The 144,179-nt window shown below is 36.2% G+C and overlaps 4 protein-coding genes across 6 annotated transcripts in view; 3 read left to right on the top strand and 1 right to left on the bottom strand.

Moving 5' to 3' along the window:
* The window catches only part of LOC145666868 (potassium channel subfamily K member 18), a 240,731-nt gene extending 236,767 nt beyond the window's left edge, over nucleotides 1-3,964 (top strand). For both annotated transcript variants that reach the window (XM_081734449.1, XM_081734450.1), the window contains exon 5: nucleotides 1,889-3,964. In XM_081734449.1, the coding sequence (XP_081590575.1) occupies nucleotides 1,889-2,044 (156 nt within the window). In that variant the 3' untranslated portion in view covers nucleotides 2,045-3,964. The remainder of the gene's footprint in view (nucleotides 1-1,888) is intronic.
* A 9,540-nt stretch (nucleotides 3,965-13,504) lies between these two features.
* Nucleotides 13,505-18,434, top strand: LOC145665820 (uncharacterized). Of its 2 annotated transcripts, XM_081732936.1 has the most exons (3): nucleotides 13,505-14,118; nucleotides 15,264-15,374; nucleotides 17,825-18,434. In XM_081732936.1, the coding sequence occupies exons 1-3, from the start codon at nucleotides 13,679-13,681 to the stop codon at nucleotides 18,195-18,197; spliced, it is 924 nt and encodes a 307-aa protein (XP_081589062.1). In that variant the 5' UTR covers nucleotides 13,505-13,678; the 3' UTR covers nucleotides 18,198-18,434. The 2 variants fall into 2 exon arrangements, with proteins under 2 accessions (XP_081589062.1, XP_081589063.1); XM_081732937.1 differs by lacking the exon at nucleotides 15,264-15,374.
* A 29,264-nt stretch (nucleotides 18,435-47,698) lies between these two features.
* LOC145666867 (CDK2-associated and cullin domain-containing protein 1-like) lies at nucleotides 47,699-86,152 on the top strand. The gene is made up of 5 exons (XM_081734448.1): nucleotides 47,699-47,856; nucleotides 70,178-70,401; nucleotides 75,494-75,598; nucleotides 77,453-77,555; nucleotides 85,388-86,152. Exons 1-5 carry the CDS (start codon nucleotides 47,838-47,840, stop codon nucleotides 85,720-85,722), a joined length of 786 nt encoding a protein of 261 aa, XP_081590574.1. The 5' UTR covers nucleotides 47,699-47,837; the 3' UTR covers nucleotides 85,723-86,152.
* Nucleotides 86,153-103,679: 17,527 nt separating this feature from the next.
* LOC145666866 (transcription factor BTF3 homolog 4-like) lies at nucleotides 103,680-118,940 on the bottom strand. The gene is made up of 2 exons (XM_081734447.1): nucleotides 118,220-118,940; nucleotides 103,680-105,636 (listed from the first exon to the last, which is right to left on the bottom strand). The coding sequence occupies exons 1-2, from the start codon at nucleotides 118,795-118,797 to the stop codon at nucleotides 105,630-105,632; spliced, it is 585 nt and encodes a 194-aa protein (XP_081590573.1). The 5' UTR covers nucleotides 118,798-118,940; the 3' UTR covers nucleotides 103,680-105,629.
* Between the last annotated feature and the right edge of the window lie 25,239 nt (nucleotides 118,941-144,179).

Raw genomic sequence — 144,179 nt, 5'->3', positions numbered from 1 at the left:
GAGTTAATTAAAATAATCCTAGAAATTCCCTGCTCACATCTATCCTTTTAAAATATAAATATTGAAAACCTTCAATTTTTAATGATTTTTAAGAGCTGTCTTATTAAATTGACTTACTAGTATAAGAAGTTTCATAAAATATAAAGATTGGGCTGTCCTTAGTATTTATTTTTGCTATTAGTCTTTTTCTAATAAAGCATACATTTACTTACATGTTATTGAAATTATTCCTTCGTGTAGACATATGAAATTTGTTGCCACTCAATTCTAAAGATTGTACCCAGTATATCTGGCTTCCTAAAATAAAGCCATTTTAGGTGCATTTTCTTGATACTTTATATAATTTATCAAATGCTAGCATAATTGTTTCAGAGTGTAATTAAGAGTTTTTGAATAGCAGACAAGCATACAATAAAGGAGGAGAACAACGAAGAGCAAAATAAGAACTTCCGTGGATATAAAATGGTGAGAACGACGTATTCTGTGCGAGATGATCATGGTCCTTGCACTCACTAATTCACGTCTCGCAGTCGATGGGGTCCATGTAAACAGTAGGTTCGTTCCGTCCTTTGAAATCTCAGTGTTACACAAGAACATCAAACAAAGAATTTAATCAGCCGAAACATTTATACATTTATACGTGCATCGTGTATATAGTATGATTGAAGCAGTTCCAGTTGTCGAAGGTACTTGCTAGCATGAGCATAGATACTAACAGCCTGTACCTTGGAGAGTTGTGTAGTGTTGCGTTAAAACACACCAACCAGATGATTCTAGAAATTTCGCCAGAGCTTCGAAAACCTCACTAATCAACCTGTCACACAGGCCAAAAACCGTGGATTTCCGACGTGGTTCATCAATCCATAGTGTCAAATTCTACGACTGGCACTGGATGGTTATCAGGCAAGTTCAATATGACAATCCAGTATAATTCGTAATTTTCAAACTTGAAAAGAATAAAAATGTGCGACAAGAAAAGGATGGTTTACGGAAATTCTAATGTGCATAAGTAGTGGTTAAACAAGGGTCAGATGCCGAAACATATCAAACACAGACATTTCGAAGACATGATGATGGTCTAAGGCTGTTAAAATTATGATAGAATAATTCACTGCGAGTTCATCCAGGATCAGTACCAACCTGTATTCCAAAGAGTTAAAGCAGATTTATGCCTTTGTGTGCCGAAAATACTATATATTGGTGAACAGAAAGCGAGCCGTTCTGCATCATGACAACGCAATACATTAAACCTCATATTTCTCGAACGACCTAGAGACCGATGAACTTGAGTGAAATGAACTAGTGCAACACCTAGCATGTACTCTCGGATTATTGCTAGTTCCAACTTATGGCCTACTTCCTGAGTTCACAATGTTTCAACTTCCAAGAGTATAATGCAGAAGTTCTTCGTCTAAGGACAAGAACTTCCCGCCTGTGTGGGATCGAAGAGCTGGCTTTAGACGGTGTAAACACGGTGGCCTCTACTTTGAGTACTACACCTCTTTCGTTGTAACTTCATACGTACAAGTAAGTGATCGAAATATTGGAAAGCTTTTGACTCATCCTTCTAAATAATTCTTCTTGAATGCCAACGTCAGATATTGAAACTTTTGATGATTATTGAATCGTTGCAAGAGTACCCTGATATCCAATATTTTTTATAACAACTGTTAAAACTCTCTTTCCTTACCAAATTTCTCCATATTTCTCGTCTATTCTTTGCTTTAATGACAGTAACGATCTAAACCCTTATTGATAGCATTCAAAATCCCTGCTCTAGCAAAGTTTCATTTCTGTATCTCTGTGAGTAATAAATATTATTTAATCATTCAGTTTCTGTAAACATTATGTAATTAACGTTGATCAAGGAATGTGCTCTCATTTACAGGAGAAGCTCTCCGACACATTTCGACAAGCAAGCGCCAAAATTGGGGCAACAATTGGGCTAAGAATGGCACAAGATGATGATGGTTCTATGACCCCTGCACCTCCTCCTCAAGTGGAAGTAGCAGAGGTGCATACAGCTGGCAAGAAAACACCATGAACAAGATAAGAAGTACACATTTAACCAAAATAATACGAACGAACAAACTATTAGACAAATAAGCAGAAATAGAACATATTTTGTTTTGGATAGAAGTAAGAGTGACAAATATATAACATGTTATATATATTTAACTCAATTTTTAATCAAAAGCAATTTGTTAATACACGTATCTTTTAACCTATACGTCATCGAATTAGTTTTAGTGTAGGTATTATTCAAATTGAGATTCTCTTAGTTTCATTTTCAACAACGTGAATGTGGTCCGCACATTATTATTTGTTTTATTGGCCTAAGTGCAGCGAGAAGGCTTGATTATCTTCAACCAAAACTTTCTGTATAAAGGTATGTCATGTGTGCCTAAATAAATAAGCTAATGAAATATGCGTAAAATCTAATTAAATATGTACAAGAGTATTAGCTAGTCGCATTAGTTTCGGGGAACAATATAAAGTAATAAGACTTTAATTTACTGTTAAAGCCTTAAAATGTATGCTCAGTAGCAATATGAGTCAAATATATATTAAGTGATGTTAAATAACCATAAATACATTGTGGGGAAAAGATTGTGAAAACATTTTTATTGCAATATATTGTAGATTATCCAGACATATCATAAATAGCTGTTGAACATTGTGGTGTCTCGGCAGTTCTAAAATAGCATTATATATAAAACCAAAATTGGTTGGAAAACTTAATTTCTTTATGAAAGGCGTACATATTATTTTCCTATATATTTCTTAACTGAACTGGATGAAGTTTGCAATGATGGTTATTCGTCCTGTAAATAACATTGCAATATAGATTTGAATTTCGTCCATTTCATAACAAAAGAACTAAATAATGTATCTTCTGTCCATAATTATGTCTTTGACAACCATTTGTTTCTGTGGCAAAAAATTTTCAATATTCAAAAAAAAAAAAAAAAAAAAAAAATGTTTCAAATGTGTTAAATGAAATTAAATATCTTTCTGAGCAAATACTGTTATCATATTCAACAAATTCACTTGGACCAAAAATGTTGAACAATTAATTACTCATAATTGATTTCTCTTTCATACGTAGTGGCGTATTATATTGAACCAACTGAACAAGTGATTTCTTTCATACTTGCAATAAAAAAGTTTTCCAATTTCTTTTTTCTTCTAGCTGCGAAACTGACAAGAATATAGTATGACTCGAACATGTAAAAACAACTTCGTATTTTTGTTTTTTATAAAAGCTATACATGTTACATTTCTTGCTTAATAAACTCTTCAAGAATTTGCCAGAAATTTAGACATTTTTGCCCCTAGTATTTTTTCTTCGATTTGAATCTAATTTAAGATGGTTCATATTTAAAGATACTAATGCTAACTTTGTTTTTTTTAAAGAAATGTGTGTATACATGTGTGAAATATGATGAAGCTATTTTCTTTCATTTTATTTTCGATCTGAAACATTGTCTGACACATGCTTTTATCTGTTCGTATAATGCTTGTTTGTATTTTTTTAGATTAGAATTATTAAGTACGAATGTGTCGAGTATATATATATTTATGATACTGTGCATCATTGTGTGTTTGAGATTGATTGAGTAAATGTGGCATTAAATCCAATTGAATCAGTAGTTTTGAAAAGTCTTAAGTCAGAAAAGTAATCAAAAAATCGAAAAAAAGCTGTTTAATTTTTGAAAATCCTGATAGACATAAAATGATCGACTTCTGAAAAAGTAGGTTTTTTTTTTTTTTTCATTGTACGAAAGAAACAACTTGTGTGTTCCAAACTAAATATACGAAAAGTTGGATTGAAACAAACTCGCCATTTTATGACTCATGACCTTTTCCAAAACTACTGATTCAAATAATTGTCCGAATATGTTTCTCCTAGTATTTGAATAATTATTCAAATATGAAATGATTTGGATTTTAACATCATTAATGTACTTACAAAATATTAGATAAATATTTATACTGTAAAATATTAAAGATATAATTCAAAGATGATAATTAAAAATAATGTATAACATCTTCAATACTGTTTTTGTATGTAACTTAAAAAGAGCTATTTTTATTATATCTTGTTTCATTTATGATGGTGTTGCTTTATATATGTCCTATGGTGCTTTCTTAATCTTAATGAGGAATAATTAACGACAAATCATATTCTGTTAACAATATTTCTTGATGGCTACTTGTTAAATATTCTCATATCATCTACTAGCAAAGCACAAAATTCCAGATTGGTAAATTAATCATTGGTCTACAGCAGAAATTTGTCCCACTAAAGAAAAATATAGCAGAAACGTCATTTTATTGTATGATTCATAACGTAATTTTGAAGAATGCATAAAAATGTTTTTAAATTATAAATAGGATTCTCAATAAAACATATTGAATTACAAAATCATGTAGTAATATTCGTGTTCAGTATGAACCATAATGGTCGGAGCTATTACAATAATTCGATATTAAAAAATCGTATATATAAAATTTTAAAATGACTGATACAACGTAGCCTTCAAATAACTTCTTATTTAATCAAAGTTGGTAATATAGTAATTTGATATATGAAGTAAACAATATCAAGTTAGTATAAGAGAAATAATAATAGTCCGTGTGTGGTGCTTTACGCTTTAAAATTGTGATATGTGTTGTTTTATATGAAAGAGAAAGAATTTAACATGAATTTAATTTGTATTTACATTTCTAAAATAGTAGACTTACATGAAATAGTACGTAAATAAAGACAGAATTTTCACCTGCCCTTTGAGCTTAATATTATGACTACATGCTCAACGGTATGTTGGGCTATTTTACATATGAATATTTGTGCTCTATGAGAAGAAATTTAAACTACGTCTAATACATTTAATGTTATTCCGTCGTATTTTTATAAATTAAGTAAATATGTTAATTATTACTACGATAAACCTTGTGCTAACAAATAATGTAATGATATTTATTCAAAATTCGTGAGTTGTAAATTATTTCTAGCATAAGAATGATTTATTTCAGTGCTACCAATAATCACTACGATCATAGTAAGATGGTGGTAGCTTCTTTTTGATGTCAATAATTCTTATCGAGCAAAATATCATACCACCTTCTATTACTGTTTCCTACATAGTTCTGACTGACTAAATAAAGTATAAAATGTGAGCTCAAATTTATTTACCAATTTCTTTTTATCAAATTCATGAAATATATTGTTAAACTTCAATTTGTTAACTTCAAAGATTTTATTGTGTGTGTGTGTGTGTCATATTTTAATTCCCATTTAATATTATTAGCTCAAGCTTGAAAAGCTAAAATAAAACAAGTTTTTACAGTGCGCAAGTCACATTTTATTTATTATATAAATTTTGTGCTGTTTTACATTATATGTAATTGAATATCTGTAAGTGAATGAAAACGTGTAGCTTCATTACTGTATGATTGATTTGTATAACGTTATTTTTAAGAGAAGCACAGCGTCTTCCTTATGAGTGTGGAATAAAAATAAAATTGATTTAAAATTTGTTGCTTTTTTAAAAATAATATTCTCTTTTCCTAAACATCTGTCAAGTAATACTATGTACAGTTGAATAAAGAATTTTGATTATACTGTATACAAAGTCATCATCATCATCATCATAGGTATTCTGCCTTTATTGACAGGTCACCCACCATTTCTAACACACTCTCATTCGTTTTCCGCTCGACCCAACTAATTCTTTCCATTCTTCTCTACACCCACATTTCGAAGGTTTCCAGTCTATTTTCGTCACCTTTACGTAATGTCCACGTTCCCGCCCCATACAGTACAACACTCCACACGAAGCATTTTATGAGCCTTTTTCTCAACTCTTTATTCAAGGTCCCACAAAACAGACAGAATACACAGTGTATACAGAGTAAGAGTGTTAATTAGTACCAAGTTTTTAATTTGGTTTTGTTACATAAAGAACCTTGAAATGAAATATTGACTATTCAAATCGCATGTACTTTTTGATTATGGTACTTTGAATTTTCACAACAGACTGATAGCCGATTTCTTTTTCTTTTTCTTTTCTTTTTAATGGAAAGCAACAGCATTTTTTAAAATTCAGATTCCAGTTGTACACAAAAAGTAAGAAATTTTGTTTCAAACACTTGCCATAAAAATTAACTACATTGAAAGTCAACTTCATTCATATGATACTAGCCTTCCACCCCTTTTAAAAGTCAACCAAATTCTTGTCACTGTTGTAAATGCTGTGATAGTGAAATCTTGGATGAAAATTTGTAAAAATTTCAACTTTCGCAGCATACCAGAAGTTTAATTTTAAAGTGAAATTGGTTTTTAGTCCACTGGTATACACAAGAAAATTTAATTTGTATTAAACACTGTCACGTTCAGATGTATAAGTGATAGTCTGACAAAATGTTTTAATTTTTTTTTTAAAAATAACTTTCACTATGATGTTAAGACTACAGGAAGTACTAAGGTTTACTTCTTGTTTACGGTTCGAATCTGCAAGAAAAATTGCTGTTTTTCTTTTCATTAAGAAAAAACTGATAAAAAACTTTTTTCATCTGTTGTGGACGTCAAAATACAACTATTAAATTTGACATATTGCTACAAGAAAATCTGAATTGATGAGGTTAAAATGCAACATAATCTCGTAGTAATTTGAAAAATAAAAGTATGCTGACAACTTATAATAAAACTAAGCTGGAAGTTTATGTTGATAAGACAGCGCGAAACAGTACTTACGAAAGTATTGTAGTCAATAAAAATAATAATGGAGGAAAGATGAAAAAGATACAATTACTTAGATGCAGTTTTAACAAATAAGAGCGACATTAACGAGGAAATTAAAAGTAGATTAATATCAGGAGTGTTTATTGTTATTCCACACAAAACTTCTTTCGTAGTGACTACTGTGAAAGAAAGAGTGAAAATCATAATTTTGTCCATTGTATTGTGTTGATATGAAATTGAACGTTAACTTGCAGGGATTAGCACGGCTCAAAATTCTCAAAGACAGTTTTGATGAAGGTTTTTGGTGCGAAGAAAAAAAATACAAACGAATGAAGAAAGTTACATATCTAATTGCATCATTTGCTAATATGGTGCAGTAATTAGGTCAAAGTTTCTCGTAGGTACGTAATGTATTAGTTGGGAGTCAATTGGAAAAGATTTTTTGGATGGGTCGAGAATACGGAGATATAGTATATATAAGGTTGGATCTTGAGAATGTGAGTAATATCAGTCCTGGTTGATCTGAATTGATAAAAAATTAGAGACAATAATGGGCTTTTATTTCTGCGGTGATGAACGTTTGAGCATTTTAAACCACAGAGTAAGTTAGGTATCATATAAAGTTCGCTAATTTCTCTTAATATTGTTAAAGTTAGTCAACGTTACTGATGAAATTATTCTTTGTAGTCAAAGTCGGGCCATCCAGAATAACGGAACGACTTGATGTAAAGCATAAACGTCAAATGAGGTGCGCAAAAGATTTATGGTACGTAAACCACGTATCTTGCTCTACTTTTCAACAAATTTGCCGTAGACATTCAAGTCTTCATTCTAACGTAATTCCAGTTTTTCTATACCGTCATTGTTGTCTGTTGCCACCAATATATTCAATAGTGTAAAGCAGTGGTTTTGAGTTCATAAGCAATAGAAACGTACTTTTCAGAAATCAGGAAAATTCGTCTGTAGCACGCAGCATACTCCACGCATTATTCCTCAGTGTGAGCAATTCCAGCAAAACTGTGCAGACATAGCCGTGATAGCTATCGAGTTGTTGAGTCCTGAGCATATGCGACAAAATTGTGAATCCTGGTAACTGTGAGGTTGCGGAGTGTGATAGGATTTTTTTTTTTTTTTATGAGGGACTCAGTGCACAAAGAATTCAAGTCCGTTTTTGGTAATTTTGAACATACTTCGTACTTAACTCTCTATCTGAAGCTCTTTCTAGTGCTTAAAAGATTCATGTCCAGATATTTTAAAGAACTCTTATAATATTTAAAAAAATGTGTACTTTTCCGTGTATTTAAACGGAGCGTACAAACTTTATCTTTCTTTCTTACAAAGCTGGTAATTGGACTTAAGTCCGTTGTGCTGTGAACGCCCTATACCTACTTATTCCACAAGTTAAAACACACTGACTGGAAAGCACTTTTCCTTTGCTGCTCAATTGAAATAGACTTTGAATTCATTGACAGCAACCGGAAACAATGATGATGTAGAAAAAACTTATATCACGCTATAAAGTACTTGAATATAATGGCGAATATATTGAAAACTACAATATGTAGATTATGTACCATAAAACTTTTGTACACATCAGTTGTCATTTGTATTTAATAATAATAACAATAATAATAATAATAATAATAATAATAATACCAGAATGGCCATCGTATTTGTACTCATGGAAGAGTTCGCTAAAGTAAAGAACAAATTAAGGAGAACCACCAGTAATCAAACGTCTCGCTCAATTATTAGTTCTTATTCTATGAATCACAGCAGGACATAATGCTGATCCTGGAAGGTTTCTAGGTAAGTGCGAAATGCTGCATACACCAGGCACCAGTAATATATTCAATGATTAGGAAATTATTGTTGCATAATAGTCTTCAGAGGAGATAAATTGAGATTTTTTTTCTTTTTTTTTCATATTGTATAAATGTAAACAGAAATATAAGTAAGCGCAAAGTATAATGACTATTATCGGGTGGAAGAAACAACCGATTGTTTTGCAGATTTTGAATTGTTTTGGATTTGAGTTAAGCGTCCCGCTTAGCAGTGAGCGTATATGAGACGTATACCTACAGCTTAACGTGGGATCCGATCCATATGAGCTCCCCGCCGAAATTGAACCGGAGCCTCCCACGTCAAAGGCGCATATGCTAACCACATAACATAAGGGAGTTCCACAGCTTCTTATAAGCATGTTTAAAAACTTGAGAAATGAATTGGAAGTAGAATAACAAATCAAAGAATAAAATGATTGTTCTTAGTTGAAAAGTATCAGTCATATTTGACAGTGCATGAATGACATATAGTTCGGACTGCAAATGAGAAATTATGAACGACTGGTCTTTCTTAAAAGAGATTTAAACACTTTTAAGTACATATGATGCAAGCATATATTTCAAGAGACGTTTTTTTCATTTTCCTATGCTTTTTTAATCTTTAAGAAATGTTGTTATACAAGGTGACAAGGTGTAAATTATTTGCTATTAAAATTATAAATTAATATCAATTGTAAAATAACAAACATATTATTATAAGCGAGACAAGTTACTTATTCCATTACCAATTATGTTACTTTTGAATTTTAAAATTATATTTCTTTATATCTATTTGTTTTTCCATTTTCCTGTTTCTTTTACCGTTAGTTTCATTATAAATGTCATGATTTAATCGTTGGATTATTAGTTTTACTGTGTTACATAAGAAATTATTTATTTCCTTCGTAATATAAGACTACTGGTAACAAACCCTAAGGGCAAAAATGCCAGATTTTTTTTCCTGTTCATTATATAACAATTCATCTATTTCGCGAAAAAAATTAACCATAAATCATACCCTACTATTATGGTACTTGTGAGTATCTTTCGTCGCTGAAAGGAGCAAATTAATAATTTATTAATAACCCAGAAATTCACGGAATTACTTATATTGTAACATCAAAGTATGTACATTTAGAGGCATCATCTTTATCTCTACTGTATACTCAAAGTATAAATATTATTACTCTAATTGTAAAATAACTCTACAAAAGGTTGATCCATCTATATATGGCTGATTTTGACGTCTTACCTTCCTTAGAAAAGCCACGAGATCACCATCGGTTGCCCTCAATATGAGTACCATGTGTCTTGACAATAGCCCTGCACCACAACTTGCATTGTAGGCGGCTCCGTTGAAAGTTAGAAAGCGATACACAACAGTGAAAGTATCAAACAAAATATGAAAATAGGAAGACATACTGGCGCAAACCGAAACTGGTGTGTATATAAAATGTCCTCGACGTAAACAAAGGACCATTTTTTGGTTTTGTCTTGTTCAGACGATCAGCTGATCAAAGTCTTTCGTTATGTGGCAATAGGCTTGGAACGAGCGTAATGGCATTTAATTATCAGGGATCAGCATCTTTATATCTGTAAGTGTTACCTCTATTTATTATTGTTATATTAAAGAAAAAACAAGAAATTCCTAGAATGCGGAGGTCTTTCGCTGACAAAACTATTCTCTTCATTTAATCTCAAATTCCATGTCTCATATTTGCATTCATGTTTCTATTGTAAAATGACAGTTTAAATTATGTAAATTGTGATTATTTCCTTGTCTATTTGCTCTATAAAAGATGCATCTAAATTCATTTAATTCTCTATGCTACCGACGATAATAGTTTGTATTTAAATTCTTAGATAGCCTGATTAAATACGCACCAAAACATTCTTTCCTTATCTTCATTTATCTCAATATATTTACCAACTTTAAATCTATTTTAATTTATAAATTCCCCGAAACATGGCTTCCTGGCGAGGAATCGAACCCCGGTCTCGCGCGTGAGAGGTGGGGATACCAAGCACTATAGTACCGAAGATGTGATGTATATTAAAATTTATATATATTAAATTTAAAACGTATATTAAATTTAATATATATAAGTCTTAATGTACACTCATGTCCAAAATTATTGTCGCAAGTCTATAAATATGTTGTTGCAGGAATATAATTTGATAATGAATTCTCCCGGTATTTCTTATAAAATTAGTATGTGTATAATCGCCAAAGACACGTATGTGGATAATTTCATGTCAAAAGAGCAGTAAATAAGAACAATAAAACGAAAATAAAACTTTCTTGTCCATTTAGCAACATTTTGTTTTACTCATTCTAATTTTTGTATTTATAATTCTCTTCTTATGAAATTTACCACAAATATATATTTCCCGACTATACACATAGTATCAGTATTATAAGTACTCTGCAAAACAAGAAGACAGTTATGCGAAAATTATTTTGGATATGAGTGTACACAATAAACGGATCAATGTTCTGAACAATGGAGTGGAAATAGAGGTCACATGTAGGCACCTGCTGTGTATTTTTACCTTCAAATTTATATTAGCACCGTGTGCTCATCTTGCATTTAACATTCTGTGATCGTACCTAAGAGCAATTTGAAATTATATCTACATGTACCTGAGAAAATAATCGTTTTCAGATTCCTAATTATACTAAAAATTTTAAAACCACAAAACTCTTAATTTACTTTTGCTTTAATTCCATTATGTTTCTCTTGATTTCTACAATTTTTCGAAATCAATTTTTTATTCAAATCTGATAATTAAGTCCAAAACTCATGAAAATTCTTCTAGTACAGAAAATCTTATAGTTGCACCGCTTAGATTGGAATTAAATGAGAAAAAAATGTTGATGTAATACGAAAGTGGAGAGAAATGAGTTATTAACTAGAAAAAAATAAATGTATTAAATGATGTGTATGATAAAGCACAATAGCAAGTAAGACATAAACAAATGAACTTCCGTTCTAGCGAAAACTCTTCATGAACCTTGAACAATCGTAGGAGCTCATGAATCAATACAGACTTATTAAATCCACAATAATAGCACTTACCATTAATAAAGCAAATCCTTTTCTGAAAAAAAAAAAAAAAAAATCTTTCGCTAAGAAGAAGGGGAAATTGTTCTCAAATTTTAACTCACCTACTGGCAAAGGTAAAAGAGGCAAGGATGTTATAAAATAGAGGATCTGCCTACACAACAAAATCGTGAAATCATACGTCACAGTTTCGCCACCCACTCTGCCCGCTTCACCCAATAAGATAGCAATGTTTTGAGCCAACGTTCATAGCAGAAACGAGAGTAACCAATCAGACTCGTTGCTCTGACAGATGCTCGGTTGTTTTTTTGACTTCATTGAGTTAATAGGATGAAAATACATATGGGCAGATCCTCTATTTTATAACATCCTTGAAGGCAGGTAACCGAATATATTAAGAAATTGATTTTTAGAGGTAAGAGAAAGTTCTTGTTAACTATAGTATAATGTTAATGCTATAAATATTTGAGTTTTGTAGAAGAGACATGAAACATTGCGAAAATCTATTATAAATATTTGAGTGAACTAGAAGAGAGACAAAACATTGCGAAAATCTATTATAAATATTTGAGTGATGTAGAAAGACTTAAAACATTTCGAAAATCTATTATAAATATTTGAGTGATGTAGAAAGACTTAAAACATTTCGAAAATCTATTATAAATATTTGAGTGATGTAGAAAGACTTAAAACATTGCGAAAATCTATTATAAATATTTGATTGATTGATGTAGAAGAGACTTAAAATATTGCTAAAATCTGTAAATTTATAACTTAACGATATTGCGTTGCGTACCTACACCATCTTCTTCTTTTAACCCATTTCTTTATTTTCCTGTTTTCTTTGAGAAAATGAACTTGAATTTTAATGATGTGATTTTACTGATTTCTTCTCCAACTCTGTCTCTTGTCTCCTCAAAATATTTGTATTATACATTTGATGTTATTTAAATTATATTTGACGATTAAACATTAGTACTGTATACAACAAACTTTAGTTTTTATGAAGAAAGGTCATTTAAATATATTTCAATGTGAAACAACTAAAATCATTAAAAATTCAGTTCATTTTGAAGAGAAGAAAGATAGGCTAAAAAAACAGATGGCACTCGTATTCAACACCGTTAACATGAATCCTTGAAACTAGATAAGAATGCGTTCTCCTGCTATCTAAAAGTAGAAACGTGAATTCACGCAGCACTTTTTTTTTTAACATTAAGTCTTGGAAATCAGTAATTGCTATGATAGCATTTCCGCAAGGAGACAACAAATATATCGATAGTCTAAAGTTTGGACACAGAATTGATTTTACAAATACCACCATAGTATCCAAATGCAGCAATCTTTGGGACAAAACAATAAAGGAAGCCACAGCTACCTCACGGGAAAGGAGCAGTCTCAATAGAAACAATGGGTTTTCAACTCAGTCCTATCTGCCCGACCCTTTTCAGAAACAGAAATAGATTCAACAAAGTCATTTCTCGTAGCCACAACAACAGCCAATCAGGAATCAGAATCACTCAGCAAATCAGAATCCAGCATTTCTCTCAGCCAATCACAAGCCCTCATTCGTAGCTCTGCCCCTAAGTAGTCACCATATATACATGGTCACGTCTCCGGTCTCTTCATTGCAATCACTGAAGATGAATGCGATGTCTGCATTCGAAATGTCGGATGTCAATACCTTCACTGTCTGGTAGCTCGAGACGACTTAATAAAATCATGTCTCCAGGAAAAATCCAATTATTTCTTCATATCAATAGTTTTACATTTTTTCTGACCTATTCTGAACACATTTCTTAATATATACAATAGTTCGCTTGCAAGAACTTTAAAACTAAATAATTATATTACTGAAAAAAGTCAACGAAATTAAACAATTGCAGTAATATATATTTGCTAGGAGACAGTATAGAAAAAAGACATTAAATAAAGCTATTGTAGAATGAAATTTCTTCTTAGGGTTTTAAAGAATTAACTACAACAAGGTAACCCAGAGTTTGTTTGGTCCATCTCAACTACTGTTATCTCCATAAACAGAAATGTCAAACCAAGAGTTGAAGAAGTATCCACGAATGGATGAAGGAAAATGGGGACAACTAGTAAGAGCAATAAGTGACTCAAAGACGAAAGAACAACTGAGTAAAGAGGTAACAGAAACGACTGCGCGTTTAAACAGTCTTAGAAATATTGCCAGATCATTACGTGCAGATGCTTCCAATCTACAAGCTGAAGCAGATGACTTAAAACAGGACAATCAGTACTATGTGGAATATTTGGAAAAGGAATTGGAACAACATGCTAATAAATTAAAAAGTGTGCGAGAGAAAGCGTACAGAGATATCATGGCGGCGGAGAATGAAGGAAAACAAAAAGTGATGGCTCTGGAACAAGAGAAAAAGAAACTAGAGGAAGAAATTTTAAGAAAGGAGACTATGTTAGAAAAGAGCAAACTAGATTTAAAGGAATTGGAGCCGTACAGGTAACTTATATGAATGATTATTAGTATGGTATAGAGCTAATTTTAGAAGTGATAAAAATGATCAATGTATAGAAAGAGAAAGTATATCAGTGGATCGTATCTTGTGTTAATTCTACCCAGTCTTGATGGTTCTCATCTAAAGAAAAACACTACGTTTATACTTTAAATAGAGTATATTACAAGCAATATCTCTACCACTACTATTGTTAGGTGAACAGAGGCGGATCTAGAAGGTGAAAACTGGGGGGGGGGGCAGCCAGAATCCAAACTATGGTAGGTAAAAGAGATAACAACGAACTTCCAAAAATATATACTAGTACAGTTAATAAATTCGTGGACTGGTATGCAGAATATAGGCAACAAGTAGAACCCATGGTTGCTGTGCTTGATGTGAATGTCCACACACACACACAAACAGACAATTTCACAGATCCACATTGATCTTCAAAATAGTTCAAGCGTCATTTTCTCTTTTGACCTGTGTTATCTGGGGTTTTTGCGTTTTGGAGATGATGGCGATTTCCAGGTGGCTGCTTGTCTTGTTAGTTGTTGATCGTAAAGGAGATACCATGTTTTATCTCCTGTTAATTATCCGGTTCAGGAACTTTCCATCAGTGTCAGCGCTTCTGATCATTGGTCTTGTGTCAGAATGCATGAGACAAGGCAGCCATCCCGGAACAGGCCTTCGGGGAAGTCTTTGAGTAATGGAAAAGCCGCCTACAGAAGTGCATTGATGCAGGAGGTGCCTATTTTGAAGACTATTAGTCAGTTGTACCGATCAGTTCAATAAATCTATCTTTTTGAAGGAAGTCTCATTACTTTTGAATCCTACCCTGTAAATTCGGGACATTTGGGAACCGTATTCGTAATGATTCTGGAAAATGTCCATCCTGACACCAACGCTCACAATTTACCCAGGGCTGCTTTACATTTTCCTCAAGTACATAATGAAAATACTAGCACTTATGATTTCAATTAAGATCAGAGTGGATTTCTTTAGAAGTTATTCCCGAACAATTTACAAAACCGAAGAGTTATTTGACTTAATATAACTTATGTAATAAGAAACATTTTCTTGAGTATCATATTTTGAGATTTTTCCAGATTATTTTCTTCAAAATTAACATCTATTTTCTTCACGTTAGAAAGCAGGAGATTGAGCAGCAACAAAGAATAAGAAAGCTGGACGAAGAATTGATGACTATAAGGAAGGAGCACGAAGAGTCTGTACAGGCTCGGCAAGCAGAATTTGCAAAGTAAGATATCGCATATAGAAGTGAAGTTAGTTAGCTTTACTTTTTCCACAAATATATTCCACTGGTAATTTATGATTTTTAAAGAAACTTTAAATCAACTATAGTAGTTGGTGCATTCAGTTCACAAAGGAATTAACGTCCACTTTTGGTCATTTTGTACCTATTTCATTTTTAAGATTTCTATCTGAAACTCCTTTCAATGCATTTCAGTAGGTAGATGCATACAGCTTGCAGATGATATGGAGCTTGTTGCAGAATCTGAACAGCAAATCAATAAATATATTAGAAAACTTGATGAAAGGCTGTAAAGAATATGGAATAAAAATAAATGTTAGAAAGACAAAAGCCATGGTGATTGGAACGATAGGAATAGAAGGGGGAGAATAGAACACGTGACTAGTTTTCGATATTTGGGTAATATTATTAGTGGTGACATGAAGTGTGAACGTGAAATGAAAGCAAGGATAGGCATAGCGAAAGAAGCCTTTAAAAGGAAGAAAAGTCTATTTTGCGGAACCTTGAATAAAGAGACGAGAAAAAGCCTCATAAAATGTTTCTTGTTGAGAATTGTACTATATGGGGCAGAAACATGGTCATTTTCACAAAAAAATGATGGGAAACGACTGGAAGCTTTCGAAATGTGGGTGTGAAGAAGAATGGATGAATAAGCTGGGTCGAGCCGAAAGCGAATGAGAGGCTCTTAGAACTAGTGAGGGAGAAAAGAACAATTTTAGATAATATTAAGAAGAGTAGGACAAATTGGTTGGGACATTGACTAAGAAGGAACTGTACCATGAGGAATGTGTTAGAGTTTATGGTGGCAGGAAAGAGAGGGAAAGGGCGAAGTAGACTACAAATAATGGACGATATCAAAACAAAAATTATTGTACGTGAAGACGAAGAGGTTAGAGGAAAAGCATGAAGCATGGAAGCTTCTCAGTTGCGGCAAGTGACTGCAAATAATAGCATAATACCTATGATGATGAGTTTGGTAACTAAACTTGATTCCCTTGTGCTTTGCACGCCCTAATTGCCTATTACACAAAGTTAATCGAACAAGCCGGAGGTGAATTTTGAGGAGTGCGAACTGTACTATTGTCCGGGGACACGAACATTTATTAAATGTATATGAAGCAAATTGCGCATTTTAAGGCTTTTTCAGTGTAATGAAAGGGATTCTCACATTATGAAAAAAAAAAAAAAAAAAAAAATGTGCACTATGAAATAACTTCGTATTATGAGTTTATTGATATACTTTTGTACCTGAGTTTTAAAATTCATTTTATTTTGTCTGTTTTTCTTCCTAACAAAATTAATGGAAAATTCTCATAGACACATTCCAAAATACAGCAAAATACACGATATCAAAAATGTCACTATCGTGGAGACGGTACGGAGAAAAGAAAGAAAACAATAATCATTCGTGAATGAGTATTCTCATAACGTCTTTAAGAGTCAGTACAGCAACAGACTGGAACACAGTGATTTTTCTTTATGAATTAAAATTGGGAAATTCGATCTGCACAGTAAACCGAAAAAAATGCATTTTGGCCAGGAATTCCGAAAGTATTGATATTATGGTGGTTGTGATCCATCATATCTTTCTTCGTTGAGTCAAAATCATCACTGCGAATCGTTATAGGCCTTAACTCAATGAAATCCAGCCAAGCATTATCCACAAACATCTATCAATGGTTTACGTACGTGGTGTCATCATGTGGCACGACAATTCATGCTCACATGTTATTAAAGGACGATGTACACTCTGCATTAATTACATATGAAACTCTTCCTCACCTAACGAATTTTTCCGACGTTTCTCTCTCTGACTACTCTCCAGGACTACCAACTCTTCCGGCATGTCGTTTACTTCTTGGCTGAGAACGCCTTCCCTAATGATTGGGTGACATTCATAAGTCCTAAAAATATAAGCACTAGACCTAAAGTTTAGGTCTTGTGCCGTTTAGGACTTCTGCCGTTTAAGACTTGTGCATTTTAGGATTTCTGCCGTTTAGGACTTGTGCCGCGAAATGATTTTTAGGACTTGTATAGTTTAGGATTTGTGCAGTTTAGGACTTGTGCCGCGAAATGATATTTAGAACTTCTGCCGTTTAGGTCTTATGACGTTTAGGTCTTGTGCCGTTTAGGACTTGTGCCTTTTAGGACTCCTGCCGTGTCCCCATGACTTTTTCATATCGTAGCTTCCAGATTTCTTTGGCCACAGAACTCAGCCGTTTTTTGAAAGACGAAAAAATTGTGTGGTTGCAGACGACGACTATTTTGAATAACCGATATTGTAGTTTCCATGTTTTGGCCTTTAGAAATGATCTATCCGTGGCTTACTTTCATTCGCATCAACATAATAACTCTTATTTTAATAAATACTTAAATTTGATTAGGCCTTTAATGTATGATTTTTAAAAGATAATTTTTCTTTTATTATTTTTCAGAGAGCGGAATGATCTTAAAGAGTCCTACACAAAAGAAATTGAACAAATCTGCAATGTTGCTGAAACGATGATTGGTCCTTTCCTAGAAAAGAGGTTGAACAATCTCCGGGCACAAAACAAGATACTCCAAAAGAGGCTGACGAGCGTTTCCGATCAACAGATGAAGCTCACAAACGCTAGGGATAAGCTGCTAAAAGAGAGAAATTATCTGAAATTGAATCAAGACGTTTGGGATAGTGTCACACAAGTCAAATTAAATTACTCCCCTAGCAAAACGTCCAAGCAAGTTCCAAAAGAGTTTATACAAAAAATGAAATCGTTAGAGACAAAGAAAGACGTGTCATGGTTTGAGAATGCGCTTAGTTTTGCGTAAAATTGCGTTTCCAATAGCATTGCCCGGACAGATGCATTTTATTCCTCTCAAGCACATTATAAATAAATAAATAAAAAAGTTGATTCAATCGAGGTGCTCTATACGATGTTTTCAATACTAGTATTAAGTCATTTTGCGAAATATATTAACCAAGAACTTAAATCTTGTAATTGAGCATTATCTAAGTACCAACTTTCTTAAATCATATAATGGATTTTATCAGTGTAAAATTACATGTTTTCAAAGATGTATTTTGGTTGTTATCTTCTCTCTTAATAAAAATTAATACAATCTTGTTTGTGATCGCATCACGTCTGAACAGCTGAACCGATTAACATGAATTTTTAAACATAGTACGTCTCTCGAACTGTATATATATATATATATATATATATATATATATATATATATATATATATATATATATATATATATATATAATCATAACACTTCTATTAAAATTTGTATAAGGCCGTGTCATGCCGTGGAAAATTAGCGCCAGCCGAGAGTATACGATGGCGCCCCTGTACATATGAGTGAGATCGATAGACCAGCCGCGAAGTGAGCGAAGCGTAAGAAAATTTTCAAAAATAAACTCTGCTTTTCCTTGATTTTTGAACACTTTTTATTACTTTTTTCCTTCTATTTTATATATGTGCACATGTATTTTCCTCTCGAATTTTCGCCCCTTACTTCGGCGCCTGGGGTTCCCGGTCGCCCCGCCCCACTGGTATAAGGGGATGAGGGACTTCAAAATTTAAGGCAACAACATTATAATTCACACCGCAACAATGGATTCATTAATTATTACATTTGAATATTACTCCTTTCTACAGTTAAACAATATATAATATGTTACTGTTTCTAACTTAGACTTTCACCCAGGGCGATCGCCCGGGCGCCGCGATCAGAGGGCGCCGGGACGAGAAATCAACAAAATTCAAGGAATTCAGATTATGTTGGTAAATTATTTTTTTAAAAAAAATAATGTTAAATCAGATACATTATTAATGATCAGGCCACGGTTAAGTAAAATTTATTTATTTCGTAAGGACAACACTACAGGCTTAATTCTAGGAACACCAGGGAAGCCTTTGAGGCCCACACCCATTAGTTTTTAATGTAAGCCAAAATACCTTGGTATTCCTAGAGTTTTAATGCCCAGTTATAATGTCGTGTAAATAATTATCTATCATACACTATTATGCAAACTCAAATATATATGTCGTTTAATTATGCAGAAGTTATTTCTTGACAATTGTTTTGAACTTATTTTCGGACATACTACATACATCTACTACATGAACTCGAATCACTTCGTTATATGAAGTACACATTCGCCACAGAGGAGACTTATGTAATATGTTAGTTCTTGCTTTTCTACAATACAATGTCCCAGTGTTTGTCGTTCCAATCTTCTATTAGGACACGTAATAATACTTCTGAAACTAATTCTGGACAGTCAATTTTACCGTTTAATAATTTATGTAAGAACAACAGATCAAACACCCGTCTTCTTTTTTCTAATGTTTGAAAATTAAAATTTGTTACTATGTCTTCGTAGGGAACATACTTTGGGTAGAAACCTGTTTTCTTGTATGCAAACATTTTTAAGAATTTAAATTGTATATTTTCTATTGAATCAGAGTATTTAGTGACATTTGGTGTCCAAACAGTACAATAGTATTCTAATGTTGACCTCACATATGAAAAATATAACCTTATAGATGTTTATTCTTTGTAGAAATCATGTCCTATCCTATAAATTAAACCTAGGTTTCTATACATACTACTCGTAATTGCGTTAAGCAAAAGTTAATTTGCTATCAAATACAACTCCTAGTTCTTTGATAGTATATGGGGTAGACGAAGAAATGCCACTTATTGTGTAGTTAAAGTTGATTGGATTTTCTTTCCTCGTGAAAGATACAGATTTACATTTGGACACATTCAGGACTACTTTATTCTTATCACACGATATTTGAACTCTTTGTAGATTCTATTGAACTTTCCCGCAGTCAATCAGTATGGGTCCGACTATGGGTTGAACCCAGAGTAGTACAAGCCTACGTACAACACACTATACTCCTGTCTAAAATTTGGCTCGAGTCAACGCACCCCTACACTTATAAAGATTTGTCTAAAACGCTCATGTCAAAATTGTAAAGGTACCTCTGTTGCCCAAGTCATCTTTATGATTGTTTGGACGGGCTAATCCACGCCAAATCGTACAGCGAAAATGCAATTTTACACCCGACCATCTCCGATTGCAATGAAATTTGGTATACAGTATCTTTAGACAAATATAAGTACCCGTATTTTTTATTTTGCCCATATTAGCTCTGGTTTGGTTTTGACAGCCTTCGAAAGAAAACTCTGCCCGACGATTTTGTGTATGCTGCGATAAATGAATGGCACGTCACTCGGAACTTCAACTGAGCACCATAAGGCCATAATTGACCCAAATGTATTCAAATTCATCAGACTAAATGGAAATTGCATGAGGATTTTACAAATCAGTTCCAAAACGGCATAATGATATTTCCAAACCATGAAATTTAGTTTCAAAATGGCGGAATATAATTTTTCGAAGGTACTTATTAAATTACGCTTAACTTTTTTCTCTAAGAGGGGAATTCAATGAGTAAATGCCGATTAAGGGAGTACATAATGCTCTATTAGGAGAATAAAAAATATCCGTGGGTTTTGGCTTGTAACAGCCTACAGAGCGCCTAAGTCAATTTATGAACTTAGGTTTGAGAGTACGGGCAATACACCATAGATGTTACAAAATATTGCATTTCGTAAAATAAGCACGACACTTGGTAACTGGGTTAGCAGTTTCAAACAGAAACTATTTTAGTACGAGGCCCCATAAAAATATACCTTAAAAACCAAGATGGCGGCATTGCAAAATGGCAGCACATGGTAGCTAGTTTTGCGTCACACATATACAAATTGACGTAGGGCCATGTAACAATACGTATAGGCAACGTAAATATTCATATGAACGCTATGAATACAAAATCACCAGACCGCAAAGACATTGAGAATTCAAGATGGCGACCTTTCCTAAATTATTGTTTTGGAATCTATGTACTGCAAATTCCAAAAAAATGTTCACTGTATTTAGCAAAAAAGCATACCGCTTGAGAAAGTATATTTACCTAAGTTATTTTAGAACGAAATCCGACGAGAAAACTCCCGTAGGATCCAAGATGACGGCCCCTGCAAATGCCAGCATGTAAGTAATGGTTTCCTTATATCTACACTACAAATCCAAGAAGAGGCATATAACTTCTGCAGAGGAAAATATGTATTTGCATTAATATTTAAGTATAACACCTTCAGAAGATACACTTTAGGTTTCAAGATGGCGGCTGTTTCGATACTGTATGTTTAGTAATTTGTCACAACATCCTATGTGTATGTAAGTTCAAGTAAATAGAACGTCAAACAATCATACATGAAGTACCTAACTTGAAATACTTAACTTTGAGTTATGCTGAGAGTACATTTAATTTCGTTTAGTCCGTGTTGCCTGAATGTCCTTAACACTCTTTGCAGTGAGTTTGTATTGCAGCCTTCCGAACTGCGTGATAACGTCAGGAAATTCTATCGCAGATAGAATATTCGCAAGTGGAACCCAGCACTTGTCTTCTCTGCCGCGGTTTATATCTTCTGGCCAGTACAACCTCCTTAAAGGCCAATGAGGATGCTATGCATAAATTTGATCCATATATCGTTGCTGTCGTCGTCAATTTCTAATATCATCCCAATATAACACTGTTCTTCGTATACTCAACTAATGTAGGAACTAAGTTGAAGCTCTCTGAATCTGGTCACCTGGGAAAAGCTGTACCTCAGAGAAAAAATTTCATCGTTGCTCATCCCCTTTGCAGCAATTTCCGTTGTGGAGACTTGCTTGAAATAATGGTAGGAACGGGTTCCTGGTACAGTTTTATGTTTTGAACAACGCAAGTTTAGATTAGCTGCCACGGCAGTAACATCCTGTTCCTTGATAAACTGGATGGTCACTTTAGGTGCAAAGTGTTCACTGCAAAACTGTGACATTTGCTGCGCTGTACATATTTGTTCTTTGTAAGGTCTCTGCAAGTTTGCACGCGTTACACTTCTTTTGACAGTTCCGCCTATACCATCACAAGCAGACTTGCCGGGATAATTGAATGTTTGTTTGGATAATTGAATGTTTTGTACGTGGTTAGGCAGCAGTGGCGGCTCGTGACTGATCTAGTAGAGCTAACAATGACGATTTGTAATTTACCGTGGTCAATGGGTATTAATTACCGTGGTCAATAGGGTATTAATGGAGAACTTATGCTGAAATGAGTAGCAATGTAATGGCATTATTGTCAGCTGACACTCTAAAATCGAATACCAATGAGCGCTTGTATTGCAATATACAGTGCATAGATCCCAAACAAGGTCGCCATCTTGAATTCTCAATGTCTTTGCGGTCTGGTGATTTTGTATTCATAGCGTTCATATGAATATTTACATTGCCTATACGTATTGTTACATGGCCCCACGTCAATTTGTATTTGTGTGACGCAAAACTAGCTACCATGTGCTGCCATTTTGCAATGCCGCCATCTTGGTTTTTAAGGCATATTTTCATGGGACCTCGTACTAAAATAGTTTTTGTTGGAAACTACTACCCCAGTTACCAAGTGCCGTGCTTCTTTTACGAAATGCAATATTTTGTAACATCTATGGTGTATTGCCTGTACTCTCAAACCTAAGGTCATAAATTGACTTAGGCGCTCTGTAGGCTGTTACAAGCCAAAACCCATGGATATTTTTTATTCTCCTAATAGAGCATTATGTACTCCCTTAACCGGCATTTACTCATTGAATTCCCCTCTTAGAGAAAAAAGTTAAGCGTAATTTAATAAGTACCTTCGAAAAATTATATTCCGCCATTTTGAAACTAAATTTCATGGTTTGGAAATATCATTATGCCGTTTTGGAACTGATTTGTAAAATCCTCATGCAATTTCCATTTAGTCTGATGAATTTGAATACATTTGGGTCAAATATGACCTTATGGTGCTCAGTTGAAGTTCCGAGTGACGTGCCGTTCATTTATTGCAGCATACACAAAATCGTCGGGCAGAGTTCTTTTTCAAAGGCTGTCAAAACCAAACCAGAGCTAATATGGACAAAATAAAAAATACGGGTTCTTATATTTGTCTAAAGATACTGTATACCAAATTTCATTGCAATCGGAGATGGTCGGGTGACACCCCTGTACGATTCGGCGTGGAATGACCCGGACCAGTCTCTAAAATTGGATGGTACAAACTTTTTTCGGATCTTCTAGAAATTGGATATTAAGAACCCTTGAAACTAGTAGTTTTGTTCTGGGTCTCTCTGACATCAAGCAAGACCTTCTTTAGAAGTTCCCCCTTTCAATAAATATACTTATTACTGCATATTTGGTTGGTTTATGTACATTAATGGACGCTTGACTAGAGGTATCCTTTTAAATTTCGACACTCTTAGTTAAGAATGATATATGAAAAATGAAATGAAATTTTTGAGCTTTACGTCCCACGGTTATGCTGGTTAGGCTAAAGGAGACGGTGATGATGAGTAATGAATGAAAGGGTGGAATGAAGAAAGTGGGAGGAAACGGGAGAACCCCGAGAAAACCCACGCACACGGTGTTTGTCCACCACAAAGTTCACGTGGCGGGGGCTGGGATCGAACCCGGGACCACAAGCACCAGAGGTGAACGCTCTACCACTGAGCCACCGCGGCCCCAGAATGATATATGAGTTCAAATTCAATTGTTTGACACCAAGTGAACTTTGTGGTGGACAAACACCGTGTGCGTGGGTTTTCTCGGAGTTCTCCCGTTTCCTCCCACTTTCTTCATTCCACCATTTCATTCATTACTCATCATCACCGTCTCCTTTAGCCTAACCGGCATAAGCGTGGGACGTAAAACTCAAAGATTTCATTTAATTTTCAATTGTTTGACAGAAGTACTCTTGTGGGACTCATCCTAGCCAACATCTGTGCTGAAAATTTGACCCAGAATCGACACACCTTTAAATGTGATTGTTTTTGGAAGTGGTTCTGGCTAAGACACTCCTGATACTTTCTCGAAATTGAATAGCCAAGGTAGAACTTATCTGTTTCGATAAGACTGTACCTAGAACCAAACTTCTTAGTGATCCTCTTGTCAAGATACTCTCGTCCCTTTACTTACAGGTACACATTTAAATTTTCAGCGCTTTAATTGAGACTGGTACATACATTTTGTTGGTTTGATTCCAATTTTGGATGAATCCCCGTCCACATATCTAGTTAAACTTTAATCTCAAGGTTTAACTTGAATGGCATGGCTCTCTCTTAAAACTTTAACAGTTGGTCCTATCTGGTACTTCTTTAGAAGTGAGGAAAACACATCTTAAACTATTACTGTTTGTTCTTGTTTTGGTGAGATCCGAACCGAGAACTAGTTTGATGGAGAACCACAAACCTCTTCTCTTTTGACGAGGGATACATCTTAGGTTGTAAAAGACAAATAATTCCCTCTAGAGATATAATAATATTGGCACCCTGTATGGCATAATGGCTCCTGCCTCAAGACTCAGGATCCCTGACTTGGGGCAATAACTTAGGGATACATAGGTCCATCGCATCTTAATTTTCGCAAGGGTACCTTGGCCCACCCTCTAATTGTTGGAGAGGGTGCATAAGACTACCTCCTTAAATTTTAAAAATATAATATGGTAGTTTGGAACCGGGGTATGTACTTCTGTGGATTTGGTTGGTCCATCTCGTTCCCTTTCATCGATATAAAATGCCAAAATTTCAAATTTGGAAGGTTTCTGACTTAACTTCGATAATACTTTATTACATTTTATGGTTATATCAATGAGTATAGAAGTCCATTGTCTTTCATAGAACATGGGTATATTGACGATCACTTATCAAAATTTGTAGTGTGTTTCCCCACCTCTTAAATTTGGGAATTGTCAAAACACAAAATTTGGTGATGTTCTCTAGAAACAAAATATATACAGGGGGGGCTGGTTGCTTAATAACCCTTATCCCTCTTATTTTTGTTCGTGGAGATATCGGAACGTTTGTTGAGCGTTCCCCCATTCCTTAACTATAGTACCACGTAGCAGGAGTTGTCATCTGCTCCCATGATCAGCAGCTGTGGCCAAGATGGCGACTGATATAGACGTGTGATTAAAGCAGAGTTGTTATCGAATTCTTGACGACGGATGGAGTTTCCCTCACCCAAATTTTTCGCAGAATGGAAAGTGTGTATGATGAGTCAGTCCATGAAGTACCGTCACAAAGGTTTTTCCACTCCAAAAACATAGGGTCTGTGTTTCTGGGGAAAAATCGTGCTGACTCTGTTTCTCGATGTGAATGGCGTTCTTCACACCGAGTTTCTTCCCAAGGATACCACCGTGAGTTCAGAGTGATACATCGAAACTAAAGAAGATAAAGGCTGTATCTCCTCTTTTTCCTACACCACCAAGCTGACAACCGATGCAATATTGAAGTTTGGGTACGCTGTTTCTGCAAGTGACGCCATGGAAGGACTGGTATGCCCAGGGGTGTAGCCAAGGGGGGCCATCGGGGCCAGGTCCCCCCAAATGGTTTCCTGCACCCCAAATGATCAGCTTTTAAAACATCATAGTATAATTATCTCTCTTCATTCATTTAAAAGTAACAAAGTTTATTGACAATTAATAATTTATGGCAAAATAGTATGGAGAAATATTGTTTTTCCATACCGATCGAAAAATAGTATAGTATCTCTTCCTTATACTGATCCAGAAATAGGATATTTTTGTGACAGCAGATTACACAATTTGCTGCGATTTATATTTGACAGTTTGAAGACAAACGTTTTAACAAGGTACTAAAAATACAGCCATAAAACAAAGGTATTGTAAGTTTGTAAGTACAGTATATTTTTATATGCTTTAACAAGTGTTTTAAAAGACATAGAGGATGGAAGATTTGGTGAGAAACAATGCTTTTATTCAATTTGGATTTCATTCGCTCTCTCTTTTATTTCTACTCAGTGTAATAAAATAATTATCTTTTTTAGTCACGAATAATAAATAAATATTTTTGTCAAGAAGCCGTAAAGAAATTAAGTGAAATTTCAAAGAAAATCAATCTTGTGTAGATAGGTTTTGTATACAAGGTCTTAAATTTAAATATAAAGGTAACCAAGAAAAGTTTTGTTGCTTTTTCACCCACCACCTTCGAACATCGATATGTCACCTAACCTGAAAGATCAAAAATAGTCCCCATCAGCATCGACGACGTTCTGAAAACGTTCTGGTAGGCCATGGAATCCATCGCGGTAGAACTTGGCGGGCCGTGAAACGAAGAAAGTATCAGGTGCATTTTGGACTTTTACTAGGGATTTGAACTGGCGTCCTCTAAGGTGATTGTCCAAAGAATGGAACAGGTGATAATCGGACGGTGCAATACCGGGGGAATATAGTGGTTGCAATATTGCTTCCCATCTAAGGCGAAAAATGGTGTCCTGAGTCATCCTAGCCACGTGGGACTTAGCGTTGTCCCGTAAACGAGGATCCATTTGCAATTCAGAAGTGATGGCTGCAGAGTTTTGAGTTTTTGTTGAGCCCAGCTCAACTGCTGACACTATACAGTTGCATTGATACTATGACCAGCTGGTAGCAGTTCCCGATGCACGATGCACCAAACACACTGAAGGACCTTCTTCTGGTACAGTGCTGGTTTCGGCTGTTTTGAAATCGGTTCATGGGATGCTAACCAATGATGACGGCACCGTGGAGCTTCGTATAGGACACACTTTTTATCACATGTCAACACCCTGTCCAGAAATGACTCCGAAACAGTAAATAAACACAGGCGACTGTCGCGTTGCCTTCTGGCCCGGAGTCAAAACATGTGGGACCGACCGACCCAACTTGTAGTGCTTTCCAAGTTGATGAATGTTCTGCCGAATGGTTTCTCCACACACTGAATTGTAGTCCCAGTTCCTCTTTGTACATGTGTTGGTCTTCTGGCACGTGGTGTTTTCGGGTGTTTCGTCATCGTCCTTAAACTTGTTAAACCATCGCTGCAATGTCCGCGTCGTCACGACACCCTCACCAAAGGCTTGGCATATCTTCTGTCCCGCTACATCGGCGTTTGACCTTCATTTGAACTCGTTCAGCATACATGCTCTTATGACGCTCTGTGGATGTCCCATGTTCCCTCTATCTTTACGCAAGTTCATGGTGTGTATGAATTGCCACAACCAGGTAGTATGTTGATATACCCACACCAACAACTGACGTTCGCCTTATCTCCACTCGCATTCAACTCTCGGTGTGAGGTCCAATTGAACACAGACCTCCACGAAAAGGGACAGAACTTTCTTGGTTACCTTTATAGTTGTGCACAAAAGTATAGCGTTTGGTCCCGGGTAGTAGTTCTTGATTAAGCATAATAAAAACTATCTTGAATATAATTTATGGATAATAATAATAATAATAATAATAATAATAATAATAATAATAATAATAATAAGAAGAAGAAGAAGAAGAAGCTAAAATAGTGTTTTTAGTTTTCCAGAAGGAAACCAAAATTTTCCTTTCTTTCAGGCCTCAAAAACACTAGCAGCAACACTTTTTTTTTTTGCTTTGTACATTGTAGCTGCCCCCCCCTACACAGACCTGCTGTCTACACCCCTGGGTATGCCGTTGAAGGAAGTGCGTGGAAGAGGATGGTGACTATGTAGAAAAGTGATGTCCCAGAACTAACTCTAGATGTCAAGGTACACATTGTCCTTTTTTTTTTTTTTTTCATTTCATTAAATTATGTTCACTCTAACCCGAGATATTAATCAACAGGCAAACTGTTTCCATCCCACCCTTCATTATTATTATTATTATTATTATTATTATTATTATTATTATTATTATTATTATTATTATTATTATTATTATTATTATTATTATTATTATTATTATTTGTTAATTTAGTTGGTCCACCTTGTTCCCTTCTATGAGTAAAAAAATGTCAAATATTCTAAATTTAGAGGTTTTTGACCTATTATACTCTCTTTGATGAGACTTTACTGTATTATATGCTTATATAGATGAGTGCATGGATCAATTCTCTTCATGAGGCATGGGTACATTCATGATATTTTTAAATTTGGGAGGGGTACGTTGGCCCACCTTCTAATTTTGAGAATTGACAAAAATATATATTGGTAAGTGTTCTCTAGGACTTGAATATATACTTCTGTAAACTTGATTGATCCTGCTTGTACACTTCTATGAGTAATACTTTATATTTGGTAGGAATTTAAATTTTTATGGGAAAATTGAAATCGGGAAAATACTATTATCATCAGGTGGGAATTTTGAATATTGTGCTATTGAATATTCACTAAAATATATTGTAACCAGGGATGTAATGGAAGGTATACACGGTTATACGGCGTATACCCACCTCTAATTTTTGGAAACTATCGTATAACAACCAAACATCTAGGAAGTACGCGGAGTATACGCTACATTCGATCCATGGTATAGTCACTTCATTGGAACTAAGAACAACTGCTTTTCATGTACTGCATTTCAAAACAAAAAAATCTCACTAAACAGCTGGTCGTCAGATTGTTGCTGCGAATGGTCTAAATTATTTTAAAATATTTACGTTTTCGGGGTGTGGGTTTCCAAGAATACCTTCTATAATGGAAAACAGCACTCTGAATCTGCAGTGTTTTTTCCTCAAGATGTCACATGTGCTGTCTCTACCTTCTGAAAGCTGACCTCTGATATTATAATAAAATAAAGCCAAGCTGTTTGGAAATGTTTTTATTGGAAACTCCTTTGTTTATAAAGATCAGTGAGAGATATAGTTGAGTGGCGAGGAGGGAGGAAAGTGAGGAGTAGGGCCTATATTCATATCGTGACATTGAAGTTGTTTTGACATAGCAATGACACTTTTCCCTTCCTCTTTGATCCAAATTCAAAGTTTGTCAACTGGATATACTTTGAGTGAGGCAACACGAGATGGAGCCTGTACCTTCTAATCGCGAAGGAAGTTACCAAAAAATGTGCGCTTCACTTTAGTTCAAGGGTTAAGAGGAAATTAAATGAATATATTTGCGCTAAGAAATCATTGACCTCCACAAAAATAACAAAACACGTGATCTATCGTCGGTCTAGTTTGAAGCATTCACCATCATTCCCAATACCATCAACTGCAACAGCGAACCTCGGATTAGTACTGTTCATTTGTAGCCGCAATTGACATCAAAGAAAGCGGCGATTGATTTCGATGAATATTCAGCAGCTAGTATTAGTAGTTTTTCCGCAACCTACTGCGCAAAAAATAAACATTTTCTTTGTTGTTTCGTTTTTGTTCAGATAAAAAGAAATATTTGAAGAAAAATTTAATAGAAGAGGGTAGAAAAGAAAACCCAGGAAAGACTTGTAGCGTATGAGCATGTTACAGCAATCTTTGATCATTTCAGTACAACCGTCACTTCCAAAATATTTGCTTAAGGCTGTGTCCAACACTCGAAATGCGATGGGATTTCCCTATATAATAACATGGCATATTTCTTTCCAAAATATTATGAAAACTATTTATTTTATACATTTCAAAATTCGTCCAAATGTTTGTTAGTATTAATATTGCATGTTCACTTTTACTGCTTTTGGTAGGGTAATATTAAAGCGTGCTAATTAAAAATTAATTTTCTTCCATTTAAAAGCTGTTTAACTTACGGTCTTTATGTGGCAACAACGCAGAACAGCAGATAGGAGGCTAAGCAGGTAGTTTCTTTCATTCTCTGGCCCCCGCTAGGTCACGTGCGTGAACTCTGAGTTGTCCCCGTAGACGGAGATACCAATGGAATGCAGATTGACAGCAGATAAGAGCAAAGTCAGTTTTCTCTCTCTTCATAGATCATAAAGATTTCATTGATTCTGCGTAAACATCTCGGCGAATCGTTACCTGTAGAGACATATTGGAACTAACGACGTACGGAAGTTTCAGAAGTGCTCTCTGTGTTGCTTTCAAGTGAGGGAAGTGTTCATCTTGTAAAAATTGTTTTGAACTGTATAGTGAACTGAATAGCAAACTCGTTTATTTGTCGCATCAACTGACAAAAGTTTGCATAGAAATCAGAGGATTTACTCTATTGTGATGGATAGCGAACTGCAAAATAGTAATACATGTGTAAGAAGAAAACGGTCGAGAATTCATTATTCAAAACTGCCAGAGAAAAAATCACGCCAAGGATCGATCCCAGCTCGCGCTAAGTGGGGTTTGTGGTAGCCAAACACCATGTGTATGAATTTTCTCGGGGTTATCCTATTTGCTCAAACTTTCTTCATTCCACCATTTCATTCATTCTGATCATTACCGTGTCCTTTAGCCTAGCCGACATAACTGTGGAACGTAAAACTCAAAGATTTCATTTCATTTCTAAATAATAACCTAATGCTTTCTACAGTGCTCTATTTCCCAATAATAGCGTAAAGATTGATTATATGCTTGCAGATAGATATGCCATAACATTGATTATTCATACAAAGAAATGTACCAACATCTGCCAGGTACTCGCTACAAGAAAGAGTGATATATATTTCGTTCAAATAGTGTTCTCTATGAAACGAGACGAGAAATAAGGTTTTCTCGTCTCGTCTACTAAATTTAATAATTCTTGTCTTGTCTCGATACTCGAAGGCTTCTTTCGCTCTTGCCTCGAAATTTTATTCTTCCGTTTTGTTAATTTATGTAAAAAAAATAAAATCATGCCCTAATTGTTTTTCTTAATTTCAACTGGAAGTTATCACAACCGTTCTGCGTCACGATTGGTCCACGAATAGTGTGATATAACAACATTTAAACCATACTTATTATTGGAGTAAATTGTGAAATGACTTGTATATTTTAAACGTAGATAAATGCTCTTCATTGTTTTCGTACTTTTTTTTTTTTTTTTTTTTTTTTTTTTTTTTTTTTTTTACATATGAAGCATGTGACACTAAAATAGTGTTTGAGATCCAAGACTTGGGTGAATTATTGTTGCCCACAGGACTCGAGGAATTTCTCGTCTCGAAAACGATACGATAATTGTGTTTCTTGCCTCGTCTCGAATTTAAAAAGGTAAAAAGATACAATATCCAGTTTTTGTTTTCTTGCACCACAGTGAAATATTTTCCAGTATAAACTGCCAATGCACTTGTAGAGATGTTAGTTTCAAATGCAAATTAACAAGTATCTATGACATTTTCATTCAAGAGGTCAACTTCGTTCAACAATACGACTACAGTTATTAAGATCTTACGTGTTCTTATTTCTGTGATAATTCAGGTTTGAACTTCCTATATAGTATTACTGCTTATAATACCAATTCAAATATTATCAAAAACGGTGGCAAATTTAGGATCTTGTTTCGGGGGGGGGGGGGTTGGGGCTTGAGAATCAGTAAGATGCATTTAGGTTGTGCGTATAATGCAAAAAATAATAATGAAATTATTTCGGGGGGGGGGGGGGCTTCGAGTTCGATAGCCTCTCTAAATATGCCAGTTATCAGAATATATTTGTTATAATTCTTAGTGCATAAATGTAAATTAACCTTCATAATATTACTAAATACTTATGTTCATTGCATTGTTCACATAGAACAATATCATGGTGATGGGGCAAGCTGTTTAGCACTGTATCTCAGTTACATGAGTTACACGTTATTCGCCTACATAAATAAATTCTTCGTTTCTGAATTAACAGATTTTACACGTAAATTTTCCAATAAATAAATAAATAAAGTGGTACTCCATTCTTGTTCTGCACTTTTATCTAATTAAATTATATGATGAGCGAACTGTGAACATCTCTCTTCGACGCAAGTGTTATATTAATAAGCCGGGAACTAACTGCTTAAATATCTTTCCTTTCCTCTTTCAAAATTAATAAAATCACTTATTATGTTCTGCCTTGTCATTTATTTATTATAAATATTATTATTTTCCAAGTGTATAGTGAATATTTTATGGGTTAACTGGGAAAGGATATGACAAAGTTTGTCCTCTAAAAGTTGCCTGACATTTAATGTCCTTTCGAACGATTCCAACAGTTATACCACTTTCTATTTCAAATTTTGAAGTTGCCCCCCGTTGAAGCCCAGACAGCATGTTTGCTTACCGCAAGCTTGCCTGTCGCTTTTATTTGATTTTATTTCGCTTTGGCTTATACACAAAAGCTTATTTCTGCTTAGCGCAAGCTGTAGTGCGGGCAACCCACGCTTCACTTGCGAGACGCTTTTCTTTAGATTGAAGTAAAAAGCCAGCGCGCGTTCGATTTTCAGTTGTTCTCAAAAACCACGTGACGCTGACCTCTTAACTTTCGGCGACAAGGTAGTGTTCGCGTTGTTAGCGTCTTGTTAGCATTCAGCTTGAATAAAGGACAAACTTAATTATTTTTTTTAAATTGTGCCGTCTAGTACTCTAGTACTCTAGCCCCACGTACCTATAATGTCGCTCTTTATTTCCTCATATTTCGGTAACCATGAGGCATAACGAATTGTAGTAGTATATTTATGTATAAAGCATAAATGTGAACATAGATGGCAGCAGATTTGAGCCTACTTATTTCGCGAAAGAATACAGAACTGTTGCAGATATTTTAATATAAAAATTCAAGTTTAACTTACAGTATAAACTTTATCTGAACGCTGTGTTTAAAGTATAAACATTTTTCTGCGTTTTTATATAAAAAGGTAGCAATTTCAAGTACTCGCGGCTAATATAACAACTTATTAGATATTTGTAAGAAGCAACGGCGCGTTGCTTGTCGAACTGGCCACCTGGAATCTCTAACCAGGTAAAAAAATAGGGTATCCGTAGCTGGCGGAGAAAAATAAACTAGTCACTTAGGCGATCCATCCCCATTGGTTTATTTTAGTCGCGATCTTCGTATATACGGTTGGAGTACTTGCCTCTTTGAGGCTGAGGAAACAACCGTCGAATTATATTTAATACCTCCACGGAGGTTAACGCACCAAATTGATCTTTTCTGTTGACGACCTAGCTATTCCTCTCGGCTTAACGATTTATTTTGATACTCTCCTCTTCGGAGGAAGAGACAAGCGAAATTAGTTGACGACTTACGCATTTCTGCTGGTTACCGAGTACTTTTTTGCGCTTCCTCTTCGGAGGAAGCAGATTAACAACCTACAAACTTAGAGCATTGCTCTAAGAACAAATCATTTCAAAGGTACACTGTTACCGCCTTTTGTGGTAAGCTGGCGCCATCTCCTACTTTAAGTATAAAGATGGTCTCTCAGAAGACACCAGTGAAATCTGAGAAAAAGGCCCCAATCATCTAAGATTCCTAATACCAGGGGCAAAATAATAAGATCAACATATAAACCAGAAGACTTCCTTGTGCCTTTAGGTAAAAACAAGCAAACGACCGCTCCAGTGAAGTCTCAATTGAAAACTCCTACAGTTAAACAGACAAGTAATTCGCAGCCCTCAACGTCGAATAACACAGAAGACATGGATTTCACAGTAGTGGGAACACTTAAGCGGCGCAGGTCTTCCTTGGAAAATCTCAACAACGCTGAAAAACTATTTAATAGCACTCAAGAATATCCACCTCTTCCCACTAGTAATAAGTTCGCTGTTTTATCATCCGAACAAACAGACAATAAGAGTGCCAGTAGCAACACTGCGCCGAATAACAAGCCCTCCAGTTTCAAGCCCCCTCCAATTTTCATTTATGGAATTACAAACACATATACCTTTATCAAGACCTTGTCACGAGCATTGAAGGAGCCCCCTCTAGCTCAGCCCAACAAGGAGCGCATTCGGATTCAAGCGAAAAACAAAGATGACTACAATTCTATCAAGGCCTATTGCGAACAAACAAAAACTGAGTATGCTACAGGCGTGGCGAAAAATGAAAGGCCTATTAAGGTAGTTATCCGAAAACTACCTATAGACACCGACATAGACGATCTGAAGGAAGAACTATTGCGTCTCGGTTACAAACCAATAAACGTCCACCAAATGTCTCGTAAAAGCAAGACGGATGACAAGAAAATAATGATGCCACTGTTCTTGGTTGCTTTAGAACGTACTGCAGCAGTCAAAGAAATATACGCTATAAACCACTTGCTTCACTACCGGGTACAAATTGAACCTTACAAGCCTCCCTCAGTCTTGCAATGTTACAGATGTCAACGGTTGGGGCATTCGCAAGACACCTGCCAAGCCCACCCGAGGTGTCTCAAATGTGGGCAATCACATCTTACACAGTCATGCACTAAACCAGACACATCCACACCCGCCACCTGCGCAAACTGTCAGGGAGATCACCCAGCAAATTACCGAGGCTGTCCGGTATTTAAATCCTACTCAGAAGCTCTCAAATTGCCGGTGCAACAACCGAACAAACACCCAGGTATATCTAAGAAAAATTTCCACACATCATCCTCAGAGAAAATTTCCATTCCCACTACAGATAATATACAACCCGTGATTAAGGATAACAATGATGTTGAAGCTCCCACTTCTTCTCACACCCAACCAGTTACTGCCGTCCAACACGAGAACTCGAACGACGATGTTGACTTAAAATCAGTTCTTTCATTTCTCAAGGGCTTACATTTCCGTAAAATACTTACACACATTAAACGTGGTATCACACGTTTTCGACAAGCTGCTGACTCAGCTTCCAAGGCTGCAGCAGTAATCGAAACAATAGCGGAAATGGTTGACGATGGCTGTTTCTAAATCCGGCGTCCTACACCACACACTTATACTTGCCACGTGGAATGCAGATGGTCTTGAGGGGCAGAAACAAACGCTTCTTCGCTTTCTAATAAAGCATAGAGTTGATGTCATGTTCATCCAAGAAACACATTTTACTGCTCGCATCACTTCTTGGCGCCTATCTAATTACATTGTATACAGACAGGACAGAGTGGGTAGACAGAAAGGAGGATTGCTACTCATAATCAAAAAGTCATTCCCAGTAAGGTCGCTTACAATACCACCACTACTTACTTTAGAGGCACTTGCTGTTGAGCTAATAACTCCAGGGGTTCCATTAGTACTGGTCACTGGGTACAGGTCTCCGGCCACACACTTAGAACCGACTGACTTCGACATCATCGCAAATTTAGGGCCCAAAGTTATCTTAGCTGGTGACCTTAACGCAAAGCATGGAGAATGGAACTCCATTACTCCAAACACTGCTGGAGACGCTTTGCACGAATATCTCCTCACGTCCAACTTTATCATCAGTGCTCCACCAGATCCAACTCATTATCCAAAATTCGGCGGCCAACCTGACGTGCTTGACGTTGCTCTTTGCAAAAACGTATCCTTTAGTATTCATCCATATGTTCTCTCGGACCTAGACTCAGATCACGATCCAGTCATTTTTCATGTCTCCCACCGCAGTATCGCCCACACTGCTCCTATTCTTAAACACATAGAAACTGATTGGGATTTGTTTAAACAAGAATTAAACACACTGATCGACCTAAGAGATCGGCCCGCCACCATTCAGGACATCGATCAGGCAGTTTTCTCATATCACTGTAGCACTTCGTACAGCAGAGGCAGCAAGCTCCACTACTACCATCTCTCCAACGCAAACAGGTCAATACGACAGTCTACATCTGCAACTCTATATTCATTTAAAACGTTGGGCTAGACGTCGCTGGCAGCACACACTTCATCCAGCCTACAAGACACTGTGGAATAAACTGCGTGCAAAGATCAAGACGCTGACTCAGCGACAAAACCAACAGTGCTGGGAAGATACTTTTCGCAACCTCACAGTAAATGATCGTAAAATTTGGACATACTCTAAATCCTTCCAACGGGCTACTAATGCTTCCAGAGCTAGAGTCCTCCAAGGACCACAAGGACTGACTCAAGACCCGCAGTTGCAAGCAGCTACTTTCGCTGACTCTCTGCAAGCACAGTTCCAGCCCAATAGAGGCCAACTTGATCCTTATTTCCACCAGCACATTAGAACTACCTTATATAGTATACGAACTCAAAACCCTTCACATAACATCAACCCTGTTACACCTCGGGAAATAGAAAAACACATCAAATGTCTACCGACAAAGACAGCATCTGGGCCTGATGGGATTCGACCTGAGATACTGAAACATCCAACTCGAAAATTACTGGTCTTTTTGGCATATTTATTTAATGCCATCTTTCAAATATGCTACTTCCCAAAGACCTGGAAGGAAGCTCGTATCATCACAATCCCTAAACCCGGAAAGAATCCGCTACTTCCGGAAAACTATAGGCCGATAAGTCTTCTGTCCCACTTAAGTAAATTATTTGAACGTGTGTTCCTCTGGAGGTTAAAACAACATGTCGCCAACAGTGATCTTCTACCCTTCCATCAGTTTGGGTTTCGTGCTCAACATAGCACTACTACCCAACTCGTACGAGTAGTTGATCACTTAACCGTGGCTTTCAATAGAAAACACCACACCCTTGGAGTATACCTGGATGTGTCAAAAGCATTTGATAAAGTATGGTTAGCTGGATTATTATATAAGCTATACACTCAAGGTTTTCCGGATCGTTTTCTGCATTTACTTCGCTCTTATCTCATTGGCAGATCATTTCATGTGTCGGTTGATGGTGTCAAATCCTCGTCTAGGCCAATTAAAGCAGGTGTCCCACAAGGCGCTGTACTTTCACCGCTCTTATATAATCTCTATACAGCAGATCTTCCGACTTTACCAAACTGCTTTTTCGCAACGTATGCCGATGATACCGCCTTTTTCACAACAAGTAGTTCACTTGCACAGTGCTACATCTATATGCAACGTCAACTAGACAGTTTTCAGGAATGGGCAAGGCGCTGGAGAATTAAAGTAAATGCCGACAAAAGTTGCGCTGTCATCCACAGTAGAAGACGCATCCGCGCCCCTCGAAATCTAATATATGAGAACGCACACATTCCTCGCGCCACGCATGCGAAATATTTGGGTGTGACATTAGATCATGGGCTCACGTTCGCCCCACACATCAAAGATATAAAGCAACGGGCATTACGGAAAATCTCGGCATTGTACCCCATTTTTCGCTGCAGTTCAATCTCTCATGAGGTTCGCGTGCACATATTTAAGATGATAGTCCTGTCCACACTTTCTTATGCATGTCCTGCCTGGCAACATGCTTCTAATAGCCATCTACAAACACTCGAAAGTGTGCAAACGAGAGCCGGTCGCATCATCACTGGTCACGACAGATACACACGCAACAGACAAATTCTGGAAGATTTAGAGCTGCCTCCTGTTAGAGAAGTTCTACGGCATCTCCATCATAAGTTCTGGCATACTTTACCAAGACATGTTAATCCAGCTATAGCCACCATCGGCACCGAATGCGCTCTACGGAATGTTCATCGCACGCCACGCATTTAATATCTTTCCATAGCTCGTAATAACAACATCAGCTACTCTGCGACAGTTGCAGATGTAGACTTCCAGACATAACAAAACAATAGTAATACCCAACTAGCCACCAGCACATCTATATATATTCTTTATGCGATCTTACTCATGGAGTCAGGGGCTTCGGCCCGATACTCTTCACAAAACTTCAACATTACCGTGACCGTGACCGTGACCGTGTTGCTTGTCACAACTAAACAGTAACAATTATGCTTATTTTGATGTTTTGCAGAAGCGGATCGGAGACTTGGATGTTTTCACGGTTGTGCATTTGCTTCAATAATTGGGAAGGCGAGGGGAAAATATATTGTAGCATAGATTTAGTCATACGGTTAAATTATACTGATTTCATACTGTTTTACCTAAGTTCGCTTACTGCGAGCTTCCATATAACTTGTTTGGCGTGTTTTCGCTTGCAATAAGCTTAATAAAGCTTGCCATTGATGAGAATACGCTTATACTTGGCTTGCGTTGGAGATAATTTGGCTTGTGTTTAACTTGTGAAAACAAGCTTGCCGCAAGCCTTGCCCAGATGTAACTAACTAGCTTGCCCCAAGCTTGCAGCAAGCTAATTGGCTTGTATAGTATAGCTTGCGGCAAGCTAATTGACCTTGCAACAGCAAGTTTGTGTCAACTTGCAGCAAGCTTAAATTGCTGTCTGGGAGGTCTTCACGAGACGCCACTGGTCTCGCTACTATTTGTATTGCATTCTACACATACGATTTGGTAATGCAATTTTTTTGTTTGAAGGCTTTACGTGCAGTATTAGCTGCGATATAGGCCTGGTACGTTCTTATTGAATCACCCTATATATATATATATATATATATATATATATATATACGAGGGTTGGGGCAAAAGTCATGGCAACTATTTTTTTTCTTGAAGATACCAGTCCGGTTGGAAAATCTGACATATACATACGAAAGAACAAGGTGTTAACTACGTGTATGGACAATGAATACCACTGAAATATCGTAACACACTAATTTATTACGATAGTATACAGGGTTATATGGCCTTCGCGGTGCAAAAGAATGACAACACAGTACGCATACAATTGACATGACAAACCTGAGCCTAGAGACCCTCAAGGTAGTCCCCTGCTACTTGCACCACGCGCTGCCAACGATGTGGGAGGCGTTGAATACCATCCGCCTCAGCATTTGCCACACCATGTGTGAATCGGGTCACCTGTTCGCGCACAGCATTAGCAATGTCCTGGCGTGTTGCAAACCGCCTACCACATAGTGGTTCCTTAATCTTTCGAATGAGATCAAAGTCACGGGACGATATGTCAGGAGAGTACGGTGGGTAGATAACGACACGTGCCACGTCGGTCCGCACACTGACAGGTCGTCCCGAACGTTGCTCATCACTGATTGACACACGTCCTTGCTGAAACTTTCCTACCCACTGTGCTAGTGTCCAGTATGGTAAGGCATTATTACCAAGAAATTCCACTAATTCACTATGACATTCCATCGCATTTCACCCTCGGAGAACGGCTATTTTGATGTAAGCGCGATGCTCAACACGTGTTACTCCCATCTCGCACGACACTCACCAACTGACTGATTTCACAGGCCTCTTCGTGCTACTACTAGCTATCACAGAGCCATTTGTTATTCTGCATACACACTATGCATGCAGAACTTCCACACGACACACAGAAGTTTGTGATCCGCTCACATATCTGCAAGAAAAAAAATAGTTGCCATGACTTTTGCCCCAACCCTCGTATATATATATATAATTGAAGAATTTGGGGGAAAACAATGATAACACTCATATGAGCGTCGATATTCAGTATGCTTTTTTATTTTAATCTTGAATTCTTTCAGCAATTCAGCTCACATGAGTGTTATTATTGTTTTCTGTAACCCTGTAACCAACTCACGCGGTTTTAAAATTAGAGTTATCGTTGTTTCCCACCGGACTTTTCAATCAATTCTGTAAATCAGGTTTTCAGTCAAAATCAACTGAAAAAATATTTCACTTGCTTATCCTTGGAATGCCAATGTTGGGTCCAAATGATCTAGATCTACAGAAATATTGTATTTATTTATTTATTTTGTATATTACTGTTAGGCACACGCCTAAAATTCCATGATTTGTTCTTTCATCTTCCTAGATATTTCTTTTAAAGTTATAAGTTATATTTTTTAAAGTTACATTCCTTATTTTGGAAAGCAAAATATTGATAATAATGCTTTTAGTTTTGGGTTTCCTCTGTTGTGTCTCATCGTTTTCACCGCGCAAAAATCAAGACAAATGGTCGAAAAATAAAAATAGAGAAACTGCATCCTGCTTGACAAGGCTTGTTATAAAATACAAGTAAAAAGATGTGTAGGCAGATAAGGTTGTCTCATTTCTGACAGCAGCCCTTTCTTCTTCCGAATCATATGATCAGATTGTCAACTAACATAACTTCGAAGATATACACTCTCCACATTATTAGATGAACAATCTTTTCTCATTTCATAACTTGTTATCCTCCCCTACCAACTTTTTGAAGATCAGTGAGGAACAATGGTGTGAATGAATCAGGAGAGATTGTATCAGCAACTTCACGAGCAGGAAAAGAAACCCTGGCGATTCTCCAATACCTGAATTTGTGTTTATTTTTATATTATTTCCAGCGTTGTCAGATTTATTTTTAAAATGTAATATTAATGAAATATAAGAGCTAGATTAAAAATAAAAAAGTGAACATGTAGTATTGGGGTAAGTTAACATCTGGAGAAAGTTTGAACTGCATAAGACAAATAGTTTTCATAATATTTTGGAAAAAAGTTCACCATGTTATTATATAGGGATTGCTGATCTCAGCTCAAAACGTTAGACACGGCCTTAATAGTTTGGGTTGACCAATTAAGAGTTGATTCACAATTTCTAAGATGTCTAAGAAGGTGTTAGAAAATTGCTTAAAAAGGAAAAGACACAATAAATGAGAAAATTCCATTGACGAAAATGTAAAAGCAAATACATCGAGAAATAGTGGAGAAAAATCCAAAGAACATGTTAATTTGCCATCTGAGAGAGACGTAAGTTTATTTATGCTTCATATTATAAAGCTTGTATGGCACCTCCAGCTTGATAACGAAGATATCAAAGAGATAACGTCCTTCGTTAAAAGGCATTGGAAATGAGGCTACTTAGGATCTGTAAGTTAGGTACCATTTCTATATTTGCCTGGTGTGAATAAAAAAAACTCTTAGGATAGCTGATCTGCAAAGTTGGGATGGCCAGAACCGGTTCCTGGTGGAACCAGCTTTGGCTCTGAACAGATCCAGTTCCGGAACCGGTTTTTCGGATCCAGGTCAGGAATCGGTTTCCAAGATCCGGTTCCAAAACCGGGTTTTCGCATCCAGGTCTGGAACGGGTTCCCAAGATCCGGTTCCGGAACCGCATATCCAAGAACCGGTTACTTGCGGAACCGGTTCCGCCGCAACCTGAACTTTGTGGCCATCCCTACGCTAAACCTAAAACCAGCGGCCGCTTGTCCATTTGGCTAAACAAACTGGGTAACTGGCAAAATCATTGGCTAAACAAGTAAACTCATTTGGCTAAACACCCACTGGTGGACCAAATTTTTTTTTGGGGGGGGGCACAAGCGGGTCTGGGCGGGGAGGGCACAAGCGCGTGGTCCTCTTTGCAGTGTTTTGAAGGTGAACTTTATGCCTCCTTTACGGTTTTTAGGGGCTTTCGGATCCAGATCTGGAACCGGTTCCTAAGATCCGGTTCTGGAACAGGATTTTCGAATCCAGATCTGGAACCGGTTCCCAAGATCTGGTTCTGGAACAGGGTTTTCGGATCCAGGTCTGGAACCAGTTCCGGAACCGGTTCTGCAAACCGGATCTCCAAGAACTGGTTCGGCCGGAACCGGAACTTTGTGGCCATCCCTACTGCAAAGGCTTTTCCACATCTTGACCGATTTTTTATTATTATTAAATTAAATTTCGCTGGAAACAGCCGTCCGAGTAATTCTCGTTTTAAATAATCGATAGCCAATCATCCTCGCTGGTCTTTCCAAGCTTTTCTTTGTCAGATTAAGTGAATGCTGGAATAGTATATCAGCTTATAAGTCCAGGCAGCGTCCTTTTCAAATCATTTTGACTGACAGTGTGCTCAAGATTTAATAATTTAATAAGCAGTCATGAAACACCTTTCAATATCTGAGAAAATGTCTGATCACGAAAATAGTAATCTACCTAGAGGAGCTAGACTTGCCGGTTTTCTTACTTGCTTCCTTAGTTTTAATTTTTTTAAAAAATAACTTGAAAATTCTATGAGAAAAAAATATATAAATGAAAATGCTAACTAACGGCTGAGGAAGATATAAAATTTGCTGTCATCTGTCTTTTCTCAATGTCTGATGAAGAGGACGTTAGGTCCTTGAAACTGCAACAAAAATCGTATCGTTATTAAATAATTCATTTTGTTCTGGTCAGAAATGTGTTTTAAAATGTTATTGAAAATTCAAATTTGAATTTATAAAGTGGAAAAGTTTCCATTTTTTGCTTTACAACTTTTGTTCCTTTTAGGAGGAAAGCATTTTTTATCTTTAGCTACTTTTCCTTTTTTTTCTAGGGTGCGTATTTGTTTTATTTATTTACCAATCCCCACATACCGTTCAGATGCCATTTTATACTGGGTATCTAACAATAACATTGGAAATGATTTGGAAGGAAAAAATTAAATCTTTTGGTTTTACATCCCACACTTATGCCGGCTAAGCTAAAGGAGACGGTGATGATGAGAAATGAATGAAATGGTGGAATGAAGAAAGTGGGAGGGAACGGGGAACCCCGAGAAAACCCATGCACCACGGTGTTTCTCCACAGTAAAGTTTACTTGGCGCGAGCTGGAATCGAACCAAGAACCCCACGCACCAGAGGTGAACACTCTACCACTGAGTCACCGCGGTCCTACAATTCGGGAAGGTTTCGGCCAGCCTGTTTAGTAGGTACTATCTCGGCATTTGCCTGGTAGAACTGAGGAAAACCGTAGTCAGGATGGTCGACAGTGGGAAGCGAACCCACAACATCCCGAATGCGAAGCCAAAACTCTACCACTTGAGCTACTTCGCTCGGTAAGATTGTCGTTTGTGATTTTTCATTTTCTTTTTGAATCGCTGCTGACGGAAAATCTCGAATCGAAATTAGTTATTGAACTAAAGTTTTAGATGGGAATACCGATACTACTCTAACTTGGCACCAGCTGGTACTGGGGCTTAATTCAGCCATAAACTAGCCTCGAATTAGAAATATAACCACTTCTACAGCTTGACCTACTTAAAGCAGAGAGTCATATAAGGTCTTCAATTAATCTCTAATACTGAAGGTAATCTTTTTCTTAGCCTCTGGTTGATAGGTCAAGTGGTTCGGTAACTATTCTCCAAAATGCAGATTTCCATAAAGATTTTTCTTCTTGTTGCCTCCCAGTGTTGGGTAAGTTACTTGTAAAAATGTAACGCGTTACAAGTTACTTTACTTTCTCTTAAAATGTAACGCGTTAGTAACGCGTTACTTGCCCCAAAAAAGTAACTGTTACTTTACTTCGAAAGTAACGCGTTACTTTTAGGTCCGAAACTTTAAATATGTGAAAAAAATATTACTTCAATTTTCCGTACTACTATTACTACCGCTATTATTATTATTATTATTATTATTAATAATAATAATAATAATTATAACAACACTATATAAACATGAAAGATTGGCGGTTTGTATTTGAATACTAAAAAACTCGTTGGTTGCCGACCTCCGTAGTCGTGAAGTCTAGGAGTCAAAGATATTGTTCACGAGATTCTGAATTTGGGGTGAGGGTCTATGTTGAGTATTCGAGCTCGAGCCAAACACTGTTAAAAGTTATAGGGCATTCATCAAAACTGGTCGTCCCGGGTTTAGAATTGTCAAGGACTCAAGCAGCTCGGCTCACAGCTCATTCACTATCGACTCGAACCGAGAAGTGAGCCGAGCCACGGAGCCAACAGCTCACTCAACCGACTCGGCTAGACCCCTCGGCTCAGTTGAGCCGAACCGAGCAGATGGCTCATCCCAACCAAGCCAGCTCGAGTCGATGGTTCACCCCAAGCAAACCGGCTCGAGCCATTTTCTCAGTTGAGCCGAGCGGAGCTGAGCTTGTTATAAAAAATCTCTTGTGGTCTCGCTATCGAGACAAGACGAGATGCGAGCAGTGTTCCCTCTCGTGAGCAACACTAAAAGTATTCCACATTACTGCTTAGCTTACATTTCTTATGGCTTTCGCTTTCCAGTGTAATTAGGCCATGATTTCAAGACAAGTTAAAAAGAACAAGCCGTTTATGAAACTCGACTGGACTTAAAACTCGATGCGAAAAACTGAATCGGCTCGGAACTCGACTCGAGAATATTACCTTTGACTTGACTCGAAACTCGACTTGAATTCGAGTCGAGTCGAGTTTTATCTTGACTCGTGCTCATCCTTATGTGTTACAAAAAATGGTTGCTTATTATTATCCTGCTAAACTAATTATATAATAATAACAATGTTGTTATGTAAAATTAAAAATACAGAATATAGAGAAACATTACACTACAACTAATAAAATGAGAGCACATGAACTGGGTGTGAATCAAAACTTGCCAGTAACTCTAAAATCGATACGTGCTTTTTAAAACTAGTTTCAAACTCTATAATCATCGGGACTCTAGGATAAGCAAACTGATCTGAAAGAACTCCAATATTACATACCATCAGCAAACTATTTTCTAGTAATAAAGTAGGCCTGCTCATCAGAACACAGTTTATTCATATTAACCCCTTACTCTAAATCGTTAATTATGGCACCCTAGTTGTTGATAAATATTTTCCGCCGGGGCAGTTCAGACTGTTTACTTATAAATTTTGTCCACCATCATCCTCAGCTCTTAAGAAAAAAGCATTCTTTCAAATGTTCGAACGGAAATGTTTCAAATATTTTCGTTCTCCATCTTTATGAAAACAACACAATCAAAGTAAAATAGACTACCGGTATCATTGTACTCCTAGTTCACTCACTGAATGTGTTTATTTGGGGCTGTCAGAATCTACGACAAAATCTTCTAGGTGCTTGCAATCAGTACACATGTTTTCCCTGAGGCTGTCCTCATCTTCCGAAAACAGAAAGTGGCATTACGAACTTATCTGTTTCTCTGTGTGTCGGTGACTGTTGGTCACTGACATACGTAGTTCATGCTCGATTGCTTCATTCTGAGAAATTCACTTACAGGAAAGAAACATTTGTTTCCGAAAAATAATATACATATATTGTAGTTACTCATCCGAAATGTAACGCGAAAAAGTAACGCAAACTAGGTACGTTACTTAAAAATTTGTAACGCGTTACCGTTACAGTTACTTTGGAAAAATGTAACGCGTTACTAACAAACGTTACTTAAAAAATAACGCGTTACAAGTAACGCGTTACTTGCGTTACGTTACTTCCCAAGACTGTTGCCTCCTACACATATCCAGGTTGTTATGTAACAAATACGCGCAGAGGGCTAGTGTAAGTTGCCTATAAGACAGGATGTCCCATAAAGTTTAAGATATAACTATCTGCTAATTATAAGGACCGATTTTTCATTAGTATTAAATGAGGAAACACTGATTAGCAGGGCAACCATAAAACTTTTTTAAAAAAATAAATAACAGAATATTTCACTCATGGTTGGTACCTTATTTCTAGTTTTGACGGTTACTTATTTGTATACAAGTTTGATAGCTTTAAGAGCATAATAAAGCATAATGTTCCAAAATAAAGCATAAAGTATAATGCTTGATTCCTTCATTTAAAAAACTGTGTTCTCAATTACTTTCCACAAAAGAAAAGTTTATTTAAAATGATTTTGTAAAAAGAATGTTTCAAAGATAGAAACCACCAATAGACAGAAAAACAAGCACAAAGGTTGCAAGTTCCGTCCCTTCAGAGTTATGAGCGCGGAAAAGCGCAGAAAATTGAACTCAGAGAATTAACAGCGCAAAGACTGTGATAGTGTTAGAAGAAACAGTATGGTGAATTTCAGAGGAAACACACTTGTGTTGTCAGGAAATACCAAGTTCAAGAAAATGGGGAAAATATATACATATCGCCTTATGCAGAGTCGTTTTGACGTATGATTAGCATCATACTAAAGCCCTGACTACTGAAGAAAACATATGTTAATCGCTCTCTTTAGTATGGAACTAATGTCGCGTCAGAAGAACTCTGCATAAGGTCTAGAATCTCACAAATTAAGTTAAGATCTCATAGATGATTCTGGATTGAATGGGGCAAGGTTTAATTAAATCTTGCGTAATTTCCCAAATATCTTGAATGTGACATTTTTCGAAAATAGAAGTATGGTTTCGTCTGAAATATATATACAGGATGACTGGTGATTCGATGTATTCCTTGCAAGGGGATATTCTACAAGTACTTTGGAACATTTTCACCTATATGATCCGGGGGTTCATATCAATATTTTCTGAGTAATTTGCACGTGTGTGATTTCTTTGAAATTTGCCGGCTAACGAGAGTTGTACGAGAAAATTTCACCCTGACCCATTTCCACATATCGTAGAGGAATGAAATTTTAAATATGCGATCTTGCAAACCTATGTATGTCATGTGCTCATGTACAGATCGTAACCAGTGTTTCTTCCATACATGTTTTTTGGGGGCACTGCCCCCTGGAGCTCTGAGAGTGCTCCCCCGGAGGAGACCAAAATAATACGTCTTTAATATAATAATAAATAGAATAGTACCAGCAGTGCCCCCAGAATAGAAGTGTGCCCCGCCGGAACATTTTCTCTGAAAGAAAGACTGATCGTAACTCTACACCGTTGCTGTGTTGTAGGCCAGAACGTGAAGTAAGGTGTAGTGGTTCAAAATCCATTACTGCACTTCAGAAAGCAGTGTGGTAACACCGCAGAAGTACTTTCCTCCAGGAAATGAGTGCATGGTTGGGAAGAGGTGGAATGAAGATGGTGTACAGTCAAGAGAAAATGCGAACTATGATGGATGTCATACCCGGAGTCGTGCATCTGTCTGGCCAACATTCGAGCAGTAAAAGGGTGTGTTGATCTTCAAAACATTGCATACGCCTATCTACAATATTCGGTTCCACTAGGGATTTCAGAAAATTTCTCCTAGGGGGACTTTCACAGCAGAATGTAAAAAATAGTACTGTGAATATACTGGAAACTCTCACGGAACATGAACAGAGACACTGTTTCGAGTGATCTTATAGCTCCCGAGAGAATGTTTTCGCGCTCCGGTCCAGATTCTGGAATCATCACTACTTCGGTTTCTTCAAGCATACATGTAGCCAGAACTTTTCATATGGGTGTGCACTATGGTACTCCTGGTCTTACGGAAGGAGTAATAAGAATTTACATGTATTATTATTACTACTGCTTTTTTAATAATCGACCTATATGAGAGGTGGGATATGAACCTACGGCCGAACATGGGACTTGGTCCACATAAATTTTCCCTGGAAATCAAACCTGGCTCATTTTCGATTCCGAAGATGCATATGCCCTATGCTAACCGAATAATAGATGTAGTTACTGATCTAGTGGTTAGCACGTGAGCCTTTGGTACACATAGTCAAGGGTTCGATTCTTGGGTAGAGTACTGAACGCATTATGAAATGAAACTTACGATCGTTCGGATTCCAGTTTATACTATCGACCCATGTCCCATGTCTTCTGGGTACTGAAAAGAGATTATAAACTCAACAAACTTACCAAAGACCTCACAGTTTGCGTCAACACAACGCAAAAGTTGCATTTTAGTTTGCGATAATCACCATAGCAGTTATAATTGCTACTTTTTTTTCGCTACATTGTGATCCTAAAATTTTGGGAGCACCGATACGGAATGAAGTTCCAGATGTTCTGTGTTCATTCTTTTGTTCCTCTTATTTAACGATAATTTTGAAAAAAGAAATGAACATCCTGAGCCTGACAATTTTAATTCGAGTTGTTGGCAATAATGCTGCGTTCATCGTCTCGATACAACGTTAGTCTTTTGTTATATTTATTTCATGGGTGGATATCAGCTAAGTACTTCACAACGCAATTGAAATATTTTTTTGACTATGTGAATAACAAAATTAAATGTCATGGATATGTCTGAAGGCGGTAAGTAAGAACTGGCTTTAAATTTGAACATGACATGTATCAAAGTTGAACAAATGTAACAAAGTACCGATCCAAAATGAATGTAGTTGAAAATGACAGTAAGCCTAAAATACAACCCGGTTTGTATGAACTTTTTTAAATGACGCTATTTAAAAATGTCATTAAGAAATTTCATATTAGCGATGGTTGTTACTATACATTGACTTCGCGGAAGGATGTGAAGAAATATTGGACAACGATAGAATCAAATAATAATGGTCAACGATTGTATATCTGAATTAATTCAATTAAGTGATTGATAGTACCTGTGAAATTGCAGGACCAGTATTTTAAAAGTAACAATTTTGTATACAATGAATAAGTAAATGAGAATTTAAAATTGCACTTGTAGGTTTTACTGTTATGCGAAATAAAAAAATGCATAATAAGAGTTACTGAACTTTTCTAGGATACAGTGGGACGGGTTAAGTACCAGTGCTGTAGAGTAGGGTAACTGTTTAGTGGTAGGGGTGTCAACACTAACGAAGACAGAAAACAATGTGCCCTGCAGGGTTCTAATCCGCTATCGCTTGCTCGGCAACATTGAATTAAATGTTATTAACCTAACCTATCCGTATGTAAATACGATATTACAAACACAAAAAAATAAATAAACAAATAAAAATAAAAACCTGGCCCTCTAAAGCTAAAAAATAGCCCAGAGTAGATCCCGAGATATTGAACCTAACGGAAACTGAACTAAACCAACCTAATCTAAGCTAACTACCCTGAGCCTTAACGTACTGAACCTACTTTGCTAAATAAATGCCCAGTGGAACTTTCATGTTATGTACTGTATAGATATTTACATTGTTAGCAGCGATTTAATACAGAATTTAGATATGGCAGGTTAGTACTTTTGATTTTATTATATATGTGTGATGGATAGAAAGGCAACTGGCTACTAGATCCGCAGTAACTAAACGTAAAACGAGGACGGCTCAATGGAACCGTTGTTGAGTCAAAATAGGAAGATAGCAAACACTTTATGTCCATCATTAATTTTTCAGTGTAAAGTTGTCAATTTAAGAAGAATTAAAAGGCATACAAATCTACTAAATTTCAACTTAAAGTACTGAAGTTAATTTTTCCGAATACAAGAGAAATAACATGAATTGGGCTCTTTAAGAAGTAATCCGATGATTTAAACGGAGTATGTTTAGTACAAGGGGTCCAGAAGCACGTAAAAAACACAAAATTTACAGGAGAAATGAGTGATGCAAGTACTTAGACGTAACATAACGTAACCAAATCCAAGCTAACCTAACATAAACTAACGTAAGCTAACCTGAAGTAACCTAAACTAACGTAGTATTAGTAGAAATAAGCGAAATTCTATAATTTTTTGGAAAATTAAGCGGGACTCCTACACTAATATAACATAAACTAAACTAACCTAACGTAACCTAAACTAGCCTAACCTAACTAAAACTAACCAACTCTACCGTAAACTAACCGAATGTGAGCAGAAATTACCAAAATAGTAACATTTTTTAGAGAAAAAAGCTGGACCCCTTCTGCTAATCATAGGCCATTTAAACTAGTATATCAACAAGCAAACAATGAGATTTCCGAAACATTATTAAAAAAAAAAAAGTCCAAGACGGTCCACACAGGTATACTCTTCCATATAAATCCCTGATATTTATTCTTCTGTTTGGCTTTAAAACTGCATGTAATTTTAATAAAAATAAATTCTTATCAAAGCAAACATTTACTATTATACTATTTATAATCTTCGTTACAATTTTGGCAGTATATCTTTGCCTTCTTCAGATATGTTAAGGGTCATTCCATATCAATTCAACACATTGACTTAACCTCACCATCTCACATTTTAATGAAATTTGATACATAGATGCCCTCTAGATAGACTAAGAAAAATACCAAATTTCAATTTTATATATCGACCGGTATTGAAGATAGGGCTATGTAAAGTTTGGAAACAATGCCCAAAATAGCATGTTCAATGTATTTTGAAATTGGAATTGCAGTTCTCCTAATTGAGCTAGCGAGTTGGTTGAAATGTCATTTTACAGCATTTTTCATGCCCTTTCCTGTGGTATACAACAGCATATAGGCGAATACAAATTTTTATTATCAAAATCAAAATTTTTCAAAAAGTACATATTTTAAAGTTTTGAAATTAATTCCATGAATAGATAGTATTGTTGTAAAGCACCTGGCAAAATATGAATTTGGGATGATAATGGTTTCATTGTTTAAAAAATTCAAAACTAATAGTTATTTTTCAAGAATACTCTGTGCGTAGGGTAATAACACGAGAATATTAAGTTTTACACTTCTGTGAAAATAAAAATGAACACAAATCTGAAGAAAGAGTACAGATGATTTCATAGTAAAACTTTTCAATAAGCAATAGGATATGTTTATTACTTGAAATTTGAAAAAGCCACATTTGTTCGGCATACATCACTTTCAAGGAGAACATAAATTCTTCTATCGGGAGTTACAGGATTCACTTTTGTCAGAACGCCCACTACAGACATCCACAGAACATCAGCGTTCCTTGGATATGAGAATGATGGAGATGGTCAGATGGATGAAGGAAAGTTATTTTTACTTCATCAAGTTCTTCATTTTTGTGTAAAACATACCCGAACCACCAATTTCCTTCATAGACAGCGGTGGCATAGCCTGATATATCTTCTAATTGAAGTTTTGTTTGAGGATTGTGACACTTCCTTTTCCCAACACTGCAAACCATCTGAAAAGTGTTTCACCAATAATGTTGATGTAGTTTTGAGAATGAATGCATGATATTGCTGTGTTCCTTTGATAGTCAATGCTTAATCGAATCGACTTTCCAGGAACATTTCAGCTTCAGTATATTCCTCTTGGGTTGAGTAGGCAAAATTTACTTTGGTAATGTTTTCTATTGCCCACTCAAAAAGTTGGGGTTTGAATTTGATTATCATAAGATCTCTTTATTGAACCGCCTACTCCATCGCAAGGCCCCTTTTCCATATGTTTTAGCCGAGAAGTACCACCCTCTTTTCACTTTAAAAGCTGCCTCACGAAAACAGAGGTTCAAAAAGTTTTTCTTATTTTTGAATTGAACGGTAGACCTGTCGAAAAAAAAAAAAAAAAAAAAAAAACTTTGGAAAGTTTTAAAATTTGGTTGTCAGTTTTTTTAAGGTGTAAACAGCAACTGTATTGTGGTCTAGGCAATCGGAAACAACTACATATTTAACATGTTCAACTTCGTTTTTCTGTTTGAAATATGAAACAAAAGGATGGATCGTGACCTGTTGGCTTGTCCAGTGGTAGCTCTGTGCTTCATCTTGTAGCGCTGTGCTATAATTTTCAGAAAAATCACAAATGACAGCAGATTCTGATTCTTTAAGATTTTCTTTTGTGTAGTTAAGGAAGGCTGCCTGTTGCTTGGCAATGAACTCATGTCTACCCGCTAAAGCTGCTACAATTTGTTTGGTTTGTTTAGGCTTAACTCCTTATGTAACAGCGAGGTTATGAAAGATTGGACCTATTACTTGAAGTGGCATCTGAACCATTACTCGGTTTCCAGTTCGGAGAAATTTACGGGCTCATCGGGACTCCTTAATTACAAGAGGAATATTAGATTCAACTAACACAGATAATCCGACATATGTGAAAACGTCACTATGAAATTCACGTGGCATTTGTGATTACGATTTGTGGCATTTCTGCGTTGCTTTTTCTTTTACACCAATAGTTTTTTGTATAAAAAAACACCTGATTTAAAACAGTCAACCCTGCTGTTGTACCAGTGTTATATGTATACTTTTTACAAACCACGTTTATTTACAATAACATTTTTAATTGTGAGACTTGTATTATTATCATTTTAAAATTCAAAAGTATCAGCACTTTAACTTGCTTTAAGTTAGTTTTTAAAGTATGAGGTAATAAGTATAGCCAGCAGATTACAAGTCGCTATGATATGTCTTAGACCCATTACTGTACTCTTCATGTTAATGTTCAGATTTATTCCCACAAGTTAAAAAAATAAATGCATTCGTTTATTTTTCAACTAGGTACGAGGTGTTAATGAAAACTATAGTGTTAGTTTTATTTTTATTTTTTTTTTTTTTTTTTTTTAAACAAGAACCCATTATCATCCCAAATTCGCCAGGTGCTTTACAACAATACTATCTATTCATGGAATTAATGTCAAAATTTTAAAATATGTACTTTTTGAAAAAAATTGAAGTAAAATTTTGATTTTGACTTTGAAAATAAAAATTTGTATTAGCCTATATGCTGTTGTGTGCCGCAGGAAAGGACATGGAAAATGCTGTAAAATGACCAGCTCGCTAGCTCAATTAGGAGAGCTGCAATTCCAATTTCAAAATACATTGAACATTCTATTTTGGACATTTTTTCCAAACTTTACATAGCCTCTTCAATACCGTTCGATATATAAAGTTGAAATTTGGTATTTTTCTTAGTCTATATGAATAGTACCCCTGTGCAAAATTCCATGACAATCTGAGATGGTAAGGTAAAATTTTGTTCTCAAATTGTGTTGATTTGACCTGGAATGGCTCGTTAAATAATGTAATATTTCTCACTTTAATATGTCGCTGAAACTGAAACATAGTTTTGTGCTATCGGACTCCACATGACTGTGTGCTTTGGTCCGATTGTAATTTTATTTATAGTAGGATCGTATCTAATATTCAACTTCGAAAATAATGAAGAATAATGTGTAGCAGAAGGGGTCCAGCAATTGTTTATAAAAAAATTCCAATTTCGGTAGTTTCTGTTCACATTAGGTTACTTTAGGTTAAGTTAGGTTACATTATGTTAGTGTAGGGGTCCAGCATTATTTTCTAAAAATGATAGAATTTCGCTTATTTCTACTAATATTACGTTAGTTCAGGTTAGCTTAGGTTAGTTTAGTTTAGGTTAGATTGGATTTGGTTACGTTATGTTAGGTCTAAGTACTTGCATCATCCATTTCTCATATAAACTTTATGCTTTATATATATATATATATATATATATATATATATATATATATATATATATATATATATATATATATATAGGGTGTCCCATAAGTCCGGTTACATAGGCCATCTCGTTAAATATTGAAGATACGAAAAAATGATAAGAGAGCAATGTTGTTGGAAAGTATGTGTTTTCAATCTAAAATGTTGGAATTTTCGGAATTGGACCAAACGTTTGGGCTCTACACTGGTATAGCGCCCAATTCAAAATTCAACGTTGCCACGTTATCATTGGACAACAATTAAGGTAAGTGCATGTGGTTTGAAGTATCTTAGACCAAGAAGAATAGAAGGGACGGCCATAATGAAGGATATAAAGAAGGATCATACGAAACGTTAATCCAATTCAGTGGCGTCACCATTAGAAGGGGAGGAGGCAAATACGAAAAAGAAATTGAATTGAATTTATTCACATGAAACTGGTATTAATTGCTTCGTAATGTCAACGTGATGAGACAAGAGGACAATTAAATAAAATTAGAAAGGACCTAAGTGCCAAAATTTAGAAACCAGAGATAAGTCGATAAACATGGATTATAGCGATACACGTTAAACGAATACAATGACCATCTTATCTAAAACAGAAGTAACAACTTTTAAGCTTTAAACTCATTACTAATGCATTCTGCTTGGTACTAACAAGAACGTATGGAAACCGTAACAGGTCGATGTTTATGAAAATTGGTACTCTGCCTAATTGTGAATCTCGGTGGTGATAGTCACCTGGTGCAGAAACGCCTTGTTTACCCGCTATGTATAATAAATATTCCAACAGTGATCCCCCAAAAGCGCCTGAGAAAAGCAAAAAATGAAAATTGTATGCAGATATCTTGACACCTATGGGAGGAGATATGTGACCAAGAACACGGCAGTAGTGCCATCTCAACGCACTTATAGTTATTTAAACAGAAAATATTTTATGGCATTAAATGTGACAGAAAATAAACAAAAGGTGTGTTATCTGTGTTGCCAAATAAAGGAGATATGAGGCTCTAAAGTTGAGAAATTATGGAGTCCGTGCAGATAAACGAATAAATGTACAACAACTACAACAAAACTGCAGAAGGAACAAATGTGCAGTAGGGTCTAAATTACAACATGACAACATCCAGTGACTTACGGGTTTGATACAGGATTCATCCCAAAAAAGGTAACATGTTAGAGTTGCCGAAGAAAAAAAATAATAATGCGGGAACATGAACAGCAAGTCTTCCTATAGCGCAGCTATTCCAATGATGTTTGTGTGGAATTGATATCTCAAAGCGTCTCCGTGAGCTAGAAAACGAACTGTCTTGGGGTTGCATAAAATCCTGTATGCCTTCCAAACCACAGAAACGACGTAACGCCTGAAAAGCTGTGACACGAAAGATAACAAATCTGTGGCAGGAAAGTACGTCTATCTATTCGCAAAGATTAATGACCTGTAATAGGTGTCAGTCGATAGTGTAGGAAACGTTAGCATGTGAGACAACGATGAAGATAAAACCACAGCATTCAGGTTGCCAGTAGTGTACAGGTGCAAAATATTTTAACATAATACACCAATACATGCAACAGAAAAGCTACAGATAGTATGGCAAAATACGTACATTTCTTGCCCTAGTCGCACTCTTGATATTTCGTATCAAGAAGCCCTTTGGTCACTGGTGGTTGTGCATGCTGTGGTTTATTCCCTTCTGTACACATGTTGCTTTTACAGTCTTGTTGTTGTTATACATTTATACATTTGTCAACATTGATAACACGCCTTTTATTTTCTTTCACGTTTTATCCCAATTGCTTAATGCCATAAAATGGTATATGTTGTGTTTAAAAAAAAACTTTGTGTTGGGATGGCAACACTTGTGTGACACTACTGCTGTGTTCTTGGTCACTTGTCCTCCTCCAGTAGGTATCAGGGTACCTGCATACACTTTTCATTTTCTGCCTTTTCCTGGAGTTTTTGGGGTATTACTCAGCACAGCCTCACCCGGTTACTGCTTGGTATATGTATTATACCTAGCGGGTAAACAAAGCATTCCCGCACTGAATGACTATCACCACGATGATTAGCAACCCACAATTAGTCAGGGTACCAATTCTCATCAATATCTAGCTGCCACGGTTCGCACACGTCCCTTGTAAGGCAACTTTGAACGCCACAATTCAATTCTACTTACTGCGACACTTAGATCCTGTCTCATCATTCAATTGTTGTCTCATCTAGAAACAGAAGCTCCAGTATCGTTACGTTTCCAGACGAGTTCAAACGAGATTGAATAATTATCTCATACCCAGCCGCTGGTTACGGGATACGGACAAAATCTCGCGGCCGAAACCTCGCCACCCAAACCATCGCGTGGCCAAAACCTCGCCGCGAATGAAACTTTTCTTTAAAATTTACCCAATGAGTTTCTTAATATGCAATTCCACATTACAAATAATAATAATAATATACAAAACATTGTGTGCGTGGGCTTTCTCGGGTTATTCCCGTTTCCTCCCACTTTCTTTATTCGATCATTTCCTTCATCCTGGTCATCTACGTCTCCTTTAACCTACAGGACATAATCAAGAGACGTCGTAAAAACTCATATATTATTTCATACTTTCATAAATATTATTAGATTTTTGCTAAAATTTTAAGTTTTTCGATGTTCTAAAGTTCACGAAACTAACCCCGTTAGTTGTTATTACTTTCCTTATGCAGACTTTCTTTCCCTATAACCAGTTTAAAAACATCCTGTCGCCCTACCTTCACATTGAAATCATCTAATAGAGAAATAGAATTTTCATATGGTATCGCGGGACTTGGTCAAATACCCGTGATACTTCTTCTGAAACAGCGTCTTTTATACCGTCATCCTTATCATCTCTTGGAACGTTTACATTTTGGTCAGGCGATATTTTGGGGCGCGAGGTTTTGGAAGACGTGGTTTTGGCAAGGCGAGGTTTTGGGCCGGCGAGATTTTCGCCCGCGACGTTTGGGGCGGCGAGATTTTGGGCCGCGAGGTTTTGTACCCAAACCGGTGTATGGGTAGCGTGCCTGGCTGCCACACGGCATTTGAGTAGGTCGAACTTGGCACGAAACCTGCTCCGACTTCTAAGGTTTTTCCTCAGTCTCGCTGGGTGCATGCCAGGATAGTCCCTTCTCTCAGGCCAGGGCCGATGTGACCTTGGAGTAGAGATATCTCCTTGTGTCACTTCCTTGCACAGATAAATAATTAGTTTTTCGGCTGGTGAGCATCATTATTCCTTTGCAGGTATCGGCTCGGCTCGTAAAGTTGTCTCATCTCATTTTGTTGAATGATTGTCTAGTGTAGTGTATGAGTTTTCCAAACGAGACGAAACACGAAAATATTCTGATATTCTGGTCTCGTGAGCAATGCTACTTATGTCATTGGAAAGAGAATTAAAAATGTAGGAGCCAACTATTTGAGATGTACCATTCCAACATTCGTCTAATGGGCGACAATGGCATACCATTCTTCTTTCTTTGACAAATGAATTACATCAAGAGAATGCAAGTCATGCAAGGGGTACCAGTGCACATCATCTACTTGTTAAATAAATGAAAGAACATGAAAAGCGTACTTTTTCGAAAAACACTGTTACGCAATTTAATGGGAGGCTGAATTCACCTCAATGTCGCCAGACACGACAACGCTTAAAATGTAGTAATGTCCTGACCGAGGTTTGAACGTTGGTAATTGTGAGAATGAGTCATTTCACTTACGAGTCCTACAAGCTATGAACACTGTTCTCACGGTAAGAAGGATTATGCAATACGAGTGCGTGAGAATATCACACACAATATCAACTTGGTGTCCAAAAATATTCCCAACCTTAATAAATGTCGTTATGAAGAAAGTACATGGAAAATAGTCATAGTGGCGAAAACTATAAGTTGGTAACTATTTTTAGGGAAACAAAAAAAAAAAAATGAGTTTGCTGCTACGAAGCACTTTGTCCAGACGATAAGCGTTGTATTGGAAAACAATAAGTCCTTTGTTCTACCGTGAGAAATGATAAAAGCAACTGAGGAACACCTGCAGAAAGAGTTGAATTTCTCACCAGCAAGCAAAATAGCTTTTCTTTTCTATGAGTAAAATGATGATTTCGTTGCATGAATAAAAGTTAAAAAAAAAAAAAAAAAAGAAAAAGAAAAAGAAATACACTGTTCGTCCAAAAACGTAAATTTTGTGGTCAGGCTGACGGTCACAACCATGACCGCATGAATAGCCTGTATCGTAGTCAGACGCGTTATCGACTGAGGTACGACGAGCTGTATAGGAACTGAGAAGTAGTCGAAATGAAATAAAGAAATGAAGAAAGGAAAAGGAAATGCCTGAATTGGGACATAGTAACTGTTTGAATGTGCGTTATTTGATGGGAAATTCTGTTGAAGCTAAACAGAAGCAGGAGCGGAGGAAACCGTCAAATATTGCGGAAAGCGCAGCTGAGCGATTTTCGTAAATGAGCATAGTGCCATGATACGCCTGTTTCCCCCGAGTGGCAGTGTCTTACGTAATCAAGCACGAGCAACACGCCACTCATCTTTTACTTCCTGTTTAGTTCTGTTTGTGCCGTTGTGTGCTGCACAATGGTATGTTGAATTGGCGTCTGTGTGTATGAAGAATGGTGACTATGTATTTACCTGCAAACAAAGCGGAAATTTCTCTTCTTCACGCATCCGGTTTGAATATACGTGCGTCTGCGAAACAGTTTCATCACAGCTCCCATTGTCATCACATACAATGATTGACAAGTTATTGATACGCTTCAAGGATACTGGCAATGTCTTGGACCGCTATCGCTGTGGCAGACCGCAATCCGTAGCCGACGATGGCACACACTTTGACATTTTGGCTAAAGTTACGTGAATTCCAACGCGATCGATACGAAAGGTGGCCCAAATGAGTAATACTAGCCGAATGTCTGTCCAAAGAATTCTGCGCAAGCATCATTTTCATTCCTTCAAGGTACATTTTGTGCAGGAGTTGCATGGACATGATGCTGACCGATGACGTAAATTCTATGATTGTTTACACGCACACAACATAAAAGACAACCTTACGACTAACATTGTGTTTTCCGAATGTTACATTTCATCTTAATGGAACTATTAACAGACATAACTACGTGTATTGGGCAGACAGCAACCCTCATGTTGCTGAAATTTCCCATAATCCAGTTGACCCTCGTATAAATGTGTGGTGTGCAATTCACGGTAATGTTCTGGTGCGTTTTGTGTTCCTAGAGGGGTGATTAACTGGTGAAACCTATCAAAACCTGCTACAAGCAATACTGGAATCTTATTTGGACAACTTGCCTCACACAAACCGCCAGCACTTTTATTGCCAACACAATGGTGTGCCACCGCACTTCAGTGTCAATCTTCGACAATGGTTGGATGCAGGAGTTTGTAGACATCGAATCAGTCGTCCAGGTCTGGTGAAATGGCCTGATTTAAAGCTGCTTGATATTTCTTTCTGTGGGGCCACTTAAAATCCGTTGTTTACAGGGATCGCCCGCGTACAATTGCTGCTCTAAGACACAATATTCGCGAGGTCTACGCTGCTATTACCGCTGAGACTCTGCAACGGGTTAGGGCCAGTTTGCGACATTATATGGCAATTTGTGAACAAGATGGACACCTCTTCGAATATCTTCTACGCTGAGCACAGTTGCTGCATTGTTTTACCTGTTTCAGGATCTTTCAACAGGTAGGTGACTTGAAGTGAATGGGTTAGGTTAGATGTGGCATTCCAGGTGTGAGTGTCGTAGTCCTTTCTCCTCATATCATGGATTGTGAAAGGAAGGATGGTATGCCATTGTCGCCCATCAAACGAATGCTGGGATGGTTCATCTCAAATAGCTGGTTCTACATTTTTAATCCCTTTCCAATGACGTAAGTAGTATTTGTCACGAGACGAGAATATTTTCGTTGTCTCGTCTCATTTCGAAAACTCATACACGACACTAGACAATCATCCAACGAAATGAAATGAGACAACCAGTTTACGAGCCGACACGAGACCTGAGAAGGAATAATGATGCTCACCAGAAGAGAAACTTTATTTATTTGTTTATTTGCTCAAGAAAATGACACAAGGAGAGACTGAGCCTCCACTCCGAGGTCACATCGGCACTCTAGGTGAGTCTAGGACTGGAGAAGGGAGCGGCTCTCGGCTGAGAGAAGGGACCATCCCGACATGCACCCGGGGCGACTGAGCAAAACCAGGAAAAACCTTATTCAGGATGTCCTTCGAAGCAGGGTTCGTGCCCACGTTTGGGCTGCCCAAATGCCGTGTGGCAGGCAGACACGCTACTTCTACACCAGCGGCTGGATACGAGATAATGAATCAATCTCGTTTGAACTCGTCTGGAAACGTGACATACTGGCGCTTCTGTTTCTAGACGAGTCAACAATTAAATAATGACACAGGATCTAAGTGCCGCAATAAGTAGAATTGAATTGTATCGTTCAAAGTTGTCTTAGTACCAAGCAGAATACGTTCGTAAGGAGTTTATAGCTTAAAAGTTGTTATTTCTGTTTTAAATAACTCTCATGGTCACAGTACCCGTTTAACTTGTATTACGATAACTCATGTTTATCGACTTTTCACTGGTTTTTGAGTTTTGGCACTTAGACCCTTTCTAATTTTATTTAATTGTCCTATTGTCTCATCTCGTTGACATCACGAAGCAATTAATACCAGTTTGCCGTGAATAAATTCAATTCAACTTCTTTTTCGTATCTGTCCCCTCCCCTTCTAATGGTGACGCCACTGAATTGGATTGACGTTGCGTGTGATCCTTCTTCATATCCTTCACTGTGGCCGTCCCTTCTATTCTCCTTGGTCCAGGATACTTCAAACCACATGCATTTACCTTAATTGTTGTCCAACGATGACGTGGCAACGTTGCATTTTTCTTTAACATTGGGCGCTATACCAGTGTAGAGCCTAAACGGTTGGTTCAATTCCGAAAATTCCAACATTTTAGATTGAAAACACACACTTTCCAACAACATTGCTCTCTTATCATTTTTTCGTATCTTCAATACTTACCGAGATAGTTTATGTAAACGGACTTATGGGACACCCTGTTTATATATATAACGCGTTCTTTCTTTCTGCTATCAATATACTTCATATGTAGGGTGGTTATGATTAAACTTTTGCTGCATAACGGAATATAGACAGGAAACCATTTTGAAGGTTCTAGAATACAGATCCCCCCATCTAGTTTTTTTTTTTTTTTTTCCTTTCTGTACCAAAGTTTAACATTTAATTCACATAGTATTGCCGAGCGAGCGTAGCGAGTGAAGACGGGTTAGAGCTCCGCAGGGCATGTTGTTTTCTATCTTTGTTACAGCTCAGTGGGAAGGGGGACCTGTGTTCTAGAACCTTGCCGAAACTATTGACAGTAGGGATGGAATATTCACAATTTACTCTATCGAATTTCCATGGTAGCTTCTGCGAAGAATAGTGTTCATCTAGAGAACATTCTGTGTTCTCATCTAGCCCATTCATGGAGATGCTTCTTACAGCGCCGGAACTTTTTAGTTTAATATCCCACGGATATGTGTCAATTTCTTCCTTTAAACAAGCACCTATCGCATTGTACAAATTCAGCAAATATTTGGAAAAGTTTCCCTGGAATAACCTATTTATTGTTTCTCTTCTCCGTACTCGAATCAGTGTCCGCGTAGTTTCATATCCATCCGTTGAAGTTTTCCTCTAGGGTCAGTTAATTAGCACAAGCATAACTACAATTTCCTTTTTACAGACGACTGGTTTTGTAATTATCCGACCGATTTTCAAAGTATATTTACCTTATGTAAATCTATGTTGCCACCACCGCTGATCTATCAGACCACCAGCATTATCGATTATCTTCGGACATCGCAATTTCCACTAAAACAAACCATGTTGGGGCGCAGGCATAGAAATTCTATCCCATTTCTCCCTGCAGGTTTTCTCTAGGATGGTGAAGGCTATGTTGTAGACGTGGCTTCAACAGTCCAAATTCGCAAAAACCCATTGGATGCTGTCATGGCCATTACACGAATGTAATTAAAGGGAATAACATGAATTCCCATTCCTTCATTTCGTGCCTGATACTTGTTGGCATTGTACAAACGAAAAATATCTTTTTGATAGGACTAATTAGCCACAAATGCTATACATCTGCCGACTCACTCACGAAGACTCCTGATAAGTATACGTTGTACTGATCTTTACATATTTGGTAATATAATTGTAAAGAGTCATTTCAGAAGAACAAAAAAATATACAGTTGTACAATCCGCGGCAAAAAACCTGCAACATGAGCATATAAGTTTATTGTGAAATACCGAAGTCTTTTGCTCCAAAATAAGTGTGCACGGGAGGAGGTCGAGGTTTATCCTGGCGTGATTCGTTCCACTTAGACATTGTGTTCATTTTCTGTGCTGCTAGGCATAGTTTCACAATAAACTTACATCCTCATGTTGCAGGTTTTTTGCCGCGGATTGTACAAATGAAACCATTATACAGAATTACATATGAACAATTTCAAAATACTGCAAAGTACAGAAAAACTAATACAAGTAGCTCAAGTGGTAGAGCATTGGCTTCGCATTCGGGAGGTCGTGGGTTCGAATCCCGCTGCCGACCATCCTGACTGAGGTTTTCCAGGGTTTCCCTTAGTCCTACCAGGCAAATGCCGGGATGGTACCTACTAAACAGGCCCTGGCCGATACCTTCCCAAATCCTTTCCATTGTTATTGTTGTTGTTGGATATCCAGTGTAAAATGGCCTCTGAGCTGTATCTGATGATTGTTAAATAAATAAATAAATAAATAATACGAATTATTTCAGTCCACTTTCGTTCTGACCCATTTATACATAAATAGATACCAAAGATACTTCTGATTTCAATAAATGTCTCTCGTTGGGTTTGTATGACCCCCTCCAAAAAAAAGTACGGCACTTCAATGTAGTTTATCAACAGTAAACATTATTAAAACGAAACAATATTTAGAATTTTTCTTTGATTGCAACTGCATAACAATAATAACAAATTATATAAAAATAAAAACACAAAAGAAACATTCATAAACTAATAAGAACAAAAGTTGCTTTTGTAGTATAATATCTTTGAGTACTAAATGGGGAATTTAGGTCTGAATATAATGCGAATAATATACGTGAGTGAAACGTGATAACCCACAAATGTGTTTTCATCAGCATTTTAGGAACACTTACACTTTTACGAACATTTTTCGTTTTTTTGGTTTATTTATTTATTTATTTATTTTTAAACAACTGGTTTAAACCACCTTGGTTTCAACCAGCCAACCCTGGCGAAAACATCGCTGGAATTCTATCGCCGTATGGAACAGGGTATTTAGAATTGCGGCAATTCCCTTCTCTGATATCCCTGTCAAGAGTCCAGATGCCATCCCAATGGACTGTTGTGCTTTGGACTCCTCATCGTCGATGATTCGAGTCCCCACCATCTCCGGCCTGCAGAAAGCCTGAAAAGAGTGAGATGAAATACCCGTGGTCCGATGCGGGCAATAGTCAGTAGAAGTGGTCTGCAAATCGAACACAACTGGTGGTGGAAACATAGCATTTTCTAGATAAGTGGCATTTTCAAATTCAGTGCAATATAAACAAATCAACTTATGTATACATACTATGTAAATTATAAATGACAGATTAGAGCAAAAGTGCTTAATTAGTTAGCGCTATTAATGTGATTGATTAATTGATTATTTGGTAATGCCCTTTTTCAGGATCGACCTACTGCTTGAGGCCACTTTACTACGAAACCTTACCACTATGATTACGTAGAACATTTATTTACAGAAAGCATTTTCAGTACAGCAGATGGCCTTTTGATATTTAAATTATAAAACAAATCATATGAAAGAATAATTGCATACGGAAAAACTACCGCGTAGATTGAAGTGATTAGAGTAGGTATTTTAAAGTTACTATTCGTGGTTAAAATATTTGTATTCCGTGATAAAGAATTGAAATTCAAACAAAGCTGTAAAGTAAGGAGCTCGTAATAAGATAATCCCTGTGTTTTATAGGAAAACAACATTTTTTTTGAATGTGATGACAGATAGGAGTGCTAATATTGAGCTGATACACAGAAATTCCAACTAAGCCTATCGTCTACAACCATGAATAAAATAAGTCAGTCAGTCATGAATGTCATCTTTCTGAGTATTGAATTCAATATAGACATGAACTCATGGTTTGATATCGGAGTTCTTGACCGTACTATCGCAAGAAAGAAATTTCCGAGTGGTTTCAGTTCATGTCAAGTTTGTAGGTACATATTCCAAATATATTTTGAGTATTCTTTGGGAAGATGATTTTTTTTTAATTATTATTATTATTATTGTGAAGGGAGAAAGGCTGAATTTCAACTAACTTATAAAGCAATCCAAGTAGCTTCACAGTCTTAGAAGGAGAATTTGATTTGACTTGTACAGTAAATATGGAATTTTCATAAAGTATAACACCTTTGTCTTTCTCAGAGAAAACATTGATTGTGAGAGAGATTGCTCTCTCTATTAGCAAAATGGACAGAGAAGAGCATGTGATTGGATTTAAGCGCAATTTAAATGCCAATAGTGGAAACGAGGAGTATACTGGAAAAGCAATGTATTCTCGACAAAGAACGAGTCTATTTTGAGGGACTCCGGATAGCTCAGGCATAAAAGCAGAAAAGTAGCCTGGAACCAAAAATGGAATGGAGAGGTAGTCAGTCGGGAGAGAGAAAGCTTGCATGAATACTGAATCTATGAAGAATGAAATGAGTGTGTACAATTTTTCTCTTAGCGTTCCTTTTCAGCACCGAGGCTATATGAGACGTCGACTTACAGTTTAAGGTAAAATCCGAACCACCGTAATGCGTTCATATTTTTCCACCGGGAATCGTCCCTGAGACAACATACACTAAAGGTGCGCGCACTAACCGTTAGACCAGCAGAGAGGACTATGTTCACTGTATCAAAGGCTTTGAGTATACCAAAATTAATTGTACATCAAATTGTTTTGGTATTGATTATATGGCATGGGTGAATAATGCTGATAGGTTAGTAAAACAGGAGCGTCCAGATAAAAGACCATATTAAACACTGTTTGTATGTGGTTTTATTATCCTTCGTTGTTTTCTCGTAGATAACTGATAAAGTGAAAGAAGATCTTCAGATCTATGAGTCGAAACGTTGCTTCTTTGTCCAAACTTAAAGTTGCTTGTTTCCATAAGTTATTGATGAAAATACCAATTTAATAACATAGATAGTGGAAATGTGAGTGAGTTTGATATATTGCGAAGAATAAGGAAAATAGTAGCAATGCTATCAAGATCAGGGACGCGGGTACTAATAAGAAAGGGTTTGTTTGAGGATAGAAGATGAAGTGGTAATTGAAATCAATGGATCAGAAGGGAGGGGCCGAAGATTGCATTCGCCAGTGAAAGTTGAGGAGCCGCGAAAAATCTCTACTGGAACTGGAATACGAGGTTAGAGGTCTTCTGGAATTTCATGTAACATTTCTGGTTTGATTCAGAAGTCGCTTGACATGAGAACAGTGTTTCGTGCTGGCTAGTTACGTGAACCTCGACGACCCAACCTACTTCTTGAAAATTTGTTGTCAAGTTATTCACGGTTACTTATTGCAAAATGAAAAAGGACATCATTTTACATAAAGTTATCGAAGTTGTCCCAGATGGATACAATAGGCTAGATATATTGCAGTAATGATTAGAACCATCTCTGTGTATGTGCTATGAATAACGGCTGAGCCCTCTATCTTGTTCAATGTCATGCCCCACCACATTATGGCCTTCTGTTGAGTGATCGTAGAATCCTCAGGGTCCTAGTATTGACAATTAGAACGGTACCCAAATCATCTCACCTGAAACAGTTTCGTTAGTTGACATGGGAACATTAAAGAACTCGAGCTAGTCTTCATACTAACTAAGCATCATGTTCTGTAGTCCATCCAATGATCATAGTCTTCCGACTATAATTTCTGATCATACAACTTCTAAGGGTGAAGGTTACTTGACGTCTACGTTTAGTATCGCTGAAGATAATAATTTAGGCTATTTGTTTCCAGTGTTAACTTAGACTAATTAATTTCGATTGTAAATATTAAGATAGCATAAAGAAATACCAGTTGGTGTTCAGTGAAACGTCGAGCTCCTGAAAATAACCATTAACCGCAGACTCCACCTCTTCATTATTGACAAATCTTTTACAACCGATGTGTGTGTTTTTCTTTTTTTGTTGTTGTTTGTTTGTTTGTTTAAGTTTGGAAAGAAAATCCGACGAGGCTAAATTTGGTAAATAGGGTGCATGAGGAAACAATTCGAACTTTAGCTCATTGATTTTGGCCATTGTTAACGGATGTGTAACCTGGTGCATTGTCTTCATGAAACAACACTTCCTTTCTCGCCAAATGAGGCTGTTTTTTTTTTTCTTGATTTTATCCCTTTCATGATACTCGTCGTTGATTGCTTTTTCCTTTTTGAAGTATCCCACACGCATTCCAAAAAAACTGATGCCATGATCTTGCCAGTAGATGGAACAGTTTTCGCCTTCTGCCTTCGCCGATTCTTCCCTTTCAGTCCATTGTTTCGACTGTTACTTCGTCTCAGGTGTGAAGAGATGGAACCGTGTATCATCTGTGGTTATGAATCGACGCAAAAACTCCGTTCTATTGGTGTAAAACATCGCCAAACACTTGATTGAAACATCCTCATGATGCTGTTTTTGTTCCGTTGTGAGCAAACGCGACACCTATTTCGTGCACAGCTTTCTTATGTCAAAATTTTCAGTTAATATGCGATATTCGGCAGTTTTTGAAATGCCTATTATGTCTGCTAGGCATGTATGAAATTTTTTGTGCGATTTTATGAGTTTTTTTTTTTTTTTTTTCAAAATTTGGAAATTAAAAACTTAATGCCCATTTGCAGAATCATTTAGTGCCATTTTTTTTTTTTTTTCAGTAGTCTGGGCTTCGGAAAGAAAGCTGTTTGTGCTCCGAGAAAAGCCCTCTTTGAGCAGAATGAAAAACCAGAATCATTTTTTTTTTTTTTTTTTTAATTTATGCACAGTAGAAAATTTTTTGAAATGTTTATATTGATATGACTGAAAAATTAAAGAAAAAAATAGACTTAATTTTTATGATATGCTCCGTTTACAGGGGTTGATTCACCTATATTGAGCCGAATTTGAATATGCCACTTCTCTAGGAAATTCTGTGTTTTCCACCACCGGTTGTGTTCGATCTGCAGGCAACCTCTACTGATTATTGCCCGGCATCGGAGCTTCCATTACAGGAGATTGCGTTGCAGCTAGACCATGTGATTCTCTCGCACTTTTGTTTACAGGCTTTCCATATGTCGGAGGCGGTGCAAATTCGACGATACAACAGGCAGCGCTTGAGGAGTCCGAAAACACAATAGTCAATTAGGGTGACACCAGAACTCTTGACTGGGATGTCAGAGAACGGAATTACCGATTGTCCAGTTTCCTGTTCCATACGGCAATAGAATTCCAGCGATGCTTTCACCGTATGGCTGATGCCTTATTTTAGTGCAGTTCAACCTGGTTCACGTCTTGTTCGCACAATGCTGCGATTTCATGCTGGTACATTTCAGTAAGGACTTGAGTCTGGTAGTATGCAACATTGATTGTGACGTTTCGCTTTACTTTTTGGAGACAAAGTTTGCTCCTGTACGAGAAACCGACCACAGTCATGAAACCTTTTGGAGAACAGTTCTAGCTGCTCGCGCCGGTGTGCTGGGCTCAGGAATTTGTGCCGCATATTTCCGTATAATATAATTCATAGTAGCACTACCGACACGGAAACTACACAGTCGACACACTTTTACGACACCGTGAACTTAGCATTCGAAAGAACTACAATGAACCCCCAGTTCTAGAATCTGTTTAGTTGCGGCAACATCATTGTACACACGACCACATTGCTCTACTACGTGGTTAAAAATATAGTGTTGTTTGCCTCGTGTTAGTCTCACGGCGATAAGTTGCACATGAGTGGTACAGTTGTACATGGACTTTGGCTCAATAGAACTGAATCAACCTCTATGTATATACAGGGCGCGCTTGGTAGCAACATTCGGTACTTCAATCCCAGAGCTCTCTCTCCTTTCAACAGTTTTGTGGCCACCATATTCGGTAGTTCAACATTTGGCAAAATAGCCAGCAGGTTGCTCTGTACTTCAATGGTTTTGAGATTCGGCCGAAGCCAGTACTTTGGTGACTTTGCGTAAGTTGGAGAAAAATGTAATGTGGATGATTTAAAGAAAGAAAGAAAAAAAATAAATAAAATAAAATGATTTTTTTATTCAAGATAATTGAAGTATGCATATATGTATGCACGTACTGTAGCCTGTATACAATACAGTATTCAAGATGAAGCTACAGTAATTGTTTTTAAAGTGTTGTACGTACTGTACATGTACTGTGTGTACAGTATATGATTTTGATTGAAAAATGTGATTCTAAATTTGACGTTTTACGTTTTACCAGTAAATACGTTTTTAAGTACAGTACATACAATAACGCCGTTTTATTACATATTTACACTCAATCTAACCGTCCCACGTTTTTTACAACTATATCCAGTAGTTCAACATTTCCGTTAGTCCAGCATCTTGTTGGCCCCATAAGTGTTGAAGTACCGAGCGCGTCGTGTATAATGTCGTTCCATTAATGGTCTAGATTGCCTTTGTCAAAATTGAGTAGCGGATTAGAAGATAATAAGAGGACTCATACACAATGTATTCGGTTAGCGTCCGTGCCTTTGGCGAGGAAAACTCGGGTTCGATTTCCGGCGGGAGCTCATGTGGTTCGGATTCCACTTAATGAATAGGTCCCGTCTCATAGCCTCACTGCTGAAAGGGACGTTAAACTCAAAATCAACTCAACAACCTATCCGTGTTCATGCAACAAGAATGAAGTACCTTAACCCTATCTATATGATGCTCTGTCTTTCATGTTCCTGCATAAATCTGAAGTAGGGAAACTCCTCACTCTCGTATATCGTCGCATGAGAACCAGAGGAACGTAACTCCAAAAATGTGGTTTTCGTTTTCTTCATGTTTAGTCATAATTTTGAAAGCCCCACTTGGTGTAAATACAACGTAACGCCATCTGTTCTCCTTGTCGATCATCGGTTGTAATGTAGCTCAATTACCATCTTATTAAAAACATCTTTCTAAGAAAATAATATTTTTGTCCTCTCGCCTGTAAACCTACGAAAATGGAGTTACGTTCCCCTGGTTCTCATATGACGATATGTTCTTTCACTCTAGTTGAAATATTCCTTCTCGTCATACCTATACAAGAGTTCAAGTATTAATAAAAAAAAAAAAAAAAAAAAAATCCCTGAAGTCATTCGTATAGTAATTTTTGAATCTGTATAGTGTGTTTTTGAAACAGGTTCCAGATTTCACGGAAAAGGTTATGCCAAATTTAGATCCAACGTTGCACAGTTTTTCAGAAATACCATGCGAAGTGAGTAAAGAAATATATATATTTTTTTTTTGTTTGTTTGTTTCTTTTTGGAGGGGTATTTTTGTAGTCTATTGTAGAATTTCCTTGCAGCCTTCTTCCATTTTCCTAAATTGTAAGCATCGAATCCACTTTTCCTTCCTAAATCAAAGAGAACTGTAAATATTGACTAAGTTCAGATTTTTCGGATATGATGCGTAAAGCTCGTAGAAAGAATTTTTTCTCATGTGGTTTCGCTTTTATTAGATACGTTCGCTTTTATTAGATTTGACTGCTTTGAATCTGTGTGTACAAAATAACCACATTCCATCTCATTTCTATACACTAATGTAAAAAATTGGTTGTTGTGACTGTACATTTTTAGATCGAGAAAATAGACCTATTTCTGTTTCCTCTTCCGACTTAAATTTTATATTTTTATGAATAGAGTTAAATTTCAATGAAATATCTAATAGTGTTTTTGTCCTTACAAATAATCAGGCAATTGTCGACATACCTAAAATACCTTGTAGATTTAAACCTTTCTTTACTCAACATTTTTGTTTCGAAATGATTATGATGATGTTGGCCAATAATGATGACATATGACTGCTCTTAGCGAGACCATCTAGTAAAGTTTCCCATCGAGGGTGAAGTAGCTATTTTAAACGGAATATTCAAGTAGTTCAGTAATTTCGTATATGACAAGATCTGAAGTTTTGTGGGCATGCTGCCATTGGTGGGTACAATAAATACCAAGATCAATTAGGATAGAGTTAAATATATCTGTGATATCAATGGAAGCTAACTTAAGATTTTCAGCGTTGACCAATGGCTTAATGTCGGGAATGGTCTCTATCTTTTTTAATAACGTGTTTAAATTTGGAGGTATTGTCAGTAATAAACATTGTTGACCAACATGCTAACTTGTGTGTGGGAAAACTCTGACCTGAATTAATAAGTCTTAAAGACACTTCATCTTTATGCATCTTTCGTAGGCCAAATATGAAAGGTAGAAACAGCATCCATTTCCGAAGATTTATCTGTGTTCGGGTCAATGATCCATGATTTTCCTAGTGCTGTAGTAACCTTCTTACTGTTGCAATGCTGTATTAACCTTCTTACTAACATGGTTTAGCGGGTTATTGACTGTGGGGAATGAATCTGTTTTGGCAATTTATTCTTATAATCCTCCTTATCTTTGACAGTGAATGCGTTGCCCTTATATGATCTAATGCACCAACTGTTGTTAGAAGATAGGAAGACCCAGAGAGGGTCAAAATTAAATAAATAATAAAGAAACATTCTTTCGGAATAAAAGGTTAGTACTTACTCTAACACTACTGTACCCTTTATCTGTCACGGTGTACGTTGAAAATTTCTCTCTGGGTGTTTACTGGACAGTAAAGTAGATAGATATCTTTGTTTGTCTTGTATTTATAATATTTTTGTGGTCTTATTTTGGACAAATTAGTCCGGTGATTTTGAATCCTTCCTGGCCGGTGATTATGCTTCGTTTTCTTGTGAAGATCTTTTAATTTCTGTACATTTAACATTGAGTTTTTAGATGTATGTGTCCTGGCATAAGTTTTTTCAACGTGCATTGTGACAGATGAAGAGAACAGTAGAGTGGATAAATATACAGGAATAATATCAGACTTATTATTAAGTTATAAGTACATTTCTTTTTATTTTTGTTTGACTACGGAGAGATTCCTTTGTTTTAACTTACATTTCTACTTATTCATTTCAGCTTCAGTAGGACTGGATAAATACTATGTAGGGTACTGGCAACCACTGTCCAAGGCAGTTGATCAGTTGCTCGAATGCAATTCGCAGCCGGCTGCGCGGGTTTCCTTTGAACAGATGTACAGCACTGTGTACAAATGTGTATGTGATGGCTATGCGGAGAAACTTCACAGTGACCTTTTGACACATTGTAGGAAATATCTAGAAGCCTTAAGTAGGCATCTTGAGGTAAGCGTATTTCTATAGATGATAATATAATTTTGAATTTACTTAAAACTTTTGCATAGAATAACTGAGAAAAAACACCTCCAGCCAAGTGCAAACAATAGTATATAGTAACTCTATATGTAAACTGTATATATAAAGCAGTATATATATTCTCTGTCTCCAGTAGACCTTTATTCAGCTCGCATTGTGTTAAGAACTAAGGATAAATTTACTTACTTTAGTATGGGTTGAGATAACTGCAGAAAATTGGATTAGAATTAGGCAAACTGTTCCTTGAAGAATTGTCATTGAAGTTTAAAAAAAAAAATGTAAACGGAAGAAAGTGTTGGCAAGTTTCAGGAAGTGTTCCAAAAGAATGCACATACTAAGTAGCCTAAGGTTAATGTTAGATAGTCTGTGGTTGTTAAGATAAACAAGATGTAGTGAAGATTCAGATTATATGTCGCAAGGACACAGATTAGTAAGAATATATATATATATATATATATATATATATATATATATATATATATATAATATACAGTGAAACCTCTCTAAAGCGGACAGCCGTGGGGAATCAAAAATTGGCCGCTATAGAGAGGTGTCCGTCTTAGAGAGGTTTCGATATTTTTTTACGTAAATTAGTAAATAAGGCGATATGTAATAACAAACTATTGAAGTAATTTATCAAACCGTTCTATGACTGTGGGCATGTCGACATCTGCGGATTCTCCACAGATCGCTTTGAAAGAAATTTTGTGTCTAATCCGAAACTTCTCTAACCATTCGTTCGAGACCTTGAAATCTGAAACATTCATTTATGTTGCTACCTCCAAATTCTTAGCTTTTAGCATCGACCATAACACAGGATTTTTTTTTTTCATTCCGTACTCTATAAAAACATTCACTTGCACTCCAACTTTGTTCAAAGCAATGAGAGACTATTTTCATTGTCATTTTCACACCACAACTTTATTAACTTGTCTTGGTTTTATATTATCTCAGGTGCATGTGTTTTACCGATACAAAAATTTTCAGCTATCCTTCGCACACCTCAGTATTCTTCGAAAATTCAATCAATTCGATTTTAACATTAGTGCTTCTCGTGGCATTTCGAAAGCTCACAACAACTTACACCTTATTGCTTATTCGATGCAGAATGACTTAAAAAGATTTCCGTCTACAAATAGAGGCACTAAGACAATATGCGAATACGCGGACAAAAAATACCAAACATGTCTTCTGCTTGATTCCAGCGGAACAGTAGAATGACGTGTCATCCCAAATGGCAGGCAACTGAAAATCACTTTTGATTCTAAAACAGGTTGGGTGGGGGTGGAATGCAAGCAAAGGATATGAGGGTGTTGTTAAACAAAGACGCTTCATCTGAGTTTCTGAACAGCCAGTTGACGAGGAAAAATGTTATTACAATGCTTCCTTTTTGATACATGTATGCATTTCTGAAAATGTATTTTTTCTGTACTTTTCAACTTGTTTCTAGAGAAAGTGTCCGTAATATGGAGGTAAATAATACCTATAAGAGACAGAAAAGAGTGTCCGTGTCTGTACTAGTGAGTGTCCGCTTTAGAGAGGTTTGTCAACATGGTTTTTTCCTATTATAGTGTTTGGGAATTACAAAATATGTCCGTTATGAGAGGTGTCCGTTAGTAGAGGTTTCACTGTATATGATATATGAATTGGAAAGATTTAAAGGATAATATTGTTTAAAAGATTACGATTCAAAGATACGATTTAAAGTGAGAATAAAAATTCCAGATTTATATGAGTGAACACATGAATTTGATTACTGGTACAATACGGTACGGATAGTTTAAAATAAGTATTATTTAATCTACCAACATTAACCAAATCCTCTTTTTCTCTCATAAAGTAACAAATGGTAAGTTTTGTCCACTTAAAGTAAAACTACTCACATTGTTTTTTTATTTCAAAGTTGTTGGCAATCGCAAGCGAATGTATACTACAATCTCTGCTACTACTACTACTACTACTACTACTACTACTGTTATTGTTATTAATATTTAATCAAGTAGAAAATAACTGACTTATTTGAATACGTGATAATATTATTATTATTAATAATAATAATAATAATAATAATAAATTATGTATTGTATAGAACTTACGAATATATTTAATACTTCGTTTGAAATAAGGAAATATAATTAGTTTCCGTCTCATAGCTGTCTCAGAATAGTAAGAGATTACATCCCAAGATCAGGTAGGTTTATTGGTAATCCATTGAACAAATAGGTCAAAATAGTCTAGTTTGTATGCAAGTTAATTCATATTTTTGTATAAAATTGAATTACTTCATTTATTGAATCGACAGTCAAACTTTTGTAACACTGTGTAATCGAAAGTATGCGGACACCTGTAGGAATATGAAGACTGTTAGTAAAGAACCTTTGCTTTCTACTGAATATCAGGTAGAAAAGTATTTAGTAACTACTTAACACACAACTTAATTTCTTTTATTACTTACTGCATATATATATATAGGGTGTCCCAGGAGGAAGGGGAGGGAAGGGGAAATGGTAGTTTTTGGGAGTGAAGTCTTTTAAGTTTGTAACATGCTTGCAAATAAGAAAAAGAAGAGCGTTGCTATGAAAATGTTGTTGTGTATTTAGATAGAATTAAGATGTATGTTTGAGTAGATTGGCAATGAGTTCATGTGTAAGTGTACTAAAAGTTGATGGGATTTGGATAATTCAAACAGTAAAGTATTGAGGATGAAATGTGTTAAGATAATGAAGTTAAATAAAAGATTATTTGAAAAAGGTCAGAGTTAATTTAATGGAGAAACAGCAATGAGTATTAGGGTACCTGTTGATGGTGTTTTGCTACTAAATAAGATAGATAGAAGAGTTGTCCAGATAAATAAGAAAAAGCAATAACTAGATCTATTTGAAAGTCTTAACAGTAGTATGGGTGATTCTAAGGTAAAGTGTTCATATGAACATTGGTTCTAATCTCAACGGTTTGAAAGCTATAGGTTGTGAACCATTTTTGACTTTATGTTGCGTATTGTTCGCCCTGTAATTATTCTACAAAGGTGGAACATAATGGATTTGAAAGGTAATGGAATGACCTTCCTAACAGTATGCAACATGTGGCAGTGGTGTCTTTGAAAAGGGGATTATTGAGGGAGGGTCAAGATTATGTAAGGTAATTAGATGGCATCACTGATTCCTAAACTCCCTCAATAACTTCCCTTCCAAAGACACCACTGTCATATGTTGCATACCATTGGAAAGGCAATTCCATCGCCTTTGAAATCTGCTATGTCTCACCTCTTTAAAATAAATACAATGCTGAATAATCACGTCAAAAATGGTTCACAACCTGTAGCTGTCAAACCGTTGAAATTAGGAGCTATGTTCATATGAACTTTTTGTTTGGAATCAATACCAAAACCTTAAACACAGCTGCTGCTGTTGTGCTGAGGCAGCTAAACACAGTGCAACATTGGGTTAATTGCCTTGGGCATTGATTCTTATCAGACCAGACGGGTGAGAGATTTCTTGAGAACATACCTGTTCGTGTGCACTCTGTTTGTCGTAGCCATGTCACATTATACTGATTTTACTCGTCAATGAAATGTTCGGGTGCATAAGTATTTGCTATCGACGAGATTCATTGATCTCTACTCTGTTTTAAGAATATATGGTTCTTCCCCAGTTTCGTCGTACGAAACAGCCACTATACAAGGATATCAGCAGGAGCTTTGCTTTCATAGCGCCCCAAGTTAACATTTTTATGAGAACCTGAAAATTCAAAGATCATCGTGGTTGTTCCTTCGTTGCTAACAAGGATAGTTCAAGATTAGGTCATCTTTTATTTAGTGTTTATCGCAGAGTTCACCACTATCAACTCTTGCCTTGAATTATGTTTAGCTACACTCTGTGCTCACGAGTGCCAAAGCGTCGTAAGAAACATGAACAATGTTTTCATAAATTATATTTTTGTGGCTTACCTATGTGATGTACGTTTTGCAGGAAGAAGGCATTGTAGTTGGTATAGTGCAAAGTTGGTTTTCCTGACAACGACTGTGCTGATACATTTAGCATATATAGTCTTAGAAGGTGTTGTTATCTCGCTCCAGTTTAGATTATTGTCTTTACTGTTAGCTGCAAGCAGAGTGAGACCAGTTGAGACTCACCTCATGAATCGTTTTCTCAGAATTTTGAAGACTATCCCGTAAGAGTCACAAACATGTAGTTTTTACGTTCTTTTGAATCGGTCTATCTCAAAAGACATATTGTAACCTCTTTGCAGCTTCAACCTTACGTACCTGCTGGGATAATATAATTCCTCTGAATATTTGGTATATTTTTGTGGGTTGTCCTGAAAACTTAAGTACCAGCAATTTGTCTTTATTACTTTAGTTAAGTTACGAGAATGACACTACTGCTGCTTTCGAGAAATTTTATCCATCGCATTGATCGCGTGAACGTGCTTTGCTCCCGACTTTTTAAAAGTTTAGTTACTCTTTAAAAAAATATATTATTTAAAATATTATTGTTCAATTTGGAGGATCTGTTGTGAATTTACACTGATAATGACCGTGTCATGACAGAGTAAACTAGTAGTGATGAGTTTTTTCCATCTTCTCTAGTGTATCATTGGCATGCAAAACATTACCACTACAATACTGTAAAATATAAAACTTCGGAATCACTCATGAAATTTTATTTACCATCCTAGTTTTAGGTTAAACCGTATATCATGTATACCATAAGATAGATAGATAGTTCATGTAGCCAGAATGGAAGAAAGTAGGAATGTTTTAAAAGTTTTAACTGGAAATCCAATCGGAAAATGACCATTAGAAACACTTAGGCGTAGACAAGAGTACAATAATAAGATGAATCACGCAGAAGTAGGAATACAAAGTAGAAACTGGATCCAGTTTGCTAAAGGCAGAAGTCATTGGAAAGCTTTTGTAAACGCGGCAATGTACCTCTGGGTTCCATGGGCCATAGAGTGAGTGACTTAGATTTAGCTGGAGTATGATTGTCTGCGCCAGCCCGAAGCTAGAAATTGGAGTGTTCTAAAAATGTATTTGTTAATTTTTGTTTTTATATTTCAGCAACTTCAAACGTATCAACCAGCAGGGGTGGTGCCAGCATTCCATGACATGCTTGCCCAGTATCTTCAAGCTGTGCAGCAAGTTACTCCAATATTTGGATACATGGTAACAATTCTTTATGAAATACCAGTTAACAATAAGATTTTGTATTTCTAACTATTTATTTGACACTGTATGAAATGATGTTGAGCTGAAGGTAATGTTATCAGAAATAAAATAACTCACACACGCGGATTAAAATAAACACATACAAATTATATATATAAGAAGTGGTCCTACCAACGACTCATCATTTGCTATGTTGGAAAGTGTAGTCAGTTGTAGTTGTAAAGGATCCCTAAATCGACTTACCTTCCTAAATACCTTTAATGTCGAAGTTCAGCAAAAAATAGTATAAAATTACGAGCAGACAGTAAGCAATGTACTCGAAAATAATGATCCCTTCAGTAGCATCGCTTGTATTTATGAAAAACAGAAATGCAAACAAACGGTCGAGGGTGCTGGTATCTTGGAGGAAAAAAGTGTCTTTCGAAGATTTTTATCAAACCAGGAATAACAACCAGAGCTTAGATTTGGTGTAAAATAATTTCGGAATTGAAGTGTGGTAGTCGTAAAGATGCTGAGTAAAGATAACATTCTGTGTCTTTTCCGGGAATGGAGCCGAGGATTATTACGGATATGTATTTGGTATCACTGAAGTTCGTTTCTAGGCCAATATCCTAGCCGCACTGAAATAATGCTTTGTGTGAGATCAGCGAAATAAAGCACTGCCGGGTCTGGTCAGAGAAAAGCTGGTATTAACATTGTGACAGTGTTGTGAGGGTAAGTGGACAATTACTTGAAAGAAAGAAAGCAAACTCCAGTCTAGAAAGACAGTATTAACGGTGAGGAGGCCGGTGTGCTGATCACACATCACTCCAAATGCAGATCATTGTTGTTAATGACAATCTTGGACATAGCGGTAGATCCAGTAGCTCAACCACTGACGTGAACTGTTCTCGTGTGGATGAGTGTATTCCTATAGTTAGAAGCTGAGTTACGCTCAATAGCAGCTGAGTTGAGATTACCTTGTGGTGTTTTGCAGAACATTGTGGTTAATGTAGGAAAGTATGCGCGAAATGGCTGCTACGGGCACTATCCGAGAACCAAAAGACAACCAGAATGGCGACATTGCTGAATATCTTGCAGCGTTACACAGCGGAGGGGATATATATATATATATATATATATATATATATATAATATGTAGTGGCTGGTGATGAGACAGTATTGCTTCTGTTCATTCCATCAAGGAAGCATACATCTTCTCCACGGAAGAAGAAATTCAGTGTGGTTGCTTCGTCCAGTGTATTGTATTCTAGAAGTATCAAGTGTGCTGCTGCTGATTATTTGGAACAGGGAGAAACTATAAATACGAAAAGATATTGTAGGACAGTTCTGAAGTTGCGGGATGCCATCAGTCCAAAACGTCCTGATCCTCGCCGTAATCCTCGCCTGGGTGATAATGCGAGACCCCATTCAGCACAAAAGATTAAGTGTATTCAGTCTTCACGGTGGGAACGACTAGAGAACCCGCCCTGCTACAGCCCTGACCTAACTCCGAGTGACTTTAATCTTCTTCCTGCTCTAAAGCAGAACATGGCTGGCCACTTATCTGACATGTGATTATGTCAAAACCTCACGGTAAGAACTTGACGCAGATTTCCGTGCAAGTATGGAAAACCTCATTTACCGTTGACAAGTGCTTGAACAAAAAAGGTAATTACATCGAGGGCTAGTTTTGAGTATCCTCTATCATCAAGTGTGTTGATCATTCAGCTATGTCTCACGTAAGCCATAATAGGCTTTGTAACCTTTCTTTCCGGTGATCCCTCGTACTTGTGAATAATGTATACTTATCTCTGATTGATAATTAATATTATAGTGTAGTACATTTATTTATGTATTTTTTCGTTTCAGAACAAGTTTTACGTTGAAATGAATCTTCAGACAACACTCCAGGCTGAACTCTTTCAGCTGTTTTGCGAGATAATAGCTGATCCGCGAATGACAACAATTATGGGTAAGCAGTTAGTTGTTGATTCGAAACAACTGTGTAATTATTGTGCATCCTGTAAGCATGTCATATTTTCTTTTTTTATTTTATTTTATTTATTTATTTATTTATTTGATGGAGGAAAAAATCCATTTTTAAATACCACTTGAGTTTAAAACAATGACAAAATTGTTTTCAAGAGAGGTTAAATATCGTGTACTGTAGGGTTTTATTTTGATATCTTGTTTGAAGCATTTCGGTCTTCAATTCAACCGCCCATCCTAAAGTCTTATTTTTCAAACGCACTTTATTTCTTTTTAATTTCCTTTGTTTCTAGTACTTCAGCTTCCGCTTTAAAACAAAACACATTCTGTATGTTCATTAAACAAAGTAATAGCTCTGTCATATTTCCTTTATGAGGAAGATGCATCTATCTGCATACGCCGAAGTCCGTTTTCTGTGATACATGCTGAAAAAAAAATATTTAATAAAATATATCAGAAGAATCGTAGAAAGATATACCTCCAGCAAAATACGATCGGAGCTTCTGATAATTTTGGTAGTGAGAAAAAGATTTTGAACTGTCATGAGTTTATATAAGTGTACTAAAGTTTTTTTTTTTTAATTAATTAAATATTCTACAGTATCGTTGCTTATAAATCCGTCTGATTAATTATTTTAACCCATAAAAGAATTATATTCAAAAAGTGAGCAAATGCACGATTAAACGGAGAATCCTGCAAAACTTTTCGAACATCTCGGATTTTTGTGAGCATCTATTGTAAACCCATTTTGGCACAAGAATTATGCCGCTGTGTGTCAGAGATACTTCTGCCTAAAGCATAAAATTTGACGACAGTTGAATCGAGATCTGGCAAGGAACATAAATATATCTAGGACTGTGTGGAATTTTATTTATAAGACCATTTCGTACCTCTGAATGTGCTAGTGGATGTCGTTTCTCTGCAAGACTCTACAAATGTTCACTAAATGTCACTGCAACGATCATTAAGTTAAATGAATTGCAGGTATCTTAACTAGAAATGCAAGTGAGGGCTGTCAGTGCAATGCTCGAGAGATCCCGAAATTGCATTCTGTCATTTACAATCAACTATTTGCAGGAGTATATAAACCAATGTTTCGATACGCGAAGGAGAACGCTGGTTACGATTTAAGGGAACTTCTGGATAACTTCAAAAGTGTCATCGACGTGGCGTGACGGTTAGTACTGATATTACATAATGCACAAGTTTGGCATTGGATCAACTTGCTTTTCTTAACTTGCATTTGTAGTTAAGGTATCTAGAACGTCTAGCTTCTCCAGTGACGGATTCAGTGTCATCTACTGAACTTTCGCAGTCTTGCAGAGAAATAACACCCACCAGCTCATTTTAAGATACGTAATGGTGCTATAGATAAAACTGCATACATATATTGTGTACGAACCAAAATACTTTACCTCTAAGAGGTACTGCGGATGGCACATCTAATTATAATTCTTAAAATTGAAAGAAAGAAAAAAAAGGACAATTTGATATGGATATTGTAGTATAAGCAAAAGTGTGGAAGTTGGGGCAATATTTTAATTCTGTTTGAGATATAGACATGGGAAGCAAATGCAGTGACAAAAATTAGAAAGGAAAGGCTGTTTTATATTATTTTTTAGTTCTTTACACTTCGTTGATACATCAACGTTTTTAGTAGCCCAAAACGCCTTATTTGAAAAATGTTAAGATGGTTTCGTATGCTCCATTGTTACTCGTTGGAATATCAACGACGAACACACTCCCACTGAGCACAGAAGGCCGTATATATTCCATCATAAACATACTTCAAAATGTGGTATTTTTGGCTTTTTGAACACTTCTTTCTCACCTCAATCATAGGTTGGTGGGCTACATGGAAATTTTGAAACTTTTCTCTCCCTTGGGAGAGCTGTTTTATACTTTGATAGGATCTCTTCTTCGTAACTGCATCTAGATATTCTATCCTTTGTCTTCCTCTTCCTGATTTTCCTTCTGCCTTTTCCTCTATCAATAGTGATCCAATCGGAGTGCCGAATAAGATGGACAAGCATGCTCTTTCTTCTTTTTTCTATCATCTTCATGATCTATCGTCCTTCCTTAGCTACGTCTTCATTCCTTTTCCTTTCGGTCCATGATATGCGCAGCATTCTGCGCTAACACCACATTTCAAATGCTGCCAACTTCGATATTGCAGCTTTTCTCAGTGTTCACATCTTTGATCCGTAAAGCGGCACGCTCCATACCAGAGTCTTAATAAATCGTCACCACGTGCTAAAGCTACTTTAGACGTCTCTTTATCTGTCGCAGTTGGAAATTTTCTTTTCGTTTTTCATCTCTTCTTAGCGTTCCCATCTTTTGTTTGGTGCTACCACTCTTTTTCTCTTTAGTCGGAGTTCGCTCTTCGTCAAAACTAAATTATGTCGGAGTCAACGTCTGCGCCTGGGTAACTCGTACTGTTTTTCACTTGATTTCTAAATGCTTGTCGGACCAGTGTATAGTCTATTTGGTATCTTTCTTTGCTTATGTATATTTTCTTAAGTGGTTCTTCGAAGAGGGTATTTGTTACAGTTTGATTATGGCTTTTGCAGAACTCAACTAGGCGTGCATCTATCGCATTCCTTTTTGCTAGGCCGAAATTCCCATTTTCTTCTTTGCTTTCGCCGACTAGTATATTCCAGTCACCCATGATGATTAAATTGTCCTGGTCTTGAACTTTCATCAATACTTCTTTTTGCTCATATGTTTTGTACTTCCTCATCTGTGTAGCTTGATGTAGGCCTATATACTTGGATTATAGTCATCTTCCTTTGTTGTGTTGCTATCTTCAACATTACTATCCTTTCATTGTATCTCCAGCTGCCTGTAACTTTCTGTCCTATCTTCTTATTCAAGACAAAACCGACTCCTGCTGTACCGTTTACAGCTTCTGAATAAATTATTCTGAAGTTCCCGCTCCACATGTCCTCCATCAGGCCACCTAACTTCGTTGATTCCCAAGATATCTATCTTCATGCGTCCATTTCTTTCTTCATATTTTCCAGTTTTCCAGACTGTAGCAGGATCACACTTTTCAGGTTCCTATCCTGTAGGGGTTTCGTTTGATGACGACCGAGAAGGCCCTGTTTTGTTTCCCTCCACTGCCGTGGACGACCCTATGTGAAATAGTAGTGTCGTATTCCCTAATATTACATTTTTTTTTCATGTTGTTTTCTAGGAACTGAGTAAAGGTGGTGGTATCCCAAGTCCTTCCACTTCGCAGTGAAACAGCCATAGAAGACATCCTGTGCCTGCCTATTTTTATCCACATCTGAGCCTTGTCGATGTCAATCATCTTCAACGTCAGTGTGGTAATGGTAGAGCTGCTGCCCACTACCATAATATATCTCTTCGTCTGGCTCCAACTCCTAAAGACCTCTGGCATGGGAAGCCTCTGATAGCGAAGCTAACCCCGGCATAGCTCTTGGGATCATTGGAGCACTGAAGCCTCCCACCACCACTACCACCGCGGCAAGGTGGATATATTATGAAGGGAGTTTAAATACTAGGATATCAACAAGGTTTAATTAACTACAAAATATAGAAAACTTACTTTTTGCGTCGAATTCCTATCAGTGCATTGACCCTATGTCTATATACTTCATACAAAACTAATAACTTGCATCACTTTCTACTCTTTTCTTTATACTATGCAATATCTGTATCAGTTTGCTTTCTTTTTTTATTCTTTCAATTTTAAGAAATATAATCAGACATCACCTGCAGTGCCTCTCAGATATCAATTCAACTGTCGTCAAATTTTATGCTTAGAAATACATGTGACACGCGGTTTCAAAGTTCTCGTGCCAAAATAATAAGTTAACAGTACATACACAAATTCAGGGTGTTCGAATAGATATATAGTCATCTGTGTCAGTCGTTTTTTCTCTACATCACTTATTTTCTTTCTTCATTTATTATTCATTTTCTGTCCCTTTAGATTTATCGTCCTCCTCTAAATTCAGTCAACTTACAGCTTGGTAACACACTGACGTGACCATGTAATCCGCATTCCAACATTCCATCCACCGTGATTTTCTCAGCTTTTTCTGTGTTTAGTTTTCTTCGTATTTGACTAAGCATTTTAGCAACAGAGCTAATTAGTATACCTTTTTTTAAAACGTTATGCTTATATTATCACTATTTTTCTGCTAATTCACTTTCTAATTCCACTACGAGATTCCTTTGTTTCAACGGCGTTAGATTTCTTTTAGCCTGTAGCGGAATTGAGGCATAACACATGAATCATTTCCAGGAGAATACTGAAACATTTTTCATGTAGTGCAGCACTCATTTGCATCAGCAATGATGGAGGAGGAAATTGCACCCGACTCATTGCTCTAAAACTTGTTATATGTGTGTTCAAAATATTCAAGTTGGGGTATTGAGCGGTCCAGGGTAAATATTGAAGTTCACTCTGATGCTTTATACACCACGTCTGAGTAGGGTGAAGAAGAAATGCAAAATCAACTTTCACTACTACCAGTTAAGTTTAATATTCAAACATTCAACCATTTGGATTGCACCAAATTGATGCTGAGCGAGTAATAACTATAGCAAAGGAACAAAACCTTCACCTAAACGATGCTTCCAGTGTGTAAATAATAAATAAAGTACAGTAATGTTAGATCTCTCATTGAAAAGGAAATGTAATCTTGAACTACTTTTATAAGAGGTGTTGAAACTGTAATTTTGATCCAAACCCACATAATTACCCGTTTGTTATCATGTCTGTCGTAAATGACCGCCAAAGACGGCCATAGTGGATTTAACGACCATCCAGACTGAAAATTTACGAGGACATTTCAGGCTTTCTGAGAATGTGCTCAGCATCGTTTTGGCGCAGATCTCATTTCTATTGCAATTTGTTTAAGGTCAAACTGCATGTTAACTGGACTCTTGTTAGATGCATTATATCTACAGTTTAAACTGCTTTAATAGAGTTGATTAATTTTTATATACCTTATAGATAACCGAATGATCGGTCCATAATATACGGGAAAATCATACAATTTCGTTCAAACATTTATAAGATATTAATGCTTTGCAAACATCACCACTAGATCTACACTCGTTGAATCTATACCACAACAGAATTACTTAACTTTAGAATGTTGTCTTTTTCAATAAATCCTAGCCACCCATCTCTCAGTAAATAACCTTGTACTCTTATCTTTATTTAAAACAAAAGTGCTGTAATAACTCTGTGCACGGCTCTGAGAATATATCCTTTTAAAGAGAAATGTATGGGTGTTTTTTATTTGAAGATTATTCATGATACTCTTTGTATTTATCCAGAAAAAAAAAGCGTGTGGATTCATAAAATCTCCCCTCCCTTCGAGTTGGTGGAGCTAGGTGCAAACTCGACTCCACTGTTCCCACTTGGTACATTTCTGGTTGCACTCTAAAGGTAATGGGCTGAAGTTTGTATTTAACATTATCCTAAGCACTACCTGACGAAGTTTCAGCTTCGATTAATAACCATAAATTGCTCATTTTTTGGCTTACACAGACGCAAGCGTCAAACACACGTGAAAGCCCGAAGCTAGAAGCTGAACGATTGGGTATATAGCTTTAAAAGGTTGTGTGTGTATACAGTCCCCGTGTACCCTGAACAGACGATAAGATAAATGTGACCCGACCCCCTGAGGGAGGAAGTTGGAGTGTGATTATGTAACTCGTATTTATTCTGTATCGCTATTCTTTCAAAAGTAGTGGCCGAAACAATAGTGTATATGCACTAATACTGTTTCTCACAGCCTTCTATTTGTCTGTTATTTACTTACCAGTAATTAATTTCCTGATTGCAGAAAAAAGTCGTCATTCATTCATTTTAGCATATCTCTGTTGTAAGCACACACTGCCAGTACGCGTGCTTTTAGTGGTAAAGCACTCACCTATGAAATCCTGGGTTCGATCCCAGCCCGCGCCAGGTAAACTTTGTGGTGGATATACATCATGCGCGTGGGTTTTCTCGAACCTGCTTTCACCCACTTTTTTCATTCAGTCTCAGTGGTTAATCGTGCGGCATTAAGTAAAAATAAAGTACACACAGCATTTTACTTAATGTTTAATAGGTCAAGCCCCAACTTTGATGTGCAATAATTGGGGAACGAAGATTTGTGCAGGAAAATACTTCACTTACTCACTAAGCAAGTCAAGCTCTACATGCATGCCAAGTTTGGTCTAGATCAAGTGAGTTCTGTATACTGTTTTGGGGGTTTATTTTTTTAAAAATGAGAAATCAAATAAAAGATTGGAATTGCAATTATAATTCAGAAAGTTCTATAAATACATAATATTCGTCATATAATGTTATAAACAATGAAAATATTTTGATTCAGGATGAACAGTCTGTATGCTCCATACTGATCTTCACATCTAGTGCCAACTATAAAATAACTAGCAGAATGCCTGTTCTTCGCATGAGACGAACAAAGTTCATGGAAAATATTTGGAAGATATATTTGTACTTTTCATAATAGGTGTTGATGCAAGTTCTGTTTTATACGAGTTACGTAATCACACACTCCAACTTCCTTCCTCAGAGGGTCACATTTCGTAAAACTCTATCTTATCGTCTGCTCAGGATACACGGGGACTATATATGTATACAGACACACACAACCTCTTTAAGTTATATACCCAATCGTTTCGGAGACCTGAAGAACAGCAACAAAACTTTCAAGACCCTTATTATCCCGTTAGGGGACATGACGCAAAACCTTTGACTTCTCTGCAACCTAGAGTACAAGGACATAATTTCTGCTCCTAATCGTTTCAGAAAGCGCCAAAAGGAATCTTCAGCTCTCCTTTACTCCTCTTTATAGTCGAATCTCGCAAACTCCCATCTTACCTGCATGGAGTCGACCTTTCCTCCTTTTACATTACCCATGTAAACAAGGGAGCAATGCTCGCCCCATTTTGCAAGTTTTAATTAAAACAATAAAATATCACTTTCTCTCAGCATTACTAGTAATTTATTATGTAGAATGTAAAAATTATTTTCTTCAAAATTGCATCTTTTATAAATTAAGATGCAGGTATTCTATCCGGATTTAAAAGTAGCTGTAGGTCTGCACCACTTTGAATAAGTATAATGTAATAGGTCCACAAAATAAATAATAAATTTATCATCCGTGAATTTTAGTCTACAGGCCAATTATATATTGTAATAAATACAATTCATATTGATTTTATAATCGAATCCTGATAATAAAAGGCGAGCATCTCCGTCTGTAGACGCTAATTCCTAATAGTAAACAGCCACACTAAAAGATCCATCTCCTAAGCTACCTGAGCTATCGCTTGCTACTCAGTGATTTAAATCAACACAATGTCGTGCATTACTCATTCCTTGAATAATTGCATAAATATATAAACTTTGGGGTGGTTGATGAACAAACTAAATGTAAACATTTATGTTACTCACAAAACTTACATAATGAAGAGAAACATGACAGTGGGACGAAATAAAATAGTTGAAACACTTTAGCGCAGCAATGTGGTTATAAATATTAATTGTATCTTGATCCATTTTGTAAAACTCGCATATATATAAAATGGCATGGTATTTAATTTACAAAATGAGTAGTAAACTTACTTAACATATTCATACTTGCCTTGACATATTAGCCGAGACTGACAAAAATACGAAGAAAAAAGGTGTCTTTAACTTTCGAGGTATAAACTCTGTTATTTTTTAAATTAAGTGATGTTACAGAAGTGTGAATGCAGTTCATCATCTTCAGTCATGTTTATTCTTTCATTAACTGAGTTATTATTATTTTTTTCCAGGTGTGATAGAAGAGTGTTTGTCGAAACCATTCACAATACAACCTGCTATACTCTCAACCCTTTTTAAAAATCTTCATGCATTGAACTGTAATTATAGTCAACAGTATTCCCATGTATTTTCTCGATATGTGCCAAATGTTCTTCCACCGATGAAAGAAACAGAACTTCCCTCGTATATAGAGGAAACACGACAACTGCAGGAACAGCTACGTCAAGACCAAGGTTTTGTCTCGGGAAACCAGAACTTAAAACGACGGGGAGACGACGAGAACTATGGACCACAATATGGTATGATACAGTCTGAGAGCACTGCTATTCACGGGGGAATTTCCTGAGTCTCGTCATAACATATATCAATCAATATGCACACAAATTGACATGTATGTCTTTCTTCATCCGTGGCACATCTTATATAATTGCTTTCGGAATTTTTTCCACGATTTTTAACAGAAAAAAAAATAATTTCACTTTCCTTTCTTTCTAGTGGATTTATTGCCTTTTTCGTTTCTAGCTTCCAAAGACACCCGTTTCTAAATTATAATTTTTCTTATACGTATCGCTTTTTTAAATCATATTTTAGAAGCAATTACTGTTTATGATAAATTATTTATTCATATATAAAAAAATGCTCTCAGAGACAAAATCTAATGGCAGATCGTACTAATATTTTAAAACAATGTGTAGAAATTTTGTATATAAACTGTAAGAAATATATACCGACTTGTAAATCATTGTACAATAAACAAATTTAGTTACCATTGAAAACATTATATTATTATTTTATAAAGCTAAAGGAGAGTTACCTCAAAAATAGAAGTAGTTTTGCGAAATTCACAACTTGAATGAAAGTGAAAACCGTGATCAAGATGTAATAAGGTGTTGATCTACAGTGCTCAGATATCATTACGGGAGTATAAAAATAATTGGAAGGTTTGGAAAGTTGTTATACTTATATGTTACGCAGAAGTACAAACAAGAAGAAAAATTACAAGTGAGAACGAAATATTATTATGTACAGCAGTCAGTTGAATTGTTTTGAAGACTGGCTCAAATATCCTCCTCTGCTTCGGTGAGTGAATTGATTCTGAAGGTCCTATTTTGCACACACGTTTATTTCACTTTATCTTCAACACAGAAAGATGCTCCATTTAAAGAGGGTTTACACTGATTTGTACATCTCAATAAGTTATACGTGATGTATGTAATATAGGGGGGGGGGGGAAAGATAGGAAAGATGAATATTAAATCTATACACACACAAAAAATGGTACATAACTACTGATAAGTAATACAAAGCATTTGTATAAGTTTTACAAACTCGCTTAAGTAAATATTTGTGGAACAGGAGACTGAAATCCAAATCCTTGTTTTGACATGTAAGATTGAATATATTTTTGTCACAGGAGATTTTTTTTTATATATATATATAAACCAAACGTGATTTTGTTCTTAAATTAATCTTTTTGGTATTATACCCAACTTGCTTAAGTAGGTCGCTGTTATCAGACACACACACACACATACACCCGCCATTAACAGGCAATTTATATAAAAATATTTGGTCAGCCAAAACTCTCTTCTCCAATAAATTGTTATATTCAAACTCACCTAGTAAACGTTTGTAAGATATTCTGTTCAAAAGTGCAGATACATGATATTTTCTAAAGCATAAAAAAACGTAAGAACCCTTTTTGAACTTGTTCTATCCTCTCAGTATGCGATTTGTTGGCAGACGATCATACAATCGACCCATATTTCAACCTTCATCTGGCAATATTATCAAAAAAGCAATTTCAGGGCATATTCATTATAAAGATTCAATGAATTCCTTATAAATCCTAATTGTTTATGAGAATTACTAAGAGCATATTGCAGATGTTCGTTGAATGTTAATTTGCGGTCTATAATTATTTCTATCTTTAATAGACAGCATACAGTCCATTACTTGTCCATTTATAGAACACGTTGGAGTAAAATTTATTTTACTTTCGGTTAGAACCCTGTAACAACACTTCATATTAAATCGGAGTAAATTTCTTAAGTTCCATTCAAACAGCGCATTGATATCTTTTTGCAATTAATGATTATCATCTATGTTCCGAGTATCTTTATAATCAGCAAACATTAAACAATCAGAATATTTTAAATTTGAAGGCAAGTCGATAACAACATGGACCTAAACTTGAACCTTGGGGGTAAACTTATTTAGCAATGTGCTCGGTCGATTTAAACTGCTTATATGTTACATAGTGTTTTAAGTTTCTTAAGTATGAATCAATAAGCTCCAAGAATTGGGTAGAAAATCCGAATTATCTAGCGTAGAAAACGTTATGGTTGACATTATCGAAAGCTTTAGAAAAATCAAAATAGAATAAACATGAACGAGCATGTAACGAAGAGTATATGATTCACGAGATTAGTCATTGTAGACCTACACGGGGAAAAAAATCCATGCTGATTTTTAACTATATAACATTTAACATGATTGAAGATACGATTATATAAGAGTTGCTTAAACACTTGGAGGTGCACGAAGTATTGCTATTTGTCTGTAATTTTGAATATTATTTGTATCACCATATTTAAACTCAGGATAAACCTGTGTTGATTTCTGTCTGATTATTAAATTAAACTGACGAATTACGTGGTAAATTCGCAACGTAGCGTTCAATGTTCCCTTCCAGTTCACAAATTGTTCTTGGCTTATTCTCATATAACTCGTCTGAGACTTTAGGTAACCTTACAGAAAACAATCACATGATGTGGGCGGCCAGTTCACATTTTTCAACAGACCGCGTCCTGGTAACTTTTCGTGGAATAAGTCAAGAGTCTGGCGAGCTATGTGGCAAGTTACTTTGCCTTGTTGGAGAAAACATTATTTGTCAGATTTGCCGTTGAGACCACAAAAAAGTGCATTGCTATATTCTTGTATCGATTGTCATTGACAGGAATGTGGTTGCATGTTCGTCCTAAAAAATAATAATAATAATAAAAATTAAAAAAAAAAAAGATTCAACCATTGACCAAAATCCACATCACACAGTGACTTTCTGAGGATGGACACTTCGTGAATCGCATGCAGAATTTAATCTGGCCAAATCGGTAAATCGAGCGTTCTGAAGGTCGATTATGTTAACCATTCTTCGCAATAGACGAAATTCTTTTTGGTAAACCCTTTATTATTTGAATCAAAAGTAGAAATCTACGTGTTAATACAGAAGGTTGAGTCACATGTATACAACCAAATCTAAATACAAAATCTTACGAAAGTCATGACAGTACAATATGTTGATCTCTGATCGACCTCTCTCTTACCAGAATAGACTTCTACGTAGGATAGGAAATTATTCTTCAGTCATTCGTGCTAGAAGCTTTCCATCTAAAGAGAGTTTACGTGATGTGAGGAAAGAGTAGAACAAAGGCAGAGAAATTCTTAGACTGGTAACAAATCTTCGACTGCGCTCCTTTCTTTTATGATGGAAGCAAAAAAAATTTAAAAGAACGTAAACTAAAGTTTTCCTATCTCTTTTGCACTCTTGCAGCAATTTCCCATTGAGTAAAGGTAATTTCATACCTTAATACTTTGTCGAATTGAAAACTATGCTAGACAAGATATATTTTCGAAACACACGCATGATAATAAAGACTGAATATTTTTTTTTCTTATTCACATGCCTGGCATACAAGCTTCTCTATAAGTGATAAGGCGATATTTTCTTTGTCTTTCACATCAATTAGAAATAACCTCGTGTATATTTTGCATTTGCTTTTCAAAATAAGTGTGAAAAAGAAGCAATATTCGGAGGACGTAACAAAGTACAATAGTTAGGAATTAGATTTCTGGGCTCTCGGCATTTATAGCCATTTATCCCATCACGTATGAGGGTTGACGTCCCTCGGCGAGCACACTACCTGAGGAAAGGGAAGGAAGCGGCCTGGGATCATTATTTAGGTATCATCCCGGCATTTGCCTCGTGTGAATGAGGGAAACTCAGAAAAAACCTGTCAAGATGGCTGGCCTGAAAAAGCTGTTCCACTTTTTCGACCGAGTGTCCTCACTGGGATTCGAACCCGAGACTGCTTGCACCATAGGCGAGATCGTTAGTGACTACGCCACGCGGGGCCACAAAGTACAATAGAGCATCGATAATTGAGTCTTAACTAATCCGAGCCAGCCAAACAGACCTAAGCGCTAACGTACTGAAATTCTTCTCCCAATGCGCTCTTCGAAATCAAGTAATATTGTTGCATATCCTACGAAAATGGATGGTTCGTATAATTTAAATACGCCACTCTTATTGATTGTTCTAGTTGAATTATGATTGTTTTTAATACATTTACTTCATTTTTCTTTATATATATATATATATATATAAATAATTGTGTGTACGTGTATGTATGTTCTAGCATAACTGGAACGCCTGGAGCAATTTCAACCAAACTTGGTACACATATTATTTATAGTCTGAAAGAGTACTGTCGAGGTAAGACCCCCTAGCACATCAAAGGGGAGTGGGACACACACAAAAATCTATGTTAGTGTCGAATCCATAATTTTCGGAGTCCATGGGCTGATTGGTGACAGTTTTGATGCCCTTTTAAGTCCAAATTCAGACCCCAGTGAAGGTAAGATCCATAGTTTTGGGGTTCGCTTAGATAAATAATAACACTCCCAATGCCGTTCCAGTTCGATTTGTGTCCTTATTAGCACCTGGGGAGGGGTGAAAGAGTCAACATTTAAAAATAGTCCAATCATTAGTTTTCAGCGTTGCTAAGTTAATTGCTGCCAGTCCTGATGCTACTTAAGCCAAGTTCTTCCCCCAGTGAGGTCAAGACCCTCTGAGCACTCCTAGGGTGAGTAATAGGGGTAGACAAAAATAAGAAACCACCAACATTAGTGTCGAATCCATAATTTGCGGGGTCACTTAGATAAAGGGTGATACTTCAGATGGTACTTAAGTTCAAGTTCAGCCGCCATTAGTACCCTGGAGGGTGAAATTGTGACATGAAAAACTGAAAATGACCGATATTAAGTGTCGAATCCATAAGTTTTCGGGGTCGCTGAAATGAGTAGTGACGCTCCAAACGCCCTTTAAGTCCAAGTTCATTCCCATTTGCAAAGAATGGGGTGGGGAGATAAAAAATGAAATGTAAAAAGTGACTGAGATTTGTGCCGATTTTCAGGGTCAGGGGAACGTCTAATCTCCTTGAAATGACTTTTGGAAGATAGTATCCACTTAAAGCTGTTTTTTTGTTTGTTTTAATTATTATTTATCATCAATTCGACTAAAGGTGTATTCTGCGGGAGTAGAGTTCTGTCAAAAATGGAGTATCTTCTGTATTTTTATCATTACACTCCCATTGAAATAAATATTCTAAGGAGGATATTCAAAATTAAATATTTCGCATAAACATTGTTCCCGTGAAAAGAGCGGGCATTTCAGCTAGTATACATATATTCCACACAATACGGTGTAAGGGAAGTCATCATAGGGAGCTGGCGTCAAAAGACGAATAAAATAGAACAGTTCTTATCTATGGGGCAGGATAAAAAAAAAAAAAAAGTATTTTTTTCCCACTATTTTAGTGTAGGGAGAATGTTTCCTTGTAGTTTATTTTATTGTTTATTGATTTATTATTATATTATTTACGTAGGCCCCACTCAAGTTCAATACATTTACGTCATCGGATAGGAAATAGTTCGATACCTCTTAAGAAATATTCTTTCGGTTGACGCAGTACCCACTTGTGCCTTAGCGATTGGGCGTCTTCATCATACTTGAACTTCTGTCTTTCAAGGTGCTTCTTTAATGGACCAAAGATCTGGCAATCTGATGGTTTCACGTATGGCGGCTGTGGAAGGCACTTGAGCGTAGATCGTCGATGGTTTTCATGATCTCATCGGCCTTTTTATTTCTTAGGTATACGAGGACATTCATAAAATAATAAATATTTCTCTCAAAGTTTTACTCCCTTTTGTTTTCCGTGCGACTTTTATTGTGATTTTTCTTTTAATGTTATATTCACTGTTGTGACTAGAAAGTCTTTAAAAGGGAAGTAGTCAGTGTTTTCTGAATATCTCCCCTTTTTAAAGTCTATAGAAGTTTTGTTTTTACTTATTAATTGATTAATGTAAATTTAAGAACGTGAGTGAATAATCCTTAACTAAGGGTCATTTTCTAATGCATGGGAACTTTTACCATATTTCATGTATGAACCAAGTATTAGTTTAGGTTTGCAGTCTTCTTAAGTTTATTATCCTGAAACTAGTAAAACTTATATATAATCTTTTAAAAAATCGTCCTCTATTTGACTTTTTATTTTACGCATTATCTTAGGAACCAAAGTTCCGCACACCACAATATTTCACAAGTTTGTATAGCAGAACAAGGCCTACCACCATCTTAAATTTGATCGGATGTGTACAATATATATATAATGCCATTTTCGAGCGAATTGTTAATTTGGTGTTGTAACTATCACGCCACCACAATTCCTTTGCAAGGGTTTTAGCTGTGACGGATGAACTCCGGACGAAGTTTCCATGGGTCGTACTACGTATTAGATGAACTTGATAGCAGTCAAGATACGAGTTCGTAGATCAGGGTTCACACTGAATTTCTGGTATTAATTTATCTGAATTTCATTAAGTACGTAAATTTTCCCTGGTCCGTAAACAGTATCATTTGTGATTATTGAGAAGCCAGCAAGAGAAGGTCTCTTACTGTAAATGAGTGGAAATTCCTGTATTTAGAATACAATAAAACACTAGTATACAAATAATGATCAGGCTTGCCAGCGACCTGGAAAACCTGGAAATGTTAAGGAAATTGATTTGTGTGAGAGAAATCCTGGAAATGTCAAGGAATTTTGTATACTGATGACATTAATTTAACAAAAAAAAGTTCAAAAATTATTGAAAAACGCTCATTAAAACACAAAATAGTGCGAAATCTGTCATGTCTTATTCTAAGTAAAATTTGTACTAACCAAAATGAAAGCAAAGGGGAGATGTATAATGTTCTTGAGTAACTCTGTAACAAGAATATGGTTGTAGCTGCCACAGCTGAAAAAGTAAAACATCAATTTTCCAAATTATGTGTTTCAGTAATAAAAGAGAAGGAATTCGAATCATTTAATGTATACGCAAATAGGTTAAATGTCTTTTATTACAGTCTACTTGATAATTGTGAATTCGTTGATTTGTGAGACATAATTGTAATGTTGTGTGTCCTTTCCCATGGAGATACTTCCGTTGAGAAGGATTTTTCAGTTAACAATGACATGCTGGTTAAAAATATGCATGAAGAATCTTTGGTGAGTTTACGAGTTGTTCATGATACTTTACAATGTACTGGAGGGCCTCTTGGTGATAGACAAAAATGCTTCAGTACGTATTGGATCATATGCACGTTATGAAGCCGCCATGTAAAGGAAAAGGACAAAAACCACTGCAAACGAATCAAAGAAAAAGGAAAATAAGCACATAGCTGATCAATTACCATTTTAGAGAAAAACAAAGCAAAACTTTCAGTAGAGACCTCCATTGAATGCAAAAATTTGGAATATGAAATTGAGACCTTGAAAACATCTCTAAGATAAAGAACTGTGGAAACTAGGAAACATGCAGTAGTAATTTGTTTAGTGTGAAGTTCCATAAATTATTTATGTAGACTGCAATCGTAAGTACAGTACTGTAATTTTATTATAGTGAGATATATATCAAAGACGAATTAATTATGTATTTACGAAATGAAAAAAATGAATAGAAGACAGTGGGTGGATGCTGTGAAGAGCTTTCCACTCATTCATTCATTCTTTTGGAGGAAGGAATTATGTCTGGAAAATAATAGATCTTGCCTGGAAAACCTGGAACTGTCAGGGAAAATTGATTTGAAAAATCCCTGGCAACCCTGAATATTAACGGCAAGTTTCAGATCTCGGCATTCTGAATACATTCACAAACATAAATAAGTCTCACAAATTAACGACAACCAATAAATCTTATTTGTGTTTGTGTACCATTTGAATTTTTTATTCAGATTGTAGTTTTATTTTTTCCGCGTTTTTCCTATCATCTTTCAGCGGCAGCTAAAGAACTTCCCTCATTCTTCAGTGAACTATAGCAATTTCCCTAACTTCGGAATTTTTTAATCATTTCCCGGATTTATTTTAATTTCCGTGATTTTCAAGGTGACCATATATATATATTACTTGTATATTTTATCCAGTATTATGATAAATTCCACTTGTTACCGGATAAATGGCAGTTGTAAAGGCGTTTGCAGTGAAAGCTTTTTCAACGAGGGGCTTCAGAAAATGTGCCCCATCTTTAAACACGTCCTGGAGATTTAATTATTACGTATGGGGCAGTTCATAAATCGTATAACTACTGCACGCTGTGCAAGGGAAGTTTGCTGAGCCATTTGACAGAACTTCTTCGCCATAATAGATGAAGCGGTTGCCGTTGCGGATAGCTTACTGGAATCCCTTGTGGACGAAGTAATTGCCGAAACCTGGTTATTCTTGTAGCAGCAGAACGTTCTTGATAGCAGTCAACTCGATTGTGCCTTATATTAATTTATAATAGGGAATATTTGACGTGGGGAGTACCACAACTTATCATATCCAAAGCTAATTCACTTTGAGAACAATGAAACACATGATACACTTTTTGTTCTGCAACAAACTACAAGTTGACCTTCAAACCTTACAGCTTAGCCGATTTTGAGAGATGACAAATTAACTTTGGTCAAATGTGTTTCCCGTAGATGTCTGAGCTCTTGCTCACACAGAAGATATCCAATTTGTGGTCCAGTAGAAGTCTTGCTTTGACGCGTTTGACTCACCCAATTACCGCAATTTCTTAAAAGAATGAAGTTAGCATCCGCAGCATTTTGAGATAATTTGTTCCTTCACCGTATCGTTAAAGAAAGGTCTAAGTGTAAGCATTCCGTGTGGGCATACTGCAATAAATGTTTATTATTACGAGTATTTTATTATTATCATCATTAAACCGTTCCGTATTGCGTTGTACTGTGAGAATTTATAGTATCCTATATACCTACATTAATTTCAGTAGATAAATGTATAAGCATAAGGTGTCTTATCACTAAACTACCACCACTACTAGCAGTTCTTATATCTTAATACAGGAGTTAAGAGCTCACATTGAAAACACTAAGTTTCAGAAACTGTAGGTCTACAGCAACTTCCACATAATTACTGTAGATATTTTCAATTCACTACTTACAGTGCAAAAAGAAAAGATATCCCACGCGTTCCACGCCTTACTGAAATACATGCAGATGCTTTTTCTTTATAAATGTAACCTCTGAAACTTTATATCAGCGTCCAGTAATTTTAAATAATGTGTGATCATGGTTAAGTTATTATCGGAATCCTTACTGGCCAGATATAACTAATTAATACTTGGCAATGGCAAACTGCAAACTACCTTGTTCCAGTCACCTTAAGAACTAAAAGTTTTATTGACTAATAGAACGTATGGAATACATATTACAAAATAACACTGTACTAACCTTTTTGTGTTCCTAGTAGTTGAAATAGTTTCCAATTTTTCGGATACTTTAGCGCGTATTCATTTTCAACGAGCAGAGAGGTTTAATCATATTTCACAGGAAGTTGGGTGGCGACATACAGAAGAGAATTCCCGGACTTTTCTTGGTTTTTCAGAACATTTCTTGAAATTTTTCCTGATATGCAACTAGCCACACACTTTCTCATGTTCATGGAAAAATGTGACCAAGAAAACATGATGGCGATCATACGTAAACAATATATTTTTCCCTTAACCAACTGAAAATTCTCTTTCTAGGTTTGAATTTTTATGAGAACTTAAAATCATTTTTAACATCTCTTGAATCATTGCCTCTGAACTATCCCAAATATTTAGACAAAAGTCACCCAAACACTGACGAGTTCTAGAACTGTTTTACAATTTGGATTTAGACAAAACTCTTTCAACTGCCTCGCAACTCTGTCTACTCTACTGCCATCCAAGCATTTATTTCCAACTAAAAGAGATTTAATGCAATTCATTCCAACATCAGATCCGGCTGAAACCTTAAAGGTCCAAGCACAAAACAAGAGCTCTAGTCAATTTAAATGTAGCTTCTCCAAAAGTTTAAGAACAAATTTCTGCAGAGGCTTTCTGCAATATCGGCAAAACTTTAAAATGTCCAAATCCATTATTGGAAACAAATGAATATTATTTGACGATAATTCGAATCACAAATTCTAACCGCCCCCTTTTCTTTCATTTCATGCGGATTTGCTAAATAAAGCAATCCAGTCTCTGTTGCGTATTTTTTTGGAGACAGGGCAGGGGGGTGTCCTCACGGCAAAACCCTCCAAGCCGCAGACAGCTTTTGTGTCCTCTCTCAAAGGCTGCAGCACTCTAGCTTCTAAATATTTTCACATGTCTTGTCTTAAAGAAACATGTTTTATAATACTTCGAAAATTTCGTATTGACATTGAAAAAGCCTCGAACAATGATTAGGGAGATCGAAAATGACATTTTATTTGAACTCATGTACCATAAATAATGTTCGCAAATTGCTGCACCATTTTTGTCAAAATAATTTTAAAAGAATAAATGATATCGTAATGTAGCACGTGCTTGTGTTTACAAGCACCCAACATGCTTTTGTGTTTACAAACATTTTACACGTGCTCCTATTTATAAACAACCACGTGCACTTTACTATGGAGTACTATACAGGATGGCCCAAAAGTAGGTATACATCCTTGCATTGATCAAGTATAACATTCTAGCTTATAGGTTTATTTGCTTCAGCTGTTCCGTGCTTAAGATATAAGTAAGAAGACATTAAGAACAAATAATAAAGAAGCTGTCTACCTGATGGAAAACAATAAGAAATCATGTAAAAAGTAATGAGTTGGTCAGTACGGAACTGTATACCTACTTTTGGGCGCCACTGTTATTGCAAACAACAAATAACAGCGACACCAACGGTCCATGACAACAAAAAAAACAGCAACGCCACAGCTACACTGGAGCGTTCATATAACAAAAAAATTCATAAACAATTATTAGTTTTGACTGGTCAATCTCTCCTTTAGCTTGCCCAGAGCTTTAAAAATATCCAACCCAAGCCTCTAGTTTGCTTTGAAACTCTACACTTTCCTTCTTTCCATCCAACTTATTTCAAAGCCTTTACCTTATATTTAAAAAAATTACATTATTCTACCATTCTTGTAAAATATTATTTATAATAAAAACAATTCCAAATTAATTTACTCTACCAAAACTCCACCTACCCCTACACAAAAAACTTTACATTAAAAAACAAAAACTTACAAGACGCATCATTATTAATATATTACAAATACAGAGTGTATCGAAAGTCCCCTGACATAGGGTAACTCTGTTATCAGAGTACAACAAAATGTAAGAGGGGAAACAGTCTCCAAGTATGATGTTTTCAATCTAAAGTTTTTTTTTTTTTTTTTTTTTTTAATCGGACGAACCGTTTGGGCTGTAGACTTTTTATGTGCCCAACGTGAAATAAAAATGCAACGTTGGCACTCAGCTGGATCTGGATACATTTTGAAAGAGTATAGTGAATTGGGGGCTGGCCATGGACACGTTAGCGTAAAAGATAATCACTTCATTCACTTATGTTCTGGGTCCAGGTAAATAACGTTGCGTTTTTATTTAACATTGGCCGCATAAAGTGTGTACAGCCCAAGTGGATCGCCCAATTTAAAAAAAAAAAAAAAAGTCCTTCACTTTATATTGAAAACATCATATTTGGTGACGGTTTTCCCTCTTATATTTTGTTGTACTCTGATAACAGACTTACCCTATGTCAGGGGACTTTTGAGACACACTGTATATTAACTATTGATGGAAAATGTAGCTATAAAAGTACAACAATTAATAAATATTGTATTATAAGCACAAAAAAGTAGACTTTCGTATATATAGATGTATCCCATGAAGATCAAGTCCGGCTATCTATTGAATGTTGCACCAATGCATACACTGATGTGCAACTTAATCTCAGCTTTCATAACTTAAAAGAACTTCCGAAATAAGCCTATTTGTGAATTAACATATATTACAACGGAAACACTAGTAACTGTATTCCAAAAATCCTTTCACTTGCGCGATTACCTACCTTCACTTAATACAGGATAATAAACTTCAATCAAATTGCGACAATAATGATGATGAAAACGGAAAAAGGTTGCGTCGAAAATGAATTTACTATTAGATCGTTGATCCAGCTGAATTTTGTGGATGATTCACCAATATGTTATTCTATTGCACACGCGAAAGGTAACGATAATGAGCACAACTACAAAACATAAGTTTGTTACACATCAGTAGTGGAAAACACAGATAAGTTACTCAAGTTTGAAGTTCGCAATTAAAAAATCAAGCACTCAGTCTCATCTGAAATCATCTTAGGATTTTAATTTTCGGGTCTTCGAAATTACCCGACTTTTGCCAATCTTGACAAACTCCCTGACTTTTCCCAATTTTCCAGGTTTGTCGCTACCCTTGCGTACGATCTTCACATGCTTATAGCTTTATCAATGAAACTTTCTAATTGTATACGCAGTAACGTACTTCACGTAAAATATGGTTTAAGCCTTGGTCGTCCTTGAAAATGAGTCTCTCTCAAGTATCCGAAATATCGGAAGTTATTTCAGCTACTAGAACTAAAAAAATCGTACTGACCTTTTTGATCCTGACAAGTGTTACTGAGATGGAACAGAAAATCCCCAGTTTTGCTGCCATCGTATACAATACTTTTAAATTACCCTTATGGTGGATCACCACCCGGAAGGCAGTACGTATTTTAGCTCACTCCCTTAACTGCTGCACAATGAAACATTGCATATTATAAATATTGTGCTATAAGATAAGAGTTATGTTTCAGCTACAAAACACTGATTCATTTGGTTGTCTTTTCTGATATCGAAAAAGATTACAAATAAAAGAAAATGTGATTCATTTTACAATGAACACACAAGATAGCACTTGCTGTTAAATCTTACTAGAAGTGTTCAGATTTATGAAATGATCATTTGTGTGTGGAAAGTATTTTAAAGTAACGATCTTAGTACGAAATAGATACACTATGTGATCAAAGTATTCGGACACCTGGCTGAAAATGACTTACAAGTTCGTGGCGCCCTCCATCGGTACTGCTGGAATTCAATATGGTGTTGGCACATCCTTAGCCTTGATGACAGCTTGCACTCTCGCAGGCATACTTTCAATCAGGTGCTGGAAGGTTCTTGGGGAATGGCACACCATTCTTCACGGAGTGCTAAACTGAGGAGAGGTATCGATGTAGGTCGGTGAGGCCTGGCACGAAGTCGGCATTTCAAAACATCCCAAAGGTGTTCTATAGGATTCTAGTCAGAACTCTGTGCAGGCCAGTCCATTACAGCGATGTTATGGTCGTGTAACCACTCCGCCACAGGCCGTGCAGTATAAACAGGTGCTCGATTGTGTTGCAAGATGCAATCGCCATCCCCGAATTGCTCTTCAACAGTGGGAAACAAGAAGGTGCTTAAAACATCAATGTAGGCCTGCGCTGTGAGAGTGCCACGCAAAACAACGAGGAGTGCAAGCCTCCTCCAAGAAAAACACGACCACACCATAATACCACCACCTCCGAATTTTACTGTTGGCACTACACACGCTCAGACGACGTTCACCGGGCACTCGCCATACCCACACCCTGCCATCGGATCGCCACATTATGTACCGTGATTCGTCATTCCACACGTTTTTCCACTGTTCAATCGTCCAATGTTTACGCTCCTTACACCAAGCGAGGCGTCATTTGGCATTTACCTACGTGATGTGTGGCTTATGAGCAGCCGCTCGACCATGAAATTCAAGTTCTCTCACCTCAAGCCTGTCATAGTATTTGGAGTGGATCCTGATGCAGTTTGGAATTCCTGTGTGATGGTCTGGATAGATGTCTGCCTATTACACTTTACGATCGTCTTCAACTGTCGGCGGTCTCTGTCAGTCAACAGATGAGGTCGGCCTGTACGCTTTTGTGCTGTGCGTCTCTCTTCACGTTTCCACTTCACTATCACATCAGACACAGTGGACCTAGGGATGTTTAGGTGTGTGGAAATCTCGCGTACAGACTTCTGACACAAGTGACACCCAATCACCTGACCACGTTCGAAATCCGTGAGTTCCGCGGACCGCCACATTTTGCTTTCAGACGATGTCTAATGACTACTGGGGTCGCTGATAATGAGTACCTGGCAGTAGGTGGCAGCACAATGCACCTAATATGAAAAACGTATGTTTTTGGGAGGGGAGTCCGGATACTTTTGATCACAAAGTGTATATTGTTTGACAGTTTTTCGTGTTATGTTTCACATTTTATGTAAATATTAATTTACATTTAAGGAAATATATTTTGAGAAGAAACTTGGGCAGAACACCATAATGCGTTGTTGCCAAATTTGTACGTTTACTGTAGTAGTCACAATAAGAAAATTCGTGGATTCTAGCGTTGTAGTTCAAGAAGTGGAACTTAGCTGTGAATTGCGGTAAGTGTCAACAACTAATTTGTCCAGTAAGTATCCAAGTAGAATTCCATGATTACTTCCTTTATTATGTGGGATCAGTAAACACTCGACACTAGCTGGCAACGCCGCACTATTCAAGCAGAGTTTAGCATAGCACCAAGAACACCTAGTAATCCACCTTATACAGAGGATGGACAGAAGTACGAAAACACCTGAAAAAATGCACATTACCTTTATTAATAACGAGTAAAACCACCTTTGGCATGCAGAACAGCCTGCAATGGACGCAAAATGGAGAAATACAGGTCGCGTATGGCTGTCAAAGGAATGTTGTACCATTCTTCCGCCAAAGCCGCTGCAAGTTGTTGTAGAGGTGACGGTGGTGGATAGCGGGCTTTGCACCTTGGTCTCCATAACTGACCAAGGGTTCAATGATAGGCTATCGTGGAGATTATGGCAGAGTCTTTGTGGTCATCAAACCACTCCTGGACCATGCGAGCTGTATGCACAGGGATCTGTCATCTCGAAACACGGCATAACCATCTGGGAACAAAATTTGCACCATGGAATGCAGCCGGTCACTCAAAATGGTTACATAGTCCTTGGCAGTGACATGTCCATATAGAGTGGTGATGGGTCTGGCAGAATATAAGGATATGGCTGCCCAAATCATCACTGAGCCGCCGCCATGTTTCACTATTATTCAATACGCTTGTACTGGCGTTCTCCACACGTAAATTCGGTCAGCAATTGCAAACAATGTAAACGATGACTCACTCGACCAGATAACAGTCTTCCACTACTCCATTGTTCAGTTTTATGATCGTTGTATCACTCCGTATAGCAGCATTGTCAATAGTCACGAGTGGTTTGGGAATTGCAGATCTGCCATAAATACCCTTCTTGTGGAGTTCTCTTCTGATTGTTTTGACAGTAACAGGGTTTGTACGCACTGTATTAAGCTCGGCTGAGGCTTTTGGCGCCGTGGTGATCTGCTTAGTCACAATCCCACACAGGCCAGCAATCAGAGGGGGGGCTAGGGGTCTGCCGACCTAAACTTTCCGTGGCCCCTCCAGACCTTAACACAAAATGCTATTATTAATACAAAAAAATACAATTTAGCTATTTGTAAGAGAATGTTTAATGACTTCGCCCCCCCCCCCCCCCCAAACCTCTGTGGCTGGTTGCGGGCATGATCCCATACAATGTGCGTCTGTCTCTGCCACGCAACACAAACTTGCGTCCGCGCTGGTGCTTCGCTGATTTTTTTTTTTTTTTAACACTCGTAGGCAGTCATAATCTTCGAGACAGCTCCTTGATACACCAAACACTGCCGCTACTTTCGTAACGAAAACTCCCACAATTTGATCTCTCTGAAACACTGTCAGGTCAGACATGATTCACGATAACCTGTATGCACTGGTCGCTGAACTGTAACTAGTTAATCTTTTCGATTCGTTCGGGTTGTATCCCCACAGTAGATGCCGCTGACCCCAGCGACACCTACAATTCAAACTCAAATCGTGTTTTAAATTGCTAGAGCCTTTCTATTTCAAGTGTGCCCCTGCTGGCGCAGCTCTTGCTGTGTATTTTCCCTTATCTTCCTCGAAAGAGCAGAGACAAGTTGCTCCGGTCGAGATCTTTCAATTGTTGGATGCGGAAGCGTTGCCACAATGAATTATTTCATGGACTTCACTGTGCACTGTCTTGTTAGCCATTCTAAATAGCCTACGATCTTCATTCGTCAAGACTGAATGACAAACTGCCAACACAGCCGAGGTCATTCACTTCTCTCCCCTGAGCAAATGGAAAGGTCCTTCGTAAAAGGGTTGCGGGGGTGTGGCCGAAGTATGTTTCACATTTTTCTCTATCCCTGTATTTATGTCCTTTGCCAACAACCAGGCTTTATAGGACTACATCTACACTTAAGAAGTGGGATCTGAACCACTGTAATGGTGCTCGTTTGTTGAAGTTTAGCGCCCCTTTTCTAGCACCGAGGGAAGTTATATGAGATGTGGACCTACTTCACATGGAAACCGAACTACGTTCGATACTCTCCCACGGCAATAGAATCCGGAAACTCGTGTAGATAAAAAAAGAAAGCGTTCTAGCCACGAGACAAACAACGAGGGCTTCCATCCTTCATTTGTATTGTAGGAATCTTCTCTTAATTTCTATTTTATTATTATTATTTTAATGAATAATTTTTAAACGTTTTAGTTAATTTTTACTCCACTCCTTGTTAACACGGCATGCCTGTCCTACAATCAAATACAATCCCCATGGCAGTAAATACGCTGATCACGGAAATCTGAATGTCAAAACTGTTGCGTTATCACCTCGAATATACTGTTTGCATTAGACACAATATTTTCTAAATACACAAAATTCATTATACACTGAAATTTTCCAAACAAGACGTACCCTATTTAGTTCTTGATCATATTAAATCATCCCCACATGCTTAACTAAACATTGAAACATCAGAATAACAATAGTCTAAATTAATTAGAACATTTGTTCGACTGCAGCAGTCAAAAGCTTATTCCATTAGCAAGAACGTATGTTCTAGAAGATTACATAGGTCAAGCAGGTTGCATCTTAAGATAAAACTTTCGCGAGTAATGGTCCTCGGTTTTTATGCTCGAATTTTTGCTGCAAAAATATCAAGTAATGATATCTTACGCTTCCAAATAACATTTTTCTCTCTCGCAACAGCTACAATCTGACCCCTATCTCTACGAATGGTTGAACCTAGCATCCCAACCTCTTCCTACACATACATTAACTACGCGAGTCTTCTGTAACTTTGGTGCACGTGGTTCCAGGTTCGATTACTGGTGGAAGAGCCTCCAAATTTGAACGCATTGCGACGACTCGGATCCCGCATTAAAAATTAGGCACCTTGGTGTTGAAAAGGGACGTTAAACTCGAAATCAAACGACAAACGAGTCTCATACTGTACCTGCCAGAAAGATGTGTTCATTATCAGGGTTCTGAATATTCATCGCAATCTCGCTGCCTCCTTATGCCTGTTAGAACTGTTTGCAGTGCGGATCCCTTTGCCACTACACCATTATTACCAAGTTCTCTCTTTTCTGCTGTAGTAATGCCACAGCCATTACACAAGCAGTTTTTTCCCTTAAGTTATTAATTACTGTTCTTGGTCAGACTACTTTTTCTGTTTAAAATGTTTACCTCGAAAACTTCAGACAAGCTAATTACACTTACATTCTTTCATTTTTTTTCTTGGTGATGAAACGAATGATAATAGTGGAATGAAGAAAGTTGAAAAAATGAAATGAAATCTTTGAGTTTTACGTCCCACGGTTATGCCGGTGAGGCTAAAGGAGACGGTGATGATGAGTAATGAATGAAAATGCTGGAATGAAGAAAGTGGGAGGAAACGGGAGAACCCCGAGGAAACGCACGCACACGGTGTTTTGAAGAAAGTTGAAGGAAACCAGAGAACCCCAAGAAAACCCATGTATACGGTGTCTGTCCACCACTAAGTTCACTTGGCGGGAGCTGAGATCGAACCAAGGACCCTACGTACCCTCTTTCACTGAGCCACCGCAGCAGATTCGTTTTAATGTTGTTCAGTACCATGTTGATCGCCATTTTGGATCAGCTGTAGGGCCTTACTGCACCATTCAAGCTAATGTTGTCTAATACGCCAACATTCATGAAAACATTATTTAGGTCTTCTAAATACTAAATAAAAAATGCTCAATACAATTTTTCTACATTTTTTGTCTTAAACTAGCTATACAGATGACAAAGCCCAAGAATACACAGTACGTTATTTCTTAACTGTCAACAAATTAATTAACAGCAACAAAGATACATTCCTATAAACCAGTACATCCAAGTGTCCTCATTTTTGTGACATAAAAAAAACTGACAAAATTTACGAAATATTTACTACACGTCCCTAAAAATAGCTAACCATACGAAAACCTAACTTGTGAAACTAAAGCAACTAGAATATACATGCAGTAAAAAAATTACAAAGTAATAGTTATTTGAGAATGAGGAAGAACGTTTTGTAGTAAATCTGAATAATAAATCAAAAGTTATTTCTTTTAAATTCATAAAATTTACAATCAGTTTATAAATAGTACTGACACAATAAATTTTAAGATTCATTGTTTAAAAATAAGGGTGAAATGTTCTTCCCTTTGAATCGCCATTTTGAATAATGTATACATCATTCGATGTTTCACATCTTGTGAAATATTTACCTATATGCAAAATATTCTGATACTCTTAAGTGAACGAGCAGCTACGAAATATCCAAAAAGGTTAAAATGCAGGTATTCGACAACTTTAGGGTCGAATTTCTGAATTTGTACAATATTAAAGTACTGTATTGACAAGTATTTCGCTTCTATAAACCACCACCTATTATTTCACTGGCTATATGAGGGGAAGTTACGAAGAGGTTTGCTGGCCTAAAGAAATATATTTGTTAAGGCTTTATGATCACTCAAACCTCAAGTGGTATCAAAAAGTAAAGTACAGGTACTAAGTTTGTAATCAACTAATTCATTTCCAAGGTTATCAACTTATGATATCTGCTTGTTTGAAAAATTAAAACACGCCAGATTTTAGCCTTACATTAGCTAATATTTATAGTGAATGCTAATCTTATTGATAATCCATAATCCAAAGATGCTTACGACGCAATGTTAGAGAATAGTCGAATAATTATTAGATAATGGAATATTTATAACTATTAAAAGGGTTTTGCCAGCATTTTTTTCTTCTTCTTAACTTAGAAATTCACTGATGCTCACTCAGAAATAGTATAATTTTCATTTACTAAGAGTAGTTCATACAATAAACGCATTTGAGGGGAAAGTATTAAATAAGTTTCGAAAGATATTAAAAATTGTTTAATTAAAAAAAGTGATTCAAAATGTTTACTCTTTTTCTTCCCCCTACACAAGCAAGAATACTTACTGTGAACGTGTTTAATCATTCTATATATAAGCGAACAGTGTACATCACATTACAGTATTTTACATGGATAAAGGTCCTCCATGCTATCTCAATGAGACTAGATTGAATTGAAATCCTACAAGGTAATTTTACAAAATTCATTATTACACTGTACACGGATTAGACATGTATATGCAAGGAAAAGGATAAATTAATCCAATTGAAAGTATTTCCAACCTTCATAGACAAGATCGATTAATTGTTGGGCTTGCATTGTATTCTAGTTTGCAATGATTTTAAGACAGTGCTAACAAAATTTAGCGTTGCTGTTAAGATATATAAGTTAACACTTTTAACACGTTACTGACAAATAGTTCAGATCATTATGTAAATCAAAATATAGAAGTAAAGAAAAGAAGTATATTAAGCATAAAGAAACAGAACCAGCAAACATTTATACCAAGAAATTTTCCGAAAGATCCCAATACATACATGTTTTACTGAGATTGAAAATTTTTCGAAGTCACGAAAGTTTTACATAGTAACTACAAGGAATTACAATTCTAAATTGCGGACAGCGTTGGGGGAGAACTCAAAACTTTATTTTATCTTTCTTTTGAACACAAAGAAATGCTACCAATCTGTTCTCCATGGTGAGAATCAATGTCGACCATATTCCGCACCAAAAGAAGGTCCTTCTGTTGAGAAAATGATCGCCAGTCTGATAGCACACTCATCTTCAATTACTGCAAAGAGAAAAACGAAACATTTTATCATTTACTATTCGGATTGAGATTATTACAAGTTTAACGTATTTTTTGTTTGTATACAGGACTCGCAATATTTTCTACTGACCTAGGCGCCAGTTCTGAAAACGAGGCGTCCCAATAATACAAACCCAATCTGATATATGATGTACATGTTTTGGCCGTAAATTCTCGAGTAGATGGGCAAAGTAAATATTTTTCAGTTTAACGTCACACGATTATGCCCTTTAACACGTTGACTGCCATGTGTATGGAATTCCATACACACGGCTCTCCCGTGCAGCGCCGCGTGGATGATTTTCCATACACAAAAAATATATTGCACTTTTGTCGCGTTCGTTCTATAGCTATGTATGCAATTACATATGAGGCGCATCCAGAAAATAACTTTCCCACGCGCCTCATAGCTAAGAAACCGCATGGCGCATGTGACAGCGGAACTTCCCTAGTGCTCCCAAGTAGCGTCGTGGCAGTGATTGAAGATGGACGTTTCTATTGCAGCTCCGCCGCATATGAAGTGCAAGCAGTGGTGAAGTTTTTGAATGCACAGGCATCCCACTGCGAATTGACTACACCAGGAACGCAACCATGTACAATATCTTATATACATCCATGAATTGAAAAAAAAAAAAAAAAAAAAATCAATTTATTACAGTTACAAGTGGTATGTGCGTCACTGTTGGAGAAATTAAAAACTGCTAGTTTTCATGTACAGTACATGAATAAGTAAATAAATAATTTTTACTAACAGAATAAAAAATAGTTTGCAACTAATTATATTCTTTTTTTAGCCCCATAAAAGTTTGTTTCTCTAGATTTTTCTTTCGCAACTAAACACATGAGGGTTTACTTATTAGCTCCATAAAAATTCTTCTAGATTTCTTCGAAACCAGCACATGAAAGTTTCTCTTCAACCATGCCATTTTATTCAGCTCTATGTGATACGTCAATTGATATTCATATTTTGGACAATACTGCAGTTTAATGTTTCATCTCAATAGGTGGTATAGTTCTACAGTATCAGTTTTTAGTTTTTTTTTTTTTTTTTTTTTCAAAAATTACGTGAGAGTTTTTATACGAGGGTACGTCTAAAATAATTCGCAATGTAGCTATAACTCTGTCCTCGTTTATTTTATTATTATGCTACTGTGCTCATGCTATGAAAGTTTGATCCTAATTCCTACATTTCTCTTCCTTTTGTTGCAGATAGGTCATGGCCACTCCATCAGAAGTTTGCGCCAAAGAGGAACAACGAGCAGTGATCCGGTTTCGTAATCGGAAGATGTACTCGTATCAAGGGCACAGAATCCATGCAAAATTAAAAAATGGTTGCACAAGTGTTACGCAATAACACTTGTGTGACCATGTTTTATTTATTTATTTATTTTTTTTTTTCAATCCATTCGTATACACTCCGTTGTGGTAAGACACTATTCCCATATTGTGCTGAGTCTTTGATGGACTGCGCCCCTCGATACACCTTCCGACAAAATTTTGAAACTAGACATCTACTAAGAGATTAAAAAACCTAATTATAATCACATTAAGGTTATTATTTCAATCCAGTATATTTTTGAAGGTGCTTTTTGTGTTGGGGTTACCTCCCCCCTACCCCCCCCCCAAAAAAAAAAGAAAAACTGGGGAATATTGGGCTAATCAGAATTCCAACAACCCTGTCTCATAGTAATTAAACACAAATGTGTACTCACTTAAACTTCCAAATAGCAATCAAAATACAAGTATTTTGCGACACTTTTTGCAAGTTTCAATGCATATCCGTTAAAACAATATATACTGCTGAGACGTATACTGAATGTATATATTTGCTTGAAAACATCGCATGTTTTAAGTCTCCTTCCCCTAAACAATTCAGACTGATATTTGTATTGGTTATTTAGAATAAAGTAATGTGGAATAGTTAAGATTCTACAGACAAATAATGTCGGAATTTTCTTTTTTCAATGTTTTGAGTACATGTGATGGGAAAACAGCATGTCATCAAACCATGAAACTTAAAAAGTAATGTTTGAACAATTACTAATAATTAATTCTACACAATAGCAGATGCTTATTCTTTTTCTTGCCTGGATAAGATAATGACAAGACAGGACAGTTATTAACGAGCGAAGTTATCGGCAATACTTCAAGGATGACATACATTGTTTCTACAGTGAAGGAAACTGATAAACGAAAAAAATAGTTCTTCAAGCAATTTAAAAGATATGTTTTCAAGAAAAGTAGCTTACCTTGTGCCTCCATGTTCATCACTTTAATATTTCTTTCTCTCTGGGAACAACACCACTACCATCTTTTTATTGCTTTAGATCTTCTATCGGATTTTTTGTTTGTTTTTAAAGAACACTTAGTCAAAAATATTTCGTGACTTGATTTCGGGTTTCTGATTACTCTTAATAAGTGTCCCTGTATTTTCAATTAATTGTTTATATGAAAACTATTCACATTAATAAATTATGCGGAATTCTACAATGTGTCTCTAATTAGATCAAAAGATCGAATTTATTTCAATCAAAAATTTTCTTGTACGCCTTGTATCTGGAGAACTACATACAATGTAGCCAAACGCAAACTGTCACTTAACTCAGTATGATGTGCTTATTCCGTAGAAAATACAAAAACTCGACTTAGGAGCCGTTCAAAAATTTTGTGGCCCCTGATTCAAAAACTAATTATTATTGGCCAAGATCGTGATCTTTCGATCTATCTTTTTTTTTTTTTTAATCACTCCTAAAATTCTTGTTTATTGTTCTATATGGTTTACCCTCAATTTATTTTTGGCTGCTGTAAACCCACCTAAACATCAATACGGCGCACTAATTGTTCTTCTAAAGAAAACAAAAATTACAATAGGAAGTGTAAAAATAGATTCGGTGAGACAGTACTACATAATACTGGCAAAAGTCATTCAAGTTTTTTGGTTTAAATAGATTTACTTCATTTATTTAGATTACATGTAGATAGGGGAAAAGTTTCTTTAGCTTTAACGTCCGAAGGCAAAACAGGGTTATGAAGGCAGGATAAATAAAAACCATAATCCTAGACATTTCAAAAAAAAATTTTATACGACTTATCAGTATGATTTATTTTCTTTTCTCTTTTAATTAGAGAATTGATTTCTCACATATTGTTAACAACGCAACCCAGCGATGTAACTTGGTATTCAGAGAGAAAATACAGCAGCTGGATTTGTTATCTCCTATCTAGCCGGCACCCCAACCTTCTATTCTGTTTTGATCTATTCGCGTGTTTATCGCTATAATCGCAGATAATGTCGACTTAAAGTAACTTCGGGACTGGAATTGATTTAAAAGTTACAGTATGAGCTGTAACCACAATGCCCCTCGGTAAGGACGAGTAGCTGGATCGAAATAAAATTACTAACATTACAAATTGTATTGTAAGAAATAACGAGGGGTGGTGATGTCAGACATATATAAACTCTTCTAAGTATCTTAAACAATGTATCAAACTATTAAACATGTCTAAAAGTAAAACTATTTAAAAATGTGAGTTTAACACCCATGGACTTACCTGTCATTCCACACTATTTAATTTGCAACCCAACTAACGCTTCCATCCCAACCTTGCGATTAAAAAAATTTGTTTTTTAATTGAAATAATAGTATCGTCTTGACCATACCGCAGTTTCAATCGATCGTGATACACTGATGTCAAAGAACAGAACGTAGTGTGTAAATTAATAAAATCAGAGATCCAAATGCCTATCAATTTCGATATGCCCTAAAAATATTTTTGAACGTATAAAATGTCTTCATTAAAATATAGTTTAAAGGCAACAAAGATTTGTGCAATATATTTGGTTGTATTTGAATGTAGCTCTCTTCTAGTACTGAGATTATGAAAGACAAGGGCCTGCGACTTAACGTGGAATCCGGGCCAAATGTTTTCCCACTGGGAATTGTAATATATTTTTTATGTTGTATATTTTTTTTTTTTTTAAATAAAACTAGAATCAACCCATTTTCCAATCAAAAATATTCCATGTTACTATGTTAAACATAATTATATATTTGGCATATGTAAATTCACAATATGACATATCTTACTTTTTTTTTTTTTCCTAAAGATCACGAGATCTTCCATTTTAAACTCTGAAAAATATGGCAACCCTAAGCTTAAAGTGGAATCCAATCATCACTCACCGGGAATGCTTCCTAACTACGAAAAGGTTTAGTACATTCTTAGAACAGATTTAGATAGTACCTCCGAAGGTGTAATTAATTCCCAACTTTTAGCTGATAATAGGCATCAAGTTACGGCACAATAAATAAAAATTAGAAAAAGTGAATCCAGATAATGGTAAAGTTTTAAGATGAATTGAAATAACTTCAAACGTACTTAAGCAATCTACAAGAATTTTTAATAAACATGATTTACACTATAAAGGCATTATTACCAATACCGTAAGTAATGCAGCGTTGTCAACTTTGTATTCACTTCTTTTATTTTCAAATGACACTACATCATGTTGTTACCTACCGTATATACAAGACGCACTCCCATTTCTAAACTTCAAAAGTTATGCCAATTTCTTGTATTCAATTCTAAGACGCATCATGGATATTCAATGAAGCAACTAAGAAGTTTACAGTGGAAATTAAATCATACGGGTTTATTTGTCCAAACTGAACATTTAAATGTCAAGATTTGCGTGCGTTCCGGAAAATGAGCGGCGGCACACACTGTGGTCATCCCCATCGCCGGAGCAGTTTTGTATGCGATTCCAAGACGCATCCCCCAATTTATATCTGAAATTTTGGCAGAAAACTTGCGTCTTAGAATTGGGTATATACAGTATACAAGACAGCTAACAAGGAACCCTAGGTATCTATCAGAGCCCGATTTTCATGAAACTTTGTGTATAGAGAGAGTACCTCGGGAAACTCTCACAGCCAAAATTGTAGCTGCAGAGTCCAAGACGTTGGGACACTAGGGCCCGAGAAAGATCAAAAATTGGAACGTCAGTACATTAAGGACATGGTGAGAAAATGCACGTTTTTCTTTAAAACTAATCATTGTAACGACACGAAATGAGCATACATGGATACGAGATGGTCGATATGATCAGTTAAAAGTTATGAAAAGATTATTCACCATCTTAAAAGAGGCCATGTTGAAACTTGTGCGATTGGTGTAAATGAGAAGAGGGTCATCCGATGCATTAATTTGAACGCAAATTGCCACAGAAACCTGTTGGTGAAGTCTGTTGTGGAATTACATTATTCTTGTGCTTCTGTTAGAGTGGTTTAGGTACAAGATATCAAACACTGGAATTACATTATTCTTGTGCTTCTGGTAGAGTGGTTTAGGTACAAGATATCTTATGACACTCAAGCAGATGCAGATTATGGAGCGCTATGAGTGGGATCAGGAACTAGAAAACCGAGCGAAATAAAATTTTAGCACTACATCATTTGTGTCACAGTCAACATGCAACTGGTGTGGATGTGCTGATATGACGCGTTCAATCTTCATAATAATGTCATGGTTGACATTACCTTTTAACTTTTTATTAGAGTTAAATTAATTCGAACAGAAATCAGAACGTCATATCAGTCCACCTACAGCGCTCCATACCCTGCATCTTTTCGAGTGTCATGAGATACACTTTGCTTATTTTGTACTTAAATCACTCTACCAGAAGCACAGGAATAATGTAATCCCACAGCAGACTTCACCAACAGGTTTCTGTGGTTATTTAAGTTCAAATTAATGCATCGGATGACCCTCTTCTCATTTACACCAATCGCACAAGTTTCAACATGGCCTCTTTTAAGATGGTGAATAATCTTTTCATAACTTTTAACTGATCATATCGACCATCTCGTATCCATGTATGCTCATTTCGTGTCGTTACAATGATTAGTTTTAAAGAAAAACGTGCATTTTCTCACCATGTCCTTAATGTACTGACGTTCCAATTTTTGATCTTTCTCGGGCCCTAGTGTCCCAACGTCTTGGACTCTGCAGCTACAATTTTGGCTGTGAGAGTTTCTCAAGGTACTCTCTCTATATACAAAGTTTCATGAAAATCGGGCTCTGATAGATATCTAGGGTTCCTTGTAAGAAATGTCTATTACGTAGCAGTGTTGCAAACTTGAAGATTTATTTGAAAAGAAGGATTGGTACAGTTTTGATTGCATTCACTGCAAAATATACGAATTCAAGTAATGGTTTTTGACGAAAGTAGTTCCAAAGAGAACTAATCTTACCTCAAGCAAACATATGTACACTGACTCAATAGTGTTATCAAAATTTTAAAACAACATTTTTTCAATACTTTTGTAAAAAAAATATTCCGAATGGATAATTTTCGAACTAAAATAATACATTCCTCATGTCAAAATACTTAAAGCACAAGAACCGTAGAATATGCATTAGTGAATAAACAAAGTCATCATCAAAAAATTACGTCAGGGAGAGAACAGATACTGTAGAACAGCAGAAAACTTCGTACTTATGTGAGATATCGTTACCTACTACCGTGAAACAAATAATGTTAAATTAGTGTATTAACTCTGCTATGTTGTTATATAAGTAGAACTATCACGCAAGTTTTGAATAGCGTATAAAACAAAATATCTTCTCACAGTACGGACAACAGTGTTTAAATGACTAAGCGAACAATATCTGGAAATTTACGTACTACATTATTCGGTGTCAACAGTAAAGTAATTCACAAGTGTGAAGTTTGGGTGCATAAAGATGATTCGATATGAAAGTTTTTTTTTTTTTTCCTCTTCTGTTGATACACTTATTTAACCCTTTTCCACTATGGCTTTTTCTAGGAAAATTATAGACTTTCAGTCACGCAGCTACAGCATCATCATTATTTACCCTAGGATCATGGTTCGTACCTCATTCTCTTCAGAATAGAACAGCCTTTCCAACGGCACCATTCACATTTCCCTATCGTCTCCCTGAAGTGGGGAAATTTTGAGGTAAATAGGGATTTTTTTTTTTTAAATTTTGAGTCCCTCTGAACCCGCTTCCCCCCCCCCCCCCCGTGTTAACACAACAGATCTCAAAATCAACTGAAAAATACTAAGGGATGTACAAAATTTCAAGATTCTATCTTGAATAGTAAGGACGGGCTAACATCCCCACAATGCCCTGGATGTAATATTACATCCCTATTTATCCTAAGATCATGGCACGTAAATCACTCTTCAAAAAAGGGATTTTTTGTTACAAAATATCTTTTACATTTTTGCTCTTCTGGACACGCATCCCCCCCTTCCCCTCGCACTATTTTAACGCAGAAATCTGAAAAATATTAAGGGGTGCGCTGAATGTGTTTACAAAATTTCAGTCTTCTAGGTGCAAAAGCCCGCCAAAAAATAATAAAAATAGACATAATAAAAATACTTTTTATAGTTATGACGTCATCACATCCTATGTCTCAACACAGAACGGCATAAAATCATATGTAACGTGTCCTACAATGCCTCCAGGCTTGAAAAAAATAGTAAAATGTTTATTAGTACTTTTTAAATCGAATAATGAAGATTCTACCCTATCACCTAAAAATAGCTGATATAATTTGAAAGGTTAAAACAACGCAGTCGGTAATGCGTTTCAAGATACATTTGATGTCGCATTAAAATTAACATCTAAAAGGTGCATGGTAACAGAGAAACTCTCAGAAAGATTCAATTTTTGTATATTGATGTCTTTTGGTTGATTTTGTTCCCAAACGTTTTCATTCCACTGTGCATACATACCATGCCTCAAGAAGAGTGAGATACTTTTACGCCTTCCCTCGATACAAGAATGGAAGAAGGTAATTCAAATACCAATCAATGCGCTGATTATTCTGCCGAATGTGATAAAGAGTTATGACAGGGTGTCTACTAAAATTCTAAAATGAAATTTCGTGACTTTTTCGTGACCTTTTCTTTACCCAATCATAAAATTTTCTAACATTTTCAAGAGCGAATTTGGGTGCGAATTAGGCCGAATTTTCATCCATGTAACAGAAACGTACTTTGCTTGCGATTTGGTAGCATCTAAAGTCAACCATAAACATTTTTGGTGGTGAATTTTGACGTTTTATAGAACAAAATTTTCCAATCTGTACTTACATTTGCACAGTTACAAAAATCGTGACCCAAAAGCTAAATTTCGTGACTTTCATGACAGTTTTCTGATTTCGTGACTTTTTCGTGACCGATAGACACCCTGAATGATGGCAAATTGAGCGTCTAGTTACTTTATTTCGTTTGTTATGATGTGTTCGAATTCACCAGCTGGATTCTTTAGATCCATAAAGATGATTAGATAAGGGCGAATAAAAATATGTGTACCCTACGCAACAGTGCTGCAAACTTTACCAGTAATTTGAAAAGATACAGTGATCCTTGAATTTTTTTTACAAAGTTGCTGAAATATAATTTTATAGTTTAGTAACACTGTCTTGTCAGTTGATATATTTTTACACTTAAGGCAGTCCTCTTTAGCACTACTTAATCGGAAACTATCAAGTTCTAATATATGGAACATGGCTGTAGCAATAAGTCTTCAGCAAATGAGCTCCTTCGTGGCTAAGCGGTTAGCATACGCGCCTTTGGCGTGGGAGACCCGGGTTCGATTCCCGGCGGGAGCTCATGTGGTTCGGATTCCACGTTAATCAGTAGGTCCACGTCTCATATAGCCTCGCTGCTGAACGGGACGCTAAACTAAAATCAACTCAACGCAAGTCTTCAGCAAAATCCGCCGTAGCGTTACTTAATTATATAACAAGATAGCAAAAGCCATTATTTTGATAATATTCGTTTGATGCTTGCATTTGACGATATCTCGAAAACTTATAAGTTTTTTTTATTGTTCTACAATGTTTTTCCCGAACGGAAAACCAAACGAAAAAAGAAAAAATAGTGGGAATGGGTAAGATTCGAATTCTAGTAATACGGAACACGGTATGCTAACCGCTAGATCATACTGAGAATGGATAAGCTATGTTCATTTTAATGGTGTTCAAGTCACACTCCCTCCACAGCCTGATTCTTGGATGATTGTTTTATCACTATTTTACTCTCGAGTTTTACGCTTTAAATTTTGACATGAGAAAAGTGTTATATTAGCTTGGAAACTATTCAATTCGGAATATTCTTTACAGCGGCGTCTCCTTACATTTTAAGCTCGCAAATAGATTCTATTAGCAACTGGATATTTAATCCAGTGGCAAAAGAAAAGGAGTGGTAAAGCAACACGTCAGACAAATCAGTTAAGTACAATATTAAAACAGTGATAAAGTAAGAAACACCTTACTTTATATGAAAATATAGCTTTCGTGAAACAAAAGCTGCCAACGTTTGTCTTTAGTCAGAACTCAGATAGCTCTATGTAAAAAATTTACACCCATCAATGCATTTTTTATTCCATTAAAAAGGTTTTTTTTTTTTTTCATTTGTGAACACTGTAAAAGTCTTCAGGTGAAACATTTTTATACAAACCAGTAAAGCTTCAAACTGCAATGCTTATCGGTATATAAAGGTATTGATTTTTTTTTTTCGAATATACTGTAAGTATTTCGAATTAAGCATATGATTTAAATAATGAGAAACGTGCTAGAAGGAATGGTGTTAGGAAAAGAGAAAGAACACGAAAAAGGCTACAACTGATGAACAGTATTAAAACACAAAAAATGTACATGGAAACGAAGAGGTTAGCTGAAGATCGTGGTGCATGAGAGCTTCTCGGCTGCGGCAAGTGACCTGCCAATAATGGAAGAATACCTATGATGATATGATTTAAGGATTATCGCCAAAGAAACAAAATTCCTGAGTAATACTATTCTACGTAAAATCAACACACTTAATAATGATTATAATTTGCCCTATTGTGCCATCTATCTATACGTGACACTCTACCTACTTCTCGGTAAACATTTTTTTTTTCTCCAAGGTTTCTCAACTAAAACTCCACATATTCTTTCCACACGAATAAAGCGCCGATAGTAGACATCTCAGTCCAGAAACTATAATGTGCCGCGTGAAATAATTTAGAATTATCCTTTTAAAAACAAATATGTGCAATGAGCTCTGTTAAAACACAAATTACTATACAAAATAATTGGCAACTGTAGCAATCCTCAAGAAACGGGGCTACACGAGACAAGACTTAATGATTTGTCTCGTCTCGTCTAATGAAAATAGTCTCGTCTCGAAAATATATCCCTATCTTGTCTAATCTTGGATTTCTAAGTGACGAAAATAACACGGATTAAAATAAATAAAATTTTTAACTGCGGGAAATTTGCAGTACATAAGTTATGACGGAAGGAACTAACAATAGAACAAAACAGAATATGAACGGACATTTGCTGAGGTAATATTTTTCTGTCTGTCTCTTTGAGGTCAATAATTTATTTTATGTTTTGTGAAATTTTGGTGTTTTGGTTGCTCATAAGTAACAATTCCACTTTTACACATTTTTGAAATTATAACTAAGATAAAAATTATACCTAAAATTTCTGGGAAGGTTCTAGAACACAGGTCCCCCATATAGGTTAGCAGCTAGGTTGGTTCCTTTCTGTACCGAAGTTTAATATTTGATTCACTCAGTATTGCCGAACGAGCGTTAGCGAGTGAAGCCGGGTTAGAGCCCCGAAGGGTACGTTGTTTTCTGCCTTCATTACAGCTAAACGAGAATGGGGACCTGTATTCTAAAACCTTGCCAAATTTCTTCATGTAATTACTTAGTTCTTTGAGAACACTTTTTAGTGGAATAGTTTGCGTTGGTATGTTTTCCATTCTGAAAAGTCTTTAATTCATTTAAGATTTTACTGACTGAAGGCCACCTCAGAAAAATTGGTTAGTTTTCTAAGTACTATTTTGTGTTTTCTAGATAATATAATTACACAAATATATTACGATATTATCCTTTCATTTCTGAACTATTTTACGAAGGGAAAATGGAAATAGGGCTGATAAGCACACAAACGAGCAAATTATCAATTTCTTCCCGGTAAATTTTCAAAATTTTACTAGAAACGGACGACCAACTTTGGAACTTAACCCCCAGAAAATCCCGGGAAAATTTTGGATTAGTGATATCTCTGACTGCCCCTTTTGATTTCCTTGAAATTGGGTACCAATGTAGCATATGTCCGGCATAAGTGTGCCAAATGTCAACTTGGGCCAAGAATGGGCCTGCAGCCTACAACTATTTTCGTGTGACCATGTCGCGACAGATACCTGGGGTGGCAATGTGTCAACTTGCACTAAATGAGTAGCGCCACTACTACTTGCAGAATGACTTCAGGAGGTCTCAGTATAAAAAGTGTGGACTTATGGCATAAAAACTAATGTATAAAACCCGAATAAACTTGTGCTAGGTGGCCACTAAAAGCACGAATGTTATCTAACCGAGTCAGAGCAGGAGGGTCCCAGCGGCAGCAGGACCTGCATCCGTAAGGAGCAAACACGTCAGCGACGGGGATATACGCATAAACGAGAATGGAAGAGCACACTTACAATACTTTCATTGTCACTCAACATTCATAAGTACTCGCCACTGGCGAGCAGGCGACTGGATTTTTCAATTCCTAGTAATTACTTACACACACATTCCTTCACGATGTGTCAAAATTTGGTAGAACCATCTGCTCAAGTAATGACAAGTCAAATTTACGGTCGCTTTTCTGACTCGAAATTATAGGAGACGTGAATCTATATCATATGGTTTTATGTAAGATCCATAGGCCTACCACATACCTATCTTCCAAACTGTAAATCGAACCTAATGTGCAATAGCAGGAGCCAGATACACTTAATGTCAAATGAGTTCCACGTAAAAATAGATCAAGGTACGAGACAATTCAGTATTCTCACGAACTACCTCGAACACGAGGAAGAGTTTAGGGTAATTCTTTTCTGTACATTTTACAATTTCTTGATCCGTATAGTAAAACAAGTGCACTTCTCTGCGAAATAGTCCATCCGCCTCCACATAGTGTTGCTAACATCATCAAAAACATTCAACGGCAAATCTTTAGTTTAGGCAAGGCAGTGACAGGAACTGATTGCATTAAGTACAAGGGCAATATTGTAGTAAATTAAAGAACCCTTATTACTGCCTTTTTAAGGTCGTACATAGTCTATGAATAATCCCTAGCAACAGAAAGGAACCAATGAGACCTGTGATTAATACTAACAGTGACGGGATATCACTGCCTTGCCCAAAGTAAACAGTTACCCATTCAACAAATACAACTCTTTTACTATTTCCCTTACTTGCCTTGTACTAATTCATTCTTACAAACTTAAATAATTCTCCAATTTACCCGACAAATTTCCTAAAATAGGTCCGGCGATACGGCACTTAACCCCAGTTTAGTATCAAACATTTGCCTATTTACAAGTCAATAAATAAACAAGAGACTCCTGAATATTTGTGAGGTTTATACCACATCAGTTGAAAGATGCCTCATACAGCTTAAACAATAACCTAATTGCACATAACATAAATAATTCTATTATGGTGTGTACTTATGATTGTCCAAAGTTTGTTTCATGCTCACCTGTCTCCCTTGGGCTTTGTTTCTTCCGCTGCAGCTGCAGGTTCAGGCTCATTTTCTTTATTCTCACTGACCAAAAAGCTAATTTTCTCTTTCTTTTCCCGCTCGTGAGGATTATTAATGGGTGCCTCTTCTTTGCTCGGTTCATCAAAATTTTCCACTAAATCGGGTACATCATCATCTTCATCGATACTTGTTTTCCCTCCAGAAGCTGTGTTTGCAACGCTTGACGCCAATCGCTTGAGTTGATTCAAACCTTCTGGGCCAAGTTGGCTAAGAATACCCGGAAGCATTTCGGTGATCTGCTTGTTTTCAGCATGGCCAGTAATTGCAAATGTATTTGCAGCTAATGACGCTTGTGCTTTCGGGTTGTTGAAATGTATTACAGTCCCATCTTCTTTTATCATATTTACTTCTTCGATTCCTGGAATTGTGTTCACGGACAACTTTTTCAGAGAGCTTTGTAATTTTTTGTCATCCGTGGCGGCAGTAACATGGACAACCTTCTTCTTCCTTCTGGGTGTGCCTTTGCCCCCAATACGAACTGCTGATTGCAGTTTACGCAATTTCTCTTGATTCATTTCGTAGTAAACTTACGATTAAAATAGTAACAAATATACACTCGTGAAAATCACAACAGTTTTAACAAATAATTTATGACTATATCGCTTCTACGTCTCCATCCACACGTGCTGAACAATTCCTTCGATAATAATATCGAATTCTTACTTCCGTTTGAGGTCTCGAAATCGTATTCAGTTTTTATGTGAGATATTGTTAGAATCACTGTGAATCCAAAGCTTGACTCATCTGAGTAAATGAAATTTTCATTCGATCGCTTTTTTTTTTTTTTTTTTTTTTTTTTTTTTTTTTTTTTGAGTAACGGTTTGTGTCATCGGAACGAAAAATCTACGTTTCAATTTAAGATAATAACAAAACAGTTGTAATTAATTTCTGTACATTTTGAACGGTTTCTCAATTTCTATAGGTTTAGTACAGAATAAGGCTCTATAACTTAATTACGAATCAGAGTGCGCATTCAAAGACAAACTTTCTACTATAGTTTATGATCATCATTATAAAACTTAGGCTAGTTTTAGACGGAAGCATTTCTCGTAGGAAAAGTCGTATCATCGATATCCTACCATGTAAAGTAGGAAATGCTATAGCATTTAACATGCCATGGCATATCCTATGGCATTTCTTGTTGATAGAACCTGTTCTATTTCGTAGCATTTTCACCAGCATTTCTGGCCGGCTTGCAGCGCTGTGCATGGGCGGCGATTAGGGGGGCAAGAGGGGGCAGTTGCCCCCCCACTTTTTTGAAGTGACCACTTAACTCTTTTAAATTATATAATCTATTTTTCGGTGATAGGCTAGAATTTTCATTATTCGATTTAAAAAAGTACCAAAAAAGCTTTTTACTTCTGTTTTCTTTCTCAAGCCTGGAGGCATTGTAGAACACGTTACATATGCTTTCACGCCTTTCTGCGTCGAGACGTAGTGTGTGATGACGTCATAACTAAAAGTATTTTTGTTATGACTTTTTTATTACTTTTGCACCTACAAGATTCAAATTTTGCACACACATTCAGTGCACCCCTTCCCTTAATATTTTCCAGATTCTTTTGAGATTTCTGCGATAAAACAGGGGGTCCAGAGGAGCAAAAAGGTAAAAAAAAAAAATTAACAAATATCCCTTTTTTCGCGATTTTCGCTCCTCAGATACATGATGGAGACATATGAATGGTACCGTTTGAAAGGCTGTTCTATTTAAAAAGAATGCTGTACGAACCATGATCCTAGTATAAATAGGGATGTCTCAGGGAATTTTTACCTGAGATCCTATTTTATACGGGAATCTGGAGTACTGTAGAAATTTTTGGTGGGCTTACTTTTACACCTAGAAGATTGAAATTTTGCACACACATTTAGTACACTCCTTAGTATCTTCTGTTTCAGATTTGTTTCAGATTTCTGCGTTAAAACAGGTGGGTACAGAGGGGCAAAAAAGTACAAAGAAGGAATTTTTTTTTAAACAAATAATCAATTTTTTCATGATTTTCCCATCTCAGGTACATGATGGAGACATGTGAGTAGTACCGTTTGAAAGTATGTTTTATTCTGAAGGGAATGATGTACGAACAATGATCCTAGGATAAATAGGGGTGTCCCAGGAAAATTTTATATTACATCCGAGTCATCTGGGGCATTGCGGGAATTGGTACACATTTTCTCGCACTTAGTTTTCAAGATAGAAGCTTGAAATGTTTTATACACATTTAGTACACCCCTTCGTATTTTTCAGTAGATTTTGAGATCTGTGCTTTAACATAGGAGGTACAGAGGGGACCAAAGTTTGAAAAAAAAAATTCAGAAAAAATCCAAATTTCCCTCAAAATTTCCCGCCTTAGGGACATGATAGGAAAACGTAAATGGAACCGTTTGAAAGGTTGTTCTATTCTAAAGAGAATGAGGTACTAACCATGATCCTAGGATAAATAGGGATGATGCTGTAGCTGATTGACTGAAATTCAATAATTTACCTTTAAAAAGCCATAATTTAAAATGGTTAATGTATATAGTTTCATTTGGAAATGTAAAGTTTTTGCATATATTACTGGTTCATAGAAAAAAAATGGTACCATATAATATTTGTCGTTGCGTAAGTGTGTATTGGTTATTTGTCTTCCCGTGGAGTTAAGACAGCTACAGGAATTGCATTTTAATTGCAAATCAAAGGAATTAATATTACAATTGCGTCGTATCATATGCTTGTAGTATTTACTGTCTTTCATTTTCTAAGAGTAATAACATACATTTAATGGCAAGTGTGGAATTAAAAATGTAAGTTGTTCATTAATCTCCAGTTTCAACATAACTTCTGCAAACCAAGCCTCATTATTCATTAGTATGATAATAATATCCTCTTATTTATTTCTTTTACAAATATGTTATTAAATAATCTGATCACACAATTTTCCAGACAGAATTTTAAGATGTTCATGAGCAAGGACTCAACGGTTAGTACCTATGTGCGTTGCTCTTGTCAATTTACTTAATTAAATATGAAACACGATATACGGTATTTTAACCGAAAAACATAGTATCCTATTAGTTATACAACCTTTCGTCAAACAAAGTGTAAGAAACAACCAGGAACACTAACATTGATATACACATATTCAGATCATATCTTGCCCCCCCCCACTTTTAACGTCCAATCGCCGCCACTGGCGCTGTGGTGTGTTAAAAGGAAGCGAAAAATTGTGTGCCAAATACCCATGCTTTTTGTTTTGTGTGGGAAATTGAATTGTAATAAAGAAAAATGAGTTGGAGTAGGGATGCTATTATTATACTGTTTGAAAAATATGAGGAGAATCCTTGTTTGTACAAAGTTAAAAGTCCTTTGTATCATAATATGCATATGCGACAAAGGACTTAAGAAGAAATAGCGACTGAAATCAGTGTTTTTAATTTCGGAGCCATAATTGCGCTCTTCTCCACTAATTTGTTTGCTACTTCACGACAAGATGCATATCAAAATGCTACCTTGTAAAACCACCATATACTTTTGATGCCATAGAATATTATACGAGATTTTTGGCAGCACATCTGCTACGAGAAATGGTACGATAAATGCTTCCGTCTAAAACTAGCCTCAGAATCATGTATTACATCTTTTACGTTGCGTTGCTACCTGCTTATTCTCGGTGACTCATGTAAAATAAGTTCTCTAGTGGGAGATATTGTCTATTCCAGGACTCTGCTCAGTACCAACATTCATTTAAAAAAAAAATACTAAATGTAACGCACCAAAAAAAATGAAAAAATCAATTATTACTTCTACATCTATTGTCACAAAGTAACGAGCAGATTTTGGGTTTCGATACGAAATGGAACCCTGTATCATTCTTCGTAAAATTTGCAATACCAAAATGACGTAACACAATGTAAAATATATATGTTAAGCAAAGGTCTGTCCCAGAAGTCTGTCCTGTATCCGCTCCTGTACGAAATGAAGGACCTTATTCCCTACAGCTAGTGTGATAAAGATTTACACGTACGTTCCTTTCTTATCATATGGTCGAGCCTCACCTACAAAAACATTTTTGCTCAAACTTAGCGTTTTCTTTGCGATGACACAATGTCCTTGCTGTTTTATATAAATCCGTCATTTCGGAGATATAGGCTGCCGAAAACATGAAAAAAAAAAAAAAAAAACGAACTTTAAAGTTCCAATACTATGGAACCTACCGTAGTCGGATCAAGACTTCACTTAGGAACTAACATGTGAAGTATCCAAATATCCGTGTTTCAGAATCCTGCTGTACTTCAGTAACAATTTTCACAGAGGTATTTGGTGAGTATTTCAAATTATATGCCCGTAACCAAACTCCCTTTATAAAGCTGTTGCGTAAGTATCGTAGGATTCTGAAACATGTGTTTTTGGATAGCGCATACGGCAGTTTCTAAGTGAAGTCTTAACCCGACTACGGTAGGTCCCATAGTATTGGAACTTTAAAGTTCGTTTTTTTTTTTTTTTCATGTTTTCGGCAGCCTATAACTCCGAAATAACGGATTTATGAAAACAGGTTGGTCTATACTTTTTTTCTTATCTTGAGGTCAGGAATGTCCTCACAAACGTGTTTTGTTTTGAAACACCCTGTATAATTATTAAGCATTTTTTGAATCAGGGTACACCAGCACTGGTAGTCTTTTTTTTTTCTAATTTTGGTAGTTCATTGATTCTGGTAATATTTATTCATCGTATCTATTATTTATTTAGCATGTATATGTGCTTATAGCGTTCTGTAGGGACCGCGCCAAGGTTGGACGACGACAAGGTCGGACGACGACAAGCCTGGACACTTTTTGTGTCCAAGCTTGTCGTTGGCCAACCTTGTCGTCAGCGACCCAAAATGAGATATGTCAAAGCATCTCGGGGTCGATCCCGACAAGCCTGGACACCTTCAGGAATGTGTCCAAGCTGGTCGTTGGCCAATCTTATCGTCAGCGACCCAAAATGAGATGTGTCCAGGGTTGTCGGGATCGACCACGACAAGCTTGGAGACCCCAGGAATGTGTCCAGGCTTGTCGTCGTCCAATCTTGTCGTCAACGACTCAAAATGAGATGTGTCCAGGCTTGTCGGGATCGACCGCGACAAACCTGGATACTTGAGTAATGTGTCCAGGTTTGTCGTCAACGACCCAATTTGAAATGTTTGTTCCAACAAACTCTACCAGTTAAGGCGTTTCCAGTTCATACATACATGCCCTTCAATATAGAGTTGCATGGCTCGCATCTATATCGCTATTGGCTGATTCTCGCCAATCAGCTACTGCCCTCTACTAGAGGATTTTCGAATTATTTTAAATTTATTTATCTTTTATTAAAAGAGATTATTATTATTTACAAAATTTTCGTTTTACTTAAAAAATTACAAGCAGTATTTAGCAATCGTTGCAATATTTCCGCCAAAAAATCATGGTAAGTACGGACCGTGCGACTCTGCCGTGAAAGCCACGTTTTCATGCACCGCTGACTCTAGGGGCGCGTTCTTAAACATCAATCAGGTTAAATGCTTTCTTTGATCAGGTTAAATGTCTAGTGTTATGAAATTCTTTTCGTGAAAACGCTTATTTCGTTACGGGAGGTGAATTAATTATTAGCGTGAGTAGGCCTACACTTCACAAAAAAATTTGGATTTTTTTGGTGAACAATTATGGAAGTGAGTTATTTGGGGAGATCATCTGGTGAGCAATCGTAAGCAAATTAAGTATATCTGGTTTCTGGAAGACTATCTGATAGAACAAGGAATATTTAAAAAATCATGATCTATGACAATGTAGAGCATTTTTGTTTGCGTGCCTCTTAGTAGGATGTTCAAAAGCTGAGAATAGGGTTCGTCTTAAAGAGAGTCGTACCCAGGATTTGTTTGATGAGGGTATAGGCCATATTTAGAATATTTTAAGGAGGGTATAGACCATATTTAGGATATTTTCATAGGAGCATCACTGTATTTTATTTAAACTAGTAACTACAATAAAGGAAACTAATAGTGTCATAGCAGCATTAGGCTGGGACAACAAGTATTTGTGCTAATCTTGATATTATTTTCGGACTACGAGAACATGAGCAATTTTGAAATATAAACCAAGAATATTCCAATATCGCACAGTGTGTTTTTTCTACGGACGCCATCTCGGTGGAGAACAATGTTACAAGAAAGTGTGGGTTTCCAAACTGCAATGTTAGAATTTAATCAATCGTTTGAGCTATACAGATGTAGTCTTGAATGGTAGAGAAAATTCTGTGTGGAACTCTCTTGCTTGACATCAGTGTATGAAAGAGTGGATAGTTTTATGACTCTAATCCAAGGAAAATGAGACAGACGGGCAGCTAAATGCTGATACTTGCTTTTCTTACAAGTGTTATAGATTTGATCTGAAGAGTCTGCATTAATACTAAGCTTCTTTCTCGCTCCCCCTGGCCTATCGCATTTTTCAGTTAGTGCGTAGTGTCACCCATTCTACTTCTCTTTAATTTCATCTTTTTAATATTGCTGTTACAGCACTTAATTTCTTCTGCTCTCCTTCATTTTATATTTTGTCTGATAATTTACGTTTCTCTCTATGCCCACATTTCGAAAGTTTCCAATTAGATTTCATTATCTGTTCCTGCAGACCCGGATTTCCCAATAGGCTACTAAGCCCGGGTCTAGGAACTAAACGTTCTGAGATGCGCACGGACAAAAATTGTATAAGAAACCGCCAGAGTGATCATAGTTTAATTTTATATCCTTATTGTCGAAGGATAGGAGAATGTACTAACAATTTTGACCAAGATATCTTGCAAATCAAATGCGTAACATTGCATTTTCTTAGGTGATCGCGTGTGAAAGTGAACACGATTTAAAGCATAAATTGAAAGCATGTAGAAAACCGTCGCCATTCTACATTTCAGACGCGAAAAATCAATGAATACGTTAGTTGGAAATTGATTCTATTTTGAATTGTAACTCCAAAAAGTTCACCACGTAATACAATCACAAACACTAGAGGTGAACACGTTTAAAGTTTCTGCGATTGCTTGATTTTAAGACATTTTTATAAATTAACAACAGCATTTTTGAGAGTGGCAGGTGAACAGGTACATAATGTCTTGAGTTTATAAACCGTAACCCCGTGCCAAAAAATATCGCAAATACCCAAATGACCTAAATGAAAAAGCTAAAAGGGCATTATCGTTAACAAACTAACGTAAAAGATGTGTCAGTAAAAAAATATGACATACCCACAACAGTTTTACAGAGACATGTAAACCAATATAACGTGAAGTCTCAAGATCGAATACTGTAAAAAAAAATACAGAAGAAATGATTATTGATAAAATTGTGGAGTGTGCAGAGTAGGGTTAGTCCCTACAAGAGTATGACATAACACTGATGATCAAAAGATATTTTAACAAATAAGGGAAAACATTTCCAAAGTTCAAAAATAATTTGCTCGTAAGTCTTCTTCAACGTCATTCCGAAAAATCTCAGATATCGATTTCGTGTGTGGCTATCCCGACGTTCCAGATGTGTTCGATTTCCATTTTGGGCAGGTAAAAAGAAAACTCGCAGCCAAAGCCTTACTCTAAGGGAATGATGATAATTCATGTCAAATGCAATGCAATAGGAAAGTAACACAAAAAAATTAATGCTTGTTCCTATTCACCCCACCTGTTAGTTGAATAGAAAAAAACAACATTTAAAAAAATAAAAATATATAACTAAGGAAGAGTATTTTAATTTAATATTTACAACAGTTTCATTGCCTCAATAAAGACTGTCGTTTTAGACCAAAACTTAATTTTCATTGGCCAACTAGTTCTAAAATAATTTGGGTTAAATTTGCGCAGTGCTGACCCCACGGCCATCACTCAGGTGGAAATAATTGCACATGGTATTGGGGCAGGCTCAGGGCCGCAAGGTCTGTCACGCCAGTGATCTGCCGATGTGTCTGAAACGGAAAGTTTTCAATGAATGTATTCTTCCTGTTTTGACATACGTAGCTGAGACATGGACACTAACAAAATCAGACATTCACAGTCTGCAGACTACACAAAGAAGCATGGAGAGATGTATGCTCGGAATAACTCGAAGAGATAGGAAAAGAAATACGTGGATCAGGAAGATGACAGGAGTGACGGATATTATTGCGAAAATAAAGGGACTGAAGTCGCAGTGGGCGGGACATATCGTAAGAAGAACTGATGGCAGATGGACAAAGGCAGTTCTCGACTGGATACCTAGATACAGGAAACGTACAAGAAAGCGTCTTAATACAAGATGGAGTGACGAAATGAAAAAGCACTGTGGAATAGCATGGAAAAGAACAGCAGAAGATAGATGGTTATGGAGAAGAGTTGTAGAGACCTTCATCCAGCAGTGGATCAACTAACTAACTAACTAACTCTATGGCCTATGGAACCCGGAGGTTCAGTGCCGCGTTCACAAAAGCTCTCCACTGACTTCTATCCTTAGCTAATTGCATCCAGTTTCTACTTTGTATTCCTATCTCTGCGAGATCCCTCTTAATATTGTCCTCCCATCTGCGCCTAGGTCTTCCTAATGGTCGTTTTCCTATGGGTCTACCAGTCAAGACTTTGAAAGCGTTTCTACTTTCTTCCATTCTGGCTACATGACCTGCCCACCTAAGCCTCCTAGACTTGACGACCCTAACAATGTTGGGTAAACCGTATAAACTATGTAGTTCCTCGTTATGAAGCTTCCGCCATTCCCCATTCTCGTTCCTCTTGGGTCCGAATATTCTTCTCAGGATCCTGTTCTCAAATACTTTCAGTCTATGTTCTTCCCTCAGAGTAAGCGACCATGTTTCACAACCATACAGAACAACAGGCATGATTATCGTTTTATATATTTTAAGCTTCAAATTCCTCGACAGAATTCGCGACGACAAGAGATTTTGAACCGAATAGTAACACGAATTCCCTGCTTTTAGTCGACATTTAATTTCTTCATGAATATGATTTTCGCAGTGGATCAACATCGGTTGAAAATGATGATGATGATGAAATTTTATATATATTTAAAAACTATTTTTCCTCAATGCATTATATCATTGTAAAATGTGCTAAACTGCACAAGAATTGCTAGGAATGATGGATTGCTGATACAACAGGTCCAGGGTCTGGAAGCGTCCACCTTATGTCCAGGGCCTGCACCGAACTTCCCTACACCGAATCTTCCATATCCCCGCAAAAGTACCCTTATTTGCAATTTGTCCTATCTTTAAAGGACGGGTTAGTCCCTGGACCTCAGAACCTTCATCTATATTTCTAAGTCAAATGGATAAAGCTAGAAACACCAAAGACAAATGTTGATTATGATGAATGGGAATGAGAATGAGAATTAAAAATACGAAATTTGATATAAAAACCTTTTACCAAACGTGTATTACGAAAATAATTTCTTTAAAAAGTTCATGAAGTCGCCATCTTGAATCCAATATGGTGGATGAGAATGTATTTCACAATCGCTGGGAATAGAAATACCAAATGAAATACACATATTGATTATCAAGATGTGATCACCAAATGATAAATAAAGTGTGAAAAAGTCATTGTCTTGAATCCAAAATGGCCTCCTAAAATAAAAATCGAAGGTACTAAATTTGGTAGAAATGTTCATGAGAATGGACAGGTAAACGGAAGAATACCAAATGTAGAAAAGTTCCCATTGTGGATCAGTATGGCGCCCTGAATAAATAACGAAAGTATATGCACAACCCAATAAATGGATGAAGGCAGAAACACTGAATTTGGTATAAATGTGCATTATGATGACTACGTAAATGGGATAATATGAAACTTTGGATTCAATATGGTCGCAATCACGAAATAGGAACTTTTCCCTGTATATGACTTTAATCCAAACAACTACTAATTGGCATCGGAATTAAACCAACAAAATGAAAATACAGAAAAAAAGCGAAGATATCTGAAAAGCCCTCTAAAAAGTGGACGAAAACAAACTACGCTTACATTGTACGGAAATGGTGGCTACTTTGAAATTATATATACGGATGCCATATTGAATTCAAGATGACAACATTTTCAGAGTTTCCAGTGATGTCATCCTAAAATTTTAGGTGGGTATGTATACGCTCTGACATTTATTACACACTCTATAGATACGGTATATAGATTTCATAAATTTTAGGTAGCCATACAATGGTGTCTCAAAATTGAAGGTGAGTATACGCCGAATACCCTCGTATTCCCTCCATTACATTCTTGGTATTATCCAATTTACCTAATGGATTTACCAATTTATCATAATGCACATTTATACCAAACTATGTGTTTGTATAGTTTCAGCCATTTGGTTTGTGCATATACACTCCTTATTTAATTTAGGCTGCCAAATAGGATCCACGATGGCAACTTTTTCAAAATTTGGTGTTGTTTCCTTGACTTGCTCATTCTCAAAAATATTTCTACCAAATTTGGTACATATAACTTCAGCATTTTGACTGTACATATAGATTTGATTTTTATTTTAGGAGGCCATATTGGATTCAAGATGACGATTTTTTCAAACTTCATTGCGTGATCACATATTGATAATCAATATTTGTATCATTTGGTGTTTCTGTCTCCAGCGACTGTGAAATATATTCTCGTCCGCCATATTGGATTCAAGATGGCGACTTCTTGAACATTTTTATTATTCTTTTAATGAAAGGGTTTTATACCAAATTTCGTATTTTTAGGTTCAGTAGTTCGGGCTGGGCATATACTGTGCTTATATTTTAGGAGTCATATTGGATTCAGGATGGAGACTTTTCCCAAATTTATTTTCTGTTTCTAACCTCCTCGTGATGGTCATTATTTATATCACATTTTGTGTCTCTAGCCTCAGCGTCTAGGCTCTGTATTTTTATGACAAATGTTTTCGGCCACCATATTGGATCCAAGACTTTGGGAGGTGATAGGAGAGGTCATTCTAAGCAAAATGTATATGTGAACATATATTGCTTCGGAGATAGAGGTGGAGATAACTTTTTGCATCTTGCACTTGCCCATACTTGTTTCAAACACACACAACACACCCTGTAGAAGGTCTTACATTACATATTATAGCTTGTTTTAAAGCTAATGAAACAGGCTTTTAGGAGGTCTGCAATTTGTCTCAATACTGCATACAATAGGGAAGTAACGGAGGGATTTTTTTAAAAAATTCTCTTTTGTAACAATTTTTCACTGTTCTTGAGTAGAAACTCTTTCAGTAGAGAAACTGTTTCTGATTTGGGGAAAACTATACACAGATGTCAAGTTGTTATCTTCTTTAGAAGCCACAAACACTTCTTACTAATCGTTTTATTTGTTAAATAATGACCTCCACTGGAAACAAACAATTTTGCTTGTTTAATAATAATAATTATTATAATTTCTTCTCTTATTTTAATTGTTACTGTTATTATTGTCACAATTTTTATTGTAACTTGTGTTCCTACGTGGAAATGTAGAGCTTTCGTATGTTTGGGAATAGTATTGTATTTCCAGTTTTGTAGAAAAACGGCTTATTAACCAAGTAACGGTTATACTTATATATAAAAATGATTATATGTATGTATTAGGGATGGCCAAAATTTTCCGGAATCCGGATTCCGGAAATTTTGTTTTCCGGAATCGGAAAATTTACTTTAAGGAATTCAGAAAAAATCTGTATTTTGGAAAAAATCCGGAATTCAGAAAAAATTCGAAATCCGGAAGTTTTTCGATTTTACTTTCCGGATTCCGGAAAGTAAAAATTCTGGAATTGGCCATCCCTAGCTAGTAGCTGTTAAAAGAAAAACAGAATAATGAATATATATACTGTGTTAGTTTCTTGTAGTTGGATGTCTTTATCACTTACGTAGACAATTGCTACTGCAGTTATTTACTGCTTTATGAGGAAGGTCTTATTTTCACACACAAAAAAGTCGCCGGTATGTCTCAAACATTATCGTGTTCCCACCTGCAGCTGCTCCAAAGCACTGCAAACTACTTTTTAACCAGACGAAAGGCAGTGAAGGAAAATACATCTCAACAAATATTCTAATAACATTCGCTTATTGTCAACATACCTATGTACAGTAAATACAAATTTATAATTTTTGACTTTACGAAGTATACAATGTAATTGTTCAATAATTAACATAAACAGGCATTCATTAATAAAACTAATAAGCGGATAATTGATGAGTCAGTGGTAGAGTTTTCATCTATGGTATTCTAACCCAGGACGTGTGGGTTTTCGATGGCTAATTTTGTGTTCGAAAATTTTCCCGGTGGTATTCTTGGTTCCCTTTCTTATATTTGTTCCATCATCACTCATTAACGAATTTAGTTTATCAAAACTCTATAGCCATATATTCATTCTGTCCGTCAGTGAAACAAACATTCTCAAGAACTATCTGATGGATTACCATCAATTTTGGCCATGATGTACAGAGTCAATAGTTAAGAATCGAGTTCCCTTATGAATGTAAAATCCAAACCAGAAGCGGTACAAATCAACCATTCCCGGTTTTAACGTTAATCATTATATAGTAAATATGGTAATAGATAGCGAGAAGCGGTTTCCAGTAATCGACATATATAACATTCATGTAGATAGAATGTTGCCCAATTTTTTTTGTGCATCTGCTAAAAATAATGAGCTTAGGTATTTAGAGAGCATTTTCCGCTTTAAAAAATGTGTGCTTGGTAAAGAATGTAGAGAATTAGCTGAGTCAGGCACGTAGTTAGAATATGGTAATAGGAAGGGGGGGTCTGTCACGAAATACTGTGGTTATTTACCAGGGGCTCAATCATTCTAAACTATTTTATTGGCAACATATATTGGTTCGTTTAGCCAAGATTTCTAATGGGGGGATGATATGAAATACTGTGGTTACACACCAGGGGCTCGATCAATTTAAATATTTTACTGACAACATACCCATATTGATTGGTTAGGACAATAAAATGAGGATATGTTAGTAAGTATTTTAATAAGAAGCTATGAAGAAATCTCGAGTAAAATAATATAAAAAAGTATTGAAAAAGATATAGTCTTCCGAGGTCATTCGAACGGTGTCGAGAATTTTGCGCCTGGGAAATTTGCGCCCTACCTCAAGAACAGGGAAAATTGCGCCTGCGGTGTACCTCCACCGGGAAGTTTCAGCCCTGCGAAATAAAAGAACCTATTCGAGCTTACGCAATTGCTCGGAGGGGCTGACATTACAGCATAAACAATCTTCCCCTCACAGCCATGCCATTTGTGATTTATTTTCATTGTGACTATATAAGGGGAGAATAATCTTCAATATAAGCCAAAAGAACACAACGGATCAACGCAATCACTGCTTCTTCCAGAGATGATTTTGGGGGAACACTGGCCTCCCCAGAGCTCTCACAGTGTCCCCTCGGAGGAGACCAAAATAATACGTCTATAATATAATAATAAATAGAATAGTACCAGCAGTGACCCCCTCCGGAATACTAAGTGTGCCCCCCGGAACATTTTTTCTGAAAGAACGACTGAACGCAATTGTGTGTTTCAAGTGTAATTCCAGCAAGTAAACACACTGTACATAGTTTTCTTGATAATATTACTGACCTGATTTTACATTCACTTTACATTTTCTTTTCTATATTTTGTGTCCCGAAAAGCCAAACAACTCGCAAGGATTGTGAACAGAAATATCTGGGTAGAGACAAACAGCCTTTTGTAGATTAAATTATACTCTTTGATTATATTAATAAATAATTATATATCAGTCATTTATTCTTTTATTGTAAATTTTGTAGTATAATGAAAAATTGTATTTGTATGGATTGCCCTTTAGTGAACTAAAATTGTATTTTTTTCATTTGTTCGGAATATTATAACGGATGGAGTAACTCACTGCGACGATGAGAGGCAAGCCTAGTTCAAGTGTGAGTGGAAGTTACTTTACACAATACAAAAATAAGTTGAATTGTAGGGCGCTAACATCCCAGTGCAAATATATAGCTGGCGCATTTTCCCCTCTTTTTGGGGTAGGTCGCAAACATACCAGTGCAAATATATTACGAGCGCATTTTTCCTTATTTTGTGGTAGGGCGCAAATTTCCCGGGCGCAAAATTTCCTCATTCAAGGAAAATATAATGTCCGTGAAGTTGACAAGCCACTTATGTCAGAGCCCAGTTTCGACTTTAAACGTCGCTAGTGCTACGTTAGTGTTCGATAGTGACGCAAATCGTTAGTACTCCACAGATAACGTGTGCTTTTTAAATAATAGATGTAAGTCCTCTAACTGCATGCTAACACGCCCACTTCTAAGAATCATCTCAAAAATGAGGTTAACCGTTAGAGCAAGTAAGTGCTCATTAGTGCCATTAACATTAACGTTAATGCCTCTATCGTACGGCCCTTTGAGTAATAATAACATCACGCTCTTTGCTAGAGTCTCAATGCGTCCCTATATTCTCGCGAACATAATGCGCAATGTGGATGTCCCCTGACGTGCCAAAGTTAGTTACTTCTTTTTTTTTTTTGCAACTATTGTTTATCTGTTATTGTTTATTGTTTATTGCTAGTCTGCAGAGTAGTCCTTACATTAATATGCCATTGTCCTTGATAATCATTGCGTATTTACAAGCAATTTGTTATTACTGTTAGAAGATATCAAAAAACAACAGATAAAATCTACTACTTAACGGTTCATATATTTCTTTTACAGTACATAAATGATTAATAATAATAATAATAATAATAATAATAATAATAATAATAATAATAATAATAATAATAATAATAATAATAATAATAATAATAATAATGACTATTCCAGCATAAAAATTATCAATTTTATCACATTGGCAACAAGCGACGTATATTTTAACTTCATAAAAATTCGTTTCTCACGATTTTCTGGAAAACTACGTATGATGACATCTTCATTATGTCAAGTTGTTTATCTCAATGTGATACACTGAGAAAAAAATGTAGGTGGCATACTTAAAAACGTAGGTTACATTCGTAATTCCTGTAGTTTCTGGACTTAACGTACAACCGTATATAACATCCTGCAGCAAACGTATAGCTGAAAAAGTATGTGTTATACGTACTGTCTGCATAAGTGCAATGACGTCATTCGTGTGACGTCATCTGTAGTAACAAGTATATACGGAGGTAATATCTAGCTTTGTGACGTCAGGACCGTATGTAGCATGTGGGTTAATAATGACGACACACACTGACTATCAGGACGGAGCATAATTTCAAGAAGTATGCAATATACGTTCTGTACGTATGTTTCTTTCGTTCAACCCCAAGACAGCATCTATATTGTATTTGTGCCCCGTACGTACGACTAGATACAGTATACGTATTGTACGTATGTATTATACAGATTTTCCTTATGTCGCACTCAGCTTGTCCCGATACAGCATACAGAATATCCGTATGCACCATACAGAGTGCACATGTGTAGCTTACAGGCTGTCTGCATGCAGCATATAGATTGTACGTACGTCGCGTACAGGTTGGTCATGTAATGTATGGATTGGATGTATATAGCTAATAGGTTGTCCATATGAAATATACGGATTTTATCTGTATCGCATACATATTGCCTTCTTGTAATATATGGATTGGACATATGCAGGACCTAGATTGTACGTATAGTGCACCATTATTAAAGTGCTGCAACATACTGCAACATACATTCTTACTGTAATGTTATCAAATATTGTTTTTTCTCTGTATGAAAACAAAAATAGCTTAAAATATGGTTGATCTCCTTTGTGCCAATAATAATAATAATAATAATAATAATAATAATAATAATAATAATAATAATAATAATAATAATAATAATAATAATAAACAATACTACACTTTTCAAATCTTAGTTTGGAGCAGTGAAATTGTCCAAAGAAATGTATTTACCTGCAGGGTGTCCTATAAGTTTGGGCTTCCTGCTAATTCGTTGGAAAGCTACTGCAAAGCCAAGTGTTGAAAAGTGGCACAAGCGTTAATTTTAAAATTATGGGCACAAAGGAAGTTAACCATATGTTAAACTATTTTCGTTTTCATACAAAGTAAATCAATATGTGATATATTACTGTAAGAATTTATCATATGGTTTGCAGTTAGTTAGTTGCAGCACTTCAATAATAATGCAAAATGCACAGCCATATACAATCCTATATTCAAACTCAAACAAAATTTACGTACAATCATTTATTAAGCTGTTATCATCCATTGTTTGCACGATATAAAGATTATTTTACCTCATTCTTTTCCTTAATAGTATCTTCTTCTAAAGTGCAGTTGTTACCACAAGGGACCTGAATAGAATTTTCCAGAAATAACTTCTCTGTACATTTTAATTAACAGGTAAGTTATGTCTTCTTCTTTTTTTTAATGTCGCAATAATTAAAAGTATGGTGTCAGCCGAAAACGTATTCGCTCACAAGATGATTCCTACTCAGTACTCGCCATTAAAAATGCATACCAAGAAGGGGATTGGGTAGCTGCGCCAAAGTTCCCAAGCCGATACCTAATAGTAAGTGCAGAATACCCTTAAGCGTCCGCTGTATTCGCTGTGTGAAAACGTGGTGACAGCGGAGGCGTTGTGCAGCCATCGACTAAACATATTTATCCTTCCCTGCTCTAGACATTCTGCAAATTTCGACTTTCCTGGATGCATCCTTCTTAGTGCAACATTTTAAGCAACGAGCAATTTAACAGTCTCATACATTCCTTAAAGAAAGAGCAATGATTCTCAGAATTACTCGGAAGATATATATACAATAATTTAAAACGGTTATTTCAAACTTTGCAATTCAGAGCACGAAAAGAACTATAGCTAAAGGAACACTGATTTTAGCCAGATAGTAACTAGTAAACTCACACTCAGTACCATTAGTTGCTTGGTGTTATCCGTAAGTCAGAGATCATGGTATCTCATTTCGTGTAAATTTTTGCATTTGTTTAACGCTAAAAATGTATTTTATCGCTAATTGAACCCAGTACCATATATATATACCGACAGGACGTACCTTAGTCACAAGGTGACATGAGTGAAACACTAAACTATTCGATTGACACCTGCGGCCTTGTCAACACTAGAGAAAGTTACAAAGTGATTAAGTAAATACGGAACATAGTTCATACAAAGTATAGCGATGTATGCAGTCTCCGTTTCATACGACTTGGATAAAGGATACATCTGAAATAGCAACAAAGAAATATATAATGATTTCTCTGGATAATTTGGATTAGTCCAGAATTCGAACACACATACGTTGGTAAGTCCAACTTTATTTTTTATTTTTTATTTTTTATTTTTTTTTACTTCTTTCTTTGGATTCCCAATAAAGTTGACTACTGAAAAGCTGAGTTATAGATTCTGTATTAAAACAACACCTTCGCTAGACATGTTCAGTATAACATTGTCTTACATACAGAACAATACATTAGTTATTAATGCATGTCTGAAATAATAGTGCTTCGTATAGAATTTTACTTCATACAATCGTAATAGCACAAAGATAAAAATATTGCGAGGGATAATGTTCTTATTACAGGCAAAAAGAGTTGAAATGACTTAACACTAACAAACATTTTCTTTAAACAGACATACATTTATTCTGATTTATGGAAGAAAGAAATAATTTGTAGTACAGTATCTTTATTAGGGTTATATATTCGTACAAAATAATGTAAGTACAATTGGGTCTGTCTTCAGAAAGGACGTACTTTTAGCCACAACCTACACTGCTTCTTTTGACTGTCTTTCAAGCAGAATCCTGGTTTGAAGCACGAAATACCTGCAACAAAAATCAGAAAATATTTATAATGTTACATTCAGTATGCTTAATTTGGTTGTACTTAACAATACAAAGTATCTTAACATTTTTGAGATGAAGTATACAAAATCTGTTCGGTCAGGTATGGACTTTTGGGTTGCATGTAGAAAAACTATGAAGTGTTTATTGATGCTGAACAACAACTCAAAATGTATTACTATTCAAAAGTAAGTGGGTACCCCAATTGTGTTCGGGGTATCATGGGGTACCTAATGTATGTATTTTTTAGATATATGGAAATGTATGTCTCTAAAATGTAAGGAACTGACATCTGTTTACCGAAAACCTCAACTCGGTAATCCTTATGGATATCGAGATATGGGAAAATAAAGAACGACACCATAGAAGTGTGGGGTTTGCGTACTAGATGGTGCAGTTTCGGAAACGTAATTACGAGGGCTTACAACAACCTCAAAAGTAGTTTCAATTAAATACACTACACACACGCCCTGATGGGGGTTTTCGGGTACCATGATATTCCCAGAACTCTCATTTCTAAACATTCTAAAATGTGTCTTAATAACGTTGTAAAGAAAGTTAGAGGTGTGTGTTTATCGAAACCACAAGTCGGTACGCCTAACAGTTACCGAAATATGGTGAAATAAAAAGCGACACCATAGGTACGTGGAGCTTGCATATTAGACAGTACAATTTAGAAAATTAATTCTAGTACAATGACTATCAAGATATTGTCAAATAAAGGGAGGATCCATACAGTTATGGGGTTTTCGTGTTAGGTGGTAAAATTTCCGAAACCGGTCATGGAAAGTTAATAAGCATCAGTAGCAATTTCATCTTAAAGTAATTAGGTATTTCCATGGAGTTTAAGAACATCATGGGGTCTACCAAGATTACATTTTAAAAACTTTGGAAAATATGTTTTGACATTTGTAAAGAGTATTAGAAATATGTATTTACCTAAAACTTCCAGCTAGTACATCTAGCAGCTAGAGAGACGCCATGCGATAAAAGCGTATTAGATCTTGAAATTTCAGAAAACAATTATTGATCCTAACAAAAGTTAAATAAGATGGTACTTCTATGGGTTAAGTGAGTGCCTCATACTCGTCAGTACATTTTCGATCGAAAGATTAATTTAGCTCTAAATTTTCTTTGGACAATTCCAAGCGTTCATCGGGCTCTGAAATAAAGTGAACATTTTTTGTCAATATCTAATATAGCAAGCGAGATATAAAGAATTGTGTATTTTATGACGTCGTAAAAATAGAGACCCACATGAATTTGTACTTTTGAGTCTTTGCTGTAAGAAGAAGAAATTTCAGAAAACAACCGTATATACATTAATAGACAATCAAATGGGCGGGGCACAGTGGCTTAGTGGTAGAGTGCTTACCTCTGGTGTGTTGGGTTCTTGGTTCGATCTGGGGCCAAGTCAGTTTGTAGTGGACATCGTATTCGTGGGTTTTCTCGGGGTACTCTCTTTCCTCCCACCTTTGCATTCCATTAATTCTGTCAACAACATTCACTTGCTTTAATCAAAATCTCCCTGAGACTGATATGCATAATCGTGGGTCGCTACACTGAAATATTTCCTTTTATTTAATTTAAAATTAAATAGGGAGTTAAGTATGATCTATCTTTATGGGTTAAGTGAATACTCCAATAGTTTCTGCAAAAAAAGATTAGTTAAATACCCTACCACTAAGCTACTGTGTCCCCGCCCATTGAATTGTCTATTAAGGTATATACAGTAGTTTTCTGAATTTTTTTCATATAGGAAAGACCCAAAAGTACAAATTTATAAAGATCTCTATTTTTTCGTCATAAAATATATAATTCCTTATATCTTGGTTACTATCTTAGATATTGACAGCGAATTTTCATTCTTTTGCACAGCTCGATGAACCCTTGAAATTGCCTGAAGAGAACCTAGGACTGAACTAACCTTTCGATCGAAATTGTACTGAGGTACTCATTTAACCCATAGAAGTACCATCTTATTTAATTTTGTTGCGACCAATAATTGTTTCCGAAATTTCAAGATCTCATACGCTTTTATTTCACAGTGTTTCTCCAGATGTTAGATGTACTAGCTGGAAGTTTTGGGTAAACATATTTCAAATACTGTTTACAAATGCCAGATTATATTTTCAAATGTTCTTAAAATTTAATTTTGGTAGACTCCATGATGTTCTAACACCCCATGAAGATATCTAATTACTTTAATAAAATTGCTACTGGTGTTTATTAACTTTCCGTGACCGATTTCGGAAATTTTAGCATTTAACACGAAATCCCCTTAACTGTGTTGGTCCTCCCTTTATTTGACAACATCTTGATAGCCGTTAGTCATATTTTAATTCATTTTCCGAATTGTAGCGTCAAGTATGCAAGCCCCACATACCTATAGTATCTCTTTTTATTTTCCCATATCTCGGTATCCATAAGGCTTACCGAGTTGCAGTTTTCAGTAAAAAAAAAAAAAAAATCAGTTCTTTACATTTTAGAGACATGCATTTCATATATCTAAAATGCAGAAATTAGGTACCGCATTGGAACTCACTTTTGCATAGCAGGGTAAAAACGCCAGTGGTTCTCACTTTAAGGTTGAAAACATACTATTTTGTCTGTTCTCTGAGCATTGTGAATCTATCGGAGCTGTACCATAGTTGGAAAGACCCACTGATCCTTCCTATAATGACCATGTAGCCAGAATTAAAAAAGGAGTAGCCGTTGAAGGAAAAACAATATTTTAAAATCCTTGCACCAGTAGTCCTCACCTTAAAATCAAAATGTTCCAGTAATTGTCAGGATTTTCTACCAGTGTTCGTCACTCAAATAACTTGACATAATTTATTCAAAAACGCAGTGTGTATCAGTTTAGGGTTAAGAATACAATATAAAGTAGTAAGCTTAATAACTTTGCATCACTTTTAGCACTCAAGAAAGAAAATAAAAACGTTTTTACATACTTTTTAAAGCAATTTCAGAAAGAAAAATGTTAACTGAATTCAAAAGATAACTGTATATCACTTTCACGTTAAGAGTACAATATTTAATAACTATACATCAGTTTAAACACTCAAGAATGAAAATAAACGTTTATACAAACATTTTAAAAACAATCTGAGAAACAAAATAAGTTAACTGAATTCAAAATTTAATTATATATCACCTTAACACTAGAACGGCGGCTGGGTCATTTTTGACCCATTTCGAAATTTACGTTTTAACAACTTTTCTATTTTCTTACGAATCGGGTCGAATTTTTGTGACTTTTACTCGTTCTCTTGAAGAAATATTTGTACTAAGTATCACTCTTATCCACACTTTGCCTTTCGAAATAATAAACAATTATACTAGAACGGCGGCGTGGGTCAATTTTGACCCAACTCTTTTGTTAGTGATATTTTGTTGCATTGTAGCAACACTGCTGGCTAGCATCTTTATCTACTCTTTCTCATAATACTCTCCCAATCCACCTCGTGTTCAAGACCAGCTTCTCAGCAATTTTGTCAGTTTAGTTGGAGTTAATAATACTTTAGAAAGTCTGTTGATTAGGAGAATCTCATTATTTTCGGACTGATGTGCTATTTCAAACACTCATTATGAGCAAGAAACTGATGACACTGGACGAAATACTTGCAAATTTCAATGACATAAGTGAGGCCGACTCTGACGCTGAATGCCTTGATATTTCTTCAGATGAAGAGTACCTGCCGAATAACAACGAATATGTTCGGATGAAATATTGAAAGAGGAAGAGATAACACAGAAAACCATACTTCTGTAAATAAGCGTCGTAAAATAGGTGACTATTATTATTATTATTATTATTATTATTATTATTATTATTATTATTATTATTATTATTATTATTATTATTATTATTATTAAACACAAATTATATGTCTTACATCGTAACAAAATATTCATACTAATTTCAATCATTTTAACACAAAAATTGCAGCAATTTGCATGCTATTGTGAAAATATATAGCTAGTGTGTTTTTTTCTGGTATCACTATGTTGAAATGTTTCATGAGAAAACGTTTATAGCACAAATAAATAATAATAAATAAACCACAGCCATATTCGATCCACTATTGGATGAGGCCTCTCCCCGGAGGGAGGACTTGGTCTACTGCTCCCACGCTGACCAGACGGGTTGGGAAAAGGTTCTTATATACCAGACGGGTTGGGAGAAGAAAGCCGAAGTTCTCACTGTGATCGCCACTATATGACCGCCCCGCTGATCTAGTGGTGAACGTGGCTGAGTACGGATTGAGGGATCCCGAGTTCAATTTCAGGCACTGCCAAGAATTCTTAGACTACTAGCCTGTGGCGTAACACGAAATTTCGAAGCTACCGAAACCAAAAAATTTAGAGGTCTAAATGGGAGACAACTTACTTTCTTGTATGTTTCGATAAATTATATTTCAACCAAAGAAGTAGAATCTAACGGAGTTGTTCGAAAGAACAGGTAGTTTACCATTCTTTTCATGTCAGAGTTTTCATGATTAGAACCTAGCATATCCTATTTATAAAACAATCACTAAATGCTGATTTTTTCTGGTTTGAACTACTGCAAGTTTACGACTGTGTATGTTACTTTAGGTTATGTGTTTCCACAAATGCTAAATAGGGAGAGGAAAGTTATAGAAATGTATAGATGTGTATTACAACCATATTAGTAAAATATTTTTTGTGTAATACATCACGTGTTTATTTGTGAACAATGTTTTTGTATGACCCTTCTCCTTGTAGAGGAGTGACTGAACTTTGTTCTGTGTAAGACTGCAAGTTTAGATGTGTGCAGATTAGGTTAGTTTAGTTCAGTTGGGTCATGCGCTTGAACAAACTATCTAAGAATAATAACTATGTAGGAATTAGAATGATATATAACATTACTATATAATAAACTGGCATTGTATATAATACATTCAATAATATCATTCTAATAATATTATATTCATAGAAAATAGCATGTTTCTTAAATTTGTATTATTGGCGAAAAACATATTGATCAAGAAATATTAAGCTAGAGTTCAAAGAAGTTTTTTGTTTTATTGAATGAAAGTCACGTTTTATTATGCAATAAATGTTAGTGGTTTAGAATACAAATATTTAATAAAATTGGAATGGGTCATTTTTGACCCACTCCCGCCGTTCTAGGGAGTATCAAAAACACCGCCGTTCTAGTGTTAAGCTTAAGAATACACTAAAAAATACTGAGATTAACAACAATGCATTACTGAAGAATGAAAACAAAAATGTTTTAGCTACCGACATTGTATTTAGATGTTATTTCTCATTAACATTTTTTTAAACTCATGATCAAGTCTAGGGATGCGCAAGAGAAAAGATTTGAGATTGTCTCCTCTCGAAAAGGTGCCGCGAAAGTTATGTCTCGTCTCGAAAACTGGATCCGTTTCTATTGGAAGAGCTCTATCTCATCTCGAATTTCGTAACAAAAATTTTGTCTCGTCTTGTCTCGTGCGCATCCCTAATCAGGTCCATAGCCAAAGCTTCATTTCCGAAGGCGTTCGATAGGGCTTTGCGATATCCGAATTTAGATATAGATAATCGATATAGACAAACTATCAAAACTTATTCGAAATATCGAAAAATACAGCAATATCGAAATATAAACAATATCAAAAATCAAAAATATAGAAATATGAAAGAGATCAAAAATATGGATATATCGATCAAATATTTCGATATCGATGTTTTGATATTTGAAAATATCAATCGTTCGATCTAAATATCACACAGCCCTAGGCTCCAACTGTTGTCACCTTTAAAATTAATGTGAAAATTGCTGACTAATCTTCTGTAAGTACCGTAAGACGGGATTATTTTGCACTTCCGGATTAACTTTGCACAAAATACGCAAAAGTTTCAGTCCTCTGTCGGTAAAATGATGAACTAAAGAGAAAGTTTCAACTGCCACCGTAAGGTAGAACATCTAACTGGATTTTGACTATAATGTTGGTGGTTAACATCAGTTTTAATTAAGTGAAGGGTTTGTTGTTGTAGAGGTATGGAAAGCAGTAACTGTAAAGGCCGACAAATTTGAAAGATATCACCTACAAGAATTTTTGTCAAAGTGAAGTCAGTTTCGTAGAATACTCTGTGTATAATGGGACTTTGAGACAATAGTTGAAATTGAAGTGTGAAACGTTTGAAAGTCACAGAAAAATAAAACTGGGAGAAGGCTGTTTCAGCCTCTAATCGGGGCTACTTTGCACCGATCAAACGTAACCCTTCAAATAGGAAATTATTACTACTGGTACCTCCTGCCGTCTAACTTTAGAAAAATTTCCTATTCAGGTAGATGTCGGAATGGATTTCTTGTTGGAAAATAAATTACGAACAGCGGCGGATTCAGAAAAATAGTTTCAGAGGGACTTCACGCAGAAAGATTTCTTTTATTTAGAAATGACTAGACTTTTTGAAGGGCTTGAAGCGTAGACGCATAGAAATGACTAACATTAGATTTTTTTAAAAGAAATTCTGCAATTTGGGTGGGCTTCAGCCTGAAAGCCCCAAATTCCGTAAATCTTCCACTGATTACGGTTGGGATGGTATTCTTGGATATAAAGAGCAACCAAGGCAAATCAGATCTCGGAGATTTTTGCTGTTCTTGAGTTGTTATTTTTGTGGGACATACTAAACTATCAGAATGTGGTTCCTATGTCGGTACCAGAAAATACATAATTTTCTTTACAAATATCGATAATTCGTACTAAGTACTGACACAGGTACCGTAAGTCCAACCTCAATATTTGTAGACTGCATGCAGTATTGTGTAGGAAGTGAAATATATAAATACAGGAGAGAAAACATTGCACAGAAACATTGCAGTTCGTATGTTGAAAATACTTTTTTGTAAGTGTTGCAAAGTATCTTCAGCTATGAGGTTACTTTGCAACTAAGTTTATATGAAATGAAATCTTTGAGTTTTACGTCCCACGGTTATGCCGGGTATGCTAAAGGAGACGATGAGAATGAATGGAATAGTAGAATGAAAAATGTGTGAGAAAACTGGAAAACCTCGAGAAAAATCACACACACTGTTTCTCCAACACAAAGCCCATTTAGCACGTGCTGGGATCGATCCAGGAACTTCAAGCAGGAGAGGTGAACGCTCCACAACTGAGCTACCACGTCCCCCAAAACACAACCTCAGAATATATTTCATATAGAGTAGAAATAACAATATGTTATAAAAAAAATGGCCGGTCTGAAAGGCATGTAAGCTAAAAAAATACAATTGCTACTCGATTTGTTTACTAGCATTGTTTAATTATCTACAGTACTGAACATCGCAACACCAATATCATTATTTTGTCATATACTTTCAAAACTATGCCAACTGCATAGACCTGCTTGCCTGCTTTGCTTTGTGATGTCCGAAGAGTAGACAACTGAAGGCGAAAGCAGCCAAGTAGCATACAAATTTATGATGCTGAAGGCGTTATTTTACACAGCTATGGAGAAAAGATATAGAAACAAAAAATAACAGGAAATCTTTGTTTTACGTCCTACGAATATGCTATGTAGGCTAACGGTCACAAATGAGTAATGAAAATTGATGATCTTGGAATACGATTTGGTGGAATAATGAGGGAGAAAATAATCATTGATTAAATATTAAATTGAAAAGAAATAAGAGCCTGACGCGCAAATACTTATCTATCCGGCACCCACCTTGATCCCCATAAAATATCATAAAATGCTTGATTGATTCTAAACCCAATAATAGTAATAGTAATTTAACAATAAACACAGAATATATAATTTACGCACCTTGAAGTGTAGAAATTAATGATTGTAATCCCCAGCTTTCTAATAGACCTTTGATTTCTCCAAATGAAGATTCGGAAATCTTGTTTCTTCTCAAGCAATAATGGGTTACAATAATCAGTTGCAGTCCAAAGCCAACTCAGTAAGTTAAGCATGAAAATAAAATAATTCATTAGTTAGATGAATACAAAATCCTACGCATGTAAATCCGAATCTACTTGTATTAAATTGTAAATTTAAACAAACTAAATTATACTACAGTCATAGTGACATCAAACCTACATTAAATAAGA

Source organism: Thermobia domestica, chromosome 12 (genome assembly GCF_964235325.1).
Source record: "Thermobia domestica chromosome 12, izTheDome1.hap1.1, whole genome shotgun sequence".
Classification (NCBI taxonomy): domain Eukaryota; kingdom Metazoa; phylum Arthropoda; class Insecta; order Zygentoma; family Lepismatidae; genus Thermobia; species Thermobia domestica.
This window is presented reverse-complemented; position numbering and strand designations above follow the sequence as displayed.

Bases quoted from the DNA above. Each gene is read 5' to 3' on its own strand.
- LOC145666866 (XM_081734447.1), bottom strand. From the start codon at position 118,797: ATGAATCAAGAGAAATTGCGTAAACTGCAATCAGCAGTTCGTATTGGG.
- LOC145665820 (XM_081732936.1), top strand. From the start codon at position 13,679: ATGTCAAACCAAGAGTTGAAGAAGTATCCACGAATGGATGAAGGAAAA. The intron at 14,119-15,263 runs GTAACTTATATG...TCTTCACGTTAG, and splicing joins AAGGAATTGGAGCCGTACAG to AAAGCAGGAGATTGAGCAGC. The intron at 15,375-17,824 runs GTAAGATATCGC...ATTATTTTTCAG, and splicing joins CGGCAAGCAGAATTTGCAAA to AGAGCGGAATGATCTTAAAG.
- LOC145666867 (XM_081734448.1), top strand. The intron at 70,402-75,493 runs GTAAGCGTATTT...TTTATATTTCAG, and splicing joins CCTTAAGTAGGCATCTTGAG to CAACTTCAAACGTATCAACC. The intron at 75,599-77,452 runs GTAACAATTCTT...TTTTCGTTTCAG, and splicing joins CTCCAATATTTGGATACATG to AACAAGTTTTACGTTGAAAT.